Here is a 144179-nt window from a genome sequence, read left to right on the forward strand (position 1 = left end):
GCAGTGAATACAAAGATTACCCAGTCTCCTTTTTTCCTACTCTTCCTTAGAGGGCCACGAATGCTGCCAATTTGCATTGGTTCTTCTCCAAGGCTGGATTTCAAAGTCTTGCCCAAGTCAGATTTAACTGCCCGCTCGCCACTTTCCCGCCGCAGCTCGCCACTGGCCCCGCCCACCACCTGCCCATTGGCCGAGCCGCTCCCGCCGCCCAGCTGACCCGCCCTCTTGTCCCCCTTCTTAAGGGGACGGCAAGGAGTGCTCGGGAGTGACCACTGCGCCTCTCACCAGGCCTGGTCACCCCCTTGCTCCTCCTGCCGCCTCCTGCTCCTGCCTGCTCCTGCCTGCCAGCCTTGCCGCCTTTTTTCGCCGCAGACGCCCCCCAGTCCCCCCGAGCGGCCCAGCCTCAGCAGAGCCGCCCGCTCGCCACTTTCCCGCCGCAGCTTGCCACTGGCCCCGCCCACCACCGGCCGAGCCGCTCCCGCCGCCCAGCTGACCCGCCCTCTCGTCCCCCTTCTTATGACGCCCCCAGAGCGACCGCGCATGTGCGCCAAAGGTAAGCCCGTCTACGCCCGTCCGCGCCTGGACCACGCCCAGCGCCAGGACCCCTGGCCCCCGCAGACCCCTGCCCACCCGCCGGACGTACGACGCCGCCACCCTCAACGCACTCAACGCCGGACGAATCCCAGGATGCTACCGAGCCACCCCGAGACGCACCCACGGACCCTTCTGCTGCAACGTCTGCAAGTTCACCTGCATCCGGACCAGCAATACTCCTGCACCAACCAAGACCAAGACGAGCAACAGCAGCAGCCACCTGAAATGCATCCTGCTCAACACCCGCTCCATCCACAGACACGCCATCGAGCTCTGGAACCTGCTCGATACCACAGCCCCTGACGTCGCCTTCCTCACGGAAACCTGGATGAATGCCTCTTCAGCACCCGACATCGCCATCGCCATCCCAGACGGCTACAAGATCATCCGAAGGGACCGCAGCAACCAGACCGGAGGAGGCATCGCCATCATCCACAGGAACACCATCCGCATCACGACCAACACCGACGACACCCTCGCACCCGCCGAGCACCTGCACTTCCAGGTCCACATCAACCCCAAGACCACCCTCATCTACAGACCCCCGGGACCACGCACACAATTCAGCGAAGACATCGCCGACTTCATCAGCCCGCACGCCCTCCTCTCCGCCGACTACATCCTCCTCGGGGACCTCAACTTCCACCTGGAGAACAACAACGACCGCAACACCACCACCCTGCTGGACAACCTCGCAAACCTCGGACTCAAGCAGCTGGTGACCACCCCCACCCACTACGCCGGACACACACTCGACCCCGTCTTCTCATCCTGCAAGGACATCGCCTTCAGCCACGCCACCGGACTCAACTGGACGGACCACAGCTGCGTCCACTTCAGCTTCAGAAGGACCACGATCCACCACCACCAGCAACAGGCTGCACGCAGAAGCTGGAACAAGATCACAGCCGACCAGCTCGCGACTTCCCTGAGCAAGAACCCACCCACCAGCGCAACGAACCCAAGCCAGGCGGCCACCAACCTCGCGAAGTGGATCAGCAACTGCGCAGACGACCTCGCCCCTCTGAAGACCCCGCCTAGCAGACCCGGTAGCAAGAAAGCCCCATGGTTCACCGACGAACTCAAGAGCTCCAAGAAGAACTGCCGAGCCCTCGAGAGAACATGGCGCAGAGACCCAACACCGGACAACATGACTGCCCTCAAGCTCGCCACCCGAAAACACCACCAACTCATCCATGCCACCAAGAAAACCGCATTCAAGGAACGACTGGACAACAACGCACACTACAGCAAGGAACTCTTCAACATCGTTAAAGAGCTCTCCAACCCCAACGCCGGAAACAACGACATCACCCCTTCGCAAGACCTCTGCAACTCCCTCGCCTCCTACTTCCACAACAAGATCGCGGACATACACAACAGCTTCAGCACTCAACCGACGCACGCCACGACTGAACCACCGCCCCCCACCACCACCCTCCGCGCCTGGACCCCAATCAGCACCGAAGACACCGTCCGCACGATGAACTCCATCCACTCCGGATCTCCTACCGACCCCTGCCCTCACCACATCTTCAACAAGGCCGACGCTGTCATCGCACCCCACCTGCGGGACATCATCAACACCTCCTTCGACACCGCTACCTTCCCGGAGAGCTGGAAGCACGCCGAACTCAGCGCTCTACTAAAGAAACTATCAGCGGACCCCACCGACCTCAAGAACTACCGCCCCATCTCGCTGCTCCCGTTCCCTGCTAAAGTCGTCGAGAAGACCGTCAACAAGCAGCTGGCCGCCTTCCTCGAGACGAACGGATCCCTCGACCTCTCGCAGTCCGGCTTCCGGGCCAACCACAGCACCGAGACCGCCTTGATCCCTGCCACCGATGACATCCGAGCACTGCTTGACAACGGAGAAACAGCAGCCCTCATCCTCCTAGACCTCTCCGCGGCCTTCGACACGGTCTGCCACCGTACACTAGTGCAGCGACTCAGCAACGTCGGAATCCAGGAGAAGGCACTGGAGTGGATCATCTCCTTCCTCGCCGGAAGGACACAGAGAGTCCGCCTCCCTCCGTTCAGATCTGAAGCCACCGAAGTCATCTGCGGAGTTCCTCAAGGCTCCTCGCTCAGTCCAACCCTCTTCAACGTCTACATGAGCCCCCTCGCAGACATCGCACGCCAGCACAACCTCAACATCATCTCCTACGCCGACAACACCCAGCTGATTCTCTCCCTCACCAACGACCCCGCCACCGCCAGAGCCAACCTTCACGAAGGGATAAAAGAGGTATCCAAATGGATGAAGAACAGCCGCCTGAAACTGAACTCAGACAAGACGGAAGTCCTCATCCTGGGATCCTTACCCTCCGCCTGGGACGACTCCTGGTGGCCCTCCGCCCTAGGCAGCGCACCCAAACCAACAGACCACGCACGCAACCTAGGCTTCATCCTGGACTCCTCCCTCTCCATGACCAGACAAGTCAACGCCGGCTCCTCGTCGTGCTTCAACATCCTGCGCATGCTACGTAAGATCTTCCGGTGGATCCCCACCGAGACCAGGAAGACGGTCACCCAGGCCCTCGTCACCAGCCGCCTGGACTACGGCATCTCCCTCTACGCCAGAACCACCGCCAAGCTCCAGAAGAAACTCCAGCGGATCCAGAACGCCTCAGCACGTCTCATCCTGGACATCCCCCGCCGCAGCCACATCTCCTGACACCTGAGAGACCTGCACTGGCTCCCGGTCAACAAGAGAATCACCTTCCGACTCCTCACCCATGCACACAAAGCCCTACACAACCAAGGACCAGGATACCTCAACAGCCGCCTCAACTTCTACGCTCCCAAACGCCAGCTTCGATCGACCGGCCACGCCCTCGCCACCGTCCCCCGTATCCGAAGAGCCACCACAGGGGGACGGTCCTTCTCCTACCTCGCCGCCAAGACATGGAACTCCCTCCCGACCCACCTCCGCCTGACCCAGGACCACCTCGCCTTCAGGAAGCAACTCAAGACCTGGCTGTTCGAGCAGTAGCGGACCCCCCTCCCCCAGCGCCTTGAGACCCTCTGGGTGAGTAGTGCGCTATATAAATGCCTTGATTGATTGAACTGTTGTAGCGTGGGGGAATGGGGTGGAAATCTTTTCTTCTCTCCGAATTTCTTTCAATCTCTGATCCATTTGTAAGACCAAATCAATGAGTCCAGAAACATTCATGGGTCTATTCGGGATTTGTGCCAGAGAATCCTTAAGTAAGTCTTTTAGACCTCTATAAAATATAGCAGCTCTTTTAGATTCTGGCCAATGGGTTTCCACAATTAGCTTGTTGAATTGTGCCAAGTAGAAGATGAGGTCTCTATTTCCTTGCTTTAGATTCAACAATTTGTTATCCGAAGCCTGAGTCACTGCTCATCTATCAAAAATGCTAAGAAATTCCGTTTTAAATTTCTCAAAATCATTAAGAATTGGATCATTTTGGGTGACCAAAGGCATGGACTAAGCAGCGGCATCACCAGTCAGATAAGGCAAGACAAAGGCTACCTTGGACTGGTTTTCTGCAAAAATTACAGTCCGACACAGAAAGTACGAAGAGCATTGAGTTAGAAAAATCTGGGCCTTGTGAGAATCATTGCTAAAACGCTCTGGTGGGGCTAAACGAACAATAGGAGAGACTGCATGAATGATTTGTGTGAATAATTCTGAGGTGGAAGAAGCTAGAATTCCCTCTTTAGGAACGGCGGAGGGGCCTGCCAAAATTTCATTTATTCTGATGTGATCTCTCAATTTTATCTCTCAACATTTTGTTTTCTTCTATGATAGAGTTAAGCTGACTCTGCATGTTTTCTAAAATTACTGCTAACCCTTTCAGATCCAATGCCTCAGCCATTCTGCCCAGGTGGAAGGGGTAGTCACAACAATCTGTCAAACACTAATCTGGTGCCAATGATTCCACAGGAGCAGAAGAGGTTTTCCCAGAGCCCCCTAACGAACACCCTCAACTATACAAGATAAATCTCTATTTAAGCGGTATTCTTCCAGGGGAAGGTGGGATTGAGATAGAAAAGAAGTGACTGCCTTGAAATTTATGGATAGTCTTCTAGAGCTCCTCCCAATGTGTTAGATCTATCTTCTATAAACAGCCAGGAACCTCTAGACCACCACCCTAAAAGGAAAACTTAGGCAATAAATCGACAATAACACTCATAAATATTCATTCCAAGTTACTAGATGGAAACATTCAAAAGCAATTTGTTATACCCATTTCACTTCAAGAACTAGCCACTCTATGAATGTATATAGTTCTCTTGACGTCTAATCTGAAATGAAAGTCGGTTTATAAGTAATGATAGAATTTTATGCACATGTCCTCTAGTCGAAAAAGAGGTTTTCAGAAGAATTGCAAGGGAGGTACTTCGAATGGAGAGTTCGGGTACCTTACTTGACTCTTGACCCAATGGTGAATATGTAAAGGTTTTAGAAATTCTTTTCACTCATAATCCATATTTAACTATTTTTATATTGTTCCAAATAGTCTTGTTCTTCCGAAGGTTCGGTAAATAAGCGTGGCTTGAATGCGGATATTAACTTCCAAAATACAAACTCCTTAAAAACTGTGTTTTCTGAGGCATGCGCAGACTTGAGACACTAGTAGGAGAACTGAGGTTAAACACACAAGCCAACTCATAGGTGTGCACACCAGCCTATTTGGAGGCAGGGAAAAAGGCGGAGTTAACCTCCAAAACAAACTCCCCGAGGAGAATTCTGTGGCGCGAAGGAGACGCTGCTCTCTCAGGAAAAGTCATAGTTGAAGTGCGCTGCGCGAGCGTCGCCACACTAGTAGCTTAAAGCTTCATGAGTTCAGTTGAAAGCATTGAATCTTGCTTCATCAAAACATCGAGGCGGCCATGTTGGATTTCCGCAAAGTTGCCAGAGCTTAATTTCAGCAATAGGATGCATAGAAGGAAACAGGCATAAGTTGATTGGATTCTCCCACAAGGGTATTTGTGAATTCTGGGTCTTCTCCTATGACCTTTTCTCTTAGAACTTAATGTAGCATTTGCATAACTGACAGCTTGTGGGTTTGATGCTGGAATCATACTCACTACAGATTTTAAAGTTTGATGAAGGAACCTCTGTGGACTATCTAAAAACAAATGACCACAAAATTAAAGGGTGGTTGAGATAAAAAAGCTTCCGTTAGGAGATACCTTAAAAGATATAGCTAATAGTGTTGCGGTTAGACGAGCTACAGCATCTTTTGACTCCATACACTCTCTCCATCCCAATCCCCTGCCCCATGAGAATTGCCACAGGAGCAGTGTCTCCTTCTGTACACAGAGGGCACGTCTGTAGGGGATTCGTGAACTAGCATCACCACCCATTGAAATCACCTGGGATCCAAGCAGGTGGCTGATGACAGAGTGGAGTATCGTGGAGTGTCAAGAGTCAAGCATCAAAGAGTGAACTCCAGTGAAGCAGCATAAAGTATAGTGGTGCAGAGTAGATCGGCGTAGTTTATTGGCTTTTAGTAAAGTCGTGTAGAGTCCATTGGCGTAGAGTGCAGTGACTCAGAGTAAAGGGGTGCAGAGCAGATTGTAATGGCGTAGAGTGATTTAGAATGCAGTGGTGTAAAGTAGATTGCTCCGGAGTGGTACAGGGTAGAGTGGGTTAGAGTGCAATGGCATACAGTAGTGGCCTACAGAGTGCATTGGTGTAGAGTGGCACAGAGCTGAGTGGTGAAGAGTAGAGTGGCATTGAGTTCAGTGGCAGTGTGTGCAGTCTGTGTATTCACAATTGATGGTAACTGTTCCTAGAACAAAAGCGAACTCTCCAACCTATTCTGGTTGAGAAATAGTGTTTCCAAGAGAAAAGCTAAGATCAGTGGGACCAATAAAAAGAAATAAGTGGGGGCAATTCCTCCTTCTAGAATTAGTGCCCTCACTCACCCTTGCGGGCATCGTGCTTCATCATCGGGCGTTGCTCCTCGTGGGGGTGTGCGCTGCAGTCCCCCACGGGCCCCGCTAGAGGGCTCTTTATCGGAGATCTGTTGTTAGGAGGTGCCACAGTTGTAAGTGCGGGTGTGTGGGCCTCGTGAAGGTGTATGTGGGTAAAGATAAAATTATCTGGCCAGATCCCCAATACAACTTTATTAAGGAGTCTGGGAGATCAGTTAAAACAAGGGGGGGCTGGAGCTAATCCTAGATAGCAAATATATAGGGGGGGGGGGATAAGTATGCTCTCGCTGCTCTCAGTCCGTGAAAGTGACTCAAATGTGAGGTGGGGTCAACATGTTTAGTGCATAAAAACAGGTCCCTAATAGATCCTCTGTGCGCTTTGTCAGGAACATGGAAAACTTGTGATCTAAAAATCTTAGGAGTCATGGAAAAAACACCTTATACTCCCACCATACATATAATAAGGTCAGCATGCGTCTTATCGCTAAAAAAAATGTATTGTCAGTATCTTTGTGATCCCAACCTAGTGGAGACAAAGAAAACAAGAGAAAAATTAATAACATAATGCAGAGTGTGAAAAGAACATTCAGTATAGTTATACCAATGAGACTTCTCATATCACAAGTACGCTCCTCTACAACTTGAGAATCAATGGTAAGTGTAAGGTAACAAGCTGAATCATTAGTAAAAATGTACTTCTGCATGTGGTGATAAAAATCATAAACAACGGACAGGAATGTAGGTGGAATAGCACACACAACTTTCATTCTACAACGTGCCCATGGTGATGATATATGACAAAGGTTAGTCACATGATGGATAGATTAACATAGTACATGGACAAATAGGCTCATTAGCAGAAAATATGTAGCAGTAGTTGGCAATTAAAGTCAACTGAGACTCATCGTTACATGCAGTGTTCGATCGGTACCCCCCCAAAGTGGTTAAATAGGATGTGCACGCTATGTAAGTATTCTCAGTGAAATAGTTGTGTTGGTTTGGGAGTTTCTCAATCTGATAGCAGAGATACAAGAATTGTAATGGGTGAAAAATAGGGAAAAAAGGAAGCGTGGTCAATACATAAGACATTGAGGGAAACAAACGTGGCTACCCATCTATCAGTGCAGGTTGGCCACGTCAGCAGAGGCTGAGGGATAGTAGACCAAAGCTGAATAGAATGAAAAGACACAGAATGACTCCGTAAGCCCGTCGTCGTAAATAGGTAATAAACATGCCAGGACTGAAGCAGTTGCAGCCTACTTACTGTGTCCCCTAATCGTGACAGCGTTTAAACCTGCCCTTCCCGTCAAAATCGCCAGTATCGAGTAGGGAAAGATACTCGCAAGTTATAGCCGGCTGGTTCCCGGGAAGTGAGTACGGTGAGGTGGATGTGTTCTTTGACGTATGTAATGTCAGAGGGGAGTTCCGTGTAGACCAGGCGGCCATGATGGAGTGGAGTGTCCGCACCGGAGCTACAGTGTGTGCATAATGGGGCTTGTATCCTGTGTACTATAACAATGGTGGACAACCGTACATGCACTGGTTTAATGGCTATGCAGAGATTATGTGAATCGTAATTAAGATATTGTGAGAAGTTGGCCTGATGTGCAGTGCTCACTATTCTAGTGATCACTATATATCAGTCCAAACAACCCTTATTGATGATTGGTTGTAAGTCAACCTTATAGACCAGCTATCCTAGTAGCATGGATACGAGCAGTCTAAGGCTAAGACTCTAGAGGGCGTGTTAAGCCAGCTGTTTTACCATCACATTACCCCTTGAACACCCAGTGAAAGGACACCACACAAGTGTTATGAAAATAAACAATTTATTTATTAGAATCACAACAACCCTGTACTCTTTATGAGGACAGGGTGCTAAGCACACAACAAAACTCTTATGAAAATACTTAAGTTAGCACGTTATACACAAATGCCCGAGGGGCACGAAAAACCATATACTCTAAAAGTGGAATGCGAATTACTAGCAGGTAAGTAACGATTCTCAGAGGCTTTGGGATCGCTAGGACTGGACTACTGAACCTTTAGATTACTAGCAGGAGGCCTAGGGAACTCGGGTGCAGAGTGTGCACTCTCACGCGGGGTGCGGGACAAAGTCTATGGGAGCTAGAGTTCACAAAGTTAGTGTTCACGGGCGAACCCGACCTGGTAGGGAGAAAACGACAGTGGATCCTGACCCTTGAATAGTGAGGCTATGCTGGGACACCGAAGTGCCGAAGTTACCTAGCCCAGGAGCTGCAGCTGCATAGGTCTGAAAAGACGTCGGGAATCCTCGTGCCGGACCAGGAGCCTGGAAGGAAGAAGTTGCTGGCAGGCGACCAGTGAAGGAAAGTTCGATGGATCCAAGCCTGGATCAAGGAAGAAGGAAACCTGAAAGCAGAGGGGACCAAGTTCTTGAATCACTAGCCAGTGATTAAGTGGGCACCAGGATGGCACCGGGCGAAGTCACCGCAGTCAGGTGAGTGGGCGCTGCTGGGCTCTGCAGTCTCTCGGACCAGGAGGCGTTGTCGGCGACCAGGATGGAGGTGCGAGCTGTCCCACGAAGGTTCTTGCTGTCGACGTCGCTGGACCCAGGATTGGGCAACAAGTCTTGGCAAATGCAAGGCCCACGCGGTGGACCTAAAATGGCGTCTTAGCCGGACCAGGAGGGTCCAGGGTACTTCTCCGATGGAGGGAAGCAAGGGCCAGTCTGGAGCAACCAGACTAGCAGCAGTGTTGTCGTCGGGCGTCGTTCGGAAGGCCACAAGCCAGCGGGCTAGTAGCCAAACGACGCGGTGGGCAGCAAACAGCAGAAGGGCCCCACGCCGATCGTGGAGATGCTGGGGGGCTGCTCTTCGGTGCTGGAGCTGCTCAGGGTGGGGGCTTCTCGGACCCCAAAGCACTCACCAGGAATTTACTCGGTGGGCTTGCTGTGCAGAAGTCGTGCAGTCTTGGCGATGGCCAGTCCCTCGAGGTCTCGTCGCACCCACTGTTCTCAGCTGTGCTGTAGAGGTGGGTAGAGGTCAGAGGTGCCAGGGAAGCCGGGTCTCGTCGAGCTGGGCAGTCGGATTCCGGAGGAAGGACGTGCAGCAGACCGCAGTGTTCTTGGATGGTGCCTGCGGATGCAGGGTGACTACTCCTTAGCCACAAGGGAGAATCTTGAGGAAGAAATCGTGAAGTCCTTTCGTGGAAAGTGGTATCTTGATTCCAAAGATGATCTGATTTGGAAGGGGGCCAGTCCCTACCTTTATCTGGGAAAAGGGGGCTGGCACGCGACTAGGTCCTGCCCTATGGGTGGGACCAGGAGGGGGGTGGTTACACCCACTTCCTTGGCGGGCTTTTCCCCAGCACAGGGTCTGGAGTGTCCCTGGAACTGGTTTGAGCCAGCCTATGCACAGTGAGCACCGGGGTGCCACGTGCAGTCACCTTCCTCTGAAGCCCTGCCTACCTACAATACACAAAACCCTGTCTGGGACGGTGCTGGCACCGCCCCTGGCAGGAAACCCTTTGTCCTTATCTCCTGCTCTGGGAGGACTCCCAGCAGCAGGAGGGCAGACTTGTGTCTCGGTGGCAGCATCCATTTTGTGGATGCTAAGGCTCTGTCTGACTTTTAACCGGGTTATAGGTTACATGCATGTCGTGTCCCTCTAGAAGGGTGGAATGCTAACCCCGTCGCCAAAATTGGCGAGGGGTTAGTATTCCAATTCGTATGACACCTTACTCGACATGTTTTGATAAAGCGATACCAGAGTTGGCATTTAACCGCGAGGATTATAATGCACTTAAGAGTATATGGTATGCGATATCATGGAAACGGCTAAGGGATAGGTCCCGAAAGCCGCAGACAGGCTCAGCTCATGCCAGAGCACCATCTCACACGATTCCAAGCACTCTGCCTTCAGGATTGTTAAGGCCTGCCATAGGAGTGACTGATAGGAGATCTGTGTGTCCATTTTAGGGTTAGATATAGGTATACTATATCTAAAGCAAAGGGTGAGTACACCACCTTGCCCCAGCTGTCGTGCAGCCAGTTGTGTCAGTTCAGTTAGTCAGCCCAGGGGTGGCATAATACATGCTTCAGCCCCTGGGAGACTTCTGGGTGCACCTCAGCCCTGGGTACAGGGACTTGGAGAGGGCCCAGTGCCAATTCAGTACCTGAGTACAATTTGGATAGAGAGAACAGCTAGGCTGTGGGTCTGATTAGCAGGCCCACAGCCAGGGAAAGTCGTAAACCAGTGCAGCAAAAAGCAAAAAATCTGGGTGATCATAGGATTGCAGACCCTACTCTCCTACAGATATACATAAGGAAATGTCCAAAATAGGTGCTCTACCAGCATGATATGTATGTACCTTGTTGCAGACCGAGTTAAAGAGTGTACTAAACATCAGCACAACGTCGGACCCGAGAAGATGGTGAGATTTAGAAAAAAATGGTGTTGGTGACATTGTTCCGTGTACAGAGTAGATCTTTAAATCTGGACCTCCGAGCACATGCACTCGTTTAGTGGCTATGCCAGAACCATGTGATGATAGGCAACCTTAATGACTTTGATCAAATATAAATAGTTAGTCCAGTTCTACCCGTTGTATTTCATCATTAAGCCCATCCTTATTGCTTCGCAAGCGAGAGACCCATCGTTGTTCTGGTCTGAATAGTGTGCGCGCGGACCAGTTAGGATTAGATTCAATTATGGTCCAGCGAAGAATATTAAAGGGGTGACTATTCTCTAGGAAATGGTTCTGAAGCACAAGTTACTTACCTTCGGGAACGATATATTTGTAAGAAACAGTAGTTAGTATTAGATTCCTTACCTTAGAATATCCCCAGGTGTCAGTCTGGATCCGGAAACTTTTGCATAGCTGTACCCCTGCGCGTCGGTAGGCGTCGTCAGCGGCTCTGCGTCCGTCGTTGGTGTCGTCATTGACGTCGGAGTACTTAGACGCCGCCCTCACACATGGACGTCAGTTCTTATACACAGCTTTTCCACGCCAGAAACGCAGAGCCATGATAAAAACCAACACTGGTGCCATAAAACTAAGGCTCTAAAAAGGGATGACCTTAACCCTAGATATCGGTTCGCAGAACGGGGAGGATGGGTGGGGCGGTAAGGAATCAAATACCAACTACTGTTTCTTACAGATATATCGTTACCGAAGGTAAGTAACTTGTGCATCTGAAAGAAACAGATTAGTATTAGATTCCTTACCTTAGAATAGATACCCCAGCATAAAGTAAACTCCTTAAAAGTTGAGATCCAGAAACAACTAGCAAGAAAGGCAGCAGCAAATTATCAGGCACAGAGATCACGCCTTTATGAAACTGGTGAGCAAGCAGGCAGAGCTCTTGCCCTGCGAATCAGGCAGGTTGCAAGTAAGAACATTGTGAAACAAATTGAATATCAGGGCCAAATATACGACAAGCCTGGTGAAATTTTGGAGGGGTTTATCAAAAATTATATCAGGAGGAAGCGGCTGGAGAGCCCCCAAATATAAACTGGTTAGACATGGGTAGTAAGCTAAAATCAGGCCAGATCGAATTACTGGAACAAGATATTACATTGTCTGAGGTATTGGAAGCTCTGCAAGATCTGGCAAGCGGAAAGGCGTCGGGCCCAGATGCTATACCGGTAGAGCTATATAAAAGTCTAAGGGAGGAAACAACACCAATGCTCTTAGATCTATTCAATGGTGTTATGAATACCGGAATAATACCTGAGTCCTGGCAAGAAACTAATATAGTAATTTTTCACAAAAAAGGGAAACCGAAACCAACCCGGGCTCCTATAGACCAATATCATTGATTAATAGTGATAACAAGCTAAAATCATGGCCACTCGTATGGGAAGGATCATTGCGTCCTTGGTTTCCCCCTGGCAGCATGGGTTTATCCCAGGAAGAGGAACCACAAATCATATTAGGAGAGCTATCACCTTATTTGACATTGGTGCTGCTAGGGGGGAGGAGGTCGCAATGATCCTCCTTGATGCAGAGAAGGCATTTGATCGCGTTAGATGGAGCTTTCTATGGAAGGTTATGGAGGCAAGGGGATTTGGGCCGAGATTTTGTCAAGCCATTCAGGCTATGTATTCATCACCTACGGCAAGAATTCAATCCATGGGGGAAAGATCAGATAGGATCAATATAACAAGGGGTACGAGACAGGGCTGCCCATGCTCTCCAATCTTGTTCGCGCTCTACATAGATCCTTTAATTACACAATTAATGAACAGTGCGCTTATTAAACCAGTAATATCAAATGGGTTTCATACTAAACTTCTCGCTTACGCGGATGATTTAGCAGTCATTACAAAAGATCCAGAGCTAGCTATGAGGGAGGTTGTCAATATAACCGGTCATTTTGGAGAGGTGTCAGGCTACCGACTAAATGTGGATAAAACACAGTTACTATGTTCAAAAAAAATAGCCAAGGTGGATGGAAGATATGTAGGATCTGTAGTTTACCTGGGAATAACAATAAATGCAGAACCAGGTAAAATAATTGACGATAATTACACCCCTCTTATTAAATCTATGGAAACAGATCTAAAAAGAATGGACTCATTACAGCTGTCACTGATTGGGAGGGCTAACGTTATAAAAATGACAATGTTTCCTAAGGTGCTTTATAAATTAAGGTCAATCCCATTTAAAATTGAAGAGAAAATTATTAGGAAAATTGAGTCCATTTTCATGAAATTTTTATGGCAATACGGGAAAATAAGGCGGTCAAATAGATATATGTCATTACCACAAGATAGAGGTGGGTTGGGACTACCAGATATTAAGAGCTATCATCTTGCATGTCTCCTCACAGACATGGCTATTTTACTCCATCCGGGGGGCCCAACCCTCAGGCAGGCGGTGATACCATCAATTTTTCAGCTATTGGTGGGAAGCGAAGCCGTAGGGCTTTTATTAAGGAGAACTCAGAGGAGTTATTACAAGGAAATTGGATATAAGACGCTTGAAGGTGTATGGTATATATGGAAAACTGCTAAAAAAGCTCTAGATATACCTACCATCCATCATCGTACACCACTTTGGAATTCAACACTCTTTCCAAATCTTAGTATGGATGGAATGTGGCGGCATTGGGAGAGCCATGGTATAGTGGAGCTGAGGCAAATAATGATCAGAGATCAGTGCAGAACACTCGAAGAACTTACACAACACTATTCATTACGAGGCTATCAAGAGCTCAAATACATACAGATTGTTAATAGAATTAAATCAATTAGGCCAAGTATCACTTTGCTCGGGAAATACGAACTAATTGAGTATTTGAAGTCAGGGGGCCATAGAATTAGAGATATATATAAAATATTTAACGACGCATTAACTGACGATATTGGAAAAGTTGAAACCGCATGGTCCAATAAATTAGGAGATCCCGAAGTAGACCTTGATAAGGCGTTAGCTATGGATAATAGGTTTCTGCGCTCTTCGAATCTCAGAGCCCAACATTACAAAACCCTATTTAATTTATACTATACGCCCGAAAAATTATTCTCGTGGGGGAAAGCGACAGATAGCAACTGCCCCAGATGTGGAAATGGCACAGCAGATCTTATACACATGTTCTATGGCTGTGAAAAATTCAAAACTATTAAAATTGAAATAATACGTTTTTTAGAGGGGGTACTTGATGTCAAAATTAACCTATCCCCCAACCCTGATAATAATTGGTTGTGATGTGAAACTAAGTATGAGTATCGAGGCTGAAGCTTTAGTTTTTATTTCTGTAGCAGTCATTAGGATTTTAATTAGCGCAGCCTGGAAGGATATAGAAGCCCCAACTTTTCAAATGTGGCTGTGTAGAATGCTGGGAATACATAATATTGAGGAAGCATTATATGATTTAAAGGGGGCGAAGCTAAGGGATGTGGGCAAGCGAATCTGGGCTCCAGTGGCTACTTGGAGGATAGCAAAGCTAACTACAAATGAATGATTTACTGGTTGTGGAGATATTTAACATGTCAATTGATTTTGTATGGTTTATTACCCTTTTTGTTTTGACTTGCATGACGGCATAATGCTATGCTTCTATCTATGTATGTATGTATTTATATATCCATCTAGAAATATGTATTTACCGGTATGAACTCTCAATAAAAATATTTTAAAAAAAATTAAAAAAAAGAATAGATACCCCAGCAATGCCAACCCCAGTGGTGGGTCTGCAAATCAATAATTACACCAGAAAGTCCTGGAGAACGGAGCGGCCGAAAAAGCCATCTCTCTGGACTTGGCTGTCCAGGCAGTAGTGTCTTGCGAACATGTGCAGCGAGGCTCGAGTAGCTGCCTGGCGAATGTCCTGCAAGGTGACTCCCCGACCCAGGGCAGTAGTGGCCGCAGTGGAATGGGCACGCAGCCCCACAGGAGGCTCCTTTTTAGCCAGTGAATAACAATCCTTGATGCACAAAACGACCCATCGAGAAATGGTCCGTTTGTGCACCGCCCTTCCCAGCGCCCACGTAACCAACAAGGAGTTGGTCATCCACCCGGAACTGGCGTGTGCGATCCAGATAGTAAGAGAGCGCACATTTTGGGTCCAGACGGTGGAGCCTCTCTCGAGGGATGCGGAGGCAGAAAAAAGGTGGGCAAGGTGATGGGACTGCCCGATGTGGAAGGCTGTGACTACCTTGGGCAGGAAAGAGGGTCGCGTCCGCAACACAACTTTGTCCGGATGGACAGAAAGGAAAGGAGGCCATGAAGAAAGAGCCTGGAGCTCACTCACTCTCCTGTAGAGGTGATGGCAAACAGGAAAGCGGTCTTCAGAATAAGGAGGCGAAGAGGACAGTTATGAAGTGGCTCAAAGGGAGCGCACATCAGATAAGTTAGAACAAGGTTCAAGTCCCACTGAGGCATCACGAAAGGAACCGGGGAAAACATATGAGTGATGCCCTTCAAGAACCTATTTACAACTGGGGACTTGAACAGAGAGGGCTGATCAGGTAGCCTTAAGAAGGCAGAAATGGCAGAGAGATACCCCTTAAGAGTGCCCACAGCAGAGCCCTGCTGGGCAAGAGAAAGAAGAAAGGGAGAACCTCAGAAAGGGGGGCAGAGAGTGGATCCACAGACTTTGCTGTGCTCAATGCCACAAATTTGTTCCACCTGCAGGCGTATGCCGATTTTGTGGAGGGACACCTGGCTGCCAGAATGACATCACAGACTTCAGGAGACAAGTCAAATGGCCTCAACTGTCACCGCTCAATCTCCACGCATGGAGGTGGAGGCTGGACAGGTTCAGATGGAGGACCGTCCCCTGCAGCTGCGACGGAAGGTCCTCCTGAAGAGGCAGACTAATCGGGGGGATCGACTGACATGCTGAGTAGCTTGGGATTCCAGAACCTCCGTGCCCAGTCCGGAGCCACAAGGATGACTTGGGCCCGGTCGCGCTTGATCTTCTTCAGCACTCTGAGCAGAAGTGGTATAGGCGGAAAGGCGTACAACAGACCACAGCTCCACTCGTGACGAAAAGCGTCTTCGAGTGAGTGCCGCCTTGGAAATTCTAACGTGCAGAACTGATGACATTGCGCGTTCTCTTCTGTGGCGAATAGATCTAACCAAGGCTCTCCCCACTGCTGAAAGAGACCTTGTGCCACGTCCGAGTTCAGACGCCATTCGTGATCCATCATGCACCTACGGCTGAGTTTGTCCGCCCTGGCATTCAGGGAACCTGCCAGGTGTTGAACCACCAGGGTCACGCCCTGATGTTCCAGCCATTGCCAGAGGCGCAGAGCCTCCTGGCAAAGGGTCCACGACCCCACCCCGCCCTGTTTGTTGGAGTACCACATGGCGGTGGTGTTTTCTGTGAACACCTGCACTACACTCCCCCGGACAGAGGGGAGGAATGCTTTCAGTGCAAGTCGGATCACCCGCAGCTCCAGAAGGTTGATGTGGAGCTGGGACTCCGCCGGAGACCAGAGGCCTCTGATCACCGCCTCTCCCATGTGGTCTCCCCAGACCAGGAGGGACGCGTCAGTCACAACTACGTGCTCCAGTTGGGGAAGGGAGAGGGATTTGCCACTGACCCAATCACGGTCCATGAGCCACCACTGCAACTGTCTTGCAGTGCCCTCCGAGATCAGGACGTGGTCGGATAGGTTGCCCTGATGCTGGGCCCACTGAAACTTCAGGTCCCACTGCAGAGCCCGCAACCGCCACCTGGCGTGATGCACTAGAAGGATGCAGGAGGCCATCAGCCCCAGAAGCCGCAGCATCAACCTGACGAGACTCCGGATAAAGGCTGAAAGAGTGGAATCAGAGCCTGAATATCCCGAACCCGCTGTTCAGGAGGATAAACCCGAAACTACGCCAAGTCTAGAACCGCTCCGATGAAGAGGAGCTTCTGAGAGGGGCACAGGTGTGACTTCGGCACATTGATGGAGAGCCCCAGCAGGTGCAGGAGGTCGGCCGTAGTCTGGAGGTGGCTGACGACTGTCTGGGGCGAGCCCGCCTTCAATAACCAGTCGTCGAGGTAGGGGAAGACTGAAACCCCTAACCTGCACAGATGAGCTGCGACCACCGCCATCACTTTCGTGAACACCCGTGGGGCGCTGGTAAGGCCGAAGGGGAGCACGGTAAACTTAAAGTGCTTGTGGCCTACCGTGAACCGCAGGTAGCGCCGGTGGGCCGGCAATACAGGGATGTGAAAATAAGCGTCCTGCAAGTCCAACGCTACCATCCAGTCTCCCCGGTCTAGGGCAGCTAAGAACTGAGCCAGAGTCAGCATCTTGAACTTCTCCTTCCGGAGGAAGCCGTTGATGTTTCGCAGGTCCAAGATAGGGCGCAGGCCCCCTTTGCCCTTCTTGGGAACCAGTAAGTAGTGGGAGTAACAACCACACCCTACTTCAGGCCCAGGAACGCGCTTGATGACCCCCTTAGCCAAGAGGGCCGTAACTTCCTCTCGCAGAAGTTGCAAGTGATCCCCCGACACACGGTGGTATTGCAGTGGCATGGCTGGAGGGGACGCCTCGAAGGGGAGGGAGTCGCCCCTTTGGACTATTTGCAGCACCCACCTACCCAATGTGAAGTCGCGCCAGTGAAGGAGGTGATGGCGAACCCTGCCCCCCACTGGCGTCACATGGGCCTGAAAGCACGGACTAGGAGGGTTTTGAGGCAGATGCTGCAGGGGCAGTTACCACATCCGCCACCGCGCTGGATGTTAGTCTTGCGGCCCGTGGCTGGCAGGACGTGTGGGGGGTGCCCCTTCCTTGGCCACGAAAGGAGCGAAAGGCAGCAGATTGCTGGCGCGGGGCCGACAGGCCCAAGGACTTGGCCGTAGCCCTGGAGTCCTTAAAGCGCTCAAGCGCACTGTCTGCCTTGTCGCCAAAGAGGCGACGGCCATCAAACGGCATGTCCATAAGGGTGTTCTGGACATCGGCCGAAAAATTGGCGGAACTCAGCCAGGCGTGACTGCGAACCGCCACCGTCGTCATAATCGCCCTGCCTATCGAGTCCGTGGTATCCAGCCCACATCGAATGGAATACTGTGCCACATCTCGCTCCTCCGCACGGGCTTGGGCGAGTTTAACCCGGGCCTCCTTCAGGCATTGTGGCAGCACGTCGGCCACCGTGTCCCACAGAGAGTGGATATAACGGCCCAAAAGGCAAGCGGTGTTGACCGACCGCAACCCCAAACTAAGTAAGGAGAACATCTTTTTTCCGTAATGTTCATACCTTTTGGATTCACGATCAGGGAGAGCTGTCAGGAATGCGGTCTGGGAATTAGCGGCCTGGATAACCAGGCTCTCGGGGTGGGGTGGGTGGACAGGAAACAAGGGTCGCCCGGGGCCGGGCGGTGACGTCTGGCCACGTTCCTATCTACAGGGGGACCTGTACCGGGCCTGGACCAAGTGCCCAACAGAACGTCAGTTAAGGCCTCATTGAACAGCAGTAGAGGCTCCAAAGAGCTTGCCTGCAGTTTGAGGACCTCAGTGAGGAGGTTAGTCCTCACGGCCGCGACGGGGATCTCAAGAGACAAGGCCTAGGCTGCCCTCGTCAACACCACACTGTAGGCAGCCCCCTCCTCCGTGGCCACGGTAGGAGGGGTGACAAATCCAGTGTCGGGCGAAGTGTCCAAACCACTGGCCTCCCCTAGTTCACCTGCCCAGTCCTGAAAAGACTTGCACTCCCGTGCCAGAAGGTCCTCAGACCACTCCCTATGCGCCTCGTCCTCCATCTCCTGGTACTCAGGTTCAAATGATGGGGCCGGATCATAGAAGTATGGCACTTCTCTCTATGTCGAATTAACCGGATCGAGGGGGGGAATCTGGGACGTCGTCGTCCGGAGACACCCTAGGAGTAAACGGCGGCGGAGTGGTTGTTAGGTCGACCAACGGCGACCTGGATCCGGCAGGGCCTCCGCTGCCTCTTTATACTGATCTGGTAGATGTTGTAATAGGGTCTCTAGTGTATCATAGTGTGCCCTGTCATATCTGGCCAAGAGTGCTTGAGTGTTTGAAATGTGCCAGATATTGGCCGTTTAAGCCGCCACCCTCTTCCCTGATGCTTCTAGCACTTTAGATTCCTTGTCAGGGGGAGGAGCATCACCAGTGGATTGTGAATTTGCCCTCTTCCGGGCATTAGAAACAACCAGAGAGTCCAAAGGCAACTGGCCCTTGATGTAGGTAGGGTCGCTAGGCGCCGGTCTATACTTTTTTTCAATCCTAGGGTTGATAACCCTGGCACGTGTGGGTTCTTTAAAAATGTCCGCAGCATGTTTCAGAACCCCTTTCAGCATTGGGAGAGTCTTGACAGTCTTTTCTGCTGTGGAAAAGGTATCAAAGAGGAAGTCCACCTCAACAGGGTCAGCATGCAGCTGGACGTCGTGGTTTTTAGCCGCCCTCTCAATTAGGGCATTAAATGCTGCAGAATCCTCTGTAGGAGAGGTTTTGACATTGTACACCTGAGTGTCCGGGGCAGTGTGCTGATCCCCTGGTTCCCCTGCATCCACCCAAGAGTCCTGGTGATCCTCAGGATCAGTGTTGGCAGGGAAATTATACACCTCCTCATCACCTTCCCCAGCCTCCCCATCCGAACAAGTGGTGGAGGGTGTAGCAACTGTTTGAGTCCGTGGGGCAAGTGGCTCAACCAGAACCGGGGAATCCGTAGAAGGCTTCTTGCGCTTCTAAGGAATCGTGTAGGACTCCATAGGCTGCGCCGCCGTGATCCTCCTCTTGTAGAGGGTAAGTTTACCGGTGTCGGCGTCGATAAAGTGTTCCGACTGCTCTTCCATCAGGGGTTGTCGATGCTTCGAGCTCACCAGTGGCTGAGAAGGCTTCGACCCCGCAGACACCTGCACGTGCGCGTTGTGGACCGGCTTCGGTGCGAACGCCTTCGGTGCCACCTTCGGCGGTAACGTGAACAGGAGTGGCGCCGAGGACTTCGGCGTTTTGGCAACTTGCGTTGGGGTGGAAGCATCCTTCGGATCGACCGCAGAAGCCTTGTTCCTGATGCGTTGCAAAGAGTCCGACACCTGCTTTGTGAAGGATGCGGACGGTTTCGTCGACCCGACAGACGGCCTCGATCCACCGGCGTGTGCAGACTCGAGCGTCGATGCCGTGGCTTTCTCCAGCCGATGCGCGGGATCAGCCCTCTTAGGTGCGCCGTGTCCTCCGACTGTGTCGACGGCCTTCGGCGCCGGTGGCTTCGGGTCGGCGGGCGTGACAGCTGGTGTTTGTGGCCCAGTCTTCGGCTCGACGTCCTTGAGCGATTTGGGATCGACGCCCTTGACCGACTTCGGCTCGACGCCCTTGGTCGACTTCACCTGGTCGACAGCCTTCTTCGGCTTCGGCTGCGCCGACTTCACGGAAGACGAGGAGGCGGCCAGAGGGACAGACGTCTTCGTTTTCGATGGCGTCTCCATCACTTTCGTTTTCGTCGACACCGAAGCTTTCACTTTCAGTTTCGGTTTGACCAACGGCGGCTCCGCAGAAGTGTCCGTAGCCGGGCCCGTAGGCGAGGCCGTGGAACTGGGTGTAAGGTCTTGGGTAAGGCCATGTGGCGATCCCTCGACCTGAGCCTTAGTGATTGTCCGAACGGGGCATAGCTCTTCCCCTGAGCTATCTTCCGTGGCCCCATTGTAGTCTCCTACCTCGTCGACTACTTCTTCAGCATCTAGCATTTCGACGTCTGCGTCGTAGGTGTAGTCGAACCCCTCTGCAGGAGTGGAAATCGGCTCTTGATCTTCTGGCTCGTCTGTTTCTTCCCTCTCGAAGATGTCCACCGGTGCCGGGGCCGACTGCTGGGCCTCCATGCGCACCACGCACCGAAGTCGAATCGTCTTCTTAGATCGAAAACGGGAACAAGCCATACAGTTGGCTTCATCGTGATCCGGCGAGAGGCACTTGTTGCACACCGGGTGGACGTCGATGTGGGGATACTTCGATCCGCACACGGGACATTTCTTGAACGGGCTCCGCTCCATGATGAATGTTGGTTGCGTTGACTGGGCCTCGAGCACCGAAGAGGCACGCGACTCTTCTGGATGTCCGACTCGGGAACTGAGCCGGAACAGAGCTGGGCACCGAACACAAGACAATACCGACGGTAGAGGAAAAGGCCTTTGGGCCTTAAGAAAAGTCTATATTGATTCCGAACTGGAGATGTCGAATATACATCCGAACCCAATGGCGGAAAAAAACAATCTGGGGATGGAGTCAATGCCCATGCGCACTGTAGTCCAGGGGAGGAGCCACCTATCTCGTGATACTTCGAAGACTCTTCCAGGACAACAATGTGCAATCATCCGGACCCAACACTAGGCAGCGATCTATGCTATAGATATGAATTCAGCAGCCCACATGCCTCGAACACATTGTCAGCCATGACTCCTATCTTCCCATCATGCCTAAGGGGTGACAGTTAGGTTAGTTGTTCTGTGCGGAGACCCGCAGACCATTTTACAAAGAGATGATATGTATCATGTTCACTTGCCCGGGGAGGCGGGTGGGTTGCTTACGACTGTGATGAGGATACCCCTGGAAGAGAACTAGGATCACAGGTATGTAACTAATCCTTCTCTTCCAGGGGATCCTCATCAATAGTCATAAGCACATGAATAGAATAGCAAGCCCATCCCCTCATTCTGTGAGCAAGTAAACAGAGTACAATCAAGATACATAACAGCCATAAGGCATATACAGACTCCAATAGGTTACCATTGGAACAGATTCTTCAAGTAGGCCAGGCCCACTTGGGTATCCATCCTGGAGTCAGAATTCAGACAGTAATGCCTGGTAAACATATGGACCGATTTCCAAGTTGCAGCCTTGCAATCTCGGCCATCGGTACATTGTGTAAGAATGCAACCGTAGCAGCCTTGCCCCTAGTAGAGTGCGCTTTAGGGGAGGCAAACAGAGGCTTGTTTGCTATTTCGTAGGCCAAATTTATACAAGACACTATCCATCATGAAATGGGTCTTTTAGAAGCTGGGAAGCCTGTTCTAACAGAGCCATAGTTTACAAACAATTGATCAGCCTTTCTAATGGATTTTGTTCCCTCCAAACAGAATTTGAGAACCCTCGAGGTCTAGCAAATGAAGAGACCTTTTGCTGGAGTAGCAGGATTGGGAAAGAAAGAGGGTAGAGAAATTGTCTGATTTACATGGAAATCAGACACAACCTTGGGCAGGAAGGAAGGGCGAGTCCTCATAACCACCCTATTGTGGTGGAAAACCGTATACGGTTCCTTAGAACAGTGTTGTATTTCACTCACTCTGCGTGCTGATGTAATCGTCACTAGAAAAGCTACTTTCCAAGTAAGGTGTTGCAATGTGGCCTTATGAATTGGCTCAAATGGGGGACCCATCAATTTGGACAAGACTAGATTCAACTCCCAAGGAGGAAAAGGAGGTCAAAAAGGAGGATAAACCTTCTTACCCCCGTGTAGGAAGTCCATGACCACCTGAAGTTGAAAGAAAGGTGGTTGGTTAGGCGATTTACGATATGCTGTGATAGCCGCCAAATGTACTTTTATATCTGAATACTTCAAACCAGATTTCGCCAAGTAGAGCAGATATGGCAAGATTACCTCCTTTTGCCCGTTAACAGGACTGCAACCATTACGGATACACCACAAGTAAAACCTTTTCCATTTAAGAGAGTATGAGGTCCTTGTGGATAGTCTCTGACTCCCTCAAAATGTCCATGCAGTCCTGAGGGAGGTTCAAATGTCGGTACAGCAGGACTTCAGGAGCCATGCTGCCAAGCTGAGCGAGGGAAGGCTAGGGTGCAGAATCTTCCCTCCCATTTCGGTAAGAAGGTCCGGCCTGTACAGAAATCTCTGATACGGGCGAACCGAGAGCTGCAACGGGTCTGGATACCAACATTGGCGAGGCCAGTCCGGTGCTATGAGGATCATCATCATTCTAGATCAGATAAGTTTGGCCACAACCTTCGGAATGAGAGGGAGAGGGGAAAGGCGTATGCAAACGTCCCTGACCAGTCTATCATAAGAGCAATCACCCTCATTCCTGGTCGGTAAAACCGGGATGTGAAGGCGTGGCATTTTATGTTTTGATCGTCTGCCAAAAGGTCGATGAAAGGATGACCCCATTGATGAAAAATGTCCACCACCACTTCGTCGTTGAGCACCCAGTCTTCTTGCTCCTCGAAGTGACGACAGAGGGCGGCTGGTCTCACGTTCTGGTCTCCTGGCAGATGCACTCCCGTGATTGATAGGTTCCTGGCTAGCAGCCAGTGCCAGATCGCCTGGGATTCGAGAGACAGTGGGCGAGAGAGTGTTCCACCTTGTTTGTTCAGGTAATACATGGTGGTTGTATTGTCAGTTTGTATTAGGATCGATTCGGACTGAATTGACGGTTGAAAAGCCCCGAGGGCTACATGAACCCCTGCAGTTCCAGCATGTTGATATGATAAGTCTGCTCTCTGCTGGTCCATCTGCCCTGAGATGGCAGATGACCCAGATGCGCTCCCCAACCCTGAAGCGACGCATCCGTGATCAGAGAATGTTTTGGCAGAGGTTGATGGAATGGGACTCCCACCGGAAGGTTCTGTGGTTGCAGCAACCAGAAAATGGCCGTCTTCGCTGTGGGAGAGAGTGGAATCCGGTTGTTCCACTGATCCGAGGATTGGTCCCATTTGTCTTCGAGAACTTGTTGCAACGGTCTTATCCGCAATCTGACATTGGGTATGAGAAAAATTCAAGAGGGCATCGACCCCAGCAGAGAAGCCTCTGCTGATTGCTGATGAGCTTGGAGTATGATGTTGCTTTCGTCTCTCATTGAGGACAATCTCTCCTCCGAAGAAAACACATTTCCGAGTTTAGGTTGGTGCCCAGATAGTGGAGTGATTGAGTCGGTTGAAAAACCAAATTTGTCCAGGTTGACATGCAGGCCTAAGCGCTGAAGGAGATCTAGGCAGATATGAAGGTGTTCCTGCACCATGTGAGGAGATGATCCCGTCGACAGCCAGATGTGCAAGGTATGGATAAACTAACAGACCGTGGCAATGTAATGCTGCCGCTACTACTGCCATGCATTTCCTGAATACCCTTTGGGCAGATTTTAGGCCGAAGGGTAAGACCTTGAACTGGTAATGTTTTGTGCCCACCATGAACCGCAGGAATTTGCGATGCCGTGGTGGGATTGGAATGTGAAAGTACACATCTTGGAGATCCACCGATCACATACAATCGCCTTTCCTCAGATGTGGGAATATTTGATGGAGCGCCAAAAATTGAAACTTTTCCCTTTTGATGAACTTGTTCAGAGAACGTAGATCTAGAATTGGTCTGAACTTGTTTGGTTGGTCTTTCTTCTGAACAAGGTAGTATCTTGAGTTAACTCCCTTTCCTCTCTGTGCAGGAGGGACCTCTTCTATTGCTAGTTTCTTGAGAAGGGCCGTCACTTCCCGACGCAGGAGTTCTAGATGTAGATGACAGGATTTTACCAGAGGAATGTCTCTTGGTGAATCGCAAAAGCATAGTGCGTGCCCATTTTTCAGTATATTCAGCACCCACTGATCTTTGGTTATGCTGCGCCACTCTTGAATATAGTTTGAGATACTTTCTCCCACTGGAGTGTGCAACGGTGCTAGAGGGAGCAGAAGCCCATTGCTTCCCTTGAATTTTTGTTGCAGAAGGGGACTGCTGTTCATGTCCTCTTCCTCTCGAGGAACGACGGCCTTGGTACTGGGACTTGTTCTGCTTGTTTTGCAACCATTGAGGGGTTTGATCCCTCTGTTGATAATTTTTCCGATTGTAGGGCCTGTACCGTCGTTTAAACTCCTTTTTCTTCTCCAGGCCCAGCGACTTTAAGGTGTCCAACTCGGCTTTCATTCTGGCCATTTCTTCATCTGTGTGTGTACCGAACAGTGAGGTGCCAGGAAAAAGGAAGATTCAGGATGCGCTGTTGTGCCTCCGGTTTCAACGCTGTGAGGCGCAACCAGGAAGATCTTCGTGCACATATGCCATGTGCATAAGAGTGAGCCGCCAGAGACACACTATCTGCTGCAGTGCCGATTACCTGGTTGGCCACCAGTGCACCTTCTTGGAGGATCTGAGAGAAATCCTGTTGATCCACCTTTGGGAGTTTGTCCTTGAAACGGTCATAACGGCCCAGCAGAGCCGCAGCGTCAGACACCTGAAGAGAAGACTCTGCAGAGCCACAAGCCTTCCGTCCCAAAGAATCCTGTGCTCTACTCTCTTTATCCGGAGGAGCTGAGGAGGAAGATGTGAATGCGTGTGTCTTCTTCGCTGCTGCAATAATGACAGAGTCTCAAGGTGGATCCGATTTGAGGAAAAGAGAATCTGATGCAGCCGGTTTATATTTCTTCAGAATCTGAGCTGGAGCTGCTTTAGCCGATGGAGCGAGGAAGGTGTCCATTACTGGCTCGATGATACCAGGGACCAAAGGCCTGGTATCATCACCAATGGCCTAGTCGCAGACCTTTGATGGAGGGTCTAGAAAATGATGGGCGTGGTGGTCTGAGGAGCTGACATGGTGAAGCCCAGTTTTTGAGCTCCTCTGGTGAGAACATCATGAAAGGTGTTCACATCATCGATAGGTGACACTAGAAAGAACACTATCCGTCAGGGTAGGTGAGTAATCCCTTTTGGATGAGTGTGTAGAAGAGGAGGACCAAGATGGTGATCGCCGCCTCTTGCGAGGGACCCTGAGTCAACCTGCGTTCAGGGGATCTGCCTCTGTGCTCTCTGGTCGGAGTGGTGGGTGACCTGTCCACTTCCTGCACAAGACGTTGCAACGGTGATCTGTGCAGCGGACTAGAATAGTCCCCAGGCCGCTGAGCGTGACCGGAGGGCACTGTTTGCCAGTTGGAGCCATCTGGGCGAGAGATGGATGGAAGGAGATCGCTGTCACCTTGGAGAGCTTCTTGGTGGTGATCTTATAGGCTCAGGCGACTTAGCAGAAGAATTGCGTGACAACACAATCGTCTGGGGAGAGCTCCGAAATGGAATGCGAAGACTCTGCGGCTTCTGGAGCGTGATCGACCTCTTGATGAGCGATGTGATTCTCTGGAACCTGATAGTCTCCTCAACGTCGACCTCTCAGTGTATTTCGATGTTGTATGGTGTGACGTTGAATGTCTGGAGCCCATAGACCTAGTCTTCGACGTTGAGCGTGCAGGAGACCTCAACGATGAGCGATTGGACGGAGAAATCCTTCTCAACGTCGATCTCTCAACGCTGACCATCTACTAGATGTCAGTGGAGTCGAGATCAGGGAATTCTCGTCGAGACGGAGACCGCTGTCTCGACGTCTAATGACCTTTGGTGCATTTTACTCTGGGTCTCGACATCTAGTCCCTCGCCGTCGGCAAAGATCGAGCCTTCGACGTTGAACATCGCTTGGAAGATGACGGAGGTGATGAGTGCCTGGCCTCAGGTGACGAGGTGTGTCTCGACATTGACCGCCGCCTGGTTGACGGCAATGGAGACAACTGCTTCGACGCCGATCGCCGGTGACCGTGCGACAGCGGAGCATGTCAACGTGGAACGCCGACTTGACGGCGACGACGGACAACTGGTTGTCGACGTTGGGCGAGCCCACACCAACTGAGAACGACTCCTCGACGCCGATCATCGCCGGGTTGACGATGGCAGAGGATCAGACGTACCTGTGTTCTTCGTCAACGACCGGTGTTCTCTCTACGGCGAGCCTGCCGTTGATGAACTTCTTGTCGACGTTATCGTTGCCGATGAAGGAATTTGAGGCGCCGAGCCCGACGGAGAGCATACTGGAACCTTACTTCCGGATGGAGTGGTGGTGGCTGTCGTTTTCCTCTTCCTCATCGCATCTGCCTCTTGAAGGAGATTTCCTCTTCTCAGCCAGCCCATAGAGGCGAATCCTCTCCCTGTCATTAAGAGTTCTTTTGGACAGAAGCTGGCAATGCTGACAGGTCTTAGGATCATGATCAGAAGGAAGACAGAGAATACAGACACGATGGGAGTCTGTTTTAGCCTTCTTCTTGCCACAGGCAGGGCAAGAGTCAAAGAGAGAGGGCATTTTTGATTAAAAATAATGCTCAACTCTCTTAAAAATAGCAGAGATATACTCCAACACCAAAAAAACGTTCAAGTAAAAAACTTTTGACACAAATTTAGAAGTATTTTCTGGCAGAAATCAGTAAAAAGTTAAAGCTGAAGTAACCAGGGTCCTGGCAGAAGGAGCCGGAAAGAACAACTGACCTGTCACCCTGAGGCATGATGGGAAGCTAGTGGTCATGGCTGCCTTAAAGGCACGGTGCCAGGTTATTCTGAGTGGAAGACAGACCCCGACATCGGACTTCTGTCTCTGAATGACAGCAAAGGAGACAAGATATAAAGGCTTGTTTACAGAAATTCAGTACAAGTGGAAGAATACAGTAAATAGGTTTGGGCAATGAAAGAGAAACTCAAGCTGGACAGCCTCAAACTAACCGATCCAGCAAATAGAACGCAAGCAAACTGGAGTAAAAAACACAAAGCCAATTGTAAGCAATGGGCGGAATGCATTCCCAAGGAAGCTTTCTGCATGTCCGGAATGGTCATTAGCAAGTCTGGTAGGCTTGGACGTAAAAAGCCTTCTTAACAGGAAACCCCTTGAAATGAGGAGGCCGTAATTCTATGATTTTGGAAAACACATCAGCTTAGAATGGGTAGATACGGTCAGATTCCTTTGGACCATAAATCAGTTGCATTTGTGAACCAGCACGCCTGTTCACCAGAAGAATCTCACGCTGGATACAGAAAAGCAAACTATTCACCAGATGTGTAACAAACATTGTTTTCTGGTATTACAATCAATACAGTGGTACACACACACGTTATTTCATTTATTTTCCGACACCTGCTTCAGGTACATTTTATACGTAAAGGAACGGCAGCAAACAGCACAAACACTGTAGACTTTGCCAAGAGTTTCTGACGCTTCTACTTTTTCTCCAAAGCAGTTGCTGCTGCCTAAAGAGAGACAGAACCCCACCCCCCAGCCGCACTCTTTACAACATTTTTGAAAGATGAAACAATAAGAAAAGATACAACAAATTCTATTTAATTCATTTAATTATAATCAATTCAAAATTCAGTAAAAAAATATCAAAGGACACTGTCCGCTTAAACAGAACTCTAAACACATTCATTGTAAGGTGTACTGACCGCCAACAGTGTTAGGTGACATCAGCTGCTGATGTGTGTATTTGGAACTCATGATTCTTCTAGGTGTGTTCGGCCTGAGGGTGGAAACTGAGTGGTCGCATGAAATAGTAACAATGGGGTCTGATCATTTTTGAAAAGTAGAGAAAGGCAAATTTCCACAAAATTATGCAACCTTCCTTCCTGACAACACCGGACAATTCCTCAAACTACTGTGGATGTTGACATTTGAAGAGCAGGGTCTGGGGTTATAGCAGGAAACACCCACATGTCAGACACCTGCATATGGTCTGAGATCAGACACGAGCGTAGGTTCAAGGGTCACACAACTAGCACCTTGACAGGCCACACCACTGCATCGGGCCAGAGGTCTATTGTAGCGTACGGTCAGAGCTCACAATTCACAGGCAGGCTAGCGGTCTCAAAACCAGCACAGGATCAGAAGTCACAAACCAGAGCAGGGAACATTATTTTTGGCACTATGGTTAAATTCAGCTAAATTCTCACAAGAGACAACTTTCCTAGATATCAAATGTTTCAACACCAGCCAAACATTTATCCAACATCAAAGGATATGTTTTACTCAACACCAAACATTTCTTTTAGGCAAGGCTCTGGAGAGTTCTAGTGTAACTCAGAGGGTACAGAAGGGTTGAGGAGAATTAAAGAGCCAACACGAAGAACAATGAACGCAAACTGCAGGGCAAATGTACAATGTAAGTGGCAGCAAACTCATGCGAGCCCTCCAGATTAGGTGCAACACTATCCGAGGAAAAGCTACAGTCTGGGTTACACCCGGCATAGACTTTACACCCTCTTAAACTTTAACACTTGGGCACAAGACTTGCTCAGCAGTTTCTCACCAAGCAACCACCCTAGCTTAAATAGTGTCTCTACAGTCATCGCCTGAAGCTTGCCAGAAGACAGTAACATCACAGTCTGCGCCTGTCCTGCAGTAATGTCTCCAAGGGACCACATGCGGTTGCTCAGTCGTATATAGACACAGGCAAAGCAGACTGGAGCGACCAGTGTTTACATGAGGGGAGTCAGCACAGTATACAGCAAGAAGCTACAGCATGGCAGCATTTCCCTTGTAAGGCACACAGACCACGAAAGGACTGCAGTGAACCGGTGCACGGCCGGTGTGAACGAGCCGCACAAGGAGCAGTGTGAATACTTTCCAAATACAATCATGGATTATCCCCCCCTCCACCATCACTGGACTTGTAGTTTATGACACTATTTATTCCTTTTGGGTCTTGGATACATTCTCGGTCAAATGAAAAACAGCAGCAACATTAGTAGAAAAATATCAAACCTTCTGTGAATGTACATTGTAAAAAAAGTGCACCTCGCAGGAGGGCGAATTAGTAATCAAGGAGTAAAAGGAAAAAAAAAAGTTACCTTGAGAGACAGTGCAAACTGCCACCCCCACCCCTGTCCCCAAAGAAGTGATGCAGCTCCGTCCCCACACAAGGTGATTATGCAGCCTCCCCCGAACCCCTCCAAACGTTGACTATAGTGCTATGGGTGGGCACCAGAAGAAGGCTAGTTCGACAGTCATTTAAATGCACGGAAACAGAACCATGGAGTTAGCAATTAAAGTTTCCTCCCAAACTTTTTCTATCTGAATGCCCTCTCATTTACCACTTACTGCGTGTGCTAACACACTTCTCTGAGACGGCTCTGCTTGCCCGACCACGTCAGGCAGCACTTAAGCATATATCTCAGTAAAACAGCTCATTTGCTAACCAGACTTCGCACTTTTCTGCACACTCACTCAGATTAAAATCAGGACACTCTAGGATGCCATGACTTTGACATCTGCACGCCATGAGACACATGCTTCTACACTCGCAACAAGGAGCACACCTAAGGCCACGGAAGAGAGACATGGTCCACGATCGAAGGAACACCCTTCAACTGCCCAACCCAGAACAAACTTTTCAGGCCGCAGTCAGACCTGGCTCACCAGTCTCAGATACAGAGGGTCAGCCTTGGAACACAACCACTCACAGATCCCATCACATCAACGCACCGTTCACGAATCCATGGCCCTACGCAAAGATCCTGTGACGTCAAGCACACCACTCAAATTCAGAAAACATGTGCAGTCCCCATAACACCCAGCACATCCTTCTGAAACAGGACTCTCTCCCCTCAGTGGCCCCTTCCCTCCTCTAGTGACAATATGGAGAAGAGTAAGGAGATTCTGAGTAGGGGCAGCACGGTGACCAGAGGAGCTTGGGGGAGCGTCTCAAACAGCGAAGGCAGTTATAACCACATGCCAGTCTGGCAAAGTTCAGTGCAATCACAGTACCACGCAATTAACATGTTGTTCCCTCGGCTTGAATTCAAATAATCAAATGAAACATTTAAAACATAAAATGGGTTAGAGGCACCAATGGTTAGAAAGACAAGAAAGACTGCAAGTTCTCTCGATTTCCCAAGGACGACAGAGTGTCGGGTGGTAACGGATCATGCGATCTCCAGAAACGAGTTCCTGGAAGTCCAGAGCCCGAACTCTGGCTGCTCTCAAGCCACCGTGGGATCCCTGAGGTCAGTCCTTCGAGAAGGGGCACTTGTTAGTGATTCAAGAAGGGAAATGGCCAGCACTCGTGCCCATCGCCCGGGCCGCTGAATCCTGGAGCTCCAGCATCTTCTTCTCCAGGATCTGCTCTTCAAAGATCTCCCTCTCCCTAGAAACAAACATTAGGTTAGAGTTCATGCCAGCTGTGTGCTCAGTTTATGCTTTCGAGTACTTCAAGCCTTCCCATGACTGTCCGCTGGTCTTAAATAAAGGATGCTGTGAAATGGGTTCTCGAGAAGAGCTCGCCCAGATCCCAAGACAGCACTGCTGACAGGCGGCCTGTTACAGAGACTGCACTGGAGCTCATGCAAGGACCAAGTAATGGTGAAAGAGAGATCGCGCAGAGCGATGCCTTAAGCCAGTAGACCCCCGTCGTTCTGTGTTACTAACACATGAACATACTCACCGTTAACACTGGTCTGCAGCATGTCATCTTCCTTCTATTCAGATTTTTTGTGTGTATAGTTTACACATCCTCGTGCATTTTAGGCTAGGGCAGATCACACCAAAAACCGTGACAGCAAATGGTTCACACAATCCAGCAAAAGTTGAGTTCCACATCAAATTGGAGGAAAGGAGATGAGGAAGAGAGGGGAACAAAGCCCAAATGATTGTACAAAACACTAATGTGGGTGAACAATACTCCAAGGACACAAAAGCAATCATTTCAGGTTCCAAAGGCCCTTACAGAGGCCTACAAGGGCACCGCCCAGTGCTAAAACCCCAACCCTTGAACCAAGAACTCATAATTTGATTCTTACATCTAGCAAAAGCAGCAGATGTTACCAGATTTACAGATAACTTGTAATCCTTCTAATATGCTCAGCCCACTGGGTATTCTCAAATTTCCCGGATCTCCCTGGGCAACGCTTCACGATAAAGAGTGTTAGAAATCGGGTCCTCTAGTTGGCAGGTTGTTACCCTGTTAGAGTACGGACCTTCTTCCTAGTCAGGATAAGGAAGTTAAAATTCTAAATTAACCCCTGCTCACCCTCTTGGCCGCCTGGCACTAGCAGTCAGGCTTATCTCAGAGGCAGTGTGTAAAGCATTTGTCACCAACCAGCACTAATACAGTGAAAACATTACAAAAGGACACCACACCAGTTTTTGAACAATAGCCAATATTTATCTGTATAAAACAAGACCAAAACAATAAAAAACGAACACAGCTTTTTAAAATACTCAAAGCAAAAGTAGACTTTAAAAACAGTTCCTTGAAGTAGACAACTCCGTCCGGGGCCATCACAACAGTTCTGGCTGTCCGCAGTGTCACCCGCCAGCTAAGGTGCCGGGAAGACCCGCAAAACATTACATTTAGAAATGCAGGGCATCGGGGACCTTTCGATGGGCTCCGACGAGCCGGAGTCAGTCCCGTAGGTCGTTGCAGGCGTCGTTGGCCCCTTGAATGCACATGCGTTGCAGGTCGAACTCAGTGCGTTTGAAGTCGGGAGCGCGAGTGTCTGGGCTGCGGTGTGTAGTGCAGCCTACTTAGGTCACGGTGAACGCAGCGGCTCGCTGATTGCATCCAACTGCCTTGGTAAGACCAGGGCTGCGATGCGAAGTGGGGAGCTGCTCATTGGGGTGCTAGCAGGTCATGGTGCAGGCAAGGGGAGCGTCATTGCTGAAGCAAAGTCGCCGGCTGAGGAACTGGAGTCAATGGCGTCGATGACGGTGGGCTATGGCTGCGGGCTGTGCACTGTGTAACTTACAAGCAGTGCCCCCAAACCATGGTGCAGGCAGAGGTGTCAATGTCAGCTTGGACCACCATCGTCTGTGAGACCAGGGCTGCGGTACGAAGCGGGATGGTGCTCCGATTTCTCCACTAGCGGTGTCCAAAGGTGACGGTGCTGGCAGCAGGTCGGGGGTGTAAACGGGGGTGAGACCAGGGTTGCAGTGTGAAGTGTGGCAGTGCCTTTGGGTCACGGAGCCAGCAGCAGCGTTGGGTTGCCTTTTCTTCTGTTGCAGTACAAAACACACAGTTCCCAGTGCTGGTAGCAGATGCCTTTGAAGTCTTTGTTGTTCCTGAGACTTTTAGAACAGGGACAAATTTTGCCTCAAGCAAGCATTTGGAGATACTCAGAGAAAACTGATGCAGAAGGTCCAGTCACTGCAGGCCAACACAGCAAAGCACACAGCAAAGTGGTAGTCTCTCCTCACAGCTTCTCCAGCTCTTCTTCTTGGCAGGTTTCTTGATCCAAAAGAGTTCTAATTTCCTGGGGTCAGGGACCCAATATGTATACCACATTACCCATTGAAGTTGGTTCAAACAAAGTTCCACTGGCATACATAAACCAGTTCAGCCTGACTCAGGCCAGGTTCACCACAGGAAGTGGAGACAGCTTTGTGAGAGGCAGACACAGTTCATTCAGTTGCAAGCGACAACTCCTCCCACTAGTCTAAATAGAGCCAGGTCTATTCAGCCTGGTTACGAGTCACTCAGGAAAGGCAGGACACACATCAACACCCCCCTTGTGTCTGTCTAGAGTGAGTGAACATTCCCAACCCTGTCAGTCTAAAGCACAGACAGCTAATACACAAAACAGGCAGAGGCACATGGATGGTTAGACAAGGAAATACCCACTTTCTAAAAGTGGAAATCCAAACACACAATATAAAACTAATCTGTACTAAAAGATGCATTTTAAAATCCTGAGTTCGGAATACCAAACTCCGCTTTTCTATCGTCTCCCCCTCACCAGTTACATGTGTAAGTGTTACAAAGAAGCCCCCATTTTAACCTATGGAAGAGATAGCCTTTAAACAGCTAAAACGAAATGCACAGTATTTTACCATCAGGGAATGTACAACACACCAGTATATATCCCACCTTTCACATACACCGCACCCTGCCCACAGGGAAACCTTGGGCCTACCTGAGGGGTGTCTTACATGTAAGAAAAGGGAAGGATAGGGCCTGGCTAGTGTGTGCACTTTCCAGGTCGACATGGCAGTAGAGACTGCGAGAAAGCACTGCACTGGGGGTCTGAGACCACTTTGAAAGGCTGCATGTGCGGGTGGCACAATAAGTGCTGCAGGCCCACTAGCAGCATTTGACTTACAGACCCTGGCACACACAGTGCACTGTACTACAGACTTAGTAGTAAATCAAATAAGCCACTCATGGAAACACCAAATCATAATCCTTTATAGTAGGAGCACTTGCACTTTGCACACTTTCTCACTTCTGTTCAGTGTTAGAGACACTAAACCAGCAAACACAAGGTCAAAAACAAGAGGTCAAAAACCAAAACATCTGGGGGCAAACCCGCTGAAAAAGCCAAGTCTAACACAGAGCAATTCTGATCGGTCTACACTCCCCAAAAATATGGAGTGTACGAAAGGAAGAGCATACTCGCAGCATTGTCACTTGTATGCTAGCAGTAAACTGAGACATTCTCTATCTTTAAAGGAGGCTTGGAGAGGATGCAGTTGAGACAGCGCTACAAAAATAAATCAGTTATTAAAAGTTGCACCTTGGCAACTAAGACTCACCCAATTGTTTTACACTTGAGAAACAAACAAACTGTTGAAGTTTACAGTATATCTGCAGAAACAAAGGGGCCCCGTGGCCCCTTCCATGGTGGCTTTTCCAAAGCACAGCATCGATCTGTTAATACTGGATGTATATGGGGTGGAGTGGACTAATGCATCAACTACAAAAATCTGCCTTTGAACATCATGGTCACAGCTTTAAATCCCTTTCAGGTCAACTCAGCCTTTCTCCCTTATGAGGTCTATAAAACCCCATCCCTGGGCTGTGAAACATTAAATATATTTTATCTATCGAAAGTGTCAAGAGACAGACCATAGTGGTGAGAAAGCAACTGACACATAAACCTATAATGTGTGCTTGAGGCTTTCAGCTGTGCCTTGCTGTGTGTTCACATTACTCATTACCAAGTCGTTCGACAGCCGTCCGTGTGCTGAACTGAGGAATCAGGAGGGCAAGCGGACCTCCTCCTTCCTTCCGACAGACCCTCAATTGTGCCTTCGCCTTCCATAGCACCCATGGTTTTTAGACCCAGGCAGATTTCCTGCAGCGCCCCAGTTCGTCCCAGTGCTGTTCAACCTCTTTGTCCTGCCACTGGCTCAAGCAGTTGCATTCCTTTGGTTTCACTTTCCACGCCTATGATGAGCCCACTCTGACAATCTTTGGTGATTAAACATTTTCTGACCCAAGCAGTTGATTCACAGGTAATGTTGATAACACAAAGACTGCTTAGATAGCGGAGAAGACCTCTAGTCTTCCGAGTAGCCTGAATGGACCAATGCACAGGTCCAGTTCCAGGTACCTGAAAAGTACACGCACTGAAGGTAGACATTTCTAATGCCGGGTTTCTTCAGTTATATACACATTTATCTCCTTCCACTGCATGCTACCAGGGTATGTGCCCAACGCCTTCAGAGCTCAGAAGTCCAATCTCGGGGGTCTTTGAGCAGATAGCAGAGCCCACTCAGAGGTTTGCTTCTTTCACGCCAATCTGCAAGTTCAGTTCTCTTGCCTACACTCAAAATTGGGAGCAACATCGTAGTATGGAAGAACAAAAGATAGGAAGGTTGACTGAAGGAAATAAACGTCCCGGACTAAAAGAAACAGGGTTACTATTGGGAGGAACTTCTGGTTATTCTTACCTCACTCCCTCTTCAATCATATGCAGGCCATGACACATAGCTCTTTAGCAGAGTTGGTACCACATTCTCAAATTGTGCAAGGCCTTTCAACCAATCAAAATAAGCTAGAGGGCAGTCTGCACAGTAAAAATGTGTGTGGTCCGCTGAGCATCCGGGTAAATATAGAAGTGAGGTAGGGAGACTGTTATCTCAGAATATATGAAGTGTAGTTATTCTGGGTCAAAATAAACGATGATGTACAAAATATCTTTTTGAAAACAATGCATGACATCTCACTGATGGTGCCTGCAGAGTAATAATGCAAGGAGCTGATGGGACGTTGACCAGATCTGTGGTTTCTATATAACCAAACTGCAGCCACAGGTTCCACATGATAAAAGTTTAGTTGAAAGGCTCAGGAAGCCGGAGCCCAAGCTCAGCGATTGTGAAGAAGGGGGATCGAACAAGCCTTCTCTGTGACGGACGGTTTTCCAAAAGGGGGAACAGCAAACAAAGAGCCCCCGACAGACTGAGGCCTCTCTTCTGGATGGGACAAAAGTTATTATAATCAGTGTGCTTCAGGAGCAGATTAAGAACGGGTGATTGCTGGGTCAGAGGTGCTCCAATGAGAGGGATACACCCCAAGTGTGGAGTCTATCCCTTAGGAACCAGGCTATGATGTGACAGCTGAATTTAAGTCAAGACCACAGGCTTTTTTGCTAGCCAGCCTGTGGGGAGATTAAATACTGTTTCTTTCTTGCAAAGGTCCATATAGTCCGCGTGACAGTGGTTGCCTACCTACCCTTGTGAGGGAGAGAATAAGGGCCAGGGCTGATGTGGCTACGCATGTCTTTCCGGTAAGCTGATCAGACGGGAAGTAATCCATTTAAGGCCCAAGGTTCATGGCAGCTCAGGCTGCTCTCTAAGTTTGACCCAATACCATGCACATTTCTTTAAACTAGAGTCACCTGTTAGGGTCCCTCATTGCAATTGTAGATTTCTGCTTCACTCCAGTGAAACCCTCCCTCCTACCTTTCTTATGTTGTTGGCTGTAACCTTACAGCTTTAACTCTATGGCTGTACCAGTTTATGCCCGAGCCACATCTAGTCCTTGACCAGCGTGGACTGGCAGGACCACAGACTTACCTGAGAGAAATCCTATTAAATAGACAAGACACACTTAACAAGAATTGGAGAAGAATCTGAACTTTGAAAAAGGAAGTATTTTAGAGGTCACATGCTTTATTTCTAAAGTGAGATGCTACCCTATTTATTTATTTATTTGCGGGTTTATAACGCGCTTGATTCACTCCTACAGGAGTATCTCTGCACCCATAACACCAGAAGCATGATCGAGCGGTCAATGGATAGCAAATTACTTCTGAAAAAGGAAAGTAAGTTTTGAGCTTCTTTCCGAAGCTCAGATGTTCAGAACATTGCCTCAATTCAAGGGGAAGCTTATTCCATAAAACAGGACCAACTACCGATAAGGCCTTGCCACCCTGTCTGGCCTTTCTCACAGCAGGCACTCAGGAGAAGCTGGTCGCTGGACCTAAGGGACCGAACCGGGTTGTATGGAATACATTTATCTCTCCAGTGCGATGGCCCAAGTCCGTTTAGGCTCTTATGTATTAAACAACAGGTCTTAAATTTTACCCTGTTACGGACTGAGAGCCAATGCAATTTATCCAAGAGAGGTTTAGATGGTGATCTGGGGGGGGGGGGGGCATTTAATACCAGCCTGGCAGCGGTATTTTGAATCATCTGAAGTTTGGCTAGTACTCCCTCATTGGCTGACAGCAAAAGGCCGTTACAATAGTCAAAACGACTAAGTATCAGAGCTTGCACCAAGGTTTTCCTGGTGAAGTCCGGTAGCAGGAGAAAGACCTTTTGCAACAGTCCGATAACATGGAAGCAGGAACCCACAGTGATGTTACAGTGCTGCTTAAAAGAGAGTTCACAATCCAAATGCACTCCTAGATTCTTCACAACCAATTTAGGGTCTGGGCCCGGGCCAAGATCTTGCGGCCACCAGTCCGGGGTCCACAAAATCTTCGCTTCCCCAAAAAGTACAACCTACGTTTTACCTACATTGCACTGTAGGTAATTAGAAGTCATTCAATTTGCTACCGCCTTCATGCCATTGCAGAAAGAAGTTTTCACTTCGTCGGTAAGGGTTTTAAAAGGAAACAGGAGCTGGGTATCATCCGCGTATGATACTGGGATGAAGCCAAACTCTCTCAAGATTTAAGCCAGGGGGGCCACATAGATGTTAAAAAGAGTTGGGCTCAAACAAGAGCCCTGTGGCACCCCCTTGGTTTCCACCGAACGAAATGTGCCCATACTAACCGATTGAGTCCGGTTAGATAGGAAACTTCTTAACCAGGCCAGTGCTGTACTCACAAGACCGATCTTAGCAAGTCGATCGAGCAGAATCTTATGGGAAATAGTGTCGAACGCTGCCGACAGATCTAACAGCACCAGGACTACTGCATGACCCCTGTCCTGGTACATGTGTAGATCATCCATTACTGACAGTAGTGCCGACTCAGCACTATGATTCAGCCTAAAGCCAAATTGCGAATGATCTAGACTGCCGCCCCGTTCGATATAGCTCGAAAGATGCTTGTTTACATGTCTTTCAGTGAGCTTTCCCATGAATGGAAGCAGGGATATAGGTCTAAGTTTAGACAAATCCGTCCAAGGGATTGTAGTATTCTTCCTAATCAATCAATCACAGCACTTGTATAGCGCGCTACTCACCCAGGAGGGTCTCAAGGCGCTTGGGGGAAGGGGTCCGCTACTGCTCGAACAGCCAGGTCTTGAGTTGTCTCCTGAAGGTGAGGTGGTCCTGGGTCAGCCGAAGGTGGATGGGGAGGGAGTTCCATGTCTTGGCCGCCAGGTAGGAGAAGGATCTGCCTCCGATGGTGGCTCTTCGGATGCGTGGTACGGCGGCGAGGGCGAGGCTGGTGGACCGTAGCTGGCGGCCGGGCGTGTAGAAGGTCAGGCGGTCGTTGAGGTACTTGGGGCCCAGGTCGTGGAGAGACTTGTGTGCGTGGGTGAGGAGTCTGAACGTTATCCTCTTGTTGACGGGGAGCCAGTGCAGGTCCCTCAGGTGGCCGGAGATGTGGCTGCGTCGGAGGGACGTCCAGTATGAGTCGGGCGGAGACGTTCTGGATGCGTTGGAGTCTTTTCTGTAGTTTGGCTGTGGTTCCGGCGTAGAGGGTGTTTCCGTAGTCCAGTCGGCTGGTGACGAGGGCCTGGGTGACCGTCTTCCTGGTTTCGGTTGGGATCCATCGGAAGATCTTGCGAAGCATGCGAAGGGTGTGGAAGCATGACGAGGAGACGGCGTTGACTTGTCTGGTCATCGAGAGGGAGGAGTCCAGGATGAAGCCTAGGTTGCGTGCGTGGTCTGTTGGCTTGGGAGCGGTGCCCAGGGCTGGGGGCCACCAGGAGTCGTCCCAGGCGGAGGGTGATGGTCTTAGGATGAGGACTTCCGTCTTGTCTGAGTTCAGTTTCAGGCGGCTGTTCTTCATCCACTCGGCAACGTCTTTCATCCCTTTGTGTAGGCTGGTTCTGACGGTGGCGGGGTCGTTGGTGAGGGAGAGGATCCGCTGGGTGTCGTCGGCGTAGGAGATGATGTTGAGGTTGTGTTGGCGTGCGATGGCAGCAAGAGGTCTCATGTAGACGTTGAAGAGGGTGGGGCTGAGTGATGATCCTTGCGGGACGCCGCAGATGACTTCGGTGGCCTCGGATCGAAACGGGGGAGGCGGACTCTCTGTGTTCTTCCGGCGAGGAACGAGAGGATCCACTCCAGTGCCTTCACTTGGATTCCAGTGTTGCTGAGGCGTTGGACTAGGGTGCGGTGGCAGACAGTGTCGAACGCTGCAGAGAGGTCCAGGAGAATGAGTGCCGCTGTTTCCCCGTTGTCGAGCAGGGCTCGGATGTCGTCGGTGGCTGCGATGAGGGCGGTCTCGGTGCTGTGGTTGGCTCTGAAACCGGACTGCGAGGGGTCGAGGGATCCGTTCGTCTCGAGGAAGGCGGCAAGCTGTCTGTTGATGATCTTCTCGATGACTTTGGCAGGAAAAGGGAGGAGCGAGATGGGGCGGAAGTTCTTGAGGTCGGTGGGGTCTGCTGTTGGTTTCTTCAGTAGGACATGGCTTTTGTAGTTCGGACTGGACTGTTCCCATGGGGCAACAGGGTCAGCGCTGATTTGCATATCGCCATTGTCTAACCCAGGGTGGTGTGGAGTGGAAAAACGATGGATTTGGGCCCAGATCTTTTGACTGGGGTGAATGTGTGACATTGATCCACATTCTGTCCATCATTGTTGTGTTTGTGGTTTCTTCAGTAGGGCGCTGAGCTCGGCGTGCTTCCAGGTCTCCGGGAAGGTGGCAGTGTTGAAGGAGATGTTGATGACGTCCCGGAGTTGGGGTGCAATGGTGGAGTCGGCCTTGTTGAAGACGTGGTGGGGGCAGGGGTCGGTGGGGGATCCGGAGTGGATGGTGTTCATCGTGCGGGCTGTGTCTTCGGTGGTTACCGTGGTCCAGGTGCGGAGGGTGGCGGTGGGGTGCGTTGGTTCGGTGGTTGGGTGCGAGGGCGGTGCGCCGAAGCTTCCTAATAGGTCTTACCGATGCCTTTTTCCATGCCATGGGCACTCTGCCTTCAATCCGTGATAGATTCACCAAATGCCTAATCCCTGTGTCCAGTGTCTTAGTGTATAACAAGAGTTTACACCACCTCATAGCTAGCAACTTCTACTTCAAGGAGACAACGCTTCAGTGTAGAACACAAGTTTACCCTCTTAAGCTAGTAACTAGTACTTCTCCTGGACTTCAAGGAGACAATGCTCCAGTGCAGAACAGGAGATTTCAAGGATATTTTTTCTGCTAGCGGTCTTCTTTAAGGCTAGAGATAAACTTTCAAAGTTGCAGGATCCATGCTGCTCTGACCGACCAGACAGTAGGGACTTGAATGGCTGCGCTTAGAGCGAAGCAGATCCTGACTGCCAGAAGAACAGTTCGAGGCTCAGCTGACTCTAGGTCTGCACTGAGGGCGCCTCAACCGACTGAGCAAACCTGGAGTCAGAAAATCCTTTGCAGAGTAGCCAGCCAGTCACTCGAGTATCTCAAGATCAATGCTCGAGTCATGGGCCATCCCCATGCCCCTTATAGTGACCACATCTGGACATTGCAGCCCCTCCCACAAACACTTTCCTGGGGTTGTAGCCCTTGACCAGGAAGTCAGTCTGGCCTAGACCCATTTGAAGCATCTTCATGGTGCCAAGGGCGCCAGCGGGGCCTGCGTTTCGAAGATACTATTGGGTACTAACCACACACAGCAGTAACAAGTTGGGACTGGACCTTTTCTTGGGGTCCAATGGTCCCACAAGTTTGCACTGTTAAATCATGACCATGGCTGGTGCATTTGAAGACAGCCCGTACAATTTGGAAGCTCTAGGCAACGCACACTGGATGCTGCTTCTTGGCGACATCAAGATGTGTACAAGACCAGTTGTGGCTGTAACTGGTCTCACCTGAACTGTGCCCTGATCGCCAGTAGCACCCAGGATCAGGCCCGAGAAGCCCCTTGGCACCTTAAACCCCTACTATGTTGGGAGCTGAGAGGTTACAGAGAGAGCGAGTTCACTGGGAAACTCAAGACTAAGGTCTCCAACTCTGGGCTGTGTGATCAGTTTGGTGCAAAGTACGAGATTTTAAACAGAGATGATCAGATGGGACATAGCAAACATGGTACATCATATCCTGCTGAGACACAACCCTTGGCCACTGGCTGAGACTGTTTACAAGCACTTCAGTAAAACCGGACATCATATCCTGCCGACACACAACCCTGCCCACTGACAGACTGTTTACAGGCAAAACACCAATACATATCTACCAACAGTATCACAAGTGGAATGAGCTCACACCTCTTGCTGAAGAGTAAATCCAGTGCACCGTAGGAGTGGATGTTTGTTGGCGGGGCCATGGGGGGAGTCAAATCTCTTGGAACAGATCTTACCTACAGCTGATTGAGGGCTTTCTCAGAGCACGGAGCGTTGGGGTACGGGGGTAACCGAGAACCACGAGGGGAAGCGCTCACCTTTGGCTGACTGAAGGTCCCTTCATGTATTTCTCTTCAGCTTTCTTGTAGTCAATCTTATCCACAGCAGAGATGGCGTAAATCACAGCCTAAAAGGCAGAGACGACAAACTGAATAAAGAAATATGAAAAGAACTGGCATCATAAAGCAAAGGTCATTCCCAGTCCTACGGCATCAACTCGGAGGAAAGCCAGTCTCACATCATTTACTCCAAACTTCAAGAAGAGCCCAAAGTAAGAGAGGATTGGACATATACAGGTACATAAACACTTCCACAGCCAAACACACACTGACCCAATCCCTTGTCCCCTCTCAGAGTGAGGAACAGGTGGATGTACAGCTGACCCCGACTCTGCTCGTGGAGGGTCCCAGCCACCTACCTCGGGCAGGAGGACATCCAGGATGAAACGGATCAGGTCTCCTCCGTTCATGAGTGTCTTGACAAGGCTGCTCATCTGATCGCACATGGTTTGCAGATAATCCACCACTAGCTCCAGCTGTTCCTCGTCTTCCAGGTACGTCTCCACACACGTCAGGTAGCGGCAAGGGTGCAAGAATTCGTGCAGCCAGCGTGACTGTCTCTCACCCTTCAGAACCGACAACAGGTGCTTCTCAGCCTTCTTTGCTTTCACAATGTACTCCACAAGCTTTTCGTTTGCTTTGTCCCTGGCTGCTCGGGTGCGATCAGGTAGGCACTTCCTGTTGAGGTGAGATCTGGAGGGAGTTAATTCCGTCTGTGAGTCGTCGGTGTCTGTCTCCAAACTGGGGAAAGTCAATTGAAAAGGCCCTTTCTGAACCTCTCTCCGCACTGGGTAACCTAGCATAAAAGTCAGTCGTCAGCAAAATTAATAAATGCATGTTGTAAGACACTGTAATGCGCAAGATCACGGGAATTATGCGACTCAATGACTCATACATTCTCCATATAATTAAGGATTTACAACAACTGCCACATAACCCACTATCTGCTGCATAATTGGTAGATTTAAACAAAAATAAGCTTTTTAGCTCAAAGTGGACGAAGGTTTTCAGGGGGTGGAGACATGTAAATTACACTTTTGAGTAACTTCACACTTGCATTTTATGAATAGCCCAAAGTACTAAAATAACAAAAAAATTAAGAGTAAACTTACATGTGTCACTTACTCACAAGTGTAAATTACCTTTGTGAATAGCCCTGTGAGTCGCTGCCACCAGGAAGCGGAATTGTGTACAGTACGTAAATCAATAATAAGATTCATTCTACAACATATCAGACATAAAAGTCCTTGCAATGTAAGGCTAGATTAGCCTTACTTACACCATTTTCTAGTGCGCCCAATAGACTTTCTAAAGAAAGTGAAGGGATTTTAAAAAACAGCTCAGTTACTGGTGCGATGACAGGGCTCGAAAATTTCCCTCGACTGCTCGCATAGTCGAGCTAAATTTAACACGGTCGAGCCGTTTTTAGGTCCTACTCGCCCTTTCTGGCGAGTAGGGAAACAAACAAACTTTTGTCCTCTGTCTGAGAAAACGGAGCAAATGTGACAAGATAACAAGATTCAAAGGCATTTTTATTGCTCACAAAGTTAATGAGCAATAAAAATGCCTTTAAATCTTGTTATTTTGTCACATTTGCTCAACGGAGGTCAAGTAGGTTGCAGTTAGGTCGAGGACATTATGTAAGGTACTAGTCCTGCAGGACTAGTACCATTTTTTATATTTTTCGAGCCCTGGATGACTAGGAGTTATAGAACAGACACTGCATTACAACTTTACTTTCTGCTCAATAATTGAGAAGGAGAAAAATCAGAGAGGTGATCAGCACTTGAAGCATGTGTAAGCGTCATGTCTGAAGTAGACAACAAGAACGGTCTTAACATGAAGTGAAGGGTGTGCTCACATGCTCTGCCTTGAAAGGTGACACTTACTGATTTCTGCTGCACAGTACTCTGTAAAGGAACCCGAAAAGGAGCCACAACCTGCAAGACGAAAAACAGCCCAGTGTAAATGGTCATACACACTTATCTGTAATGGATCTATAGGACAGCCTCCCTATAAGAGACCACAGGAGTTCACTGTGGTCCCCGTCCCCCTGGAGAAATCCTGCACTCCACAACCCCACACAGACATCAACACCCCCTCCCCCAACCAAACCAGGGGCACCAGCTTCACCACATGGCATGTGGTACCCTCTACGGAGACCTCAAGCAGGTTTCAGTAATTCGATGCAGGGGGTTTACAAGCTGTCTCCCATCCACAAGCCTAGGTACCCCATCCATTAGTAACCCTACTGCAGGGGTGGGGGAGGAATTGGTGCAAACCTTCACCCCCCCCCCCACCAGCAACCCCCCCAAAACTCTAATCTCACACACAGACCATTACAAACAGCTGTATCAGCAATTGCAATCTCCTGCATTAGCAGACCCCTAGACTAGCGAAACCACTCCTCTTGTTACTCACTTCTACCCCATAATCCTAAACCTGCTGGCCTCCTACTGCAATGTGCTGGGGAAGAATGAGCCGGAGAGGCTCACTCACCCAGGAAAGGTTCGATATGCGTGTGCATCGCCAGGCACGCCAGTCTGTTGGAACCAGGTCGGTAATCAACCCACCAACACGGGGGAGTTCAGGCATTCTTGGAGACTATACCTTGCTGTTGAAAACAAGCACCCAAGGACGACATACGGTTGAGTTCACACATGCAGTGAAAGCAGGCATTCCCGTTCGCTACATCCTCCTTGGAGGAGTCCACACTTGCTTAGACAACGGAATGAAGACATGCAACAACAGGCATTCTTAAACGCACTTCCCAAGGGGAGAAGAAGAGCAGAGTAATGCTTACCCAGGCGAATCCTGTAATCAGAAATCAGTGCAATACACCAGTCAATGGCCCGGCCATACTCCGATCGCGCCTTCTCCTGTTCAAACGTAAGGGCGAATATTATAACGTACTCTAGGGCAAGCCATCTCTAGGAATGAGTCATTAAAGTACACCCACCCCCTTCCGTTTCTTCATGTTTGTGCATATTTACACACCTGCCCCGATAAACATTCTAGTGCAACACTAGATTCCATTATTTTCTTCCATTTCTCTCCCGCCCAACGAGAACTGCAAAATATAGAGCAGCAGAAAAAAGCCTTTTATCAACCCATTTATTCGCAGAAGTTCAAACTTTAACTTCCTTAATCATCTTTCTTGCCCTGTACTGCACTGCGATACAGCTGAAGAACAGCACGCAGACAGTTTGTCATTGTACAAGCCAATTCAAACCAGTTCTTAACCCCAATGGAAACATTTGGCAATGAGAACTTGACCGGATTAATTCACTCCCGGTTGGTGCTGCAAATCCACCTCTAGTCCCTCAGGTGCTGGACTTGTGCCGATTACAGGCTACCCAGTTGTGAACCTTTGCAAAATATACCCTCACATATGCCCTAGCGGGAGAACGCTCACACCCGCCCCCCCCCCAGCTGGAACCATGCTCACTTACGCGGGAGCCCGCTCACATACCCCCCCAGCAGAGAGCCCCACTCACATACCCCCCCAGCAGAGAGCCCCGCTCACATATACCCTCCAGCGGAGACCCACTCACATACCCCTCTACTGCGGAGAGCCACGCTCACATACCCCCCCTACTACAGAGCCCCGCTCACATACCCCCCTACTGCAGAGCCCCGCTCACATACACCCCTACTGCAGAGCCCCGCTCACATACCCCCCCAGCAGAGAGCCCCGCTCACATATACCCTCCAGCGGAGACCCACGCTCACATACACCCCTACTGCGGAGAGCCACGCTCACATACCCCCCTACTGCGGAGAGCCCCGCTCACATACCCCCCTACTACAGAGCCCCGCTCACATACCCCCCTACTACAGAGCCCCGCTCACATACCCCCCTACTGCGGAGAGCCACGCTCACATACCCCCCTACTGCAGAGCCCCGCTCACATACCCCCCTACTGCAGAGCCCCGCTCACATATACCCTCCAGCAGAGAGCCCCGCTCACATACCCCCCTACTGCAGAGCCCCGCTCACATACCCCCCTACTGCAGAGCCCCGCTCACATACCCCCCTACTGCAGAGCCCCGCTCACATACCCCCCTACTGCAGAGCCCCGCTCACATACCCCCCTACTGCAGAGCCCCGCTCACATACCCCTATCAGCAGGGAGCCCGCTCACATACCCCTATCAGCAGGGAGCCCCGCTCACATACCCCCCCAGCAGAGAGCCCCGCTCACATACCCCCCTACTGCAGAGCCCCGCTCACATACCCCCCCAGCAGAGAGCCCCGCTCACATATACCCTCCAGCGGAGACCCACGCTCACATACCCCTATCAGCAGAGAGCCCCGCTCACATACCCCTATCAGCAGGGAGCTCCGCTCACATACCCCTATCAGCAGGGAGCTCCGCTCACATACCCCCCCCCCCACAGCGGGGAGCCCCCCTCACATACCCCACAGCAGGAGAAATGATTATATACGCTTAACGCACTGTATCCCACAGTCAATCCAGACACAAAGCATCCCCCATGTGGAAGACTTGTAGGGTATTCCTGGTGTGAAGCGGGGCACAGCGTGTTCCTGGTGTGAAGCGGGGCACAGCGTGTTCCTGGTGTGAAGCGGGGCACAGCGTGTTCCTGGTGTGAAGCGGGGCACAGCGTGTTCCTGGTGTGACGCGGGGCTCAGCGTATTCCTGGTGTGAAGCGGGACTCAGCGTGTTCCTGGTGTGAAGCGGGGCGCAGCGTATTCCTGGTGTGAAGCGGGGCTCAGCGTATTCCTGGTGTGAGGCGGGGCTCAGCGTATTCCTGGTGTGAGGCGGGGCTCAGCGTATTCCTGGTTTGAAGCGGGGCTCAGCGTATTCCTGGTGTGAAGCGGCGCTCAGCGTATTCCTGGTGTGAAGCGGCGCTCAGCGTATTCCTGGTGTGAAGCGGTGCTCAGCGTATTCCTGGTGTGAAGTGGCACTCAGCGTATTCCTGGTGTGAAGCAGGGCTCAGCGTATTCCTGGTGTGAAGCGGGGCTCAGCGTATTCCTCGTGTGAAGTGGCGCTCAGCGTATTCCTGGTGTGAAGCGGGGCTCAGCGTATTCCTGGTGTGAAGCGGGGCTCAGCGTATTCCTGGTGTGAAGCGGGGCTCAGCGTATTCCTCATGTGAAGCGGCGCTCAGCGTATTCCTGGTGTGAAGCGGGGCTCAGCGTATTCCTGGTGTGAAGCGGGGCTCAGCGTATTGCTGGCGCGAAGCATGGGACTGCGTATTGCTGGCGTGAAGTGGGCTCAGTAAGGAAGTACAGCACAGGACAGCCCCACCGTGAAGTGGAGTACAGGGCATCCCCAACATGAATCGGAGCACAGGGTGCGCGTGTATCCTCGGCGTGAAGCCAAGCCGGGCGTGTATCCCTGGGGTGAAGCTAAGCTGCGTGTGTATCGTCTGTGTGAAGGCAAGCACAGCATATCCCAGCTGTGAAGGTGAGCAGAGTGTGAGGCTGAGCACTATTTCAAAAGTAAAACAAGAGCATACTCTTCACTTCCCGTGCCTTCTTACAGATAAATATTTGGGCCCAATACTGCTGTGCGACCGAAAGAGGTAAATAATGCCAAATGAACAAACTGGACTAAGGAGACTTTGTGGGACCGTCCGAACTAATAAAGAGCTGTCTTTCTACAGGACAGACATTTGCATAACTGAGAAATCAAATGGCATTCATGGCATGGCGGCACACCACACACACCGTCACACCTCAAATGCTCACAGCAGGAACCTACCAGTTCAGAATAAAGACAAACCTGCATTGGAGGGGAAAACAAGCAACATAAAATAGGGGTCCTGAAAGAACTGCAAAGCCCACCTTATACTTACTGTTAAGTCTTGCTTCTCCTCACAGTCAAAGTGCTTCAAGGTTCGGAGGGACACGGACACCCTGCACAACAACAAAACAAACATGACCTGTCTGACGATAGCCTTGCATTATGATCACAGCTATGTCAGCCCTTGGACTGCCAAAGAAACCTGCAGCAGAAACACACACAGCACCGACTCAACAACACTGCACAGTCATCAAAGGGCACATGCTCTGAAGTGGACTACACTACGCCAGTAGTGCTCTGGTGTATTAATGTGTGCTGCAATGTCACGACAGCGATGGTGCTTGGTATAACCTGCATAGATGTGAGCAATGTAGCAGCTGCAGCAGGGCATGTTACAGTAAGGGTGTTGGACTTGGCCCTTCTGGCGGGTTAACCCCTGAGCATTTTGCTTTTTTAATTGTGACATTGTATTAGTGATTGTTGGTTTCGGCGCACTTTACCGCTGTGTCCCAGGGTAAAGTGCGTGCGCGTGGTGAGGCTGGCCTGCCCTCCCATAGGAATGCATGGGGAATGTATGTGTCCATGTTAGTTCCTGATGCGTGGGGAGTGCAGGCTCGAGTTTGGTATGTGTGAACTCGTGAGATTGAATGCTGCGCGATGATGTATGCGGCGTGTATGTGTCTAGTGTGGAAGTGCCACTACTAGACATGGATGTGTGTGTGCAGTGAGCGTGCAGGCGCGTGATTGGCTGGAGCTGGCTGGTGAGCCTGGCTCCAGGATGGGTCCGCCCGGTGGTGAGTGTTGAGATTAGCATGTTGATGTGAGGGAGGAGCTGGGCTTTTCCCACACAATGCTGGCTCCGCCCCCCTGTGGTGCGACTGATGACCCTGGCCTTCCTGCTGAATGGAAAGAGTGGCTGGGGAAAACAAAGTACTCCAAAACCAGCTGCAACTGGTTTCTCCCCCACCCTGCACCTTTAGACAAAGGGATTCAGTGTATAAAAAGGGGCTGTGTCTCTTTACAAAATGTTCTTGTTCTTGTGTGCAACTTGAAACTACCAGGGGCGTGCTGCTGCTTGGGCCCGGGGGAAGGCTTGCCTCCCTGGGCCCTGCCCAGCCCCTGGACGCTTGGAGGACTTTCCTTTGTTGGGAGCTGCTTGCTCCGTCTTTATTTGATCCAGTTTTGACCACGACGAACCTCTGCCTGACTAGAAGGACCATGAGAAGCTGAAGGACGGAACCCAGTCTGTATCCTGTTAGACTGGCCTGCAGTGGTGCCTGCTGAGAACGGAGAGGAAAGGACTAGAAAGGACTTTGTAGACTTGTGCCTGAAACGATCTCCAAGGGCTCGATTGAGAGCTTGCCCCCTGAACGGAACCCCAGGACCATTGGGTTCTATCTGCTTGTGCCCGTCTGCTGTTGGGCCTTAGTTCTTATTCCCTCGCCAGAGTTGTGACTCGGGTGCCTTCGCCCCCTCCCAGGTCGTGACAGCTCGGAGCCTGGTCGCCCCGCCGTAGAGAGCCCCGCTCATCCCTGAATCGCTCTCCGCTTCAGTGCCGGGCCGCCTGCTCTCCTGCCACCTCGCCGCTAACGGAGCGCGTTGTGTGCCTCTCATCTCTCCAGCCGGAATCTGCACGGAGAACATCTCCATAGCCTCGGACGGTCCGTACATGGCAACGTACCCGACTGTGTCGCTTTGTCCTCCTGCATACCAAGGCCCGTGCCGCACCTCAAGAAAGGCTTCCCCGTACAGTGGTACTGGACGCCTGGTGCTGCACCCGTCTGCCCGAGAACGCGACGCCCCTCACAGATCCACGAGTCAGACCAGACGTGCTAAGAAGTAGTACGTCCCGCAGGCCTGAACGGCGCCTCGCCCCGTGAGCTGCATCGATCCCGGATCGCCGCAACCCTCCACAGTCTAGCTCCCCAGCCTCGCTCCTCGAGGTGGACCGAGCCGGAGAGATCCTTTGGAGAACCGTCGGCCTCGTTCGGGGTCAGCCCTCACCACCCGCGCCTGAAACGCCTCGGACTTCCACAGCAAGGTACACCTGAACTCCGTCTCGAGTTCATATCGGATCCAGGGTCCGCAACGTTCTTATTTCCCTGCCGTCGTACCTTGCCGAACAACAAACATTGAAAGACTAAGTTTGCCTATTGTAATCTGGTGGCCCCCATTCGCTACAACGTTATTGGTCTTGTGATAATTCTGCTCGAATATATCTTTTATATAAAGTATACGTATTTTTGATACAACCATTTGACTGGTGTCCATTTGTGGTGGGTTAGAGAGTTTGCTGTGTGTGGTCATAAAGGCTTAACTTACTATCGCCCTGAAGATTAGCCTTGTCTGCTCGCGCCACGTTACCTAGAGGGTGAGCAGGGGTTATTCAAAGGAGTAGTTCCCTTGCCCTGACATTTGGGTCTCAGGGTCCCTGCTTGTCACAAGTACCTACCTGTGCCAACCAGAGACCTTTGGGTTCCAACAAAGGGGTTTCAAGGGCAGGTTGCACTTTAACTCAGGAACTTCCTGCCTCTGGTGAATGCCAGTCTGTTGCATGCCACTAGGCTGGAGGGTGCCCCTGCCACCCAAATATCCTGAACAGTCATTTCAGACATGCATCGAGTGGCGACTACGAGGTACCATAAGTCACCAGTTCCAACTGGCACCTTAAAGGTTGCGTGGGACCACCTTGGCATCCTTGCTGGTCTCCTGCACTGCAAGCAGTATTTCCTGTTAAGTGTCCTAGACACAGGAGACCGTAAGGCCTTGAGGTTGTACAGGTTCATTTCAGCTCCGTCGGTGGTTTGAGATCCAGTTCTCTTTGGGTGGAGGACTGTGCATTACCACATGCCCTCGGCACGGACTCAAATTCACTGAACATCACTTAAAAAGGTTTCACACATTCCTTCCACTGGCCACATTCTGGGAAAATGCTCCATCTTACAGAGGATCGGGTTGCAAGGTGCCCTCCCTCTGTACGGGCAAATCTTGGGGTAGTCAGTGCTGATCTCAATCTGTGCAGGTTACACTTGGGGCAGACAATGTTGATGTTGGAGAGGGTGATGTGTCTGTCTAGAGGTTAATTCTTAGGACGTCAGAGCGTCAGCTTGAAAAGTCATCCTTGGGGGTATCAGAGCAGGCGTAGCAAATTTCTTTGTAACTGCCGTCTCCCCTCCCCCACAACCAACTTTTTGCCTGGAATCTGATACAACTATGATTGGAAGCGTGATCGGTTCCTGCTAACCCGGTCCACAGCATCAGTCTTCTCTCCCTAAACTGTACCTTTTCTTCCACAATCAGCACCACTTTGGGCTCCATGCCAATCCCTAGTAAATTGTACCCCATGTACCTAGGGCATTGGGACTAAAGAGGGTCCCCCAAGGGCTGCAGCATGAATTGCGCCCACCTTAAGAGACCCCTCAGCAAGCTCATGCATTTCGCCACTGCAGCCTGCTTGTCTTGACGCACAGAAAAGCGAAGCTGCGACACGACACACATCCCTGTGCACCATACCTGCAAGACAATGCATGAGGTTTAGGCAAGTCACCCCTGCAGCAGGTCTTACAGCCCTAAGGCAGGGAGAACTATACTCATGTGTGGGTATATCTGCGTAAGTGGATCGGTCCCTGCGAGATCCAAGTTCACCCTTAGATACCACAAATGCACAGGGAAGCCATACCGAGTACCTAGGCTGGAAACTGGTGATTACAAGTTCTCCAGCTTTATGAACGCTTCACTGTGACTCCAGGTGTCGGGTACCAAACAACTTGTCTTACAAAATCCACACTGATGCCAGTGAAGTGATGGATTTATTAATGCATGCACCCTGAGGGCACCTTAGAGGTGTCTCCTGAAAATCTACCAATCCCTAGTGTGTTCAACGACTGGTCTCGACCAGCCCACCACCCTAGACAAGCTTCTGACCCCCTGATGTGAGAGCCTACGCTCTTGGAGGTCAGGAACAACTCCTGCTCCGAGTGGAGGTAATCACACCTCTTCCAAGCACGATCTACATTCCAGGGCGGGGAGCATCAAAGCCCCTGCCGCTCTAGTTATGAGACCCAAGCTTCTCCGGATAGTGGAAATGCTACCCGACCCCACTTTAGTACCAAGACAGGCGGGAAAATTAGTAAGATTCGGAGGTGTGCTCACATCAAGCCAGCACGACCCCTATGGTGGACTAGCTGACGTGTTATGTTATACCGATTTGTGTAGCGTACAGCTACTCAGCAGTGTCCCGTAGCTCAGACTAAAGGCAACAGACCTTAATACCTAAACTGACTGCATAAAAAGCCCGTCTTCAGTTTATGGAGCTCTTGCTGGAGTTTTTTTTCCAGGTGAGCAGTCCTAGATAGATCCTTCTCCTATCACCCACTCTCAGTCGGTTGATCCGGGGCACACTTGGCTGGTGAGCGGAGGAGGATCGCAGAGTACGCACTGGGGTGAAATCACTAATCCTCTCTCTGAGGTATACAGCACCAGAGTAGTGCAAGGTTTTATGTTATGCATTAAAATCGTGGCCTTAAAAAATACTTTTTTTTCTAGGAGGCCAGTGGAGGGCCTTCCAATGGACAGATATGCGAGTTCTAGGAGGGAGTTTGCAAACCAGTCTGGCTGCCGAATTCCGCACCATCTGGAGTCTCTTGAGAAGGTACTCAGGAAGTCTGAGATCAGGGACATTCCCACAGTCCAGTCTCATTGCGACCAGAGCCTGAATGGCCCTTGTGCAGGCCAACTCAGAAAAAAACAAAAAGAGGGAAAGAAAATGAACGTACGGAGAGTGCTGAAGCAAGAGCCACTTAAAGCTTGAATCTGTGGTTGGAAAGAGAGGGTGCTGTCAATTTTAATTCCGAAGTTCTTCAGAGAGTTATGAGGGGGGCCAGGATGAGGCGCATCGTAAGGACAGCAAGTTTTCAATAGATTATGGGGGACATCTCCAAAGACCACAATCTCGGTCTTGTACAGGCTCAATTTCATTTGGTGCTGGGCCAGCTACTGAAACACCCTGGCAAGACAATTCGAGATGAGCTCCCCGTCCTTGCCACAGGAGAAGAGAAGCTGCGTATCATCAGCATAAGAAATTACTTTAGCACTCAGTGACTATGCCAGTATAGCCAGAGGTGTGAGGTAAATGTTAGACAGGGTGGGGCTAAGGGCTGAACCCCAGGGAACACCCACAGTCAGGGTTCTGGCTTGTGAGGTATACGGTAAGGGTGGGCGGCCAGATACGCTCCATGCACGGAGTGCACGTAGTGCCGTCTCCTACGCATTTTGCGTAGCGGGCGTAGCCAGGCGGCCCTACGTGCGCTCCGCAGACGGTGCGTAGCCGGCCGCCACCCGCCTCCCTCCCGCCCTCCCTAAATACATAAATAAAAGGATAGAAAGCTTTTAAAAACACTTACCTTGTCTGCCGGGTCCCCGGGGCTCCCTCTCGCCGTCCCTGGATTCGCGCCGCCATTTCGGATACTAATGCGCATGCGCGGGCGCCCGCGCATGCGCATTAGTATCTGAATCGGTGGCGGCGCGAATCGCGGGATGGCGAGAGGGAGCCCCGGGGACCCGGCAGACAAGGTAAGTTTTTTTAAAAGCTTTCTATCCTTTTATTTATGTATTTAGGTAGGGCGGGAGGGAGGCGGACGGCGCGTAGTGGGGCTACGCGGAGTGCGCGGGTGGGCGTAGTTTTGCGCCCACTTTGCGTAGCTCCGCGGAGCCCCACTCCGCACACTACGCCCAGGGTTAGTATACGGGGGCAACCATACTTCTTGAGTACGATTGCTCAAAAATGAGGTCAGCCAGTTCAAGGCTGTATTTCTGACCGCTATCACTTGAAGGCGCTCAAGAAGTTTGGAGTGCGGCACGGTGTTAACGTATGCAGTTAGATCCAACAGGATTAGAATGGCCTTGCCTCCCTTGTCGAGAGTGCTCGTAACCTGCTCGACAACTTCCAGAAGCACGGTCTCAGTGCTTAAACCCCACTTTTTAGATTCCTCAATCTTGTTTTGGACAGAATTAGCCTACTAGAGTCAGGGTAATGCCCACTTCCAAGAAAGGTGGTTATATCAAGGGTGTAGACACTCAAAAGGTAGTCAGCGCATTGGCTACTACCCGTTACTCCCTTTAACGCCCCTAAATTGAATATTTAGGTGGCACCCCTGAACCCAAGAACTCAAATTCGATCAAGAAAAGGAGGACGAAGAAGGGTCACTGCCTGGCAAGATCAACAGAAGAGCTGTGGACATTTAGCACAAAACCTGCCTGCCCACACCCTCTCTCACCATCGCGACAGAGTGACTTGTTCTGCGAGCTGGAGACCTGCTCAAGTCTTGGGTAGTCTACCAGCACTTCCACAAACTGACTTCAGTCTTCATTAGAGTAGAGGAGCTACTCCCCTACAGTCCGCTGCACCGAACAACAGAGTCGGGTCCAATGCCTTGTGGCTCGCCGGCCCAAATGATACCACAGACAACCAGGAGAAGGTACTCGTGCACTGGAAGGCCAGATCTGTCGCCCCACCGAATGTGAAGACACCAGAACCAATCGGAAACATACAGCACCAACCCCCAGAGTACCAGATGTCATGCACCAAACAGCAACAGTGGGAGTACAATCTGGATTCCCACTGCACCAGGACCGAGCAGTCATCGAGGGACGTCAGCATCACCGAGACCTATGTCGCGAGTGGCCCAGCTGACTTTATTTTGCCCCTCCCAGCTGTCTGTCCCTCAATGCAAGGAGCACCTTTGCACATCCAGCCAAGCCAACCTAAACACCCTGCACTCGAGCCGGTGAGCCCGGGTACTGAAGAACCGCTGTGCCCTCTTGCTCCAAGACCCCCTGTGACCTCAGCCCCCGTTTGGGCGCTCCTGGAGCTGTTCCTAAGTTCCCAGGTGCAGCTTGTTTTCAGCCCCCCCCCCCCCCCCCAACACCCCCCCATCCCCACGTCACCATAGCTTGCTCGGTTACCGACACCACCAGCATCCTGTTTCCAGCTAAACCTGGGCAGCTCCAGAGGAACTGCTGGTAGTACTTTGAGCAAGGTCACCTACAAACCTAAGCCCCAAAGGTGAACACCTAAAAACCAACTCTACATACCTATTTGTAAGCATATATGAATTTCCTTCCATAGAATTGCATTGTGAGTAAAAACGCACAACTTTAAACTGTGTTGCTATTTTAAATCTAATGAACGAAAAACAGTACTTACCCTTGAACAAAATTCTTGGTTTCATAAAATTATATAAAAAGAAGTGTTACTTTTCTAATTTGGTCTCGGATTTAGTCTTGGAGTGAGTGTGTGTCTCATTTATTGCCTCTTTGAATAAAACAAATGCTTTGCACTACCTTCTGATAAGTCTGACTGCTCACTCACACTACCACAAAAGAGAACGGTACGGTTATCTCCTTTAGCCTCAGTAAGCAAATCGGGGATTCAATGGACTCTCTACACAGTGTACTTCTTTTTTAAGTTACGCATAGAAAGAGACAGCTTCCTACAGCAAGTGTTGTGAGGTTCTCTCCCTCTATGGAGGCACTCCGGGGCAGTACGTGCACTAGTGTATGGGTTAAGAGATATTGCTCGTCTAGGGTTAAAAGTAGGGACCCCAGGGTGACTTCAAGAGGCGAAATATGAGCATCAAGTGACTATATCAATTTTTACCCTTTCTTGGCTTTCTTGGTGGGATCTGCCAGAGATTCTTCAACAAACAGAACGCTCGCCTTCTTGTCCTTCCGCCGCACATAATTCACCTGATTGAAAGAAAAGAACAGACCACTCAATAACCGAAAGGGGCAGTGAAAGTGGAGCGCTTAGAAGGGGTGTGTTAACAGCTTAGAAAAAATGGCAGCAATACTGGGAAGGAAGGATACACACAGCTCTGCAAACTAGTAGTTTGAGGATTTGATGAGAGTGAAAAGCTATGGCTCGGCCAGAGAAGCATGGCGGATCTTACTGGTCTAAGAGGGAAGTGTTGCCAGAATACTTGACATGCGCCTTTCTCAGCATGTAAGGAAGCATTAACTTGGATCAAAGCGTAGAGAGAAGTTTTGGCCTTCACTGAAGAAGAAAGGTAACTGGGAAATAATGGCTTGAGGGCGGATAAATAGGTCTGGCCTTGTGCAGAAATAGATGTTAAAGAGCAGAGGAAGGTGGTGTTAACGCTGTACACAACAGAAGATCCTTTAATGTCTCAACACGGCTGGAACTGTGATAAAGTAAAGTAAAGTCCACATTTGTAAAGCGCACAATCACCCGTAAGGGTCTCTAGGCGCGGGGGGGCCGTCGGGAAGATTAAGCGAGCTATTGCCCAGAGTCACATGGTGCTGGGCTGACCTGCCGCCGTAGCCGGGGATCGAACCGTGGTCCCCAAATTCCAGCGTCAGTCGCCCTGGCCGCGGCGCCACACCTCTTCCTGCAATGAAGGGATAAGGCGTTACACTGCAGCAAGAGACTCAGGTAAAGGACTGGAGTGAGAGACTGAAACTTGCAAAGAACGAGAAGTTATGGAAAAGGCAAAACACTTACAATCAAACGTCCTTTTTACAAAGCCAAAGTGAATTTGACGGGCTATTGAAATTCAAGAGTCCTCCAACCACAGAAAGAGACATTTGTGAACTGGTGGATTACACCAGGAGGAACCGGAAGCAGATGTTCTGCTCTCCGTCTCTGCAGACTATTGGAGATCAGCTACTTCACCTCGTCCCTCAAGTATGGTTTCCTGTGAACCTCACCCCCGTTTTATGAATTCTGCCCACTTCAAGCCACCTCCCAAACCGAGAGGGCCACACGGATCGTGACTGTACTTGGATTACAATGTTCCATGTGATCAGGTTTGTTGTTGCTTGTATAGAGCACACATATGAAAATGTGTCTAGTTTGTGTATACTGATTGTTTTTGCATTAGAATCCAGTATCTAGGGCATTAGACAGATTTGTACGTTTACATACAGCTGTGTAGTTGAAAGTGGTGCTAATAATAGAGGTACCTTTGTTTGCAATTAACATTACACACTTCCCTACTCAAAAGGCACCTAGAATAAGATCCATCTAGAACTGCGCCCGTGTACCCACTGCTGAATCAGCCTCCCCATGCTCCCTAACCCCTTATAATCACCCCGCCGTACTTTTTATCTCCAATATAATATGCTTGTCAGCATGACCCTTAGACTCAGCACCACGGTATCGCTATTATTCAAATATTCCTTGAATGGTCCAAGAAAATCGTAAAGCTTGCTAACGTTGCAAAGTGCAGTTATGCTCTAGAACGATGTGAAACAAATAAATTAGTTGTGTTATGAAAACACTTATACCCCAAGAGGGTGGCTGTAAAGTTCTCCGGTAATAATCCTCTCTAACCCGGCTACAGGTCATTCAAGGGCTGTAATTAGGACTACTGAGAGCCTGTTTTGGAAAGCTCCAACTGCAGCTGGATGCAACCACACTGATGTGAACGCTTAACCAGGGATTGGTAATGTACAAAGATAGTTAATATCTTCCCCTACTGAACAAGGCCATTTTGTGGTTGTAAAAAGCTTGCGATTTACAACATCAAAGGGTTCGTGACCGCAGAATGTTTTTTTGCTATGTACGAAACCTATGTTGAGATTGGTTACTGAATCACTCTGTGGGTTTAGAAACAAATACATCGCTATGTAATGGGTCATATTTAGGACATCCCTTCCCGACAGAGAATCAGTTCGTCTTGTATCAATATTTTGCGACTGCTATCCTGTCAAAAACGTATTGACTCCTGGTTGGAGTCTGAAAAGGGAGGGGGGTGATAATGCCAACTTTCAAACAAACTTTTAAAAAAATATTAATTTTTCTCTTTAAGATTCAGTCCCTTTCATTCAAGTTATATGGGCTGCATTAAGAAAAAGTGTATTTATTAAAATACGATCACTGGCAGGAGATCTGCTGGCCCCAGCAGGCAAGCATTCTGTGATGGCGTACATTCAGAGAGTAACAATTCGCGACTTGCTCATGAATATTGATGAGGTAAGTCGGATGGCAACCCACTACGAATGGAATTTTGTGAAAAGGCCTATTGGTACATTCGTCAGTTCACAAAGTTCTTTTCCATTTGCAGAAAAGTCTGTGAGCAATTTGTGAATGAACATTTCGTACATCAGGTTCCTAGTCTCTTCCTGAACATTCATGCATCCCTGGCGTAAACCGGCTTGTGGTTTGGAATGTAATATCCGACCTTCATGTTCACCCAACAAGGCTGGAAGAAACTGTAGTTTGCAATATGGCTGAAATGACACCAACAGAAGTTGAGAGTACCAGGTTAGTCTTGCTCACATGGAAGCCAAAATAAGTAATGTCATAGGTGCATCTTCAAGAACACAAACCGAATACCCGAGAGAGGAGGAAGAGGTTACAGGTATACTTCACACCAACCCATCACTGAAATATTTCCACAGGGGTACTTCCCTTAAGTTATAATGCAAGCAATCTCTCAGATTGCTGCTGCTCAACTGATCTTCAAAAACGTTTTCCATTCCCACTAAAGGTACCTCACTAAGATGTATAGGACAGTTTTGGGCCAATAAACCATTGTGCTATCTATGACAACTGAATCGGTTGCCTCTGATTCAAACTGCGATACGTTGTAATATTACCCATCAGTACAACCTTGTTGCCTACCTCTGTCTGGACCCTTGAGAGCTACAAACAATGCTTCTAACTCAAGGGTATTGACGGGGTTCTTCCGTAGTGTATGTTGAACTGCTCTAACTCCACGGACTCCAGAGCCTCCCAAGAGGTGTTTGAGGGATCCGCTGTCACAATAACCTACGTCTAGGGGTCTACACATTTTCTGCCCAATAAAACTTTCCCAAAAACTGTGGTGCCAGATGCTGGATGACAACACTAGATCTCCCCCGTAGCTGTGAAGCAATGGCTCAGTAAACGCTCCTGCTATGGAGCATGCGAAGACTTGCACCATGAACCAATGCAATACACAATACCATCGCCCTAGGCAACTTGATGAAGTGCCTCACTGTCGGAGGTAGTGATGTCCAGTAAGAGAGAACCACAGAGTGGAAGTATAATAGCATTTTGCCGTTATCACACTGAGTCTCTATCTGATGTGACTACAGATTAGATTTTTTTACATTGATTGAATAACCTAGATTGTGTAGAAAAGTCACTATTTCCTGTGAGTGTGATAGACATAGTCGAATTATCTTCCTTTCCTCTTGATAGGCATGGGGGAAACCACTGACCTTGCCGCCACCGCCGAGAGTCAGTCGCGGGCTGATACTGAATACCAGAGGGCAGAAATCGATCCAGGGAACACCGCCGCCACCGCCAAGAGTCCAGAGGCACCGGACTCCGCGCCGCCGCTCCGGGAGACCACAAATCCCGGCAGGCATCGCGGCGGCGCGTCTGAGTGACGCGGCTCGCGCCCAGAGCGCGAAAGGAGGACCCATAAAGCTCGGGAACCCCGGCAGAGCGGGGGGAAACCACTGACCTTGCCGCCACCGCCGAGAGTCAGTCGCGGGCTGATACTGAATACCAGAGGGCAGAAATCGATCCAGGGAACACCGCCGCCACCGCCAAGAGTCCAGAGGCACCGGACTCCGCGCCGCCGCTCCGGGAGACCACAAATCCCGGCAGGCATCACGGCGGCGCGTCTGAGTGACGCGGCTCGCGCCCAGAGCGCGAAAGGAGGACCCATAAAGCTCGGGAACTCCCGCGTCGCGGGACGCCCGGGGCTAAGCCCGGGCAAAGGGCGGGCCCTCTGTGGCCCTCCGAGGCCTGAGGAGCCTGGCCTGGGCCAGAAACTCTGCCTGATTGCCATTTGCCCACGGACTTGGTTACAACTGAACTGTAAGTAGGTTACCCACCCGTTTTACTTTGCTATCGTGACCTTGCAGGACATTGACATTTTGAGACTGGCTGTTGTATTCTCTAAATATACCCTTTGCCTTATTTCTGGGTACTCGTAGGGTTTGCCATGAGTTGCCCAGAAACTAGAAGCAGGGCTGCTGCAGGGGTAAAGAAACTGACTGGTACCCTGGATGACTTCATTGTTCGTACTAATGCTTTAATCGATGAAGGGATAGTAATTATGGATAGAAGGGTGTCCCAGGATCTAGCCGCAGCTAGACGCTCCTCTCTAGGTCTTATTGCCAAAGCTCGTACTCCTAATAGCGTATCTGCTTTGGGAAATCCAGGAAACGCACAGAACGATAGGGGTCACGACGCTCCAGGTTCACATGAGGATCTGGAGGCTACTCCTAATCTTTCTCTGCTTGTGGCTAGCACTTCAATTGATAAGGAGACTGAAATTCTAACTATGGCTAGTGATTTAACCCATAGGGGTATGAAAGAGGGGGCGATCCCTAAACAGAAGACTCATATACAAAAAACTGTTAAACTTAACACGAGCAAAGGGAGAAAGGTATATACTAGCAAGAATCAAGACCTGGCCATTTCTGAACCTGTGCCTTTGCACGTGAACATTAATCCAGTTGTCCATACTAGTGATAATGGGGCAGACCATCAGTCCAATGTCGGCCTACCATTGAGTCTCCCAGATGATACTGTTTTAGATAGCAGTTTGGAGGATATTTTGGATCTAAGCGGCGCAGTTATGAATCAAGCTGAAGGTAGCGAGGACAATAGTAGCCTAAATATGGCTAACAATAACATCCTGGTAATGCTAAAGACCCTCCTCGAACCAATCGAGGTTAGGCTACGTTGTTTGGAAACTATATTAAAAAACATCCACAAAGATATAAGTGCCCCTAGCTTTAATTTGGATAAAAAAATTCCACCTGTAAAAAATCAAATGACTAGGCCGCCACCAGCTGCTAAAAATGCCACTACCACGAACTCATTGTCAAAAACTATACCGACCCCTAAAACTCCTGCCCCCACTGATAAAGTAGTGCCAGTCCAAGAAACTCCTAAACTGCAACAAGACAAAGATAAAGATAAAGATAACTCTAGAAAACGGGATGTGCGTAGAAATATACACTTACCCCCAAAAGCCGCACCGTATGTTGTGGTCCTTACAGGAGTCCCTCAATTAAATGAAAATTCTAATGAAAATAATGGCGGTCTTGCAAATAAAACCATCCATTGGCTGAATGATAATTACCCTCTCCCGCCAGCTGTTAAAAGTAATATTTTGATGGTGGAAAGGGCCCCATGGATTGGGTATAATAAAAAAAGGGCACACGGTGATTGTGTGGTAATAACATTTGAGAATCCACTAACTGCTAAATACATCACCACAAGACCCCCTAGAAATCATGGCCTCTCTGTTACGGCTAGGGCATTATCTTATTTTTATCCTGAGGGCGAACACCCTGACAACAGGTGGAGTTGGACTAGGGACAACAGATATCAAGGGGGTAATAAGGGCTGGGCTCCTGATAGTAACCATTATAACATACAAGGAGGAGGGAGAGATGAGGATGGTTGGAACGTAGTGAAATATAGATCACGGTCCCCTTACTACCGACCACAGAGTTTTGACCCAGGATGGTTAGGCAATCCACACTTTCCCCCAATCTTCCAGTGTTCTAACCGGTTTGATTGTTTGGAAGCAGTGGATTGACTCCCAACGATAAAAGAACAGGTTTTAAGGACAACTAAACCTGTAGATCTGGGGCCTATAAAATCCTTGGGGTGTGTCGAGATTCAGGAACTTCATGTTGAGACACACGAAACCCATGGGGAGGATGAGACTATACTAGGGAGTCTGGGTAGTGCAACTGGAGCTATTGTCGAAGAGTCACCTATAGAAGATTATTGCAAGGTGGTTTTTTGGAATGTGGCAGGACTAAAGCAGAAAATTTCCAACCCGTCCTGGTGTGATGTAATTGCTGAGGTGGGCATATTAGCCTTACAAGAAACCTGGACCACCGCACCAATACACCTTAATGGTTATAGAACTTATTTTACACCTGCGGTGGGGGGAGTACACGGAAGACCAAAGGGGGGACTGTCTGTGTATATATCGAACCTGCTAGTCACCGATAAAATCTCTTTTTCCCCTGGTTCCATTTACTACCAGAAAATAGTCATTGACATAAGGAAAGGTCCAACGATTGTTCTTTTTAATTTTTACAATACCTGTCTAAGTAGCACAATTAAGGATGTATTTGTTAATATAACTGCAGATATACAGAATGAACTAGAGATAAAAAAGGGTGAAGTCATGATATTATGGGGGGGTGATTTTAACTGTACTTTGTGTAAAAAGGGTCAGAAGGGTATTTGCGGCCTGATGTTGGAACAGGATATTAATTTGACGCATTTTGAACATACCCTTCTAGGTGATTCATTAAATGAGATGATTTTTAATTTTGATCTTGGTTTTACAAATGAGCTAGCCCACCACACAATGCCATTTGTTCCAACTTTTGTGGGGCGGGGGGCTTCAACTATCATTGATTTTAGCCTCTATACAAATAGCTCGGCGGGCAGACTGATCAGCTCTACTATCATGCACTTACCATTAAGTGACCACTACCCACAGGTACTAAAAATGGAGAACCTATTTTCTGTAGTAGATCATGTAGTAGGTTCCAATAATAAGGCGCAGGATGTGAAATTAGGTACCCAAAACGGATATAGCCTTAAATGGAGTAGAGTGGTCCCGGCTGATTTTCTGTCTAAATTACTGAATAAGTGTATGAGTAGTTTTTTGACCTGCTTGAACGAGCATGCCGAGGGAAATGAAATTTTAAATCATTTTTATATTATTTCTACTGCAATCAAGGAGGCGCTGTGGGTTGCAAAGAAAAACTCCCTAAAGCATAACAGAAAATGGTTCGACAAGAAATGTACTAATGCCTTATCAAAGCTTAGACATGCGATCCATAAAAGACCACGGGATGTAACCCAAATTAGAATCCTCAGGAGGGACTATAACATAGCACTGAAGGACAGGAAGGCCGCCATAAGAAAAGAGGCTTGGGATAATTTATGCGAGGCGTCACAATTAAAGGACCCGGCAGCTTTTTGGAGGGTTATTAATACCCCCCTTCTATATGAAAAAAAGGCACGTATGGAAATCGCCATCCCAGAAGATGAGTGGGTGGCGCACTTTTCCTCCCTTTACAAGGCTGTGGAACCAGTCCTCGATACAGGTCAGGACTTTATGTCCCCAAACATAGACACATCCAAAGTCTTGGTCGTAACCCTTCCTGAAGTTCTGGCGAGCTTGAAGGCAACCAAAGGGGGCAAGGCGGCTGGACCGGATGGTATACCAGCAGACCTCTATAAGGCTAATACTGAATTATGGGGGCCTTTGCTTGTCCAGCTTTCTAATGTTGCTCTGGTAAAGGGTTTAGTTCCCACCTGGCTCACATCGATTATAGTCCCAATCTTTAAGAAAGGTGACAGGCAGAATTGCATGTGTTATAGGCCAATTTCTTTATTGGACTCCTCTATAAAGATTCTGGGGAGAGTAATTTTAGATAAGCTGCGAATTTGGTCAGAAGAGAATGGGGTGTTAAGCGATTTTCAATTTGGGTTTCAAAGGGGCTTAGGGACTATAGAGCAAGGATTGAATTTGTTTATCCTGCAGCAGAAGTATGTACGGGTTAAAAAACAACGTCTATACCTCACCTTTGTTGACCTATCGTCAGCTTTCGATTGTGTTTCACACAATAAATTGTGGTCAATTATGGCCGAGTTGGGGGTAGACAATGCCATTATATGCTTCTTGCGAGATCTATATTCCGGGGCCAATGCAAGTGTCCGTTTTGGGAAAGATGGTGAATGCACTAGACAGTTTGGGATTGGTCGGGGTGTACGCCAAGGGTGTGTTTTGGCTCCATTTTTATTTTTGCTATATATAAATGGCTTGGAGAAACGTCTCGTGCAGGAGGGTAGGGATATGCCTATGGTGGGTGGAAGGCCTGTCCCTGCCTTGATGTACGCTGACGATGCCGTTTTGATGGCACGAACCCCAATGGCGTTACAAACCTTGGTTACTTCTTTTAATAGTTTCATGCTTGGCTTGGACTTAAAAATTAACTGTTCAAAAACCTTGTCCATGTATTGTGGGCCAAGATCAAGCAAGCATCTGAAACCCATTTTTATAAATTCCAATCCCTTGGAAAAGAACTCCACCTTCCCGTATTTGGGAATTCTGTTTCATGAAAGTGGATCATGGACTAGTGCAATCCATGCGAGATCCCTGCTGTTTTCCAAAACTATTATGGCCTTACAATGTTTTATGAGAAAATTAGGGAAAAAACCCATAAAAGATATTTTAACTATTTATAGGGCAACCTGCTTAGCAGTAGCCACTTATGGATCAGGTTTGTGGGGTTACTCAAATATTAGCACAATCCAAATCATGGAAAATAAATTTTTACGCCACATCCTGTCTGTGCCTGAAAGTACTGCAACTATGATATGCCATGTTGAATTGGGAGTAATTTATGTTACTGACACGATTAGGATTCAGCCAATCCTTCTTTGGCATAGGGTGTGGACAAATGATGAATGTCTGGTTAATCGGGCTATTTTAAAGGACGTTTTAGCATTGGACAATATCAATGATTTCAAATGGATATGTTATGTCAAGAACTTTCTCAATGAAATAAATTGTGCTCAATACTTTGAGGACCCTCCAACTATGGCATACATATCAAGAAGAGATCTGAAAAATTTGTGTATTGCCCATCTCAGGGACAAAAGACACTTGGAGGAGGCGAGAAAAAAGACTGTTTCTGCTCACCAAGACATTTTATGTGGAGAGAAACTACAGCCATATTTATCCTTATATATGTCTAATCATGAACGTTTCCTTTTAACCCGGTTTAGACTCAATATTGTTTTTAGAGTTTTATCTTTTCCAGTGATGAATTGCTGGTCGAAAGAATGATCCTTTTGCCCATGTGATGATGTCTCCCCACAGTCTGATATACATATTTTATTCTTTTGTAAATTTTATACCTTTTTTCGAAAAAAACTTATCATCCCTATTCTCAAAGACCTAAATATACACAGATGCCGCTTAGCGTTTTTTAGAGTGCCAGAAAATGGAAACTGTTTTTATGGTAGCCTCATTGGGTGAATTTTTTAAATCCATTTTTAAATGTCGCAAATCGATCCAAATGAATTAATCTCTTTGTTGCACATATGTATTTTAAATAATGAACACATGACTCCCGTGTAAACTGTATTTTCTTCATGCTACTTTTATGGTTATTTTTGTCTTTTTAACCGAATAAAGTATTTGAATCTGAATCTGATAGGCATCCCATTTTTAAATGGACTGTCTTTAGGTATCCATTTACAAGTCACCAGCCGAGAAACAAATCTGGGAGCGCCATCTTTATTTGGTTGCACTCTGTGAGTGTCTTTTGGGGTGAGCAGACGATACTACATACAGGGATAAATGAAGTATAACTGTTGGTTTTTTGATTGTAATTAGGAATGTGCAACAATTTTTCGCCCTGAAGATGGTCCTGGGAATGTTTTCACCATAGTGGACCGAAACGTCGACGCTTCCTAACATCGATTTGCTTAGAAGTGAACTTTTGTGTTATTTTGAAAACAGCTTTATACTGTATCAAAATCATATGCTGTATGGTATATTATTTGTCCATGCAAAAACAAGCAAAAGATGTTTCATACTGCTTACAAGAGAATTTGAAATGTTAGTAGTATTGTTGTTGCAGTAACTAAATCTTATTATGAATAAATAAGAATTGTGATATATCCCATGTATTGTGTAACCTATGTTCACTTATTGTGACAATTTATAAATAGTAAACGAGTTTTGTAATAATTCCTTAGGGGACATTTATGTAGATTGGTCATCTTTATTTGGGGTCACCAAGTATGGCTAGATGGAGGAACAGTAGAACCTGTTTGTTTAAGGTCTTTAAAGATTTGACAAAGAATCGTAAGACCTTTGCTTGGAAGTCCGTGTAGAGACCGGCACTATTTTATCCTCTTGGCATTTAGAATCACACAGTCTGCCGCACAGCAGCAGAGGCCGACACACATTCACACCAGCACAGTAACATTGCTACCCAGGCACCAGAACTAGTGATAAACTCACTCACCACACCAGGCCAGTAAGGGTACTTGTAGTATTTGCACCAGACCAACATCCCAGTCTCTATGGAACACGGCTCTGGAAAAAGAAGAATTGTTATGAGAAACAAATACAGCAAGATAACCCAAAGCTGCTTTGGGCCAGAGCCCGAGGGCACGCAAAACACAGAAGTAAAGCTAGGGGGAGCAGTCACATGCGAAAAGAAATAAGGGAAGTTGTCCACCAAAGGTGGCGGGGGCAACCAAGCCCCAAATCAAAGGGTGCCTGTTAAATGTCATATTGGCGGGGGAGGCTAAGCACACCTAGAATGTAAAACTAGAATACAAAATGCAGGGTAAAGGGCCAAAACAGGGTCAAGAAAGCAGGTGGAAGTGAACATTGGGGGAAAGGGGCTACCAAACCCCAAAGGAGATAATTGGGTCCATAAGTGCCAAAGAGAACAAGCCAAGCAGCAAAGCGGACAGGTTCTGCCAAGCACCAAAATGGCACGCTCATGCCAAGAGGCACTATATAAGGTTAGCATGCCAAAGTAGGGACACTTAAAATGACTGCGCACTACACTAGGCTCTCACCTGTTAACGACTGAGGACCAAACTAGGCTCTCACCGGTAAACGACTAAAGATCAAACTAGGCTCTCACCTGTAATCGACTAAGGACCAAACTAGGCTCTCACCTGTAAACGACTGAGGACCAAACTAGGCTCTCACCTGTAAACGACTGAGGACCAAACTAGGCTCTCACCTGTAAACGACTGAGGACCAAACTAGGCTCTCACCTGTAAACGACTGAGGACCAAACTAGGCTCTCACCTGTAAACGACTGAGGACCAAACTAGGCTCTCACATGTAAACGACTAAAGACCAAACTAGGCTCTCACATGTAAACGACTAAAGACCAAACTAGGCTCTCACCTGTAATCGACTAAGGACCAAACTAGGCTCTCACCTGTAATCGACTAAGGACCAAACTAGGCTCTCACCTGTAAACGACTGAGGACCAAACTAGGCTCTCACCTGTAAACGACTGAGGACCAAGCTAGGCTCTCACCTGTAAACAACTGAGGACCAAACTAGGCTCTCACATGTAAATGACTCTGGACCAAACTAGGCTCTCACATGTAAACGACTAAAGACCAAACTAGGCTCTCACCTGTAATCGACTAAGGACCAAACTAGGCTCTCACCTGTAAACGACTAAGGACCACACTAGGCTCTCACCTGTAAACGACTCAGGACCAAACTAGGCTCTCACCTGTAAACGAATAAGGACCACACCTGTAAACGACTAAGCACTATACTAGGCTCTCACCGGTAAACTACTAGGCACTATACTAGGCTCTCTCATAAAAAATTACTAAGCACTATACTGAAACACATATACAAATGGCTGACCTTTATTTCAGGCTCTCATCTGCAAATGACTGAGCGCTATATAAGGTTCTCTCTCGCCTGCAAATGATTTAAGACTACACTGTGCTCTCACTTGTAAATGGCTAAGCATCCGGCCAGGCCCGGGAAGTGGCCCCCAGTCTATCTTGGTGGCAGAGGTCACCTCCTCCACCATCTCAGCCAGAATGCCTTCTGACGACTCCAGAGATCACTGCCAGCCCGGCAGTGATCTCAGTACATTTACAGGAGTCGTTGCTACGGTGGAATCTTGGAAGGCACTGAAAAGTGTAGTGCACAGCGGCCATCTTTAAAGTGACCACACACCAAACTTTTTTGTTTTCCAGAAAAAATGCTCAAAGTTAGAGATCATAGGTGGCTCAGGATTGATCTGCGTGCTCTACAGGCGCTGCTGTCATGGCAGTTCCTGTTAAGGCACAAACATTTGGTTGACAGCCGCAGTCAGTTTTGACAGCCAAAGAACTATCTTTTCAAGGTTTTTGTTGTCTAATGGCCACATACAGCGAGTCCCACTCCCCTTCCATCCCCCTTTGTCCCCCAAGGGTGAGTGTCACTGTTTTGTTCGGTCGCTCAGTGTCAAGTTTGACCTGGCGGTGAGCAGTGAAGTACAGGGAGAGAAAGGGAATCACATGTCCATTCTAAATAGGGCAGGTGGTGTAACACCTTTTCTTTCCTTGATGGCCCCTACTCCAAGAAGCTGTCTGAGGAAAATTTCCATTGACGGAACCCTGCTGGCTGGTGGCCCCCAAAACAGGGTCGGCAAACAGTCAGTTGGGCGGACATGATGCTCAGTCATGTTTGTGACAGAGTACTCGGCCAAACTCTACATTGGACTCTGTGTTTGATACTAGACCTCAACCGTAAATGACGGAGCACTATGCAGGGCTCTTACCTGCAAATAACTTAGACCTATACTAAGCACCTGTAAATCACGGAGTTCTATATTGCACTCTCACCTGTAAATAATTGGGCACAATACAGGGATCTCACCTGTAAACGGCTTAGCACGAGACCGGGCTTGCACCTGTCAAGGACTCTAATCCGTAATGGGTCACGCCTGCAAATTACTTAATTCTACATTATATTCTCACCTGAAAATGACTGAGCTCTAAATCAGACTTACCTGTAAATGACTGAGGACTATACCCGGTCTCACCTGAAAAGGACTGATCGTTTACTGGCTGCTAAATGAGAAACACTATACTGGGTTGCCTCGCCTATAAATAACTAACACTATACCTGGTGCTGCTGCCTTTGAAGGATTCGGCACTATACCCATTTCTCTTGCCTGTAAATGAATTAGAACTCTATACGTGTTTCTCTTACCCATAAATGGTTTAGGATTATACCCGGTTCTCTTGCCTAAAAGTGAAAAGTCTAACCTGTGTTCTTTTGCCTGTAAACAACTAAACTCAATGACAGGTTCTCTCAGCTGGAAGTGAAGAATGTTACACTGAGTTCTCTTGTCTAATCTCAGCAACTCACCTTGCTGCAGGAGAATACTTGGCAACTCTTCATCATCGTCGTCGTCCTCAGCCTCTCCCTGCACCCATGAGGAGGTGTGGCTTGGACACTCTGGCGAGCTAAACTCCACAGACAGATCAGAGGACATCACGTCTGTCAATGAATTTAAATGAGATTTTTATTTCAGCACAGCATTACTCGCTTACGAAATTTTTCTGATGGAAATGCTCGATCACTACAGACACAGTTCAAACAAAGACACAAATTTAAACACAGCAGCAAATAGACATTCTTATGGAAAGAGTGAAATGCTGAACATAGAGCTTATAGAAGAACATTAGAAGGTAGGAAAGATGAGCGGGCACGGAAAGAGGGAAAGGCAAGCAGGGTTAATGTAGGGTGCTATGGTGGAGAGAAAGGAAACGGGTAGAACAGCACTGAGAGAGGTAAACCTTTAGGAAGGACATGAGGAGGCCCTGAGGAATTAAACGAGAAGGGAAGAATGACGATGAGAGCTCACTCGATGAGAGAGAGCTCGAAGAGGAAAGGAACAGGGAGTGTGAACAATAGAGACCAAGTGTGAGCAGAAGGGAGTAAACTGAAGGAAGGAAAATGAGACAATGGCGAAAGGAACAGCGAGCGAAAGGGAGGGTCATATATAACACTATGCCTTTTACAGAATGCTACATAAACCTAACTGGTGGTCTCGTAGGAACTATTCAAAGCATTCCCAGCTACCCGGAAACATGTTATCTCACATAATGAACAGAAAAAAACCAATCATTTTGCAAGGGACAAAAACTACAGCCTTCAGGGACGGCAGGCACTCACCCTAGGGATAAAGACTACAGGCCGGCAGGACAGCAGGCACTGTCCCAAGGGATAAAGACTACAGGCCGGCAGGGACAGCAGTCACTCTCCCAAGGGATAAAGACTACAGGCCGGCAGGGACAGCAGTCACTCTCCCAAGGGATAAAGACGACAGGCCGGCAGGGACAGCAGTCACTCACCCTAGGGATAAAGACGACAGGCCGGCAGGGACAGCAGTCACTCACCCTAGGGATAAAGACTACAGGCCGGCAGGACAGCAGGCACTGTCCCAAGGGATAAAGACTACAGGCCGGCAGGGACAGCAGGCACTGTCCCAAGGGATAAAGACTACAGGCCGGCAGGGACAGCAGTCACTCTCCCAAGGGATAAAGACGACAGGCCGGCAGGGACAGCAGTCACTCACCCTAGGGATAAAGACGACAGGCCGGCAGGACAGCAGGCACTGTCCCAAGGGATAAAGACTACAGGCCGGCAGGGACAGCAGGCACTGTCCCAAGGGATAAAGACTACAGGCCGGCAGGGACAGCAGTCACTCTCCCAAGGGATAAAGACGACAGGCCGGCAGGGACAGCAGTCACTCACCCTAGGGATAAAGACGACAGGCCGGCAGGGACAGCAGTCACTCACCCTAGGGATAAAGACTACAGGCCGGCAGGACAGCAGGCACTGTCCCAAGGGATAAAGACTACAGGCCGGCAGGGACAGCAGGCACTGTCCCAAGGGATAAAGACTACAGGCCGGCAGGGACAGCAGTCACTCTCCCAAGGGATAAAGACTACAGGCCGGCAGGGACAGCAGGCACTCACCCTAGGGATAAAGACGACAGGTCGGCAGGACAGCAGGAACTGTCCCAAGGGATAAAGACTACAGGCCGGCAGGGACAGCAGGCACTCACCCTAGGGATAAAGACGACAGGTCGGCAGGACAGCAGGAACTGTCCCAAGGGATAAAGACTACAGGCCGGCAGGGACAGCAGGCACTGTCCCAAGGGATAAAGACTACAGGCCGGCAGGGACAGCAGGCACTCACCCTAGGGATAAAGACGACAGGTCGGCAGGACAGCAGGAACTGTCCCAAGGGATAAAGACTACAGGCCGGCAGGGACAGCAGGCACTCACCCTAGGGATAAAGACGACAGGTCGGCAGGACAGCAGGAACTGTCCCAAGGGATAAAGACTACAGGCCGGCAGGGACAGCAGTCACTCTCCCAAGGGATAAAAACTACAAGCCTGCAAGGACAGCAGTCACTCTCCCAAGGGATAAAGACTACAGGCCTGCAGGGACAGCAGGCACTGTCCCAAGGGATAAAGACTACAGGCCGGCAGGGACAGCAGGCACTCACCCTAGGGATAAAGACGACAGGTCGGCAGGGACAGCAGGCACTGTCCCAAGGGATAAAGACTACAGGCCGGCAGGGACAGCAGTCACTCTCCCAAGGGATAAAGACTACAGGCCGGCAGGGACAGCAGGCACTGTCCCAAGGGATAAAGACTACAGGCCGGCAGGGACAGCAGGCACTCACCCTAGGGATAAAGACGACAGGTCGGCAGGACAGCAGGCACTCACCCTAGGGATAAAGACTACAGGCCGGCAGGGACAGCAGTCACTCTCCCAAGGGATAAAGACTACAGGCCGGCAGGGACAGCAGGCACTCTCCCAAGGGATAAAGACTACAGGCCGGCAGGGACAGCAGGCACTGTCCCAAGGGATAAAGACTACAGGCCGACAGGGACAGCAGGCACTGTCCCAAGGGATAAAGACTACAGGCCGTCAGGGACAGCAGGCACTCACCCTAGGGATAAAGACGACAGGTCGGCAGGACAGCAGGCACTGTCCCAAGGGATAAAGACTACAGGCCGGCAGGGACAGCAGTCACTCTCCCAAGGGATAAAAACTACAGGCCTGCAAGGACAGCAGTCACTCTCCCAAGGGATAAAGACTACAGGCCTGCAGGGACAGCAGGCACTGTCCCAAGGGATAAAGACTACAGGCCGGCAGGGACAGCAGGCACTCACCCTAGGGATAAAGACGACAGGTCGGCAGGACAGCAGGCACTGTCCCAAGGGATAAAGACTACAGGCCGGCAGGGACAGCAGTCACTCTCCCAAGGGATAAAGACTACAGGCCTGCAGGGACAGCAGGCACTCACCCTAGGGATAATGACGACAGGTCGGCAGGACAGCAGGCACTGTCCCAAGGGATAAAGACTACAGGCCGGCAGGGACAGCAGTCACTCTCCCAAGGGATAAAGACTACAGGCCTGCAGGGACAGCAGGCACTCACCCAAGGGATAAAGACGACAGGCCGGCAGGGACAGCAGTCACTCTCCCAAGGGATAAAAACTACAGGCCTGCAGGGACAGCAGGCAATGTCCCATGGGATAAAGACTACAGGCCGGCAGGGACAGCAGGCACTCACCCTAGGGATAAAGACGACAGGTCGGCAGGACAGCAGGCACTGTCCCAAGGGATAAAGACTACAGGCCGGCAGGGACAGCAGGCAATGTCCAAAGGGATAAAGACTACAGGCCGACAGGGACAGCAGGCACTCACCCAAGGGATAAAGACGACAGCCTTAAGGGACATCAGGCACTCATCCAAGGGATACCTGAAGGGACAGCTGGCGCCCATCGAAGGGAGAAAAACACCCCCCCACTGGCAAAAGCATGCACTCTCCCAGGGACACAGAACACTCGCACTCAACGGACAAAGACTACTGCGTCAAAGGAGACAGCAGGCACTTGGCCGTGGAACAAAAATTACAGCGCTGCAGAAGAGGGTAACAGCTTACCCAAGGAATACAATGAAGATTTGCAGGAGAGAGTGAACTCACGCCAAGGACAAGCGACCAAACAATCCAAAGAAACAAACCGACTAGTAGGGAGGGCTTATCAGTACAATCACAGGCAGCCCTTTAAGCAGAGTGTTCACTCAGAGCACCCTGGATAGAATGATTGTGCAACATGTGAATCTCTACTGACAAACATGCCATGCAAGAGTGCACACCCAAAGAAGAAACCTAAGATCAAGCAGTTTACTCAACACACACACCGACTCAGCCCTCGGTGTAGATGTGGAAGCAGGGAGTTCCCCGTTAGCACACCATGAGAAGAATCCACAAGACTGGTATCCAGACACAGGCATATGAACCCACAGAAGAGACCTGCAGGCAGCGCACACACAAAGGACATCAGTGATACAGCCTAAGCCCCGTGGGCACCTCTGGTCAGTATAAAAAACACGTCCCATCAACAGTGGTACCTTTCTCGTCCACCTCGAAATCAGGAAGTTGGTATGTTGTGGGTTTGCATAGGGCATAGCTCCCGGACCGACGAGTCTCCCTAGAGGACTTAGTCTGGGAGATGGAAGAAGAGAAGGGGTCCGGGCAACTCTGGCATCTGTTCTGTTCCAAGCCCTGCTTACAAGTCACACGTGATTTTCCTAGGTTGTCTGTCACACAATCCATACTGGATGAATTCTGGGCCTCAATCAACGCGTGCCGGTCTGTTTCCTGAAAGGAGTTATCGTTTGCATAGAGGTTCCCAGATTTTTGGCGGGTGTGGCTGCTGGTACATGAACCTTTTTTCAGGAGGGTGGGTGGAATGGAATGGCGGAACCCCGAAACTGGGACATTCTCAAGACTTACGCTGTGCGTCCCAGTAGCAAGACCATCCAACTGAAGAGAGTTTCTGGGGCATTTCTTTGGTGTTTTCGGTTTCTTCTCATCTCCAGGAGAAGAAGGTGTAGAGTCTGAAGAAATGGTGGAAGCTTTCCTCTCCTTTGCCACCTTGAGGTCAGGCTTTCTTGATTTTGGAGTACTAGAGGGATCCTCCCTCCTTGCATCAGAGGCTTTTTTTGAGCTTGCTTTGCTTTCACCCATAACTGGTGCCTTGCCTTTAAGTTTGACAGAGGCTTTGGTACTGCTGCTCGACAAGTTTGGAGATCTTTGCCTCTCACTAGTCCCATCTGAACTTGTGTCCGCTCTCACAGCTTTCCCGATAGGGTCTGTCGCAGAGCCATTTAAAGCCACAGCACGAGAAAGCTTGGCTTTGCGGACATTCGGAGCAAAAGTGGGTGAAGTTTCCTTATCAAGCGAAGAGCGCGGGCGCTTCGAGTTCTTATTCAAATTTTCCAGAGCAATTCGAAGGGCCTTACGGTATGTGATTTCTTCCACCGGCTGCTTTGATCGTTCATCTAGGAAACATAAAACAGCAGCTAAATTAACACCAGCAGCCCTGTTCAAACTGGAAGACCATTCAACCAAAGGTAGCAAATGATATTGCACCCACACAACACATCTGAAGGACCATACATTACAATGACGCACTTCAAATGCTAGACAAAAACGACACCTGCCTCCTCATCCTCCTTGATCTCTCCTCAGCATTTGATACCGTTAAACATGAGAATCTACTTGAGCTCCTAAACACAAGAATGGGCTTATCTGGAACTGTTCTCAAGTGGTTCACCTCCTTTCTTCACAACAGGTCGCAGAAATTCAAGAGCAATAACGTGATGTCTTCGCCAATACCCGTAACGCTAGGTGTCCCCCAAGGATCTTCTCTATCCCCAACTCTGTTCAACCTAGTCATGGAACCACTCACCACCTTGCTACAAGCATCCAATGTACACTTTCACATGTACGCAGATGATACCCAACTTTATCTCAAATTACAGTCCCCCAAGAACATCTTGCTCCTGAACGCAAGGATCAGATGCACCCAATCCTGGCTGGCAGATAATCATCTCAAACTCAATGCCCTGAAAACAGAGTTCCTTCTGATCTCACCTCCAGCGAAGGTCTCCACCACTCAAATTTGGCTTAAAGACCTAACCGCACTTAATGTCCAACCCACCATCGTGGACTCAGCAAAATCCCTAGGCATAACACTCGACACCAATTTGAACATGCAGCAACATATCAGCAAGGAAACAAAGGGAGCAAACTTCCAGATCAGCACTCTGAGGAAACTTAAACCCTACCTCCCAGCCAAAGACTTCCAAACGGCAGTACAAGCACTAGTCATCCCTCGAATTGAATACGGCAGCATCGCCCTATGTGGACTCCCTCTAACTACAACCGCACCCCTAAGAGCTTCTCTAAACGCTGCAGCGAGACTCATCACTGGGTCAAAAAAACACTCCCATATTACCCCTGACTTGAAATCCCTGAACTGGCTGCCATTTGAAGCTAGAATACATCTGAAAATCGCCTGCATGACACACAAGGCGGTACATCTAAACTCACCCGGATACCTCGCTCAGAAACTGACAATCTCTGGAGGAGCTAGAAACACCAGAGGCACAAACAATCTTCTGTTGAAACCTCGAAGATTCCGGAAGGAAAAAACATATAAGCGCTCCTTCTCGGGAATGGCGCCTAGGATCTGGAACTCTCTCCCGCCCGAAACCAGGCTTATCTCTTCCACCACACTCTTTAAAAATGAAGTAAAAGCTATCCTCATGGCTAAATACACCTGAACTATTATCCTGACCACTGTTAGTACTCTGCACCGATCTATACTACATGTTTGACCCTTTTGATTATTTGTATGAACTGTCTTATTACTCACATGTTTGGCTTTGTAGCCACCTATTTGTACCATTTTGTACTCATGTCATGTGGGCTTAGTTGCCACCTATTTGTATTAATTGACCTATTGATTTATCTGTTAACCATGCTCCCTCATGTACTTCTCTTTGTAAAGCGCTCTGATATCTGCAAGGATCTTGTCCGCGCTATATAAAACTTTCAAAACAAAATAAAAAATAAAATAAATGACATGGTAGAAGGGCTCAGATCCTCAAAAAAAAAACATGCACACCTCTGGGACAGTTTCAAGTGCACATTTAGTTGAGCTCATCTCATTCATTTTGAGGGGTTCTTCCCCAGACTGAGCCTGATGCAATAAATACATTGTAAAAATCATATTGTGTACGCCACACACCAAGCCAGATCCGATGTACTTCATACACCCTATTGAGTACTTCACACCAACCAAGATACACCCTATTGTGTACTTCACACACCACCCCAGATTCGATGTATCTCACACGCTACTGTGTATTCCGCACACCAAGCCAGATTCAATGTACCTCATACTGCTCTTGCACTCTCCCCACTGACCTTACTTGGGTATTTATTGCTTAAGCAGCCTACATCGCTTACCACGCTGGTCATGTCCTCTGCCTCATGTCCTCCTCATTGTACAGTTGACTGAGTTGTTCACAATTTCATAAATGGAAACTTTTCCCTATACAAAGCCCTGTCATGATGTCCTGGTTTACCCTCAACCAAGCAGCGTTGCTAAAAATCCTCAAATGGGCAGCTTTTGAAATCTCTCTGGCTTGGTTGCCCGCACAAGGATACTCACCCAGCTCACTGGCGAGAGCTTCAATTTTAGCCTTCTCCAAAGGAAAAATGTCCCTGCGTGGCACACTGATCCTGGAAAGAGAACAAAAAGAGCTACATTTTATTGACTTATTATGGTATTTTGTAAATACTTTCTTACAGCCCCTTAGGAGGGCTGTGCATACCTCAATGATACGCAACTTCTGGTTTCAGTTACTGTACTGAGAGGAAAGGAGAGAGATGAGGTGGCGATCGGTACAGATGAAGGAAGAATGGGGCGAGATGAGGAGGTCAGCGTCCTTGTGGACAGAGGATTAGTGAGATATAAGGAGGGCAGAAATCTACAGAGGAATGGGGAGCGATAAAGAGGCAAACATCACTGGTGGCAGGGTAGTGTTGAAGGTGAGAGTTCATCTTCACTGCCAAGGTGAAATGAGAGAGGTGACTTAAGGCCAACGTCTCTGCAGATGGAGGAGTGTGGGTAATGTGAAGAGACCACTGTCAATGCAGGCCATCATAACTGCCAGCGAAGGAATGGCGAGACAGGAGGAAGCTAGCTCCAGTGGATGAAGACTGGAGATGGCCAGAGTTCAGCATCACCGCAGGCGATGACAAGAGGCCACTGTCGCTATAGGTATAAAAACGGCGAAAGATGAGGAGGCTGCCATCAGTGCAGGCAGAGGATAGTGGGAGATGACAGACAGCAGTCACTGATAGCGGAGGAATGCTGACAGATGATGAGGTTATCCTCGGTGCAGGCGGAGGATTGTGGGGATTGGGACGAGGCCGTAGTAACTGGCATTGAAGGAACAGCAAGAGAGGAGGCCAGCAACACTGCAGGACGACGACTGCGGGAGAGGGGTGTTTATCACTATTGCAGGCAGAGGATTTTGGGACATAAGGAGGCCATAGTTGGTGTGGGTGGAGGACTGTCAAATTACCTACCTTGCCACTTCTACTATTTGCTTCTGGTTACTAGGGCACTGTAACAAGTGTTGGTAGGTCTTAGGACACAGAAGAACACTGAAGGCTATAATGCTTTTACCAGGTATAAAGCCTGTTACTCACCCCTTCCCAGGAAGATCCCAGCCTACAGTCACTGAACACAGCGACTGCACATAAACAGAGACAAGACACTTAACTGTTCTTTCCCACCAAGGAGCTCCACCTCCAGGACTTCGGAAGGGTCATGCAAGGCATCTTTCTTGCGGGGTGCACCAATCTTCGTCAGCACCTGGGCCAAGATGGGAGGGGAGAGCGGAAGTTATGTATAATTCAGTGAATAGCTCACATTAAACAAGCATTTGAAAATGCATTAGATTTTGCCTTTCTAATTAATATGCTGCTTTTTGTTTTAAGTTATAGCTTTGTGAGCAGTTGTGCAATATAAGTTGCTGAAACTCTGTCAAAGTGTTGGTTGAGCAAGGCAATAAATATATTGTACTGGACACAATGTGTCTGGAATAGCCAACATTTTGGCAGGGGCAAAAACATGCCCTGTCCCATGAGGAATAGGATACTACTTATTAACCCCATTATCCTTGTAGGAAACATTTTTTAAAAATACAGGCAGTGGAAAGACCACCCACCTATTTAAAAGGAAAAGGTGGGAGGAGCACAGTAGGCACACCACCATGACAGGCTGCCCGGGCATGCAGGGGTCAAGCAAGTAAGAGAAGCTAAATCAGTATTTGACTGAGACACACTGCACCCCCTCCTTTGAGTAGAATGTATTCTGATGTGGGTACAATGCAGCCACATAACCTTTAATTCTATCCATGCATGCGGGTACAGGAAAAACACTTCACACTGCTGACAAATCAGGGGAGGCGCGTAGCACCCCGCAGGCGCTAAAAATAAATGAAGTGGCAATCCTGAGTCTCTAAAATAAACAGCTTTGACTTGGTGCGCAGTTGTGAAATCCAAATTAACGAAACTCTGTAAAAGTGTTATGACTTGTTTATTGAGAAAGGCAAGTATCTGGTGGTAATATAAAGAGCTCCTGTACCTTCGGGTGATTTAAAAATCACCCGAAATATATATAAAAACGGACCCTAGAATAAACAAGCATTTGCAATGCAATAGGTCTCGCATTAGGAAAGTTTGAGCTATTGGTCTTGTAAATGACAATTTTTTATTTATGTGTTGGTTTTGAAAATAGCTAAATTAATAGCTTTGTCATTTACAATGCCAATAGTTATAACATTCGCAAATGTGACACCTATAGCATTTGTAATGCAACATGTTTTGTATTTACGTGACTTAGATGTATTGATATTACAAATAGCAATGGCTTTTAATTTTTTTAAATAATTAATACTTAAATAAAAGTGATTGTAATTTATAATGGCAATAGCTTAAACTTTTGTAAAGATTATGTTCAGTGTATTTTATTGTGACGAAAATCCAAGAACAGAAGTGAAATATTAACATCTTTTTGTGACATTTGTAATAAAGCTTGAAGCATTGAGAGAACATATTTCAACCAGTTGTTGTTGAATGGTTGCACAGATTGAAGCTGTGATGGCGCGGAGTGATGTTGTGTGTGGTGAAGAGTGATGCTGTGGTGGTGCCGAGTGATGCTGTGGTGGTGCCGAGTGATGCTGTGGTGGTGCCGAGTGATGCTGTGGTGGTGCCGAGTGATGCTGTGGTGGTGCCGAGTGATGCTGTGGTGGTGCCGAGTGATGCTGTGGTGGTGCCGAGTGATGCTGTGGTGGTGCCGAGTGATGCTGTGGTGGTGCCGAGTGATGCTGTGGTGGTGCCGAGTGATGCTGTGGTGGTGCCGAGAAAAAGAATGCGTTCTTGGGAAAGGAAAATGTCTTAGTAAAATGGGGATGGCAGTAACCGGCAGTAAATATAAATGCCCAGTTTGTTATTACATGATTAACACTGCTATCGTACAGATTTCCATAAGGGACTAAATCTGATGAGTAGAGAAACTGAACAGTTTTGCAAATCAGAAATAATGAGGTGGTCACCAGAACGAAGACACTTCAAGATGAATATTCTGTACTTTTAACTTCTCTTTGCAAAGAAAGTTGCCCATGACGCTTACTGCAATTTAATGTTCCACACAAACGTTTCAAATATTACAAACTTGTTTTCAGGTCACCAACAATGAGCATTCATAAATCCAAACAGAAGCAACAAAAAGGGTTTTGCAAGGGGACACAAAGAATCCATAGACTATGAATCGGGAGACAAACTGTGACACTAGACTGAAGGGAAGAGGAACTAATGGTCGGGGGAAGGACAAAGGAGCAGCTGTCGGCGGAGTTCAGGGTTCGGAAGGGAGGGTTTACAGTAGGGGTTAGTTCTGTGAGCTGCAATGTGTGGGGAAAGGACTGACGGAAGCGAAAGGCTGCGGGTGGATTTGGGGTTAGTGCTGAGGGAAGGAAAGCTGCTGTGAACTGTGCAGATCGTTACCAACACTCAACGCCCATATAAACTAACATGACTGTGGATATTGGTACACGACATGAAGAGAGGGCCTGCTCAGTGAAGATTGCAACCCAGCACTACGATAATGTTAAATGAGCCTGGGTCATTTAGTGCTGCTCTGTGATAACGCCAACTAACACTGCACCAATGTTAACCAATAGGGTAACTGCTGCACAGAACCCAACATAAAAAGGTGGCTGCTCTGTGCCAATTGTTACCAATGTGCCTAGAGGTCAATACCAACGGGAAAGTAAAGCAACAAGCGCAAAAGACACGCAAGATACAATAACAAAATTAAAAGCAGCCGTGAAATGAAATTAAAAGCAGCCGGGAAATACTCTCGGCATTGCGGGGGCAGGGTGCGCATTCCTTTGAACTGTGAAGCAGGGGGGCGGGGGAGCGGATCCCTTTGAAGTGAAGCTCTCGGCAGAGCACGGCCTCACGGCTGTGAAATTCAAACAGCAGGAATGTAATTAGGGGGGAGGAGACGCGAGGCCGAGCGCACGCTGGGGAAGCTTCAGATGCCTGTGGGAGGGAGGCCAGATGGGTTTGATGTGGACGCGCGTTCCGCACGAGTGCGCCACATGAACTGGACGCAATCCGCGATGGTTTCAGAGCTTGGTTTGCCTACTATACTCTCATCTATTTATCCCTTACGGGATAGAATAGTCGAGACCTAAAAGTGAAAAGCAGTTTTAAACGTGTGGGCAATTAGTTACTTGTGTGCTTATATGAAGTAACAAGTGATCATATAAAGCGCTCCCGTTCCTTTGGAGGATGCGGGCACTATATAAAAGTGCCCCAAGAATTAGTTAAATAAAATACGTTATATAGCAGCTCTGTAACAGGTTATTTATTTAATTTATTGTAATTACACTGTGCAAACTGATGTTCTTAAGAGATCTGGTGTGGTATGGAGAGCAATGAAGAGACACCTTCTGGGATCTGGGGCATAATTACTGTAAAGGTAAACTCTCAACAGAAGTGGTTTTGGTGGCTAGCATGAACGAAGACATAGGAAGGAGGAGTTTTTCTTCACGCGTCTCATTTCAGGAAGGCAGGGTTTAAACAACAGCATACACTAGTGTGGGGTAAAAATCATACAACAAGCATTGGCATTGCCAATAGGTCTCGCTTGTGGGACCTTATAAGTATTTAGTTTTGCAGCACAATATCCTTGTTGCACCAAGGATATTGTGCTGCAAAACTAAATACTTATAAGGTCCCACAAGCTAGACCTATTGGCTATGCCAATGCTTGTTAAACTGTATCATTGCATGCAACGGATTGCCATCTCTGTTGCACCTTGGAAAACGGCTTGTGAAGTAAAACAGAATTGAGTTTTTAAACTGTATCATTGCATGCAACGCATTGCCATCTCTGTTCTATCTCATTGAAGCATTTAAAAAGAAGCTCTTGGCTTTGCTGTGTGTGTGTGTGGGGGGGGGGGGGGGGGGAGAAATGCACGGCCGTGAAAGTGGCTCTGGGGTGCGGGGGGGGCGCATTCCTTTGAAGTGTCGGGTCTGATGCAATTATGCGAGGCAGGCTGGTTAGGAAGCAAATGGCAAGGGAGGGAGGCTGAGGCTTTGATGTGGGGAGTCACAAGTGAAGTGAATAATTAGGGGAGGAGAACTGGCAGGCTGATAGGCAGAAGGCTCAGGCAAGCTCGTGCACGAAGGAGCTTGCTGTCACATGATTCACGTGAACTTAAAGAAAACCGCAGCGCAAGAAGCCCTTGGTTTCACGAGGATTTTCAGGACATGAATTCTCGCTCCGCTCGATGCACTTGCGCGCATCGATAGGTCGCAAGACCTAAAAACTGCATTTAGACATATGCAATAACCACCATGGGCAATACATTGACAGACATGAATTTAAAACGTGCACGTCAGTGCATGCCAAATCTGTATGACGTTTAGCTCTAAGCATGATATCAATGTGCTTGGAGTGGTAAAAAAAACTAAGATACTGAAAAGCAAAGTGCCACCAGTGTACCAACCGTGTACGTGTGTCATATAGAGAGCCCCATATCTATTAAATTGACAAACCAGTATGGCTGCAACACTAGCATGGGTGCGACGCCCCCAACAGTGCCAACTTGTACACAATAACATACAAGTCCTGACATGTAACAGTAGTAGCTTAAAAAACTACCATACTCCAGTAATGAGCAATGATGCAAGATATAACAGTGAATAAAACAATGCAATGTTCGCTGCAACATAATATATAAACAGCCGGGTTATGATGAACTGGCAGACCAGAATGCCAAGAGTAGCCAAGCAAAAAATGTGAAATGCCTTTGCTGCCGACAGTGCAGCATGGAAAATGGATACAACCAATTTAGCTTAGTACATGCTCAGTACATGCTGAAACCCCGAAGGAAACCAACAATAACCTTAGGTGATACCTGGAGACAACAAATGAACGAACCATGTAAAACATATGTATGACCACGAGTTCAAGTAACTTTATTCGCTGGCATGGCAGAATGATGCCAATTGCATGTAATGTTCAGTTAGCTCCTAAACAAGTTCTGCCACATTGGTTAGCAGATGTGCGTACTTGATGTTAACATATTTACAGTGCTTGTGCACGATGGAACCCTGAAACTAGACAACAGACTCCCTATGGCCAAACCATAGTCAAGAAATTAGGAGTGAAAATACGTGTGTCAATGTTTACCGTGTTATTAATGGGCAACGGAGGATGGGCAACAGTGAGCGGCGCAGGAGGGGGAAAGCAACAAGGCAGGACCCAAGAAAGGCTGCACAACCATGGAGGGGGCGGGGCAAAGTGCCCATTGGATGCATATGAACAAGGTAGAGGATTTAGCTCTCCGCTGTCCCAGACAGGGGGAGTGCTGCAATCTACCCCAAGATATTCATGCCACCGGGACACAACTTTTACAGTTCTCTGATCTGATTTCACATCAATGCTTTCTGGGAGTTGTATTCTTGGTTCAATTTAATTGAGCCAATTGGAACAACAGCCATTCATTACAACAATGATATGAAAAAAACAAAGTCTAGCCGCTGTGTCCCAGAGCCATCTGGACACATTTAGAGACACACTACAACCCAAATAGGAGGGACCGGACCTTACAGAGGCCACACTCCTTTCACACAGCAGGGACCCTCCGCTGCCAATGCCTCCGATGCAACGCCTTGCAGCTGCCAAGTCAGGCCCTCTCAGCCCCTGTGGGTTAGATTTGAGAGAGAATGCATGGGTCAAACCCCCTGAGCCCAGGACCTCGGATGCAAGGCCTTGCAGCTGCACATGTTAGACCCACCTCCGCCCAGGACCCCCGTGCCTCAGATGCAAGGTACTGCAGCCACATAAGTCAGAACCCTTCAACAAAGACTCCCTCAGCCCCCCACCCCGGTGCCTCTGCAAGTGAGACCTCCGGGGAGGATGCACAGTTAGATCCCTCACCCTAGGACCCTCCTCACTCAGGACCCCTAGTGACTTCTGTGTGAGAACAGAGGGGAGGCTACACAGGTCAGACACCCTATGCACAGGACCCCCAGTGACGCTGTAGGTGAGACATCAGGGGAGCATGCACAGGTCAGACCCCTATGCGTGTGGAGTAGTGTGGCTCACTGGTTAGAGGCGGCAGACCCGAGAGCAGAAGTCGGCCCGGGACCAGGGTTCAATTCCCGACGCGGCAGGGTCGTGGACCAGGGTCAGCAGACTCGATAATTCTCGCTTCGGTGCTTACTCTAACCAGGGATCACACTCGGCAACTCTGGGCATTAGCTTGCCTCATCTCCACAACGGCCCCATCAGCGCCGGGGATGCCTGGCTCCACCTTGGGGACTCCCAGCAGGGACCATCCCACAGGGAAAGCCAGGACGGGTTCCCCAGAGTTATACAGCGCCAGGAAACCTATGGACGGGTAGCAGTGCGCTTTACAAGCTCAAATACATTTACATTTATGCACATGACCCCCAGTGACGTCTGTGTGTGAGACCTCAGGGGAGGCTGCACAGGTCAGACCCCCTCACCGCAGGCCTTGGATGCAAGTCATTGCAGCTGCATAGGTCAGACCCCTCAGCTACGTCCCCCCAGACCACCACCACCCCAGTGCTTCTGCAGGTGAGACCGGAGGGGAGGGTGCACAGGTCAGACCCCCTCAGCCCGGGATCCCCTCAGCCCGGCCCGGAGGGGGCGCTGCGCACCCGCCGCCAGGACAGGGGCCCCGGCCTGACCCCGGGGGCGCTGCTGTGACCGGCTCGGCGGGGCCCGCTCCTCTCCCCGGCCCCGGGGGCCTCTCTCTCCCGCCCCGGCCCCCGCCCTCACCGTGGCCGGCCAGAGGCGGCCCTTCCAGGCGCACAGGACGTGTCCGGGGGGGCTCATGGCGGCGCTTCATGTGTGGCGGCTCGGGGGGGGGGGTCCAGGCTCGCCACCGATCGCTTCCTGTCCGCCCTCGCCCGCAGTCCAGTACTTCCGGGTCGCGTCGCCGCCGAGACCGTCGCCGCACATGGGATCAGCCACAGGCGACCCGGAAGTACTGGGGGGGGGGATTACACCTGACGGATCCCGCCCACTGTCAGCGGCGGCCGTCACGCGCCGGGAGGGGCTCGCGCTGTGTGTGTGTGTGTGTGTGACGTCGGACTGGACCATTGACCGCCCCTCGGCCAATCCCAGCGCTGGCTCGCGCTGCGCGCCGCTGATTGGCTGCCGAGTCCGCACGTGCCTCTGGCTCGCGTAAACATGCCCCGGCCGCGCGCGCGCCTCGCCTAAGCGGTACCCAGGGTCCGGGTGTGGCACCGCGGCCTGCTCGGCTGACTGCAGCGCCTGGAGAGCGGGGCGGGGCTGTGACCGCGGCTCAGGGCGCCCTGGTGCTACCTGAAGACACGGAATTAGCCTATGTGTCACCGGAGAGTCTTTCAAGTCTCACGCATCTGGCGTTGCACTCACGCTATTCAAGTTAAATTACCCGCTCACTGTATGGCCCGTTGTTTCCAGCTCCCCAGCCGGATATGACTTGCAGGACATAGACTTAACCAATCAGCACTTTACCCCTGCCCTTGCACCACTTCTGATACATTGAAAAGCCCTCGAGGCTCCAAGACCGGTGCTCCTTTGGCCCTCCCCAATTACCCAGCAAACCCTTTGATGGATTTAGCTGTTTGTCCAGTTGTGATGGCTTTTCTAAGGCGAAATACAAATTTAACAGAGACCAGGCTGGTTCTAAAGCTGAGGGGCTCTTGACACATACCCATATGTTCAGAGCTAGCAGCTTCAATGACATAATTGATAGTATCATTGCAATATTTGCAGTATAATTATTGATGAGAAAACTGCTTGGCAGTTATAGTTGCTTGAGATAGCAAGCACTGCTGCATTTCTATGGTTTTGTGTGTAAAATCAGAACCTAACTATAACGTCGCTGTAACCCTTGGTTTTCTAGTGAATATATTCATAAATATATATATATATATATATAAATATATATATATATATATAAATAACTGTTGCAACAGGGTAGTTATAGTTAGGTCTACATGTCCATAGAAAGTTTTTTTTCATTTTCAATAACGTTTGCGCCGTTTGATGAATCTTCACAAACTTTTCAAAAAAATGTTCTTTTTTGTCTAGTTTGTGCATGCAAAAGTCTTAGGGTGAACCATTGAGTGGTGCTGAGAAAAAGAGGACTTCCCAAGCATTTTTCATAGACTTTTTGAAAAGTTTTACTGAAAACATTTCTGACTAACTACACCAAGTTTCGCAGGAAGCGTGATCTTGGTCCAGAAAGACTGCTTTTATGATTTACTATAAATCAGTTCAGTAGTTTTTTTAAGAACTTAAGAATCACAAGCATTCGCAATGCAATTTGTCTAGCGTCTGCGAGAGTTAGAGCTATTGGCGCTATACATGACAATGTCTTTTAACCATGTGTTTTGGTTTGCAGTGGAGTGCAATTATGTGGTGGCTATAAACACAATAGAACATTCATATCTGTTGCCAGTGTTCTGTTCATGCTATAGGCACACAAGCTGAAGAAAACAAAGATTAATTTCATTATCCCACATGTGGCGACAGGAAGCACAGCAGCTTCTGCAGTTCCATTCCATTATAAAAGGAACCCTTAGGCACACAACTGTGCAGAAGGCCGTGACGCTCCCAGCCTGTAATATGGGGCCCAATACTGGCTGCACTGTTTTTACAGCAGGTGCTCAGACCATCCCTATAGGCCTGTTTTCTTTGTGAATAAAGGAAAGAAGGTATTGGAACATACGCCCAGGATCACACTTCGTGGTTGGTGGGGAAGCAGGGATTCTCAGTGTTTCAAGGTGATTAAAAATCAAACCTAGGAATGGCGGCAAGGAAAAAAGTAACCAAAGCTGTATCCTGACTGCCAAACAAGTTTTTGTACTTCAAATAGTTAATTCTCTTGTTTTTGCTCATTTCTTCTCGTTTTTGCTTGTTTCTAATAAAACAATCTTTTTATGCACATGAAAAGTTTTTGTATTCATTTCAACATTCATGCAGCGGCACTTTGTTGTTGACTCAGGTGTAAAAAGCTACAGAAACAACCTTGAATATGTACTTAGTTTTATTAGCGAATTTCGTCTTAAAATGGCGAGAGATGAACTGTAATAATCAAGGGCTCTGAATGGGCTCTCCTGGCCCCACCACGTGCCCTCCACCTACCCCGACAAAACAGATTCTCAGTGCCCACTCAACGGAAGTACAGCAGCTGCAAGCCTTACATGCTGTGCTTTTGTTAATATGCACTGGAAGGCTTACGGAAGTACAGCAGCTGCAAGCCTTGCATGCTGTGCTTTGGTTAATATGCACTGGAAGTCTTACGGAAGTACAGCAGCTGCAAGCCTTGCATGCCGTGCTTTTGTTAATATGCACTTCAAGCCTTACATGCCGTGCTTTCGTTAATATGCACTGAAAGGCTTACGGAAGTACAGCGGCTGCAAGCCTTGCATGCTGTGCTTTTGTTAATATGCACTGAAAGGCTTACGGAAGTACAGCAGCTGCAAGTCTTACATACCGTGCTTTGGTTAATATGCCCTGGAAGGCTTACGGAAGTACAGCAGCTGCAAGCCTTGCATGCTGTGCTTTGGTTAATATGCACTGGAAGGCTTACGGAAGTACAGCAGCTGCAAGCCTTGCATGCTGTGCTTTGGTTAATATGCACTGGAAGGCTTACGGAAGTACAGCAGCTGCAAGCCTTACATGCCGTGCTTTGGTTAATATACACCGGAAGGCTTATGGAAGTACAGCAGCTGCAAGCCTTACATGCCGTGCTTTGGTTAATATACACCGGAAGGCTTATGGAAGTACAGCAGCTGCAAGCCTTACATGCCGTGCTTAGGTTAATATGCACTTGAAGGCTTTCGGAAGTACTACAGCTGCGAGCCTTAGATGCCGTGCTTTGGTTAATATGCACTGTAAGTCTTACGGAAGTACAGCAGCTGCAAGCCTTACATGCCGTGCTTAGGTTAATATGCACTTGAAGGCTTTCGGAAGTACTACAGCTGCGAGCCTTAGATGCCGTGCTTTGGTTAATATGCACCGGAAGGCTTACGGAAGTGCAGCAGCTGCAAGCCTTGGATGCTGTGGTTTGGGTAATATGCACTGGAAAGCTTACATGCCATGCTTTGGTTAATATGCAATGGAAGGCGAAGCTGAAACAGGAGCACAAACATAGGGCACAATCTGCAGCAAAGATCGTAGTACATTGAAAGGGAGGGGCATGCTGTGCGCAGGGCCCTGCCTCCACTTTGCTGTACATAACATATCTGCAGGGAATTATCCTTCCACTCTATCATTCCCCTTTCAGCACGGAAGCAGCTTTCTCATGTTCCCTGGTGTGAGGGGCATGGCTCATCTACAGGCGAGTGACCTGTAATGGCGGCCCTTTCTCCTGAGGGGCGGGGGCAAGAGGCAGCTCGAGCCGCGGAGAAAGCTGGCGGCCACCACGAATAAAGCCTGGCGTGCCGCTGCCTAGAAAAGTTTAATTTCAATAAAGAAATGGTTTGGCGAGCCTCGCTATAAGAAAGGCATGCGGCCGCTATTGTTAGAGCTGAAATGCGGCATGCCAGTGAGCCGCACATAACAAAACAAAAAAAAGGCGTGCCCACCATTCCTAAAGGTGAAGCTGCCGCGTTAATTGTAAAGTGAAAAACGGGCGCCATGCAAAATCCTAAAGTGCGGCACCCAGGGGTGAGACAGGGATAAGGGGTTTTAAGCCGCAGGCACAATTGTTGACTATGTTGGTTGATTTGTGATATAATAAAAGAAATGCACGGCTGCCCTTATAGAACTTAAAGCGTGCCTCACGCTTGAAAAAATACTGCAAAGCGCTTCTTAAAATGACAGTGCTTTAAAAGAAAATATAATATGGCATGAGCAGCGTTAATATGGCTGAATCAAAAAATATAAAATAAAAGCGTAGCCACACAACTTAATGATAAAGCGGTTGCAGGAAAGCATGTTGTGCCTGCAACAGGGGAAAGTCACTTAACAGAATAGTCCTCATAGACTGTAATTAAAACATACTAAGTAACAACACAGTAAGAGAGCCAGCCCTCATGGGCGGGTACAACAGAAAAGGCAGGACTTCTAAGCCTAATGACGAATCAAAACAACCATTTAGAAAGGACAGTAACAGGAGCCAATTAAAAAGATGGGCGGAAAGTGGGCGGAGCTTAATGCCCATATCCTGAATACAGTTAATAAGTACAAGTGATCCCCAGAATTGATAGGGACCATGGGTGATAAGCATTTTCAAGAACAAAGGGCCCTACCATCGATGAATAGATAATAATGGTTTGGAGACAAGAATAATGCCCAGGAGTAATAAAAAATCCATATGTAATACATTTTTAATCAAACATATATATGTGTGGAAGATTCACCCCACTGGGGTAATCCTCAACGGGTGTTAAAAACATGAAAACAAACAGGCATGAGACATTAAATGACCATCGGTTGAATCCACAATGGGGGTCACTTATTTACATCATGGTGAACACTGCGGCACTCAGCAGTCATAAACACATAGAGTGTTTAAGGTCGACGACGTTTCGATCCGTGATTAATGCAGGATCATTATCTGGGCTTGATTAAATTTATCGAAGTGCAAAAAATACATGCCCTGTTAATTATTATTTGCAATACCTAGGATTGTGTCAGAAGGACGACATGACGGAGTTTAATACATGTGGCCAAACAGAGGTAGTAAACCAAGGTGGTATTTACATAAGCAAATATAAGCGCAATCCACAATGCAGAGAAGTTTGTAGCCTTCACAGGGAAAGGTCCCACGGAGAGCAATCCTCAATCTCAGGGTCGGGAAATCAGCAAGTATCAAGGTGGTGATTTGAAGACAGGAGCCTCTCACCGCAACAGTGAGTCACTGTTGCAGTCGGAGGCTCCTGTCCTGACCTCATGATCCAGCGTGCAAGGTCCAGGTGGTCAATGTAAATAAATGTTTTGGAAGGAAGTGTTTAAATCAAAGGGTTCAGGGGTGCGCACCCCCCCTTCCCTAGCCTGTAAAGGGACCAAAGACCGCATCGCTGGGGATCCGCATCAATATTGAAGGAGAGAGGCGTGGCCCCCCTCCTGGCATCTCGTAGGGCCCCGGCGACCCCATTGTCCAGCTCCCACTGTATTGTGGTTCAGTGAAAATAGCTGCTCTCAACAGGCGGAAGCTCAAAGCCTCCTCCTGATGCACTCAGGATGGGCTCATGAGGGGAGCCAGCATGGCCTCAGGGGCCCTTGACCTCCCCCGTGGTCCCCAGCATAGTTTTTTTGTGGATTCCCTGGGTGGACACTGGGGCACCAACCTGCGCCCCAAAGGATGTTATCCCCGGGTCCACTATTTGCTCGGTTAGGGGGGCAGCGTACCCCTGTCTCCTCAAAATAAAAAGGAAGGGAGGGGGGCCGCATGCCTCATCCCCTTTAAAAAAAATAATGGCCCCAGGAATGGGGTCCCAGGGCCACTATAAACTTGGGGAGAAAGGCAGGATGCCTTTTCCCCTTAAGAAAACGAACGGCCCAGCGGGTGGTGTTCCTGGGGCCCTAAAGGCTCGGGAAGTGGGGGGCCACATGCCCCCTCCCCAGGACAAGGTCCAAGAGCTCCTAAACTATCGGGGATCGGGACAATGGACACAAGGCCGGCCCTTCGGCTTTGCGTGGTGGGGGTTAGCTTTACGTATTGCAATAAAGTATTGCTTCACGTTTTAACAAGCATTTGCAATGCAATAGGTCTCGCATTAGGAGAGTTTGAGCTATTGGTATTGTAAATGACACATTTTTTATTTATGTGTTGGTTTTGAAAATGGCGAAATGAATAGCTTTGTCATTTACAATGCCAATAGTTTTAACTTTCGCAAATGTGACACCTATAGCATTTGAAATGCAATATGTGTTGTATTTAGATTACTTAGATGTATTGATATTACAAACAACAATGGCTTTTAATTTTTTTAATAATTAATACTTAAAGAAAGTTATTGTAATTTATAATGGCAATAGCTTAAACTTTTGAAATAACTTTTGTGAAGATTATGTTCAGTGTATTTTATTGTGACGAAAATCCAAGAACAGAAGAGAAATATTAACATCTTTTTGTGACATTTGTAATAAAGCTTGAAACATTGATAGAACATATTTGAACCACTTGTTGTTGAATGGTTGCACAGATTGATGCAGTGGTGGCGACGAGTGATGCTGTGGCGTTCAGTGATGCTGTAGTAGCGCATAGTGATGTTGTGGTGCCCCTGAGTTATGCTGTGGTGGTGCTGAGTGATGCTGTGGTGATGCGATAGATAGATAGATAGAGTGAGGGCAATAGATAGATAGAGGGAGGGCGATAGATAGATAGAGGGAGGGCGATTATTTATTTTATTTTATTTTCAAAGTTTTATATAGCGCGAACAAGATCTTCGCAGATAGATAGATAGATAGATAGATAGATAGATAGATAGATAGAGTGACGGTGTTAGATAAATAGATAGAGTGAGAGCGATAGATAGACACATAGATCGAGGGAGGGCGATCGATAGATAGATAGAGTGAGGGCGATAGATAGATAGATAGAGTGATGGCAATAGATAGAGTGAGTACGATAGATAGACAGATAGACAGATAGAGTGAGGGGGATAGATAGATAGACAGATAGATAGATAGAGTGAGGGCGATAGATAGATAGAGGGTGATAGATAGAGTGAGGGCGATAGATAGATAGATAGATAGATAGATAGATCGATAGATAGATAGATAGAGGGAGATAGATAGATAGAGTGAGGGCAATGGATAGATAGAGTGAGGGCAATAGATAGATAGAGTGAGGGCGATAGTGTCAGAGCCTCAGTTGTAACTCTCACCTCAGAAGATCTTGCGCAAGAGCAGAAGTCGATAGTTCCCAACTCCCGCCCAAAGCTCTCCCCGAGCCAGTTATAAAACTTGACTCTGAAAGATCCTCAGGGGGGAAAGGGGAGTGGATAAAATAATAAACTGACAAAGAAGAGACTGCTCAGGTACTTCCTTCTAGCTTCTCTTGGGTGTCCGTCCTGCAGACTCCTTATTCAGAGAAGACCTGTAGTGTGATGACAAGAACTCAATCAAAAGGCTCACGTCTATTTTTATTAACAGTTCTCTAATCTGACTCTCCTTACCTAGTTACTCTGAGTTATTGCTCCTCTCCTGCTTTCTTAGCTTTTATTCTCTTCAACTAGTTGATATCTGTGTGAGGGGAACATACACGTGCAAGTAGAATTATTGTGTGCTCTTTTTTCTGCTCGATCTCTTATTACTTATAAATATTGTCCCTTCTCTTACCTTCTCTCACTAGTTGTAGTCTGTGTATCTTATTCACCTATATCTTCCAATGCTTACTCTCTGTAACTTGTATGAAGAACGTATGGTTACTACCAGTAATCTCAGTAACTCCTACTGCATGAATTCTGTTTTTAATTCTATTCAGTCTTTACTCTATTGTCGAACAGCTTGGTAATTAGCGCTTACTTTTCCTTTAGGAATGCAGTTCATTAGCCTTTGACCAAACTGGATACCTTTTAATGCTTGACTAGAACTTCTCTATCTCAGGTAAGTGCTGACTTAATAGCTGGTACTCGTACTCTCTCTCTCTCTCTGTGAAATGTGTCTATACTTTATATTTTAAACTTGGACTTATCTTTTTCTTTTCCTCGGCAGACTCCTTCCAAAGCTCTGGTTACCCTTCTTGGACGCGTTGGAGGCCTCTTGTCGCTGCTCTACACACTCGTCGTGAAGAAAAGGTATTTATCCCTTTTTGTTGATTATTCTATATTTCTTTTATTCTCAATTATCAAGTTCGTGAATTTGCGCTTGGCAACAGCGCCAAAACAAGACTACAAAAGACTCCTTAACGGAGCCCTCAGGAACGCTACTCGATGCCGGGAAGATTTCAGGTGAAGTGCGCCGTTGGTTGACTTCGCGCGCCTCTCCTCACCTCTCGGCACCTGGGGAAACCTTCAGGAACTAGACCGCTAACTCGCTATTGAGTTTAGCGGCCATCTTGGAATTCCGCGATCGAGCGCGGAATCTCCAATGATTGCAAATGGGTTTGTATTTTAGCAGGGATAGCAGCCGCTTTCCTGCTAGCGCTGAAATGTTATGTCCTTGGAGCTCCGTGGTCCTGACAGATAGATAGATTGAGTGAGGGCAATAGATAGATAGAGTGAGGGCGATAAAGTGAGGGCGATAGATAGATAGATTGATAGATAGATAGATAAATAGATAGATAGAGTGAGGGAGAAAGATAGAGTGAGGGCGATAGATAGATATAGTGAGGGCGATAGTTAGATACATAGATAGATAGATGGATAGATAGATAGATAGATAGATAGATAGATAGATAGATAGATAGATAGATAGATAGATTGATAGATAGATACCTGCGTAATTGGAGTTCCGCCTGGGCTCAGGGGCGTAGCTACAGCTTCTGGCCCCCGGGGCTAGTGCTCAGATTGCCGCCCATGGCCGGTAGCGGGGGGGAGGGGGCTGGGGGCTGGGGGCTGGGTGTGAGAAGTTGGCCTGATATGTGATGTCCACTATTCTAGTGAGCACCCTGTATCAGTCCAAACAACCCTTATGGTGATGGTTGTAAAGTCAACCTTATAGACCAGCTATCCTAGTGGTAGCATGGACAAAGCAGTCTTAGGCTAAACTCAAGAGGGCATGTGAGGGGCGTGGCCAGCAGCATGGCCGGCTAAGACGTGCTCTACCGCAGCTCTGACCGGGCTGCACCTAATCCGACTTTAAAACTCATGCCCTGAGCCCCGATTCGACTTTCACGGCAATTGCCCAGGTGCTGTGCCCCCCTGGGCATAATAATCGCTAGTTATAACGGCGCAATTGCCCCCAAGACAGCAGAGCGGAGACTGCTCTGGCCCGGCCGCGACTAACAAGATGGCGGCGGCGTAAACTGACGGGGAACGACCTGAAGCCGTGAGGGCCGCTGGGAACTCCCGACGCAGGGAGAGATAACTGCCGAGTGCCTGCGGTGGACCGGGGTACCTCCGGTAGGGTGTGTGGGCGCCCTGGGCCCTGACCGAAGAAGCGCTTGCAGTGGGAGGGGCCCCATCTCGGACGCCGGCGGAGGCTTCTGAACCTCCGGGGAAGCAGTGCGGCGTGCGGGCGGAGGCGGCTCGCACCGGAGCGGCGAACCGAGCGGCAGGATCCACCGTCGGGAAGACAGGAGCACGCCGGCGGCACCCAGCGCTGCGAACCCCGGACTGGCCTGAGACCGGCGGCTGCACACAGAGAGGGGTGAGTGGCTCCGTGCCTTGGGAGCATCTGGACCGCGGCGGCTTGTGTGGCGAGGGAGCGACCAGCTCCAGAGCTCGTGCATTGTGGCGTGTCTCCCCCCCCCCCCCACCCCCCCCACCCTCGCCTTACCCTGAGAACTACCGCGGATGCCTGGGGGTGGGTGGGATCGACCCCACCCACGACGCACCACTGTTGGGGGCCTGAACATACCGCCCTGGACACGTGCATGCCTACAGGCTGACTAATACTTCAGGGCTCATAAGGAAAGGTGGATGAGAAAGGGCCTGAGCCATACGATATCGAGCACCGGACTTGCCTGAGTTGTTACATGCCACAGAGGCCCGACGGTAGAGGCTGATTCGTAGTGGTCGGCCTGTGTGGGGACAGGTGGGGCCCTGGAAAGGCAGAGAAACCCCATACTCTGATTGAAACGCCACTTGGCCCAAAAGGATTCGGGGAGCAGACGGAGACTGCAGGTGCGGGGTGCTGAAACCAGAGGCCAAGAAAACTCAGTGGAGGTGGAGACTTGCCATCCTCCGTTGTCAGCCATGGGGAAGAGAGAGGCGGTTGCCAAACCACCCAAACAGGGCCCAATGGACAATTTTGCAACGCCAAGGCAACCCACTGAGACCGCGCCTACGGAGAATGGTGTGCGCTCGGACACGGACTTGCTGATGGCAGCCATCCAGGCATCACGGGCAGATATTCAGGAATCGCGGGCGGCCCTAGAGGTAAAATCGGTGAGATTGGGTCTGAAGTAACGCTACTGCGGCAGGATTTCCAGAAGTTGAACGAAAGGGTGACTACGGCGGAGACGCGAATAGGAGAGGCGGAGGACTCGATCACCACCCTGAGGAGAGATATGGCGGAACTCCAGGCCTCACATCGCCAGCTGCAATGGAAGGTGGATGATGCAGAAAACAGGGCGCAACGCAATAACCTACGCTTTGTGGGTTTTAGAGAGGGAATTGAGGGGGCGGACATGGTGGCCTTCCTCCGCTCCTGGATCACAACTACCTTCCCGGCGGTGCAGTTTTCGACGTGCTTCATCATCGAAAGGGCGCATAGGGCCCTACTGGCAAGACCACCGGAGGGTGCGAAACCCCGGCCCGTCATCGCCCGCTTTCTCAATTTCGCAGACCGGGATCTGATATTACGAGAATCTAGAAAGCTGGGAGAGTTACGCGTTGAGAACACGAACATCATGATTTTCCCGAACTACAGCCAAGAAGTGCAGAAACAACGCCGCTCCTTTGACGCGGTCAAAGCAAAACTAAGAGACATGAACATCACCTATATGCTGCTCTTCCCGGCAAAATTAACGGTAATCTATAAGGACAAAGCGCACTTCTTTAATCATCCGGAAGATGCCTGGCAATGGCTGGAGGAGCGACCCATATTCCATAGGCAGGAGAGCAACAACAGAAGTGGAGGGCCAGAAAGGCCGACTACGAGCGGTCCACAGTGGGAAAGGCCGAGAACTCAACGACAGAGGGCCCAACGAAATAGAAGACGGACTCTACTGACGCCCTACCCAGGAGGGGGCCCGACTGACGGACGACGAGGGACATCGGCCTCACCCGGCAGGAGCGGCGCGACGGGATCCAGGTTCAGATGCCTAGACAACGCTGTCAGATCGGAAGGAGATGAAAGGGAAGACTCAGAAGTGCATTCCTCGGATGGGGAAGAGGGAGCTGCGCGCTCAGTCCACCCACTGGAGAAAGCGATCCGGCAGATGGAACAAGATGCATCGGGGCACTCGACTGATCTCAGACCAGACACCCAGGATTCACGGTCCTAACACAGGGGACTACAGGGCAGCAGAGATTGCAGCTCGGCGCAGCGGAGACACGCAAGTTGATACACCCTCCTTACACCTATTCTTTACCTTGGTTACAGACTTTCTTATATGCATATTCCTAACTTTGACTCACGGAGTTGTTACACTGGGAATGTATTTCATGTTTGGTATTGACTTGGTTTGGATACAGACTCTTTTGTATGCATGTCCTACCTTTGACTCTTACAGACTATTCACTGGGGAATGCGATATATGTTTGCACTGAGCCTGTTGGAATAGGTTGCAAGGGAGGGGGACCTCTGGGAGGGCGATAGACCTTCTCCTACTGACAGTTCTGCCTTACAGAGGGATGGGACTGAAAGGGGAGGGAGGTGGGGCGGGGGGCGGGTGGGGGAATTCAGCTATGTTGAAGCAGAGAGTTGGGGATGGCGTACTGGGGGAGGGCGAGGGAGTTGGGGGGGAGTTGGGGGGGAGGGGGAGTGAGTATCACAACTGTATCCTGGACAGACACACGCAAAAGGCAACACATCCCGTCACAGACCGTCAGAGGCTACCTATTACTAACTGACAACTCACGTCGTCTACTGGCTTCTGTCCCACGCCGTTACAGGTGCTACTGGGCCCGTCATTCACTCGCCACTGGCATGACTATGGGGGATTATGAGAGGGGAGCTGCCTACGAGGAGGGCATTAAGGTAATGACCTGGAATGTTAATGGCCTAGGCTGCAAGAATAAACATGGCTTGGTGAACGATTACATCAAGAGGTCTGGGGCAGATGTTGTACTTCTCCAGGAGACACACCTACAAGGTAATAGATGCGCCTTCTTGGTAAGAGGACACTACAAAGTTTTGGCACATGCAGGCTTTTCTTCTGGGTCTAGAGAGACTGCTATACTCATTAAAAAGAATCCGCCAATGAGGGTAACACAAGTCTGGATGGATAGACAGGGCACCTATGTAGGGGTACGGGGGTCATGGAGAAGACGGGAGTACACACTCATATCAGCCTATGCCCCGCCCAAATTACAGACAGACACTATGAAGGGGATATCAGACATAATTCTCAATACATCGGATACGATCCAAATCCTTGGGGGGGGACTTTAATGATGTGATGAATCCCTCCGCAGACCGGACAGGTGAGCTAGATAGGTCTCAAAATAAGACCCCTCTAGCCAAATCTGTGGAGATACTGGGCCTCATGGAGGTGTGGCGCTAGCTGCACCGAGACACACGGGCATTTGCCTTCTTCTCCGGGGCACACAAAGTCTACTCTCGCCTGGACTATATCTTCATGGCGCGACAGGCATTGCAAGTATCGGACTCAGCGGAATACTGCGCTCGAGGGGTGTCTGACCACTCCCCCCTAGTGATTCAGACAGGTGGACGACAGAGGAGAGGTCCCAAGACCCTGCGACTCTCGGCCTGGGATTTACAAAATCAGGACATTAGGTAGGGACTCAGAGCTGACGTGAAGGTGTTCTTGAGAGAGAACGAGGGATCTGTAGAATCTCGAGTAGTCCTATGGGAGGCGCTCAAGGTGGTGCTCCGTGATAGGGCCCACTGTAGACTGGCGGAGGTTAGGAGAAAGCACCAGACTGAAGTACAGACCCTAGAAGCGCAAATACTACAACTAGAACAGGAACATTTACTCACGAGAGACATAGGGACGCAAACACGCCTTGCAGACACTCAGGCACACTATAGGCAACTAGTGATGGTAGAGGCCAGGACACAAGCACTGGCAACCTTGCACCGCATAGACGATGTAGGTGATAAATCTGGGGGACTATTGGCTTGGCTCAGTAGGAAGGAGAGAGACGAACGCTGGGTTGAGACAATAAGGGTGGGCCCGAATTATTGGGCTTGCACCGACGATAAGATAGCTGAAGCATTTGCCGACTGTTATGAAACTTTATACAAGGCCCGAGATCTGGGTTCCAAAGCAGAGGCACTGCAATATATGACACCTATCTCCCTCCCAGCACTTGAAGACGCTGACTGTGCAGATCTAGAGTCCGACATCACGTAAGATGAGGTTCGGGAGGCGCTGGCCAAACTCCGCACAGGAAAGGCCGCGGGTCCTAACGGCTTTCCTGCGGAACTCTTTAAAAGCATGGCTGACCTCCTGCCATGACATTTACTTGGCCTGTTTCGGGATGCCGAGGAGGAGGGACAGTTCCCCCTGGATCTTAGGCAAGCTACGATTGTCCCAATTCACAAACCAGGGAAGCCACCGGAAAACTGTACCTCATACCATCCCATTTCCCTCCTAAATGTGGAGGCCAAGATATATGCAACCATACTGGCTTCGCGCATGAGAAGGATCATCCCAGGCTTGATACACATGGATCAGACAGGGTTCATCCCAGAAAGGGCCACCAGATATAATCTGAGGAGGACACATAACTGGCTGCAGGTGGTAAAAGATAGGGCTGATCCACATTGGTTCATGTCCCTCGACGCTGAGAGGGCGTTCAACGCTGTCCATTGGCCCTTCCTCGAGGGAGTACTAGAACGGCTGGGTTTTGGACCCAAATACAAGAGGAAAATCGGTCTGCTCTATACAGGCCCTGAGGCCCGGGTAAGGGTCAATGGGGTGATGTCGAGGACCTTTTCCATACAACGGGGAACCCGGCAGGGATGCCCCCTGTCTCCCCTACTATTCGCCCTGACAATCGAGGTGATGGCCTCCGCAGTCCGACAGAACGAGAGAATCACGGGCTTCTCTATCAGCCAGACAGACACGCGAGATGAAATACTATCCCTCTACGCCGATGACGTCCTCCTCTATGTCACACGGCCAGACAGTACAATACCGGCACTGTTTGATGAACTGGCAAAATATGGCGCGAGGTCAGGATACCAGATTAACTGGCACAAATCGATCCTTTACGATCCCCAAGGGCGCGAGGAATGGCCTCCACTGCCACAGAATCTACAGACAACCGGAGAAGGCTTCCAGTACCTGGGGATATTCATCACTGCTGACAGAGGCACCTCATACGAACGCAATATCGCCCGGATCGTGCGTGACTTCAAAGCTGACGCAGATAGGTGGCGGTCCCTCCCCTTGACATTACTTGGTAGGGCAGCGATGTTCAAGATGATATCTCTCCCAAAATTCCTTTATGTCTTCCAAAATGAATATTATCAGATACCGTCCAAGACGTTCCGAGCCATACATGCAGATCTTCGGTCATTCTTATGGCTGGGGAAAGACCCCAGAGTTGCCCTGACAACGCTACAGATGCATCAATATGATGGGGGGATTTCTCTTCCTGACCTAGAGACCTATTACTGGGCAGAACACCTAGCCCCCATTAATGACTGGCTCCACGCACTCGCCACTCACCCCACATATGCTCTAGAACGATATCACATGGGTACACACTCGAGTCTGCATTACATATATGAGGGGACGGGACAGGCTGGACTACTGACGGCCACGAGGATTACACTGGGGGCATGGAATAGAGCCACGAAAGTCACCGGATGGGCGCACAGGGCTACGAAGCAAACGCCATTATGGGAATGCTCTTGGCTCAAAGAGTTACACAAATTGAAAGGGTTCCGGGGATGGGACGACATTGGCGTCTCTACGCTAGGGGACGTCATCAAAAACGGAGCGCTGAAACCCTTTGCCTCCTTACAGACCGAATTTGGGCTACAGCGCTCTCAATTCTTTAAATAGGTACAATTAAGACATGCTTACCTGGCGGAAGAGGCACTGCGAGAGCCACTCCCCGGATACGCACCACTAGAGGGCCGTTTGCTGCAGGAAAAGATCCCAGGGAAAGCAGTTTCCCTAACCTACAAAACAATTATGAATAATAGACCGAACACACTGGCGGGCCTCCGAGACACATGGGAACAGGAAGTGGGTGAGATGGATGAAGTAGATTGGGGGGGGTACTGATGCACCCTAGAGAAGTAGCAATCAAATCACGCCTACGCCTGATCCAGTTTAAGATCTTACACAGGGTGTATTACGACAGAGTGAGGTTATGTAAAATGGGAAGGGTATCAGACCCCAGCTGCTTACGATGCAGGCACGAGAATGGGACTTTCTTACACATAATATGGTCATGCACACATATAGAGGCCTATTGGAGCGCGATCACCACTGAATTGAGCAACGTACTGGGGATAGACATTCCAACGGAACCGAAGCTGATCCTGCTGGGAATGACCAATGATATTGATCTGGCCCGCCCACTACTAATATTTCTAGTGTTGGCCTTGGTGGTGGCCAAGAGGGACGTAGCTAAGAAGTGGGGAGCGGCTGACACACCTCAGATAAGGGAATGGAGGAAGGGAAAAGACATATACATGGCAGCAGAAAGAGTCACATATAAAGCAAGAGGCTGTCCGAGGAAATTCCGCAAAGTATGGGGTAAATGGAGACAATACCATGGCCTGGACGGGGGTCTCTGAAAGGGATCAAATCAATTACGGGTTGACTACTGGGCGTAGGGGACATAGTAGGGCCCAAGATGAGGAGTGGGAAAACTCAGAGAGAGATGTGATGGATGAACAATTGGACTGTGCAAATGCAGAGTTACACCTTGACGGGAGGGGGCGGGATGTGGGGTTCGGGATACAGGGTTACTGCCTGCTGCTGATATGCATGTTCTAGATACTGCCTTGTGGGGAAAGTGACACAACTGTTCTGCAAAGTTGGTACTCACAAGTACTATTGCCTCTTGGGGTTATGACAGTTTATATGTTGGGGAATGGGTGGAGGGGGAAAAGAAAAGCAGATGCAAGAATTTCCGGCTGAACAGTTGCAAATGTCCGTTATTATTATGCCTTTATTGCTTTTACGGATAACGCCGCCCGGCCTCCGGGATATGGGTTCACTGGCTGTGTCATGTTTTGTTTAACGACTTATACATCACTACTGTCGGAAGCAGGAATGTTGTAAACGAAGACTTTGCGCTATACAAATCTGCAATAATTTTTTTTTTTTTTTTAAAAAGAGGGCATGTGAAGCCAGCTGTTTTACCATATATAAACCCCTTTAATACCAAGTGAAAGGACACCACACAGGTTGTATATCAAAATATATATGTATTTATTTCTAACACAATCCTCTGAACTCTTTATGAGGTCAGAGGCACCAGCACATAACAAGATACTCAATTAAAATACAATAAGTTGCACAAAATACACTAATGCCCTAGGGGCACTTCGAACCATATACTAAAATAGTGGTATAAGAACCACGTCACGAACAAAGGAAATGCCTACGGCCTGGAGAATCGCTGGGGCTACGCTGTACTACCAAAGGATAGGGAGCAGGAGGCCCACGGCATGCGCGTGCAGTGTCTTTACACACACACACGAGTTACCATAGAGTTATAATGGGAACGAAAGAAATGGAAACTAGTTCTTTTAGGTCACTTCCGCATGGACAAGAGAAAGCTACTTGAAATTTAGACACTAGGATAGTAAATACCCACAGGAGCACCAAAGTACTCACGTTACCTCACCCGCAGGAAGCGGGTGCATAGGTGTCAAAGTGTGTCGGGTTTCGTCACTGCATTCCTATGGAGCCTTGAAGAAAGATGCTGCAGGCGACCAGGAGGGAAGTGTCTGGTTTGATCCAAGGGTGGATCGAGGATGAAGAGTACCTGAAAGCAGAGGGGACAGAGCCTGGGTCACTAGCCAGTGACCAGGATGGAACCAGGAAGGAACCAGGCGATGTTGCGAAGCAATCAGGTGATGTTGTGAAGCTTGTCTCTGCAGCCACGTGGACCAGGAGGTGTCGACGACAACCAGGAGCTGGATGCGGACTGCCCCATGAAGGCTCTCGCTGTCGGCGGTGTCGGCTTCCGGATTGGAGTCAACAAGCCTTGGCAAAGGCAACCCACGCAGGAATCGAAGATGGCCTCTGGATCAGACCAGCAAGGTCTGAGGGGCTTCTCTTTTTCAGGGAAGCAAGGGCCAGTCTGGAGCAACCAGACCAGTGGTGTAGATTCAAGATTTCCTCGTCCCAGAGGCCACTAGCCAACGGGCAAAAGACCGGACAGATGCGTCGAGCAGGAAAATGCAGAAGGGCCCCAAGCAGAACTCGTGGAGTGTGGAGGGCTGATCTTCGGTGCAGTTGGTGCTCGGGGCTGGGGCTTCTCAATCTCCAATGCACAACTTCGAGGGTGCCTCTGAAGTTGCACGGAAAGCAATTCGCTGGCTTTCCAAGATGGCCGGTCCCACGTCTCGCGTCGCCTCCACGGGTCTCAGCTTTGCTGTGACTGTGGATCGGGCTGTTGGAAGTTTGGAAGTCTGGGTCTTGTCAGGCTCTGTGCTCGGGCTCTGGCGGGAGCGTCGACAAAGCAAACCGTTGATCGCTTGATGGTGCCTGCTTGTGCAGGGTGGTCACTCCTTGATCACAAGGGAGATTCTTCAGTCTTCTATGTTGAGTAGAATGTCGAAGGTCCAGAGTTTCGTTTCACGTTTCAGTCAGGATTATCTAAAGTCTTGGGACTCAGCTCCTACCTTTATTCCAAATCAAGGGGCTGGATTACCTGCTAGGTCCCTCCTATGGGTGGGACCCAGGAAGGGGGTGGTTACACCCCTTTCCCTTTGTCCAGTTTCGCGCCAGAGCTGGGGTTGGAGTGCCACAGCACCGGTTTGAACTGGACTATGCATGGGACACCTTGTGTGCCCCAGGCAGTGTCTCATTTCATTCAGCCCTCCCTGCCCCAATACACTATAGCCTGTCTGGGGTGGTGCTCGCACCTTCCAAGACAGGAAACCTATTGTCCAAGCCTCCCTCGCTGGAAGGACTCCCAGAAGCAGGAGGTCAGACTTGTGTCTGTGGCAGCAGCATCCATTTTGTGATGCTGAGGCTCTGGTTAACTTTAACCGGGATTAGTAGGAACAACATGTCTTCTCCCTCTAGAAGGGTGGAATGCCACCCCCGTCACTAGAATTGGCGAGGGGGTAGTATTCCAAAGCGTATGACACCTTACACGACATGTTTTGATAAAGACAAACCAAAGTTAGCATACAACCGCGAGGATTATAATGCACTTAAGAGTATATGGTATGGCAATATCATAGAACAGCTATAAGGACATGGCTCCGAAAGCTGCAGACAGGCTCAGCTCATGCTAGAGCCTCATCTCACATAAAACCAAGCACTCCAGGATTGTTAAGGCCTGCCATAGGAGTGACTTATAGGTATATATGTGTCTATATATAATGATAGGCATAGGGATACTACACCTAAGCAAGGGGTGATTACACAACCTTGCCCCAGCTGAGTGATCAGCCAATTGTGTCAATGTGAGTGGCCAGCCAGGGGTGGCATAATACATGCTGCATTTGATATAAATCTGTTCAGTAGTTTTAGAGATTTCAGCCGAAATCCAAAGTTGTATGTGCACGGGTGTGGACACTCCGCCGATCTACTTGTGGTGGATCTGCGAGTCTACACGTCAAAGCAGGGTTCTGATTGGCTGGCTGCACCTTCACAGAGAAGTTGCGGCCATCATTTTATATCTCGGGAAACGGTCCTCGGGACTGAAAAGTGGCTTGCATACAATGAGTGGTTGTATGGGGGCGTGAGTGGGCATGTGACTAGCACTGTGGATGATGTCATCAGTGATGTGATTTGAGATGTTATCAGTGATGTCACTGACCATGCCATGAGTGGTGTAATATTTGAGTTCGTAAGCAGTGCATTGCGGGGATGTACTTTATAGTTAGCTCAGGTAACTATAACTGCTGGTTTTTTACGAATGAAATTTCAGCCTAAATATAACAACCATGTGACCTTTGATTTTTTTTAGTGAATTTCCACGTTTTTTCAATTCTAATCCCTAACTATAATATCCTTGTAACCTTTGTTACTTTCAGTGAAAAAAATATATATATGTATCGATATGTGTGTGTATTTTTTCACAGACAAACAAAGGTTAATCTGACGTTATAGTTAGGTGTTGAAATAACACAAAAACTAACTGTAAAAAAAGTAAAAACTGTAATTCACCAGTTGTAGTTCACAGAGCAAGCTATAACTTGTGATCCCGCCATGCACTGCTTATGACCTCATATATTACATCACTCATGACACGTTAAATGCCATCAGTGATCACAGGAGAGTATAGGCTGGTGGTGGAGAGGTCACATGACCCTCTCTCAGGCTCTTAGGCCCGCCTGCAGGCCCAGCCTAGTGGTTGCCTAGCAACCACCAAATAAGTGCTCCTGGAGTACAGATTTCTAATCCACATCTTGTGCCTGGGGGAGCAGGTAGGGAGAGGGGGTGGAGGGATGAGGAGAGGGAGGAAGAATGCAGGAAGGCTGAGCCCTGCAGCAGTGAAAATGTGTAAACCACAGGAGGCAGACTTGCACAAAACTCACAAACGATAAGGAACAGGAGCAACATTTCTCACAAGAAGCTCCCCTGAAGCTGATATCCCTTCCTTCGGCTGTGACTCAGCGGATGCCTCTGGGCCCTTTGATTGTAGTCAGAGGTGTACGCAGCTATTGGGCTGATGGGCAGACTCGTGTAGTCATCAGGGCCTGTGAGGGGAGAGGCAGTGGGGCAGAGATAGTAGGGAGAAGAGAGGAAAAAAACTGAGGCTGCAAAGAGGGAAAGCAGAGCAAGAAAGGAGAGTAGAGCCAGAAAGTGGTGAGGGGGGAGGGTGAGTGGAACACAATGGGTGAGTGAAGAGAGCACAGAACATCAGACCCAAAAACACAGAGGCTGCGACGAAAGGCAGCAGAGTCAGTATGTTGTGGGTGCGGTGAGGGGGCAGTGTATGCATGAAAAGCAATGATCATGAAACGTGTACCGTGGTTGTAGAAGCTAGGAGAAAGATTGGCGGAATGTGCTACACAGAGTGGGATGAACCTGTGTGTGGCTTAAAGCTCACACGTGTCCGCTTGTTCACACAAATGCTCTGGCTGCCTAACAGTGTGCTCACAAGGTGGTGAAACGCAGCAGCGTGCAGGTGTTAGTGGCCAATCTTTCACCTGCTTTATACTTGATGACATGGCTCCTGTTCCCACAGTGTAAAGCTGGAACCAGTGGCCTGGGTTACAAACTTTAGTGTTTGACTGCGAACGTTATTGACGTATAAGTGAAATTAACTGTTGGTTCTACATGTGCCATAGTGCCTGGGAGGACAGGCGTACAGCGTTCAGCGCGCCAACCCTGCGCTGTGATATGCTTTATTTCCATTAAAACATTAACCTACTAGGATTTTCTGTTTTTAGAAAGCATCAGACATTCTTAAGTCTCAACTTTTTGATTTCTAGGAGCCATTTACAAGTATCTAGTGGCTGATCCTGCTGCAGCGCCTCGTCTCAAGCTAAGACCTCCGCGGCCGGGGGGTGGGGTAGGGGGTGTTAATGGACAGATTCTGGAGGTATTTCATAAGCCATGAGTTCCCACGTGAGAAATATTTTAATTTACCAGCTTTGTTGGTGTTTTTAAAACAAGGCCTGCAAAAACAATTTGAGAATCAGCAAAATATGGTGTGCGCCCCCCCCTTGAAACAGGAGACTAAAATAGCAAGCGCAAGAAGAGATCGGTTTGGAGAATGTTTCACTATCATCTAAATGGCTCCTAATGGTGTTAGGAGAAGCTGGGACAGGGCTGCAGTGTCACAAATAAATGAAGAGGATCTTAAAGAACCGCATTTTAACTTCCCAGCGTCCAGCTTTGCCAGAATCTACAAACATAACCAAATGGCTACCGTTCTTCCCTGAGAAGTTGCCCCCCCTACTCATGCTTGGGGGTCATTTCACTCTTTGCTTATTCACAGCATATGTGGGGCTTTGGGTGAGTTGATGCACGAGAAGGGGATAAAGCTGCATTCAAGCACCTTTGGCCATGAGAGGTCCTTTTTTTCACAGAGAATTTTTACAATGTTGCTTCTAACCTGTGCCATGGTCCATAAGTCAATATTTACCTGCTCGGAGGAAAGCGCCTTTGTGTGCCAAGTTTGGAAGAGCCAGGGAGGGTGAGTGTGTGTGTGCATGCAGGGCAGTGAGTATGAAATGTGCGCTGTGGTCCAGGTATAGGGTGACCAGGCGTCACGGATTTTCCAGGACGATCCCCGTTTTTCACCAGCTGTCCGGGCAGATTTCGAGAAATTTTGCTCATGTCCCGGTTTTTGGAGAAGGTCGACTAAAAACGGGGGGAGTTGTTTTTTTATGTTTTACAAAGCAGGGTTAGTTAGCAGTTGTTCCAAGAAAGCAATTTAATTCACAGGCCAGCTACTGGGTTTAAAAATGGCATCTTATGTATGTTCTCACTGCCTGTTTTATAATTCTCTGTTTAGGATCACTGTCATTCTGTGCGCTCGTTTGACGTAAAATTATAGTCCTTCTATTTTTGTGAAATGTCCCAGTTTTTTGTTTAAAATTCTGGTCACCCTGTGGCATATTATCAAGGACGGCGTTAAAATGATCGCCGGTTTAGCGGCAGAAAACTGCAGCTAAGGCGGCGCTAATGGGCTTGGTAATATGCCCTGGAGAATTCCAATAGAAGCCCAGGTTCACACCAGAACAAGGGCATATTACCAAGCCTATTATTGCCGCTTTAGCAGCAGTTTCCTGCCAGTAAAGCGGTGATCGTTTCTAACCTCGTCCTTGATAATATGCCCCCCTATCCAGGCAGCATGCTAAGAAGGTATGGATGGGATCTACAGAGGGTGCAGAAAAGCTCTCTTTCCAGGAGAGATTCACCAGAAGTTCTGCGCTTGTCCACTGGGTGGCGCTGCTCGCCTGTGTATAACCTCCAGAGAGCTCTTGATGCTTCCTCTGCCTTACTTGGCCATACTCTAACAAGCCTTGGCAAACCTAGCAGGCCTGGCCTTTGTGCACTGCCTCTCACAAGTTCTGCCTTACACATACATGCTGACAGACCCCTTTCAGACTAAAAATTCCCAATTTTTGGGTTTATTTTTTGTCTCCCGCCTGATATTGCCTTTGCTTTAATAGAACAGTTTTTTTTTGCAGTTTCATGCAGCGCGAACTCGACCCGAAGGTATTGGAGTGCTTTACATGAGCAGCAGCTACATTACACAAGGACACGTTCATCTTTTTTGTTTTTACAGGCACGGGGAGATGAAGTGATTTGCCTAGAAGCACAGGGTAGTGGGCAGCTCTGGCCCTTATGGCACATCCTCCCCTCCCAGTGTCAATATAAGTAGTACATCCCCCGATTTTTCTTTTTTTTTTTTAATTTCACTCACTCTGTCCTTTTATTTATTTTATTTAGTTATTGCACTTGTAAAGCGCGCTATCACATCGGGAGGCATCCTGGCGCTGGCAGTAACAGAAGCGAAGGGGAAGGGCGGTTGGAGGCGGCTGATGGTGTGGCGTGGAAAAAGCCAAGTTTTTAGCTGCCTTCTAAAAACAAGCAAGCAGTTAATCTGCCTAAGGCACTAGTACACAGGCGAGAAAAGACTTTACACAAACAGAGAGTGAACAGCCACTAGCACAGACACACAGCACACATGTACACAGCCATGCATGGAGAATATTCACAGTCACAAAGCACACAAGTACTCATGTATACATAGAGGCGCATAGCATATTGATACACGCACACAGAAACAAACAGCACACTGTTACACATGCACACACAGTATGTACACAGGCACACAGCCCACGGATGCAAGCGTACAAATAGAAGCACACATAGGGGCAGATTTACAAGCCCCTGGTGCCTCTTTTATGCCGCCGTTACGTCACTTTTGTGACGCAGCGGCGGCGCAAAAGATGCGTCATGCTGCGGGGTATTTACAACATGACGCATCTGGGGGATGTGTCACGTTGTAAAGCCCTGCGCCACAAATAGGCGTTCCTGCGCAGGGGCGTTCTGGCGCAGGAACGCCTTCCAAAAGTGGCTGAGTGAAATCTACAAGATTTCACTCAGTCACTTTGGAGCCCATGCTGCGTCAAAACCCTGCGCCTGCTTGAAGCAGGCGTAAGGATTGACACAGCATTGCAAAGATAGGGGCACCCGTGCCTTGGTGGAGCTGCGTCGCGCTTGCGATGCAACTCCAGCAATGCACTGCCTTTACGGCACAGATGCGTCACGCATCTGTGCCGTTTTTACCCCATGGTGCGCCGGATTGTAAATGCGGTACAAAAGGGGGTGGTGATGGACGGAGCATCTGAACCAATCAAACACTCACACCCAGTCAACAGATCTGGGTTTAATCCATCACCGTTCTTTAGCCCACTCTGCCACCCCAGTTCAGACATGGCCATATTCAAATCAGTCTGTAAATGCGGCACATCCATGGTGGCGGAGCCGTGGCGCACAATAACTGGCGCATCCCTGCTGATATGCAGGGATGCGCCAGTTATTGTAAATCTGCCCCTATGTATGTACACAGAGCACATGGACACACATGAACGTGTTACAGGCACACAGCATATGGGCACACATACTCATAGGGAGTAACCACAGAAGCAAACAGCACACTGATACACATACATATGAGGTGTGTGTGCACAGCTCACCATTCATGGGGCGTGCACACAGATAGAGGATTCACACAGCGGCACATACTGCGAGGAATACATATAGACTGCAACCCACATCGCACACAATGTACCTACCCACAGGTACACAACACAAAGGTGCTCATGCACGCAGTGTGCACACAACTTAGGCGAACGTGCACTGGGCTGGACTGGCTGTAGCGGGTACAAGGCGTTTTCTCGGTGGGCTGGAACGGTGGGGGTCAGGTTTGGAGCCGTGGGGTAGTTTTTTATTTACTGGGGCCGGTTTTGCATCAGTGCTGCAATATCGACCTCCTGTAACAAAAGCAGCAGCAGTGTTTCCCAACAGCATCACCCCCTACCCGGTGCCGCTCCCGACTTAATTGCCAGGGCTGGTTTGCGCTCTCAGGGGCATATTTACAAGTCCCTATCACCGCAGGAACATCACTTTTTACGACGTTCCTGTGGCGATAGGGGCTTTGCCTTATTTACAGGGCAGCGTTAAGCCACCTAACATGGCTTAACTCTGCCTTATAAATAAGGCCCCCTTTCACGCTATGCTTAGTGCGAAAGGGGAGGGCAATGGATCTTACTGTGGGCGTTCTACCGCAACACCCATTGATTTTGACACTGCTCCCTATATACAAAGGAGGCGTAAATAGGAGGCCGCACCAGAATTAAGACCAGGGAAAACCTGTTCTTACCCTGGCGCAACGAGGAGAAATGTTTCATTTCACCCTGTTTTGCAGTTTTCATGTGTGCTGCGTTGTGCACCACACATGAAAACAGCAAAAGACCAATGATTGTTTAAGTACAGGAAGGCCCTCCTTCCTGCACATAAACAATCATTTTTTAAAATGCCGTTTTGCAATGTCTATGTGTGATCCATTAAGCAGCACAAATAGAAGTTACAAAACTGCATTTAAAGACTGTTTATATGCAGGAAGGGTGACCTTCCTGCACATAAACAATCTTCCCCTGCACGCAGACACCCTTGCACTATGGTCAGCCGGGGCTTTGATGATGTCCAGGTAGCTATCTAAAGAGCGGCTGAACTTGCAGTCTCCAAATTCTTCGGTCAATCTGCCCTGGCTGCCAACTCTATATGCATTTTTCCCAACCCCTTCCCAGTAAAGTGGCTTAATCTGTCTTCTAGTGTAGGATGCTGGGCAGACAATATTGTGACGTACACGGCCTACGCTAGATATGAGGCTTTTAACATGTTTGATCCGGCCTATTTTGTTCATGGTTTCTAGTGCACAGACCCCCTCAAAGGCAGCGGCGTGGGACGATAGTTCCGGAGTAGAAACCATCCGACGCCAAAACAGCAAGGGGCGGAGCTTCACTGGGTCCATAATGGGTTTAATGCCCATGTTGAGCATTAGCGGGCAAAGGGGAGTGCTCTGTGGCAAGGAAGCCAGACTTTTGAGGAACTTGTTCTCCAGGGTTGTCAGGTCACTTACTCTTGCCGTGCCCCACAACTCAGGGATGTATGACGTTACAACGCATACTTTTACAACGCATGCCTTTACAACACATTTTTTACAACGCAACATCCTTTACAACGCATTCCATTACAACGCATGCCATTACAACGAATTTCCGAAAAACTACCATTACAACGCATTCCATTACAACGCATACTACCTTTACAACGCATACCATTACAACGCATACCATTACATTGCATGTATGGTAAGTATTGGATAGTATAAGGGGAACATTTTCTATTCTAACTCCAGGGGTGCAACAGTAGGGTAAGTGTTGGATAGTGTAGGGGTAAAAATGACTATTCTAACTCCAGGGGGTGCAACAGTAGGGTAAGTGTTGGATAGTGTAGGGGTAAACATGACTATTCTAACTCCAGGGGGTGCAACAGTAGGGTATGTTTTGGATAGTGTAAGGGTACTATGCGTTGTGATGGTTTGCGTTGTAATGACTGCGTTGTAATGACATGCGATGTGATGGTATGCGTTGTAATGGTATGCGTTTTAATGACTGCGTTGTAATGACATGCGTTGTGATGGTATGCGTTGTAATGGTATGCGTTGTAATGACTGCGTTGTAATGACATGCGTTGTAATGGAGCTTGCGTTGTAAAAGTATCGTTGTAATGGTAGTGTGTTGTAAAAGTTGCGTTGTAAAGGTTATTTCCCCAACTCAGCCCGTAGAGTGCACTGCTCACAGCCTTACTACTGTATAATTTGAGTGCTGGCGCGATTGGCTTAGTGTAGGAGAGACAGTGTTCCTTGCGCAAAGCCCCGGTTACCTGGGAGAATTTGAGGAGGGCCTTGCAGAAATAGTGCTTCCAGGCCGTATCCTCTGACAGTTTGATTCCCAGTTAATCGAAGGAGCTTCCTCTCTCCCGGGGGATGTGTTCTAGGAGCAGATTTTCTTTGAAGGACTTGTGGGGATTCAATAGCATAAGCTTAGTTTTAGATGTATTTATTTCAAGCTCCCTCCCTTCGCAAATGAGCTTGAATTGATTTAATAATTTTTGCAGGCCCATTGGATTCTTCAAGACAAGAAGAGTATCGACTGCGAATAGGAGGGTGGCAATTCTTTGCTTTGCTGGGGAGGGGGCGTCTGCCGGAATGGCAGATAAGAGGTCAGCAACGTGATTGATGTAAAGTGAGAATAAGGTTGAAGCCAAGACGCATCCTTGACAGACCCCCGCTGTACTTTAATTGGATCGGTGACCTGTCCCTGGTTACTCCATCTAACCCTGGCAAAGTTCTCTTCACGGAGCCTGATTAGAAGTGCAAGGAAGCTCGATGGCATACCCATCTCCCTAAGCACCCGCCATAGATTGTCCCTGGGAACGAGATCGAATGCAGATTTTAGATCTATGAATGCAATATATAAGCTCCCATTGCCCAGCAGGACTACCTTCCAGTACAACATGAAGAGGCAAAAAACCTGGTCGGTTGTGCCGGTTTTCCCTCGAATGCCCGCTTGGAGGGCAACGAGAATATCATTCTCTTCCATCCAATCTGAGATTTTAGCTAGAAGCAAGTGGCAGAAAACTTTCTGGACACAGTCGATTAGGCTAATTGGTCGATAGTTGGAAGGAATGGACCTATCGCCCTATTTGAAGATGGGAATCACTTCAGCCCCTTTCCATGATTCTGGGATCTTCCCTCCTTCCGCGATCTCGTTAGTGAGGGTCAGTATATAGGTTGCCCAGTTTTCCCTGTCAGATCAGAAAAGATCCCCGGGGATACCATGAGTATAAGGTCTTACTCACAAACTATTGTGACATAATGATGTATATACATCCGCAATAAGGATCGGTAACTGCCGCCGTCGATCAACATCCGCCGAAAGGCATTGACGTACTTGTAAGCTAACTGATTCACCTTTGACATTGGCCAGAATCATATCGGAGACAATAGGGAACATGCCCACTAATCTCATCCCCAATTCCAGTGCAGGGGTGGTGCAATCAGCTAAAGTGGGAACCGTACCACTCGGTAAACTCATTGTGAGGATCCTGTGTTTCTCAACAGGTGCAGTATGGGGAAAAAACAGCTTTGAGTTGCTTACATTTTTCTGCAAGCCAGGAAGGGAAATCATCCCTATTCTGAGGACGCTTGCCCATCACTGTATTAATCAAGGTGGGACTAATAGCAAGACCACCAACATTTCCAGATGGTTGAGGAGAGGCTCCAGCCAGAGCCACTTGAATATTATGTGACATAAACTGCACGATAGCTATATGTATACGAATCAACATCATATGTAATTGACAAAGCTCTGCGAGTGTAACATTAAGATCATTTGGGTGTGGAGTAAATCCTGCCAAAACAGGCCACTTGGCCCGATCGACCGATAGCAGTCCTATGTGGACCACAGAAACAGGGTGAGGAAGGGCACCATTAAACCATATGACATGCTCCCAGGCTGTCAAGCGTTGTTGGATTCCGAGACCCTCTGAGCGCATGGTAGAGGCTACGGTGTCCTGAGCACACGGGCTGGGTTTGATCAAGCGTTGTTTGATTCTGGCAAGTGGTTTCCCAATGCATTCACTCGTTTATTTTTGATAATGCTTCTAAAACAGTGCTGCAAGAAATAAGCTTATTTGAGGTAGGCAACTACTCGCCTCAAGGACTAGTCGCAGCCTTTGCCAGGGTGAACCCTGAGCTCAAGCCCGGCGTCACAGAGCAGGCGAGTGCGACGCAAGACACAGGCACTTTACCACTGGTTAGCAGGTTTAAAGTGCACAGAGTTCTAAAGCCAGCATCAACATAGGGCCCGGCACAAGGCAACAAATGCAGGGTGACCACGCGGAAAAGGCTGGTTCCCTACCAATGCTTATTTCATTTCTGAATGACGCGCTGTACTCTGTGAACACAGCTGAGGGACGCCGTCCTTGGATTAGGGGAGGGCAGCCTTGTGCGAAATACACAATTGTGCAAGAGCAGAGCCCTGGGAGAGTCCACCAGGCTGTGGCGACCATACACGCCCTGCCCGGGTCAGCTCGCTGCCGTCTCTTCGGATTGTCAGTGACAAACCCACCTCGAAGACCTTGAGTGAGATAACATAACTTGTTTTTATTGCTTAAATGACGTCACTCGTGTTGCATGGTCATCCACTTGTCCTTCTTGAATTCTGACAGTGTTTCTCAGATTTAATTGAATATAATATTTATTATGGCCCCTGCCCCGGACCCAGCCATGGTGAGGGGTCTTGGGTTTCATCTCGAGAGCCCTCACACACCTCAAGAGTATGTGGTTGTCCGGGCCCCCCGCAGGGGGCCACTCCAGCAGGGCGGCCCTTTAGTGCCATTATGGCACCGCCCACCGCTGCTCTAGTCTTTGGGGGCTCCTACAGGAGCCCACTCACCAGGTCGCCACTGTGGTGTCCTTCCTGTGCGCCAGGTGGGGGAAGGCATATAAGCCTCCCCCGCCCCTCCTGGCAGTCTCTGTTCGCCAGTGACTTACATTTCCGGAGGGCTCGTGATACAGGGGAAACGCTCCACATTTCATCATTCCCGTCAACCAGGATAGCAGAGCGGATGTGTTCCCCTCATCTCCTGTCCAATTTTGTCACTAGCGGGCCCGTACTTTGGGCCATATTATCAAGAAAGGGCGATACATTCTCGCCGCTTTTATCAGCAGGAAACTGCCGCTAAAGTGGCGATAATGGGCTTGATAATATGCCCTTGTGAATTCCCATAGAAGTCCAGGTTCTGGTGTTTCTTGATGAAATGACCCTATGTTTTATGTATTGTTTGACAAGGTTGCCGAACGTGGAGATCAGGGAAAGGCAGTCTAGCTCCATGGCTGTTAACAGGTTTCTATTGTAGGACAGTGTGAGCGTAATCCGACTTTTGTTTCAAATATGCCCTTTCCTGGTTTTCTTTTGTGCCACTATTGTCTAATGGTGTGTTCCTTCTATTTACCTTTAGTTGTTTACTTCCTCCACCAGAAGTGATTTGCTTTCAGTGGAAAAGAGCTACCTTTTCGATTGTCAGACTGGTGAAGAGAACCAGACATTATCCAGGTGCCGGGAAGCAGTTCTCACTTTCTAAGTGTGATGTCCTATTCTGATTTATTGTTTGAGGTCAGAATTCGAAGTCTGAGTCCTGGAGTGGCACCATTCCGGGGACGGACGGACGGGGGGGGGCATGAAGGTGTTTTCAGAGCTTGGCTAAGTGCATTTACCATGTGCTTTCGTCTTGGCACTCTTCTTCTCTCCTGATGCCAGCCTGTCCCAGGGGAAGAGTCCAAGTTGGGGAGCCCCTGCTGCTTGGATGCTACACCACCATCCATTTCAAGTAAGGGCCTTTCTGGGGCGCATGGCGCCCTCCCTCGGGTTGTGTAGCGGGGGACGGCGTTGACTACAGACACTCGCATGGGTCATGGTCAATATTCTTACAACAAAGCCATAAGTTGCTGCTTATTTACCTTCTGCAACTACCAACCATTGGAAGTCAATATTCCGGGCCTGCTGAAGGGGTCATAAGGGCAGAATTCGGATCTGTTATGGAGTGGTCACCTTGTAAGGGGCTAGATGTCCGTTGGTCTAAGGGTCAATCAGTTATCTTTCTCCGCATACATGAGCACAAAATAGTCCCAAGATAAGCCCATCTTTTGCCTGTGGGTCGAGGTTGGGGATTGCGCCAGGTTTATTATATAAACAACGTGGCCCGGTTGACGGATGCAGCGACCGCCGTATGCAGGAGTTCTGCGCATTTGCCATAGGCCGACGGGTGGCCAGGCAAGTACCACCCAGCCGAAACAAAGCAGGGCACTCTGGGTCTGATGCACATGTAAATGTAAATGTAAATGTGGGTGTACTTGTAAAGCGCACTGCGACTCCATGGAGTATGGCGCTGAAGACCCCTGGGGAACCCGTCCTGGTTTTCCCTGTGAGATGGTCCCTTTCTGGGAATCTCCAAGGTGAAACCAGGCATCCCTGGTGTTTGTGGGGGGCCGTTGTAGAGATGAGGCAAGCTTAATGCCCAGAGTTGCCGAATGTGTTCCCTGGTTAGAGTAGGCACCGAGGTGAGAATTATCGAGTCCGTTTTGACCCTGGTCCACGTCCTGCCGCGTCGGGAATTGAACCCTGGTCCCGGGCCGTTCTCTGCTTACGGGTCTGCCACCTCTAACCAGTGGGCCACACCACTCCACTAAGACATACATTCGCAAGCCAGGGTGACATATTCAATTGGCGCCGTAGTTTATCACCAAAATTGCCTGAGCTGATGTCTGGTCGATGCCACTATTGGTGGGCAGGTTGCTTAAGTTAAGCTGTAGTCACCCGCCCTTTAGCCATGGCAGCCTGGCGGGTGTGGGGATTTGTCACCTTTCAAATGCGCCGTTTTTAAGAAAGTTGGGAAAACACAAGGGGCAGTAATGTAGTAAGGAACACCAGACATCCCCAGATCCTAGAAAGGGCGGGTAGCGGGACGCACTGCCCGCCCCCTGTTCCCACTGACCGGTCTGCCCCCTGCTACAGATTAGCAGAAGCTTGGGTGAGCCAGGCCTCACCTTGAGGTGCCGGACTTTAGTTTGAGGGACAAGTCCAACCAGTCATATTTACTGAACGTCTATAAATGTTCTAGTATCTCCCAAGCTTGCACAAGCTGTGGTGCCCGCAGAGTTTGGGGCAGATTAGCACCCCCACCTTGCATTCAGCACCCCAACAGCGCAATAGTTGATAGAACGTGGGAAACGCCTTCACAAATTTGGCACCAGAACACAAGGTTAGTCAGGGCCAACTTGTCTGTTGGGTGACTCGTGCAGGCGAAGGCTCACTACACTTCTCGCACAGTCACACCATATCCGATTTGAAGCATTGCCTTAGGTATTCCTGGGCAGATAGGAAGGCCCGACAAGCAGACAGGGGGTTACAGGGCAGGTGCTCTCTGCGCGTAGCATAGTATATGCCAGGCTGCATCACCTCACCTAGGAAGCAAGCACTTCTTGGGTGCTGGGTTGGACCCATCCAAGTAAAAAAACAACAGAGCGTCCCTGTAGATTAAATGCTAGGAGAGGAGGCAGGGGAAAAAACAGTCCAAGAAACATGTGGAGAACCTCTCCTAGAAACTTATATAACATTAGGTAACATATCCATCAAATATTATAAGACATCATTGTCCCACACAAAACCAATTTATAAGCAAAACATTTATTTTTACATTTTTTTCATTTCCATCAAGAGACACAATTTCATAAAAAACATATATATGTATAATTATATACAATACAGTTAGTCAAGTAGACATAACATATAACCCCCAATCAGACTCACACATTCAAACATCCTCTCTACCAATCACCACAAGATATACGACAAGGCAAAAGAAAAGTTACATAATCACAAAACCATGAAGGCCTAAAACAAAAAATACACACAAAAAACAACAAGGCGCCGACGCGCGTTTCGGAAAAGGACATCAAGTAATAATTGAGCCATGTGAACTGCCGGTGAAGATACTTTTATCGGGGAGCAACGGAGCGCTGCGGGTGGCCATTCCTTGCTTGAGGTAGGTGATAGCTTTAGGTCCCTGGTAGTCCCCTCAGACTGGCCCAGTGGCCCCCGGGACATCGCATCCCTGGTTTTGGGATCAATCCTGTTAAATCCTCGGACGGACTAGGAGGTTATGGGACGGGTGCTTAGGAAACGCCGACGGAGCAGAGGAGATGCTGGCAGTAGGCCCAGCACTCCACCAGTCTCCTCCACCAGTGGTATTAAAAGGACACCAGCAGAAGTTTGGGGAGGGCTAGACTACACCCATGGTCAAGGTGTAGGTTTAAGTAGGGGAGTGGCACTCCTATTTGATCAGGGGTCCGATGCTACACGAGGTCATCGCCGCGTTGCGGCCAGAGCACGAGCATTGGGTTATTCCCAGGGGGAAGCAAGAGTGGGCTCTTTCCAAATCTGGCACCAGAACACAAGGTAGTCAGGGCCAACTTGTTTGTTGAGTGACTTGTGTAGGCACCTGTGTATCTGTCACTCCACAAAAGGGTGAGTTGTCTCCAATAGTGGGCACAATACATGTGTGTCTCAGTCCTTACAGCTGTGTGGAGCCGGTCTCATTTAGAGGTACGCCCAGGTGAAAATGATGTACTTGAGGTTCGCATGACCAATGCGGTTTGTGGTATCTCCTAGCGGAGTTGCTGAAGGTGTACTGCAGCTTAACAGGGAACGGGGAACCTTGCTTTCCGTCACTTTGGCAGGTTTGAAGCATCCAGGGTTGGCAATGGACAGTAGGTACTGTGCATCTGTGATCCGATGGCAGTTATACAAGCAGGGTGTGCTGCGTAAGTTGTAATTGCACGAAAGGTTGAGGTGTCTCCAATAATGGCCACAAGACATGCATTGTTCCAAACCAGCTTTTATACCATTAAGGTGTTCACCGGAGTTCAGCAATCAAAGGGGTTTGTGCAACCGTCTGGTCAACAGGGCGAAGTAAGTGCACCCCAGAACCGAGGGTTGGGGACATGTTCCTGCAGTTAATCTCAAGTGCCCACCCGGTTAGCTTTAGTAGCCTCGCTGGGTGGTGACGCTGTCAGCCAACATAGTGTGCTACCGTCCCATGAAATGGGGAAACAAGGTGTCAAGCACAAAGACTACCATGAAAAAGAACATGTGGCACGTCCAGTGATCAACAATAATTAAAATTTAACGGAGCAGGTAATTTTCCACCGTTGGGGTTGTCCAAAGGTGGGCAATGTGAATGCCCCTGTCCCCCCTTTTTCGGGAATATTCTAATGTTAGGCACCATATCGCAAACAGTGCGCACTGTATTTAATCCGACAGATTCTCTTAGCGGGTATGCCTAGGGGGTTTCACCACAGAGGGAGCTGAGCGGGCGGAATTACCGTAAGGAATAAGGGATGCCGGGCAAGGGCAGGAGGGCCCCCTTGCTCATTGGCACACACTTCTAGTTATGAACATTCCTGCGCGTCATGATTTAGAAAGCAAAGGGACTGTGCAAAGGTTAGGCATAATCCTCCTCGCCCAAATACCCAAAGTAGGCAGGCGGGGGTGGAAGCGGCCTCCCAACTAGTGGGCTGCTGTCCCATAGATGGGGGGACACAGGTGTTCAGGCACAGACGGTGTTAGAAGAACGGCAGCTGGGTGGGATCAGCAAATAGATGGGGCAATGTGAGCTCTGGTGTCGGAAATCGTCCTGCCCAGAGTTGGCGTGGGGCTAGGTCGGGTGAGGCAGTGGAACTTTCCCGCAGGAGGGTGAGTAGTTCTTGGCACAGGGTCACAGGCCAGAAGGGTCTTTGGTTTCTTCAGACACGAGCTGATCCAGGCGAACGTCAAGGGCTGTTGCGATATAGACGGGGTTCATCTATCACCAGTAGGGAGGGATCTCTGCCCTTAGATTTGCAGGAGGCCAGGAAATGAGCGGTTGCAGGTGAGAAATGCGCTGTTTTGGTGAGATCAGCAACTACGTGGGTCAATGTGAGCTTTGGGGGTCCGAGATGATCTCCCGCAGAGGTCGGAGCTAAGTCAGAGGAGGCCGTTGAGCATCCTGTAAGAAGGAACTATTCATGGCCTAAGTTCGCAGACCAGAGCGGCCAGGGTTACATCAGGCACGAGCTGATTCAGGCAAATGCTAAAGGTCACTTTGCTAAGATGGGGTCCATTGTCACCGTTGCCATCCAGGCGTACGCATAGGTTAGGTTGACAAACATGGGGTGCATTTGTCACAGGTGAGCATGGACACTCTCCACTGGACATGCACGAGCCCCTAGAAAGATAGCAGGTTGTAGGTGATGGTGTAGCTTGTTGTGGGGGGCTCGGTTATCGACGGTAGCCTCCTTCAGAGCTGTGGCGGAGTTACAGGGCGATCTGGAATCAGACGGGTACAGTAAGGGTCCCCCTGCGGCAGACGGGTACAGTAAGGGTACCTCTGCGGCAGACGGGTACAGTAAGGGTACCTCTGCGGCAGACGGGTACAGTAAGGGTACCTCTGTGGCAGACGGGCACAGTAAGGGTACCTCTGCAGCAGACGGGCACAGTAAGGGTACCTCTGCGGCAGACGGGTACAGTAAGGGTACCTCTGCGGTAGACAGGTACAGTAAGGGTACCTCTGCGGCAGACGGGCACAGTAAGGGTACCTCTGCAGCAGACGGGCACAGTAAGGGTACCTCTGCGGCAGACGGGTACAGTAAGGGTACCTCTGCGCGGCACAGTAAGGGTACCTCTGCGGCAGACGGGTATAGTAAGGGTACCTCTGCGGCAGACGGGTACAGTAAGGGTACCTCTGCGCAGCACAGTAAGGGTACCTCTGCGGCAGACGGGTATAGTAAGGGTCCTCTGCGGCAGACGGGTACAGTAAGGGTACCTCTGCGCAGCACAGTAAGGGTGCCAGAGCCAAAGACCAGGAGCCTCAGGGCAGGTTCCTGTAAATCCACGAAGGCGCCCCGTTAGTCCTTCAGGTGGTTGGGGGCCTGACCAACCGGGGGTTTGCCCTGCTACGCTCCACCTTGAAAAGGGCGTGAGTAGAAGAGACCAACGTGTCACGTGATCCGTAAGAGGATCAGCACTGTAGCATGGACGGGGTGTCCCCCCAGTGCTGGGTCACCAGGCGGGCGGGGCAGCATAGGTTGCACAGCTGCCCGCCCTTGGATCGCCCGTAAGATAACCCACATATTGCATACTCTTGTATGGAATAAACCTACAGCAATATTTTCCCATAACAAAGTTGTCTTGTGTATTTATTCATTCTTGCGAGCTCAGACTGGGGGTGGGAGAAGTTGCCGGTAATGGCGCTATGGGATAGGGACGGCGCCCAGAGGTCTGGGAGTTACAACCCTGGCCCTCACGAGTGCCTCGAAGACTTGAAGGCGCTTGACATGGGGGATCCCAGGGCTCAAGTCCTAAAAAAAGAAGTGGGGGTACGCGGTCATCGGAAGTGACATCACAACAGGAAGTGACGTCACGAAAGGTGGCTGCGATCTCGTCCCAGAGAGGGCCAGAAAAGTCCAGCTGTTTGGCGGGGGGACGGCGTCCACCCTGTAAAATAAGTGGGGGGACGCCGACCACCCGCGTGGTACCCCGACTCGAGCCCTGGGGGAGCCCAGCTGATCCCCAATGCCCCCCTAGAAGCGGCTGAGGGACGTGTCCTCGTGAGGGGTCTCGGGGTTGAACCCTCACGCCCAGAGTGCGTGGGACAGATGAGCGCCTGGAAGAGGATGTCGAGGCGCTGCCTCCTCTTCCTCCCGGGGGCGGGCCCTGTGTCCCTCTCCCGCGGGCTGTGACCCCCCTCTGCAGCAGTGAAAGTCATTACTTTCTCCGTTATTTTGCTCCGTCTACTGGAAGGAAAGTCTTTCAAAGCAACATGTATTTATCCCCGGACGGCGCCGCTCTGTTTTGCATTTAATTGCGAAGCTGCGGGGCCGGAGGCTGGTGCGGCGCTTCTGCTTCGAGCTCTCTCTGGGGGGCTGGGCAGGGGCCCCAGGGTCACCCCGGGGAGGGGGGGGGGGGGGGCTCTCTCTGGGAGCTGCAGGCTGAGGCCCCCAGGGTCACCCCCAGGACGGGGGCTCTCTCTGGGGGCTGCAGACTGGGGCCCCCAGGGTCACCCCCAGGACGGGGGCTCTCTCTGGGGGCTGCAGACTGGGGCCCCCAGGGTCACCCCCAGGACGGGGGCTCTCTCTGGGGGCTGCATGCATTGCAGCTGCAGCCCCCGGGGTCACCCCAGGACGGGGGCTCTCTCTGGGGGCTGCAGGCTGAGGCCCCCAGGGTCACCCCCAGGACGGGGGCTCTCTCTGGGGGCTGCATGCATTGCAGCTGCAGCCCCCGGGGTCACCCCAGGACGGGGGCTCTCTCTGGGGGCTGCAGGCTGGGGCCCCCAGGGTCACCCCCAGGACGGGGGCTCCCTCTGGGGGCTGCATGCATTGCTGCTGCAGCCCCCGGGGTCACCCCAGGACGGGGGCTCTCTCTGGGGGCTGCAGGCTGGGGCCACAGGGTCACCCCCGGGGGGGGGGGGGGCTCTCTCTGGGAGCTGCAGGCTGAGGCCCCCAGGGTCACCCCCAGGACGGGGGCTCTCTCTGGGGGCTGCATGCATTGCAGCTGCAGCCCCCGGGGTCACCCCAGGACGGGGGCTCTCTCTGGGGGCTGCAGGCTGGGGCCCCCAGGGTCACCCGCAGGACGGGGGCTCCCTCTGGGGGCTGCATGCATTGCTGCTGCAGCCCCCCGGGTCACCCCAAGACGGGGGCTCTCTCTGGGGGCTGCATGCATTGCTGCTGCAGCCCCCGGGGTCACCCCAGGACGGGGGCTCTCTCTGGGGGCTGCATGCATTGCTGCTGCAGCCCCCGGGGTCACCCCAGGACGGGGGCTCTCTCTGGGGGCTTCATGCATTGGTGCTGCAGCCCCCGGGGTCACCCCAGGATGGGGGCTCTCTCTGGGGGCTGCAGGCACGGCTGCTGCAGCCCCCGGGTCACCCCAGGACGGGGGCTCTCTCTGGGGGCTTCATGCATTGCTGCTGCAGCCCCCGGGGTCACTCCAGGACGGGGGCTCTCTCTGGGGGCTGCAGGCACGACTGCAGCAGCCCCCGGGGTCACCCCAGGACGGGGGCTCTCTCTGGGGGCTGCATGCATTGTAGCTGCAGCCCCCCCGGGGTCACCCCCGCGACGGGGGCTCTCTCTGCGGGCTGCAGCCACGGCTGCTGCAGCCCCTGGGGTCACCCCCGGGACGGGGGCTCTCTCTGGGGGCTTCATGCATTGCTGCTGCAGCCCCCCGGGTCACCCCAGGACGGGGGCTCTCTCTGGGGGCTGCATGCATTGCAGCTGCAGCCCCCCCGGGGTCACCCCCGGGACGGGGGCTCTCTCTGGGGGCTGCAGCCACGGCTGCTGCAGCCCCTGGGGTCACCCCCGGGACGGGCGCTCTCTCTGGGGGCTTCATGCATTGCTGCTGCAGCCCCCGGGGTCACCCCAGGACGGGGGCTCTCTCTGGGGGCTTCATGCATTGCTGCTGCAGCCCCCGGGGTCACCCCAGGACGGGGGCTCTCTCTGGGGGCTGCATGCATTGCAGCTGCAGCCCCCGGGGTCACCCCAGGACGGGGGCTCTCTCTGGGGGCTGCAGGCTGGGGCCCCCAGGGTCACCCCCAGGACGGGGGCTTCCTCTGGGGGCTGCATGCATTGCTGCTGCAGCCCCCGGGGTCACCCCAGGACGGGGGCTCTCTCTGGGGGCTGCAGGCTGGGGCCCCAGGGTCACCCCCGGGGGGGGGGGGGCTCTCTGGGAGCTGCCGGCTGAGGCCCCCAGGGTCACCCCCAGGACGGGGGCTCTCTCTGGGGGCTGCATGCATTGCAGCTGCAGCCCCCGGGGTCACCCCAGGACGGGGGCTCTCTCTGGGGGCTGCAGGCTGGGGCCCCCAGGGTCACCCCCAGGATGGGGGCACCCTCTGGGGGCTGCATGCATTGCTGCTGCAGCCCCCGGGTCACCCCAGGACGGGGGCTCTCTCTGGGGGCTGCATGCATTGCTGCTGCAGCCCCCGGGGTCACCCCAGGACGGGGGCTCTCTCTGGGGGCTGCATGCATTGCTGCTGCAGCCCCCGGGGTCACCCCAGGACGGGGGCTCTCTCTGGGGGCTTCATGCATTGGTGCTGCAGCCCCCGGGGTCACCCCAGGACGGGGGCTCTCTCTGGGGGCTGCAGGCACGGCTGCTGCAGCCCCCGGGTCACCCCAGGACGGGGGCTCTCTCTGGGGGCTTCATGCATTGCTGCTGCAGCCCCCGGGGTCACCCCAGGACGGGGGCTCTCTCTGGGGGCTGCAGGCACGACTGCCGCAGCCCCCGGGGTCACCCCAGGACGGGGGCTCTCTCTGGGGGCTGCATGCATTGCAGCTGCAGCCCCCCCGGGGTCACCCCCGGGACGGGGGCTCCCTTCTGGGGGCTGCAGCCACGGCTGCTGCAGCCCCTGGGGTCACCCCCGGGACGGGGGCTCTCTCTGGGGGCTTCATGCATTGCTGCTGCAGCCCCCGGGGTCACCCCAGGACGGGGGCTCTCTCTGGGGGCTTCATGCATTGCTGCTGCAGCCCCCGGGGTCACCCCAGGACGGGGGCTCTCTCTGGGGGCTGCATGCATTGCTGCTGCAGCCCCCGGGGTCACCCTCGGGACGGGGGCTCTCTCTGGGGGCTGCAGGCACGGCTGCTGCAGCCCCGTCTCTTCTGTAAGTCACCTTCTCCCGTGCTGGGGGGCCCCCCAGGGTCACCCTCGGGATGGGGGCTCTCTCTGGGAGGCCTGGGCGGTACTGCCCAAACGCTGTTTTCCCTCCCTACAGCAAACCCGGCGGTCGAGCAGCGGGGGGGGGATGTTTATCTAATACTATTGGCTTTGTGTTGCAGGCGGAGTTACAGGGAGATCCAACACTGGAAGGTACAGAGGGGTACCCTCTACAGGAGCACAGTACAGGTGCGAGAGCCAATTATCCCCAGGGAGGTCCCCGGTGGGATCCTGGAGAAGTGACCATGCCCCGTTAGTCCTTCGGGCAGTTGTGGACCTGTGCACCCGGGGGTTGCCTGAAACGCTCCGCCCCCCAGTAGGGGGAAGGCCGTGAGTAAGGGGTGGACTGGAGGTCAGCCGGGGGCGGGGGCTAGCCCTTCCCCCAAATTGACAACACCCCCGCGGTTAACACCACTGGGGGTTTATGGCTCATCAGGTGGGCAGGTGGCGAGGGGCTGCCTGACCCTGGATCGCCCGTAAGATAACCCAACATGTTGGCATAATGTTCAAGCAAATAAAGCTGCAACAACTTTCTCCAACAAAACAATGTGTTGTGTCTGTTACTATGAGAAATTGTTGTGAGCGGGCTGGGGCATGGGCCGATGTTGGCACTATGGGCTGGGGCCCCCAGGATCACCCCCGGGATGAGGGCTCACTCTGGGAGGCCTAGACTGGGGCCCCCAGGGTCACCCCCGGGATGGGGGCTCTCTGGCCCAATTCAGAAAACTGATTTCAGGGAGATTATGAGCCAAGGCTTATCACATCAGTCCCTCCATGTCTGCCTCCCACAATGCACTGTGGCTCCTCTAACACTCTACCCATTTCATGCAAATGTAGTCTTATCTGCTCGCCCCAGATCTGGGTCATTTCATGTTTTTCGGGGATATTCCCTTCCAGGGACACTTGACGTCACCAGCCGCTGAGGGAGACTTGGTGCATCGTGCAGACTCCCCCTGACCCCCCGCTCAGATCTCACCCCCCCCACCCATGGCCAGGGTTTAACACAGCGAGTGATGTCATCAGCGTGAGAGCCGGGGTCTCAGCGGGTAGAAGCCCACAATGCCGCACGCCGACACCTCCTTGGAGCTTGCAGTGGTGGGCAGTGCCAGTCACAGACTCCGGTGTTCCCTCCGAGGGTCTGGCACTCTCTGGAGGTACAAGGAACCGGTGGGTCATCCGAGGGTCTGGCACTCTGGGGAAGTATGAGGAACCGGTGGGCAATCAATCAATCAATCAGTATATTTGTAGAGCGCACTACTCACTCGTGAGGATCTCAAGGCGCTAGGGGGGGTGCTGCTACTGCTCGAAAAGCCAGGTCTTGAGAAGTCTCCTGAAGGTCAGCAGGTCCTGGGTCTGTCGCAGGCGGATGGGGAGGGTGTTCCAGGTTTTTGCGGCTAGGTGGGAGAATGATCTACCGCCGGCGGTTGCTCGTCAGATGTGGGGGGCGGTGGCGAGGTCAGCGGAGCAAAGCTGGCGGCTCGGGGTGTAAAAGGTGAGACGTTCATTGAGGTAGGCTGGTCCGGTGTTGTGGAGCGCCTTGTGTGCGTGGGTGAGGAGCTTGAAGGTGATCCTCTTGTTGACCGGGAGCCAGTGCAGGTCTCAGGTGGGCAGTGATGTGGCTGTGGTGGGGGATGTCGAGGATGAGGCGTGCGGAGACGTTCTGTATGTGTTGTAGTCGTTTCTGGAGTTTGGCTGAAGTTCCTGCGTAGAGAGCGTCGCTGTAGTCCAGCCTGCTGCTGACGAGGGCCTGGGTGACCGTCCTTCTGGTTCCGGTGGGGATCCATCTGTAGATCTTGCGGAGCATGCGGAGCATGCGGAGGGCGTTGAAGCAGGAGGAGGAGACGGCGTTTACTTGCTGGGTCATTGACAACGCTGAGTCCAGGATGACCCCCAGTTGCGTGCGTGGTCAGTGGGCGTCGGTGCAGCTCCCAGTGCGACCGGCCACCATGAGTCGTCCCAGGCGGAGGGGGTGGATCCGATGATGAGGACCTCCGTCTTGTCCAAGTTCAGTTTCAAGGGTCTGTTCATCATCCATTCGGCGATGGCCTTCATTCCTGCGTTGAGGTTGGATTTGGCGGTGGTGGGGACCTTGGTGAGGGAGAGGATCAGCTGGGTGTCGTCGGCGTATGAGATGATGAGGTCGTGCGATCGAACGATGTTGACGAGCGGTGCCATGTAGACATTGAAGAGTGTCGGGCTGAGGGACGATCCTTGGGGTACGCCGCAGATGATCTTGGTGTCTCTGGCACTCTCAGGAGGTACAAGGAACGGTGGGCACTCCTAGAGTCTGGCACTCTAGAGTAATGCGAGGAACCGGTGGGCACTCTGAGGTTCTGGTACTCTAATAGTTGGAATTGGGCATCAGTGAGCCCTATTGGCGTTAGTCATCTCTAGGATAGACTATGCCAACTCTCTCTACGTTGGCATACCGGCATACCAAGTAAAGAGGCTTCAATTGGTTCAGAACCAGGCAGCACGGCTCATTCATCACCAACCCAAGCACCAACACGTACGCCCTCTCTTAAAATCTCTTCACTGGCTCCCTGTCTCTGAGCGGTGTAAGTTCAAACTGGGCTGCATTATTTTTAAGTCTCTTGTCGGCACAGGTCCTTTGTTCATCTCTTCACTACTGCACCCCTACGTTCCGTCCCGCAATCTCCGTTCCGCCCACCTGGCCTTACTCCAGATCCCGACCTTCAAACGCAAAAAACAGGGAGGACTGAGGTTCTCATTCCTTGCCCCGTCCTTCTGGAATGCCCTCCCGCTAGGCTTGAGACTGGCTTCCCCCCTAACCCACTTCAGGTCTCTCCTAAAAACCCACCTGTTTCGCAACGCCTATAACTAACCTTCTCAGCCCCGTGGATTGTCTGTCGTCTCTATGCTCCACCGCCAAGAAACCGCCAGGTGTTAGTTGCGCTTTATAAGTTCTTTTTACATTACATTACAAGAACTTCAAGCCAGAGAGCGCTTTGTGGTCGCGATCTGGCGCCAGGCGTTGGCAACACCGACACCGCCAGGCAGCTGGTGACGACCCCAGACGAGGGTCTGGTCTGTACTTTGAACCTTCGCCGCCTCCCATTGGTCATCTTTCATCACATGGCTTGTCTCGTGGCTCTGCAGGACCCTCCTGTAGTGGATCGCTCCAGATCACCGCTTCCACAGGGATCTCTGGTGGATCCCCAGGGGACGGCTCTGTCCTCAAGCCGCTTTAGAAGCCGCCTGGGGGTCTCAACCCTTTTCTGTATCAAGAGCTACTTCTGATCAGTGAAATCCCCCTGAGCTCCGGACAGATATCCCCAGAGTTACAATAATGACCCGATCCTTCGGGGAGAGTGCGCCGACGACTCTTATTGTACTGGAGAAGTCTACGCTGACCATAGACTGAGGCATCCTGGGATATCCAAGGATTGTGGACTGACCATATTCACATTTAGACCAGTACATTCAAAGCGCGTGCACTGGTGATAATGCGCGACATATCACACTGTCCGAGGGGAGAATGATGACGATCCATATGAGATTCGCCAGAGATTGAAAATTGAAGTTCTCCCAGTAAATGTCAGAATCTAGAAATCATAAGGTGATGATTCTCTGATCCGTGTCAGAATATCCAACTCTGAAACACATCCACGTATCATTGGGGTGACAGTGACGATGCTTCAATCCATATCGCAATATCCCTGCTGCGTACAGCGAAGACTCTTCAAAGTATATCAGACTGCCCAAAGAATGTACGATGGTGTCTGATACTCCAATGCATATCAGATAATCCAAGGGGTGTTTGCTGACAACACTCTGATATGAATCCGAATATCCAACTCTGATAGACATCATAATATCTGAGGTGCGTACGCCGACAAGACTCTAATATGTGCCCGGCACTCCCATCCTCTCAGAGGCACCAGCCAAGGGTGTGACTGACTCTGCCCGGCCCTCCCATCCTCTCAGAGGCACCAGCCAAGGGTGTGACTGACTCTACCCGGCCCTCCCATCCTCTTAGAGGCACCAGCCAAGGGTGTGACTGACTCTACCCGGCCCTCCCATCCTCTCAGAGGGACCAGTCAAGGGTGTGACTGACTCTACCCGGCCCTCCCATCCTCTCAGAGGCACCAGTCAAGAGTGTGACTGACTCTACCCGGCCCTCCCATCCTCTCAGAGGCACCACCCAAGGGTGTGACTGACTCTACCCGGCCCTCCCATCCTCTCAGAGGCACCAGCCAAGGGTGACTGACTCTACCCGGCCCTCCCATCCTCTCAGAGGCACCAGTGAAGGGTGTGACTGACTCTGCCCGGCCCTCCCATCCTCTCAGAGGCACCAGCCAAGGGTGTGACTGACTCTACCCAGCCCTCCCATCCTCTCAGAGGCACCAGCCAAGAGTGTGACTGACTCTACCCGGCACTCCCATCCTCTCAGAGGCACCAGCCAAGGGTGTGACTGACTCTACCCGGCCCTCCCATCCTCTCAGAGGCACCAGCCAAGGGTGTGACTGACTCTACCCGGCCCTCCCATCCTCTTAGAGGCACCAGCCAAGGGTGTGACTGACTCTACCCGGCCCTCCCATCCTCTTAGAGGCACCACCCAAGGGTGTGACTGACTCTACCCGGCCCTCCCATCCTCTCAGAGGCACCAGTGAAGGTGTGATTGACTCTACCCGGCCCTCCCATCCTCTCAGAGGCACCACCCAAGGGTGTGACTGACTCTACCCGGCCCTCCCATCCTCTCAGAGGCACCAGTGAAGGTGTGACTGACTCTACCCGGCCCTCCCATCCTCTCGGAGGCACCAGCCGAGGGTGTGACTGACTCTACCCGGCCCTCCCATCCTCTCAGAGGCACCAGCCGAGGGTGTGACTGACTCTACCCGGCCCTCCCATCCTCTCAGAGGCACCAGCCAAGGGTGTGACTGACTCTACCCGGCCCTCACATCCTCTCAGAGGCACCAGCCAAGGGTGTGACTGACTCTACCCGGCCCTCCCATCCTCTCAGAGGCACCAGCCAAGAGTGTGACTGACTCTACCCGGCCCTCCCATCCTCTCGGAGGCACCAGCCGAGGGTGTGACTGACTCTACCCGGCCCTCCCATCCTCTCAGAGGCACCAGCCGAGGGTGTGACTGACTCTACCCGGCCCTCCCATCCTCTCAGAGGCACCAGCCAAGGGTGTGACTGACTCTACCCGGCCCTCCCATCCTCTCAGAGGCACCAGTCAAGGGTGTGACTGACTCTACCCGGCCCTCCCATCCTCTCAAAGGCACCAGCCAAGGGTGTGACTGACTCTACCCAGCCCTCCCATCCTCTCAGAGGCACCAGCCAAGGGTGACTGACTCTACCCAGCCCTCCCATCCTCTCAGAGGCACCAGCCAAGGGTGACTGACTCTACCCGGCCCTCCCATCCTCTCAGAGGCACCAGCCAAGGGTGTGACTGACTCTACCCGGCCCTCCCATCCTCTCAGAGGCACCAGTCAAGGGTGTGACTGACTCTACCCGGCCCTCCCATCCTCTCAGAGGCACCAGTCAAGGGTGTGACTGACTCTACCCGGCCCTCCCATCCTCTTAGAGGCACCAGTGAAGGGTGTGACTGACTCTACCCGGCCCTCCCATCCTCTCAGAGGCACCAGCCAAGGGTGTGACTGACTCTACCCGGCCCTCCCATCCTCTCAGAGGGACCAATCAAGGGTGTGACTGACTCTACGCGGCCCTCCCATCCTCTCAGAGGCACCAGCCAAGGGTGTGACTGACTCTACCCGGCCCTCCCATCCTCTCAGAGGCACCAGCCAAGGGTGTGACTGACTCTACCCGGCCCTCCCATCCTCTCAAAGGCACCAGCCAAGGGTGTGACTGACTCTACCCAGCCCTCCCATCCTCTCAAAGGCACCAGCCAAGAGTGTGACTGACTCTACCCGGCCCTCCCATCCTCTCAGAGGCACCAGCCGAGGGTGTGACTGACTCTACCCGGCCCTCCCATCCTCTCAGAGGCACCAGCCAAGGGTGTGACTGACTCTACCCGGCCCTCACATCCTCTCAGAGGCACCAGTAAAGGGTGTGACTGACTCTACCCGGCCCTCCCATCCTCTCAGAGGCACCAGCCAAGGGTGTGACTGACTCTACCCGGCCCTCCCATCCTCTCAGAGGCACCAGCCAAGAGTGTGACTGACTCTACCCAGCTCTCCCATCCTCTCAGAGGCACCAGCCGAGGGTGTGACTGACTCTACCCCGCCCTCCCATCCTCTCAGAGGCACCAGCCAAGGGTGTGACTGACTCTACCCGGCCCTCCCATCCTCTCAGAGGCACCAGTGAAGGGTGTGACTGACTCTACCCCGCCCTCCCATCCTCTCAGAGGCACCAGTGAAGGGTGTGACTGACTCTACCCGGCCCTCCCATCCTCTTAGAGGCACCAGTGAAGGGTGTGACTGACTCTACCCGGCCCTCCCATCCTCTCAGAGGCACCAGCCAAGGGTGTGACTGACTCTACCCCGCCCTCCCATCCTCTCGGAGGCACCAGCCAAGGGTGTGACTGACTCTACCCGGCCCTCCCATCCTCTCAGAGGCACCAGTGAAGGTGTGACTGACTCTACCCGGCCCTCCCATCCTCTCAGAGGCACCAGCCAAGGGTGTGACTGACTCTACCCCGCCCTCCCATCCTCTCGGAGGCACCAGCCAAGGGTGACTGACTATACCCAGCCCTCCCATCCTCTCAGAGGCACCAGTGAAGGGTGTGACTGACTCTACCCGGCCCTCCCATCCTCTCAGAGGCACCACCCAAGGGTGTGACTGACTCTACCCAGCCCTCCCATCCTCTCAGAGGCACCAGCCAAGGGTGACTGACTCTACCCGGCCCTCCCATCCTCTCAGAGGCACCAGCCAAGGGTGACTGACTCTACCCGGCCCTCCCATCCTCTCAGAGGCACCACCCAAGGGTGTGACTGACTCTACCCGGCCCTCCCATCCCCTCAGAGGCAGCAGCCAAGGAGTGACTGACTCTACCCGGCCCTCCCATCCTCTCAGAGGCACCACCCAAGGGTGTGACTGACTCTACCCGGCCCTCCCATCCCCTCAGAGGCAGCAGCCAAGGAGTGACTGACTCTACCCGGCCCTCCCATCCTCTCAGAGGCACCACCCAAGGGTGTGACTGACTCTACCCGGCCCTCCCATCCCCTCAGAGGCAGCAGCCAAGGAGTGACTGACTCTACCCAGCCCTCCCGTCCTCTCAGAGGCACCAGTGAAGGTGTGACTGACTCTACCCGGCCCTCCCATCCTCTCAGAGGCACCACCCAAGGGTGTGACTGACTCTACCCGGCCCTCCCATCCTCCCAGAGGCACCAGTCAAGAGTGTGACTGACTCTACCCGGCCCTCCCATCCTCTCAGAGGCACCACCCAAGGGTGTGACTGACTCTACCCGGCCCTCCCATCCTCTCAGAGGCACCAGCCAAGGGTGACTGACTCTACCCGGCCCTCCCATCCTCTCAGAGGCACCAGTCAAGGGTGTGACTGACTCTACCCAGCCCTCCCATCCTCTCAGAGGCACCAGTCAAGAGTGTGACTGACTCTACCCGGCCCTCCCATCCTCTCAGAGGCACCAGCCAAGGAGTGACTGACTCTACCCGGCCCTCCCATCCTCTCAGAGGCACCAGTCAAGAGTGTGACTGACTCTACCCAGCCCTCCCATCCTCTCAGAGGCCCCAGCCGAGGGTGTGACTGACTCTACCCGGCCCTCCCATCCTCTCAGAGGCACCAGCCAAGGGTGACTGACTCTACCCGGCCCTCCCATCCCCTCAGAGGCACCACCCAAGGGTGTGACTGACTCTACCCGGCCCTCCCATCCTCTCAGAGGCACCAGCCAAGGGTGTGACTGACTCTACCCAGCCCTCCCATCCTCTCAGAGGCACCAGCCAAGGGAGTGACTGACTCTACCCGGCCCTCCCATCCTCTCAGAGGCACCAGTGAAGGTGTGATTGACTCTACCCGGCCCTCCCATCCTCCCAGAGGCACCAGTGAAGGTGTGATTGACTCTACCCAGCCCTCCCATCCTCTCAGGCACCAGTCAAGGGTGTGACTGACTCTACCCGGCCCTCCCATCCTCTCAGAGGCACCAGCCAAGGGAGTGACTGACTCTACCCAGCCCTCCCATCCTCTCAGAGGCACCAGCCAAGGGTGTGACTGACTCTACCCAGCCCTCCCATCCTCTCAATGGCACCAGCCAAGGTGACTGACTCTACCCAGCACTCCCATCCTCTCAGAAGCACCAGCCAAGGGTGTGACTGACTCTACCCGGCCCTCCCATCCTCCCAGAGGCACCAGTGAAGGTGTGACTGACTCTACCCGGCCCTCCCATCCTCCCAGAGGCACCAGCCAAGGTGTGACTGACTCTTCCCGGCCCTCCCATCCTCTCAGAGGCACCAGCCGAGGGTGTGACTGACTCTACCCGGCCCTCCCATCCTCTCAGAGACACCAGCCAAGAGTGTGACTGACTCTACCCGGCCCTCCCATCCTCCCTGAGACACCAGCCAAGGTGTGACTGACTCTACCCAGCCCTCCCATCCTCTCAGAGGCACCAGCCAAGGAGTGACTGACTCTACCCGGCCCCCTCATCCTCTCAGAGACACCAGCCAAGGGTGTGACTGACTCTACCCGGCCCTTCCATCCTCTCAGAGGCACCAGCCAAGGGTGTGACTGACTCTACCCGGCCCTCCCATCCTCTCAGAGGCACCAGTGAAGGGTGTGACTGACTCTACCCGGCCCTCCCATCCTCTCAGAGGCACCAGCCAAGGGTGTGACTGACTCTACCCAGCCCTCCCATCCTCTCAGAGGCACCAGCCAAGGTGACTGACTCTACCCAGCCCTCCCATCCTCTCAGAGGCACCAGTGAAGGGTGTGACTGACTCTACCCGGCCCTCCCATCCTCTCAGAGGCACCACCCAAGAGTGTGACTGACTCTACCCGGCCCTCCCATCCTCTCAGAGGCACCAGCCAAGAGTGTGACTGACTCTACCCGGCCCTCTCATCCTCTCAGAGGCACCAGCCAAGGGAGTGACTGACTCTACCCGGCCCTCCCATCCTCTCAGAGGCACCACCCAAGGGTGTGACTGACTCTACCCGGCCCTCCCATCCTCTCAGAGGCACCAGCCAAGGGTGTGACTGACTCTACCCGGCCCTCCCATCCTCTCAGAGGCACCAGCCGAGGGTGTGACTGACTCTACCCGGCCCTCTTACCCTCTCAGAGACACCAGCCAAGAGTGTGACTGACTCTACCCAGCCCTCCCATCCTCTCAGAGGCACCAGCCAAGGGTGTGACTGACTCTACCCGGCCCTCCCATCCTCTCAGAGGCACCAGTGAAGGTGTGACTGACTCTACCCGGCCCTCCCATCCTCTCAGAGGCACCAGCCAAGGGTGTGACTGACTCTACCCAGCCCTCCCGTCCTCTCAGAGGCACCAGCCAAGGGTGTGACTGACTCTACCCAGCCCTCCCGTCCTCTCAGAGGCACCAGCCAAGGTGACTGACTCTACCCGGCCCTCCCATCCTCTCAGAGGCACCAGTGAAGGTGTGACTGACTCTACCCGGCCCTCCCATCCTCTCAGAGGCACCAGTCAAGGGTGTGACTGACTCTACCCGGCCCTCCCATCCTCTCAGAGGCACCAGCCAAGAGTGTGACTGACTCTACCCAGCCCTCCCGTCCTCTCAGAGGCACCAGCCAAGGGTGTGACTGACTCTACCCAGCCCTCCCGTCCTCTCAGAGGCACCAGCCAAGGTGACTGACTCTACCCGGCCTTCCCATCCTCTCAGAGGCACCAGTGAAGGTGTGACTGACTCTACCCGGCCCTCCCATCCTCTCAGAGGCACCAGTGAAGGTGTGACTGACTCTACCCAGCCCTCCCATCCTCTCAGAGGCAGCAGTGAAGGTGTGACTGACTCTACCCGGCCCTCCCATCCTCTCAGAGGCACCAGTCAAGGGTGTGACTGACTCTACCCGGCCCTCCCATCCTCTCAGAGGCACCAGCCAAGAGTGTGACTGACTCTACCCAGCCCTCCCATCCTCTCAGAGGCACCAGTGAAGGGTGTGACTGACTCTACCCAGCCCTCCCATCCTCTCAGAGGCACTAGTGAAGGGTGTGACTGACTCTACCCAGCCCTCCCATCCTCTCAGAGGCACCAGCCAAGAGTGTGACTGACTCTGCTCGGCCCTCCCATCCTCTCAGAGGCACCAGTGAAGGGTGTGACTGACTCTACCCAGCCCTCCCATCCTCTCAGAGGCACCAGTGAAGGGTGTGACTGACTCTACCCAGCCCTCCCATCCTCTCAGAGGCACCAGCCAAGGGTGTGACTGACTCTACCCGGCCCTCCCATCCTCTCAGAGGCACCAGTGAAGGTGTGACTGACTCTACCCGGCCCTCCCATCCTCTCAGAGGCACCAGTGAAGGGTGTGACTGACTCTACCCAGCCCTCCCATCCTCTCAGAGGCACCAGCCAAGGGTGTGACTGACTCTACCCGGCCCTCCCATCCTCTCAGAGGCAGCAGCCAAGGGTGTGACTGACTCTACCCGGCCCTCCCATCCTCTCAAAGGCACCAGCCAAGGGTGTGACTGACTCTACCCGGCCCTCCCATCCTCTCAGAGGCACCAGTCAAGGGTGTGACTGACTCTACCCGGCCCTCCCATCCTCTCAGAGGCACCAGCCAAGGGTGACTGACTCTACCCGGCCCTCCCATCCTCTCAGAGGCACCAGCCAAGAGTGTGACTGACTCTACCCGGCCCTCCCATCCTCTCAGAGGCACCAGTCAAGGGTGTGACTGACTCTACCCGGCCCTCCCATCCTCTCAGAGGCACCAGCCGAGGGTGTGACTGACTCTACCCGGCCCTCCCATCCCCTCAGAGGCACCAGCCGAGGGTGTGACTGACTCTACCCGGCCCTCCCATCCCCTCAGAGGCACCAGCCGAGGGTGTGACTGACTCTACCCGGCCCTCCCATCCTCTTAGAGGCACCAGCCAAGGGTGTGACTGACTCTACCCGGCCCTCCCATCCTCTCAGAGGCACCAGCCAAGGGTGTGACTGACTCTACCCGGCCCTCCCATCCTCTCAGAGGCACCAGCCAAGGGTGTGACTGACTCTGCCCGGCCCTCCCATCCTCTCAGAGGCAGCAGCCAAGGAGTGACTGACTCTACCCAGCCCTCCCGTCCTCTCAAAGGCACCAGCCAAGGGTGTGACTGACTCTACCCGGCCCTCCCATCCTCTCAGAGGCACCAGCCAAGGGTGTGACTGACTCTGCCCGGCCCTCCCATCCTCTCAGAGGCAGCAGCCAAGGAGTGACTGACTCTACCCAGCCCTCCCGTCCTCTCAAAGGCACCACCCAAGGGTGTGACTGACTCTACCCAGCCCTCCCATCCTCTCAGAGGCACCACCCAAGGGTGTGACTGACTCTACCCAGCCCTCTCATCCTCCCAGAGGCACCAGCCAAGGGAGTGACTGACTCTACCCAGCCCTCCCATCCTCTCAGAGACACCAGCCGAGGGTGACTGACTCTACCCAGCCCTCCCATCCTCTCAGAGGCACCAGCCAAGGGTGTGACTGACTCTACCCGGCCCTCCCATCCTCTCAGAGGCACCAGTGAAGGGTGACTGACTCTACCCGGCCCTCCCATCCTCTCAGAGGCACCACCCAAGGGTGTGACTGACTCTACCCGGCCCTCCCATCCCCTCAGAGGCACCAGCCAAGAGTGTGACTGACTCTACCCGGCCCTCCCATCCTCTCAGAGGCACCAGCCAAGGGTGTGACTGACTCTACCCGGCCCTCCCATCCTCTCAGAGGCACCAGCCAAGAGTGTGACTGACTCTACCCAGCCCTCCCATCCTCTCAGAGGCACCAGCCAAGAGTGTGACTGACTCTACCCGGCCCTCTCATCCTCTCAGAGGCACCAGTCAAGGGTGTGACTGACTCTACCCGGCCCTCCCATCCTCTCAGAGGCACCAGTCAAGGGTGTGACTGACTCTACCCGGCCCTCCCATCCTCTCAGAGGCACCAGTCAAGGGTGTGACTGACTCTACCCGGCCCTCCCATCCTCTCAGAGGCACCAGTCAAGGGTGTGACTGACTCTACCCAGCCCTCCCGTCCTCTCAGAGGCACCAGCCAAGGGTGTTGCTGACTCTGCCCGGCCCTCCCATCCTCTCAGAGGCACCAGCCAAGGGAGTGACTGACTCTACCCAGCCCTCCCATCCTCTCAGAGACACCAACCGAGGGTGTTGCTGACTCTGCCCGGCCCTCCCATCCTCTCAGAGGCACCAGCCAAGGGAGTGACTGACTCTACCCAGCCCTCCCATCCTATCAGAGACACCAACCGAGGGTGACTGACTCTACCCAGCCCTCCCATCCCCTCAGAGGCAGCAGCCAAGGGTGTGACTGACTCTACCCGGCCCTCCCATCCTCTCAGAGGCACCAGTGAAGGGTGTGACTGACTCTACCCGGCCCTCCCATCCTCTCAGAGGCACCAGTGAAGGGTGTGACTGACTCTACCCAGCCCTCCCATCCTCTCAGAGGCACCAGCCAAGGGTGTGACTGACTCTACCCAGCTCTCCCATCCTCTCAGAGGCACCAGCCAAGGGTGTTGCTGACTCTGCCCGGCCCTCCCATCCTCTCAGAGGCACCAGCCAAGGGAGTGACTGACTCTACCCAGCCCTCCCATCCTCTCAGAGACACCAACCGAGGGTGACTGACTCTACCCAGCCCTCCCATCCCCTCAGAGGCAGCAGCCAAGGGAGTGACTGACTCTACCCAGCCCTCCCATCCTCTCAGAGACACCAACCGAGGGTGACTGACTCTACCCAGCCCTCCCATCCCCTCAGAGGCACCAGCCAAGAGTGTGACTGACTCTACCCGGCCCTCCCATCCTCTCAGAGGCACCAGTGAAGGGTGTGACTGACTCTACCCCGCCCTCCCATCCTCTCAGAGGCACCAGTGAAGGGTGTGACTGACTCTACCCGGCCCTCCCATCCTCTCAGAGGCACCAGCCAAGGGTGTGACTGACTCTACCCAGCTCTCCCATCCTCTCAGAGGCACCAGCCGAGGGTGTGACTGACTCTACCCTGCCCTCCCATCCTCTCAGAGGCACCAGTGAAGGGTGTGACTGACTCTACCCGGCCCTCCCATCCTCTCAGAGGCACCAGCCGAGGGTGTGACTGACTCTACCCGGCCCTCCCATCCTCTCAGAGGCACCAGCCAAGGGTGTGACTGACTCTACCCAGCCCTCCCATCCTCCCAGAGGCACCAGTGAAGGTGTGACTGACTCTACCCGGCCCTCCCATCCTCCCAGGGGCACCAGCCAAGGGTGTGACTGACTCTACCCGGCCCTCCCATCCTCCCAGGGGCACCAGCCAAGGGTGTGACTGACTCTACCCAGCCCTCCCATCCTCTCAGAGGCACCAGCCAAGAGTGTGACTGACTCTACCCAGCCCTCCCATCCTCTCAGAGGCACCAGCCAAGAGTGTGACTGACTCTACCCGGCCCTCCCATCCCCTCAGAGGCACCAGCCGAGGTGACTGACTCTACCCGGCCCTCCCATCCTCTCAGAGGCACCACCCAAGGGTGTGACTGACTCTACCCGGCCCTCCCATCCTCTCAGAGGCACCAGCCGAAGGTGTGACTGACTCTACCCGGCCCTCCCATCCTCTCAGAGGCACCAGCCAAGGGTGTGACTGACTCTACCCAGCCCTCCCATCCTCTCAGAGGCACCAGCCAAGGGTGTGACTGACTCTACCCAGCCCTCCCATCCTCCCAGAGGCACCAGTGAAGGTGTGACTGACTCTACCCAGCCCTCCCATCCTCCCAGAGGCACCAGTGAAGGTGTGACTGACTCTACCCAGCCCTCCCATCCTCTCAGAGGCACCAGCCAAGGGTGTGACTGACTCTACCCGGCCCTCCCATCCTCTCAGAGACACCAGCCAAGAGTGTGACTGACTCTACCCGGCCCTCCCATCCTCTCAGAGGCACCAGTCAAGGGTGTGACTGACTCTACCCGGCCCTCCCATCCTCTCAGAGGCACCGCCCAAGGGTGTGACTGACTCTACCCGGCCCTCCCATCCTCTCAGAGGCACCACCCAAGGGTGTGACTGACTCTACCCAGCCCTCCCATCCTCTCAGAGGCACCAGTGAAGGGTGTGACTGACTCTACCCGGCCCTCCCATCCTCTCAGAGGGACCAGTCAAGGGAGTGACTGACTCTGCCCGGCCCTCCCATCCTCTCAGAGGCACCACCCAAGGGTGTGACTGACTCTACCCGACCCTCCCATCCTCTCAGAGGCACCAGCCAAGGGTGGGACTGACTCTACCCGGCCCTCCCATCCTCTCAGAGGCACCAGTGAAGGTGTGACTGACTCTACCCGGCCCTCCCATCCTCTCAGAGGCACCAGCCAAGGGTGACTGACTCTACCCGGCCCTCCCATCCTCTCAGAGGCACCACCCAAGGGTGTGACTGACTCTACCCGGCCCTCCCATCCTCTCAGAGGCACCAGCCAAGGGTGTGACTGACTCTACCCGGCCCTTCCATCCTCTCAGAGGCACCAGCCAAGGGTGACTGACTCTACCCGGCCCTCCCATCCTCTCAGAGGCACCACCCAAGGGTGTGACTGACTCTACCCGGCCCTCCCATCCTCTCGGAGGCACCAGTGAAGGTGTGACTGACTCTACCCGGCCCTCCCATCCCCTCAGAGGCACCAGCCGAGGTGACTGACTCTACCCGGCCCTCCCATCCTCTCAGAGGCACCACCCAAGGGTGTGACTGACTCTACCCGGCCCTCCCATCCTCTCAGAGGCACCAGTGAAGGTGTGACTGACTCTACCCGGCCCTCCCATCCTCTCAGAGGCACCAGTGAAGGGTGTGACTGACTCTACCCAGCCCTCCCATCCTCTCAGAGGCACCAGCCAAGAGTGTGACTGACTCTACCCAGCCCTCCCATCCTCTCAGAGGCACCAGCCAAGAGTGTGACTGACTCTACCCGGCCCTCCCATCCCCTCAGAGGCACCAGCCGAGGTGACTGACTCTACCCGGCCCTCCCATCCTCTCAGAGGCACCAGTGAAGGGTGTGACTGACTCTACCCGGCCCTCCCATCCTCTCAGAGGCACCACCCAAGGGTGTGACTGACTCTACCCGGCCCTCCCATCCTCTCAGAGGCACCAGCCGAAGGTGTGACTGACTCTACCCGGCCCTCCCATCCTCTCAGAGGCACCAGCCAAGGGTGTGACTGACTCTACCCGGCCCTCCCATCCTCTCAGAGGCACCAGTGAAGGTGTGACTGACTCTACCCGGCCCTCCCATCCTCTCAGAGGCACCAGCCGAAGGTGTGACTGACTCTACCCGGCCCTCCCATCCTCTCAGAGGCACCAGCCAAGGGTGTGACTGACTCTACCCAGCCCTCCCATCCTCTCAGAGGCACCACCCAAGGGTGTGACTGACTCTACCCGGCCCTCCCATCCTCTCAGAGGCACCAGCCAAGGGTGACTGACTCTACCCGGCCCTCCCATCCTCTCAGAGGCACCAGTCAAGGGTGTGACTGACTCTACCCAGCCCTCCCATCCTCTCAGAGGCACCAGTCAAGAGTGTGACTGACTCTACCCGGCCCTCCCATCCTCTCAGAGGCACCAGCCAAGGAGTGACTGACTCTACCCGGCCCTCCCATCCTCTCAGAGGCACCAGTCAAGAGTGTGACTGACTCTACCCAGCCCTCCCATCCTCTCAGAGGCCCCAGCCGAGGGTGTGACTGACTCTACCCGGCCCTCCCATCCTCTCAGAGGCACCAGCCAAGGGTGACTGACTCTACCCGGCCCTCCCATCCCCTCAGAGGCACCACCCAAGGGTGTGACTGACTCTACCCGGCCCTCCCATCCTCTCAGAGGCACCAGCCAAGGGTGTGACTGACTCTACCCAGCCCTCCCATCCTCTCAGAGGCACCAGCCAAGGGTGTGACTGACTCTACCCGGCCCTCCCATCCTCTCAGAGGCACCAGTGAAGGTGTGATTGACTCTACCCGGCCCTCCCATCCTCCCAGAGGCACCAGTGAAGGTGTGATTGACTCTACCCAGCCCTCCCATCCTCTCAGGCACCAGTCAAGGGTGTGACTGACTCTACCCGGCCCTCCCATCCTCTCAGAGGCACCAGCCAAGGGAGTGACTGACTCTACCCAGCCCTCCCATCCTCTCAGAGGCACCAGCCAAGGGTGTGACTGACTCTACCCAGCCCTCCCATCCTCTCAATGGCACCAGCCAAGGTGACTGACTCTACCCAGCACTCCCATCCTCTCAGAAGCACCAGCCAAGGGTGTGACTGACTCTACCCGGCCCTCCCATCCTCCCAGAGGCACCAGTGAAGGTGTGACTGACTCTACCCGGCCCTCCCATCCTCCCAGAGGCACCAGCCAAGGTGTGACTGACTCTACCCGGCCCTCCCATCCTCTCAGAGGCACCAGCCGAGGGTGTGACTGACTCTACCCGGCCCTCCCATCCTCTCAGAGACACCAGCCAAGAGTGTGACTGACTCTACCCGGCCCTCCCATCCTCCCTGAGACACCAGCCAAGGTGTGACTGACTCTACCCAGCCCTCCCATCCTCTCAGAGGCACCAGCCAAGGAGTGACTGACTCTACCCGGCCCCCTCATCCTCTCAGAGACACCAGCCAAGGGTGTGACTGACTCTACCCGGCCCTTCCATCCTCTCAGAGGCACCAGCCAAGGGTGTGACTGACTCTACCCGGCCCTCCCATCCTCTCAGAGGCACCAGTGAAGGGTGTGACTGACTCTACCCGGCCCTCCCATCCTCTCAGAGGCACCAGCCAAGGGTGTGACTGACTCTACCCAGCCCTCCCATCCTCTCAGAGGCACCAGCCAAGGTGACTGACTCTACCCAGCCCTCCCATCCTCTCAGAGGCACCAGTGAAGGGTGTGACTGACTCTACCCGGCCCTCCCATCCTCTCAGAGGCACCACCCAAGAGTGTGACTGACTCTACCCGGCCCTCCCATCCTCTCAGAGGCACCAGCCAAGAGTGTGACTGACTCTACCCGGCCCTCTCATCCTCTCAGAGGCACCAGCCAAGGGAGTGACTGACTCTACCCGGCCCTCCCATCCTCTCAGAGGCACCACCCAAGGGTGTGACTGACTCTACCCGGCCCTCCCATCCTCTCAGAGGCACCAGCCAAGGGTGTGACTGACTCTACCCGGCCCTCCCATCCTCTCAGAGGCACCAGCCGAGGGTGTGACTGACTCTACCCGGCCCTCTTACCCTCTCAGAGACACCAGCCAAGAGTGTGACTGACTCTACCCAGCCCTCCCATCCTCTCAGAGGCACCAGCCAAGGGTGTGACTGACTCTACCCGGCCCTCCCATCCTCTCAGAGGCACCAGTGAAGGTGTGACTGACTCTACCCGGCCCTCCCATCCTCTCAGAGGCACCAGCCAAGGGTGTGACTGACTCTACTCAGCCCTCCCGTCCTCTCAGAGGCACCAGCCAAGGGTGTGACTGACTCTACCCAGCCCTCCCGTCCTCTCAGAGGCACCAGCCAAGGTGACTGACTCTACCCGGCCCTCCCATCCTCTCAGAGGCACCAGTGAAGGTGTGACTGACTCTACCCGGCCCTCCCATCCTCTCAGAGGCACCAGTCAAGGGTGTGACTGACTCTACCCGGCCCTCCCATCCTCTCAGAGGCACCAGCCAAGAGTGTGACTGACTCTACCCAGCCCTCCCGTCCTCTCAGAGGCACCAGCCAAGGGTGTGACTGACTCTACCCAGCCCTCCCGTCCTCTCAGAGGCACCAGCCAAGGTGACTGACTCTACCCGGCCCTCCCATCCTCTCAGAGGCACCAGTGAAGGTGTGACTGACTCTACCCGGCCCTCCCATCCTCTCAGAGGCACCAGTGAAGGTGTGACTGACTCTACCCAGCCCTCCCATCCTCTCAGAGGCAGCAGTGAAGGTGTGACTGACTCTACCCGGCCCTCCCATCCTCTCAGAGGCACCAGTCAAGGGTGTGACTGACTCTACCCGGCCCTCCCATCCTCTCAGAGGCACCAGCCAAGAGTGTGACTGACTCTACCCAGCCCTCCCATCCTCTCAGAGGCACCAGTGAAGGGTGTGACTGACTCTACCCAGCCCTCCCATCCTCTCAGAGGCACTAGTGAAGGGTGTGACTGACTCTACCCAGCCCTCCCATCCTCTCAGAGGCACCAGCCAAGAGTGTGACTGACTCTGCTCGGCCCTCCCATCCTCTCAGAGGCACCAGTGAAGGGTGTGACTGACTCTACCCAGCCCTCCCATCCTCTCAGAGGCACCAGTGAAGGGTGTGACTGACTCTACCCAGCCCTCCCATCCTCTCAGAGGCACCAGCCAAGGGTGTGACTGACTCTACCCGGCCCTCCCATCCTCTCAGAGGCACCAGTGAAGGTGTGACTGACTCTACCCGGCCCTCCCATCCTCTCAGAGGCACCAGTGAAGGGTGTGACTGACTCTACCCAGCCCTCCCATCCTCTCAGAGGCACCAGCCAAGGGTGTGACTGACTCTACCCGGCCCTCCCATCCTCTCAGAGGCAGCAGCCAAGGGTGTGACTGACTCTACCCGGCCCTCCCATCCTCTCAAAGGCACCAGCCAAGGGTGTGACTGACTCTACCCGGCCCTCCCATCCTCTCAGAGGCACCAGTCAAGGGTGTGACTGACTCTACCCGGCCCTCCCATCCTCTCAGAGGCACCAGCCAAGGGTGACTGACTCTACCCGGCCCTCCCATCCTCTCAGAGGCACCAGCCAAGAGTGTGACTGACTCTACCCGGCCCTCCCATCCTCTCAGAGGCACCAGTCAAGGGTGTGACTGACTCTACCCGGCCCTCCCATCCTCTCAGAGGCACCAGCCGAGGGTGTGACTGACTCTACCCGGCCCTCCCATCCCCTCAGAGGCACCAGCCGAGGGTGTGACTGACTCTACCCGGCCCTCCCATCCCCTCAGAGGCACCAGCCGAGGGTGTGACTGACTCTACCCGGCCCTCCCATCCTCTTAGAGGCACCAGCCAAGGGTGTGACTGACTCTACCCGGCCCTCCCATCCTCTCAGAGGCACCAGCCAAGGGTGTGACTGACTCTACCCGGCCCTCCCATCCTCTCAGAGGCACCAGCCAAGGGTGTGACTGACTCTGCCCGGCCCTCCCATCCTCTCAGAGGCAGCAGCCAAGGAGTGACTGACTCTACCCAGCCCTCCCGTCCTCTCAAAGGCACCAGCCAAGGGTGTGACTGACTCTACCCGGCCCTCCCATCCTCTCAGAGGCACCAGCCAAGGGTGTGACTGACTCTGCCCGGCCCTCCCATCCTCTCAGAGGCAGCAGCCAAGGAGTGACTGACTCTACCCAGCCCTCCCGTCCTCTCAAAGGCACCACCCAAGGGTGTGACTGACTCTACCCAGCCCTCCCATCCTCTCAGAGGCACCACCCAAGGGTGTGACTGACTCTACCCAGCCCTCTCATCCTCTCAGAGGCACCAGCCAAGGGAGTGACTGACTCTACCCAGCCCTCCCATCCTCTCAGAGACACCAACCGAGGGTGACTGACTCTACCCAGCCCTCCCATCCTCTCAGAGGCACCAGCCAAGGGTGTGACTGACTCTACCCGGCCCTCCCATCCTCTCAGAGGCACCAGTGAAGGGTGACTGACTCTACCCGGCCCTCCCATCCTCTCAGAGGCACCACCCAAGGGTGTGACTGACTCTACCCGGCCCTCCCATCCCCTCAGAGGCACCAGCCAAGAGTGTGACTGACTCTACCCGGCCCTCCCATCCTCTCAGAGGCACCAGCCAAGGGTGTGACTGACTCTACCCGGCCCTCCCATCCTCTCAGAGGCACCAGCCAAGAGTGTGACTGACTCTACCCAGCCCTCCCATCCTCTCAGAGGCAACAGCCAAGAGTGTGACTGACTCTACCCGGCCCTCTCATCCTCTCAGAGGCACCAGTCAAGGGTGTGACTGACTCTACCCGGCCCTCCCATCCTCTCAGAGGCACCAGTCAAGGGTGTGACTGACTCTACCCGGCCCTCCCATCCTCTCAGAGGCACCAGTCAAGGGTGTGACTGACTCTACCCGGCCCTCCCATCCTCTCAGAGGCACCAGTCAAGGGTGTGACTGACTCTACCCAGCCCTCCCGTCCTCTCAGAGGCACCAGCCAAGGGTGTTGCTGACTCTGCCCGGCCCTCCCATCCTCTCAGAGGCACCAGCCAAGGGAGTGACTGACTCTACCCAGCCCTCCCATCCTCTCAGAGACACCAACCGAGGGTGTTGCTGACTCTGCCCGGCCCTCCCATCCTCTCAGAGGCACCAGCCAAGGGAGTGACTGACTCTACCCAGCCCTCCCATCCTCTCAGAGACACCAACCGAGGGTGACTGACTCTACCCAGCCCTCCCATCCCCTCAGAGGCAGCAGCCAAGGGTGTGACTGACTCTACCCGGCCCTCCCATCCTCTCAGAGGCACCAGTGAAGGGTGTGACTGACTCTACCCGGCCCTCCCATCCTCTCAGAGGCACCAGTGAAGGGTGTGACTGACTCTACCCAGCCCTCCCATCCTCTCAGAGGCACCAGCCAAGGGTGTGACTGACTCTACCCAGCTCTCCCATCCTCTCAGAGGCACCAGCCAAGGGTGTTGCTGACTCTGCCCGGCCCTCCCATCCTCTCAGAGGCACCAGCCAAGGGAGTGACTGACTCTACCCAGCCCTCCCATCCTCTCAGAGACACCAACCGAGGGTGACTGACTCTACCCAGCCCTCCCATCCCCTCAGAGGCAGCAGCCAAGGGAGTGACTGACTCTACCCAGCCCTCCCATCCTCTCAGAGACACCAACCGAGGGTGACTGACTCTACCCAGCCCTCCCATCCCCTCAGAGGCACCAGCCAAGAGTGTGACTGACTCTACCCGGCCCTCCCATCCTCTCAGAGGCACCAGTGAAGGGTGTGACTGACTCTACCCCGCCCTCCCATCCTCTCAGAGGCACCAGTGAAGGGTGTGACTGACTCTACCCGGCCCTCCCATCCTCTCAGAGGCACCAGCCAAGGGTGTGACTGACTCTACCCAGCTCTCCCATCCTCTCAGAGGCACCAGCCGAGGGTGTGACTGACTCTACCCTGCCCTCCCATCCTCTCAGAGGCACCAGTGAAGGGTGTGACTGACTCTACCCGGCCCTCCCATCCTCTCAGAGGCACCAGCCGAGGGTGTGACTGACTCTACCCGGCCCTCCCATCCTCTCAGAGGCACCAGCCAAGGGTGTGACTGACTCTACCCAGCCCTTCCATCCTCCCAGAGGCACCAGTGAAGGTGTGACTGACTCTACCCGGCCCTCCCATCCTCCCAGGGGCACCAGCCAAGGGTGTGACTGACTCTACCCGGCCCTCCCATCCTCCCAGGGGCACCAGCCAAGGGTGTGACTGACTCTACCCAGCCCTCCCACCCTCTCAGAGGCACCAGCCAAGAGTGTGACTGACTCTACCCAGCCCTCCCATCCTCTCAGAGGCACCAGCCAAGAGTGTGACTGACTCTACCCGGCCCTCCCATCCCCTCAGAGGCACCAGCCGAGGTGACTGACTCTACCCGGCCCTCCCATCCTCTCAGAGGCACCACCCAAGGGTGTGACTGACTCTACCCGGCCCTCCCATCCTCTCAGAGGCACCAGCCGAAGGTGTGACTGACTCTACCCGGCCCTCCCATCCTCTCAGAGGCACCAGCCAAGGGTGTGACTGACTCTACCCAGCCCTCCCATCCTCTCAGAGGCACCAGCCAAGGGTGTGACTGACTCTACCCAGCCCTCCCATCCTCCCAGAGGCACCAGTGAAGGTGTGACTGACTCTACCCAGCCCTCCCATCCTCCCAGAGGCACCAGTGAAGGTGTGACTGACTCTACCCAGCCCTCCCATCCTCTCAGAGGCACCAGCCAAGGGTGTGACTGACTCTACCCGGCCCTCCCATCCTCTCAGAGACACCAGCCAAGAGTGTGACTGACTCTACCCGGCCCTCCCATCCTCTCAGAGGCACCAGTCAAGGGTGTGACTGACTCTACCCGGCCCTCCCATCCTCTCAGAGGCACCGCCCAAGGGTGTGACTGACTCTACCCGGCCCTCCCATCCTCTCAGAGGCACCACCCAAGGGTGTGACTGACTCTACCCAGCCCTCCCATCCTCTCAGAGGCACCAGTGAAGGGTGTGACTGACTCTACCCGGCCCTCCCATCCTCTCGGAGGCACCAGTGAAGGTGTGACTGACTCTACCCGGCCCTCCCATCCCCTCAGAGGCACCAGCCGAGGTGACTGACTCTACCCGGCCCTCCCATCCTCTCAGAGGCACCACCCAAGGGTGTGACTGACTCTACCCGGCCCTCCCATCCTCTCAGAGGCACCAGTGAAGGTGTGACTGACTCTACCCGGCCCTCCCATCCTCTCAGAGGCACCAGTGAAGGGTGTGACTGACTCTACCCAGCCCTCCCATCCTCTCAGAGGCACCAGCCAAGAGTGTGACTGACTCTACCCAGCCCTCCCATCCTCTCAGAGGCACCAGCCAAGAGTGTGACTGACTCTACCCGGCCCTCCCATCCCCTCAGAGGCACCAGCCGAGGTGACTGACTCTACCCGGCCCTCCCATCCTCTCAGAGGCACCAGTGAAGGGTGTGACTGACTCTACCCGGCCCTCCCATCCTCTCAGAGGCACCAC

At 51.5% G+C, this 144179-nt stretch overlaps 1 protein-coding gene across 1 annotated transcript; it reads right to left on the reverse strand.

Moving 5' to 3' along the window:
* Positions 1-28017: 28017 nt before the first annotated feature.
* On the reverse strand, positions 28018-83271 carry PWWP3A (PWWP domain containing 3A, DNA repair factor). Its single transcript, XM_078670463.1, has 13 exons — positions 83054-83271; positions 76453-76544; positions 75333-75403; positions 72220-73152; positions 68150-68281; positions 65265-65335; positions 54877-54965; positions 47272-47332; positions 44256-44331; positions 43342-43392; positions 41812-42248; positions 41432-41520; positions 28018-30824 (listed from the first exon to the last, which is right to left on the reverse strand). The coding sequence occupies exons 1-13, from the start codon at positions 83108-83110 to the stop codon at positions 30719-30721; spliced, it is 2265 nt and encodes a 754-aa protein (XP_078526589.1). The 5' UTR covers positions 83111-83271; the 3' UTR covers positions 28018-30718.
* Positions 83272-144179: the final 60908 nt, after the last annotated feature.

Source organism: Lissotriton helveticus, chromosome 12 (assembly GCF_964261635.1).
Source record: "Lissotriton helveticus chromosome 12, aLisHel1.1, whole genome shotgun sequence".
Lineage (NCBI taxonomy): Eukaryota > Metazoa > Chordata > Amphibia > Caudata > Salamandridae > Lissotriton > Lissotriton helveticus.

Bases quoted from the DNA above. Each gene is read 5' to 3' on its own strand.
- PWWP3A (XM_078670463.1), bottom strand. From the start codon at position 83,110: ATGAGCCCCCCCGGACACGTCCTGTGCGCCTGGAAGGGCCGCCTCTGG. The intron at 73,153-75,332 runs GTGAGTATCCTT...TATGTTTCCTAG, and splicing joins AGCTCTCGCCAGTGAGCTGG to ATGAACGATCAAAGCAGCCG. The intron at 68,282-72,219 runs GTACCACTGTTG...ATTCATTGACAG, and splicing joins TTTCGAGGTGGACGAGAAAG to ACGTGATGTCCTCTGATCTG.